Here is a 144,179-nt window from a genome sequence, read left to right as displayed (position 1 = left end):
ATCAATGGATTATTCCACTCATTGAAACAAATAAAAATGCTAAATTACTATAACAATTTAAAAATTCCATTGATAGTATTCTATTTAATATGGTAAAGTTCAACATTGCCAATATGGAAATTTACTTTAAAAAATATTAATAATGTGACATAATATGTGTAAGAATACAAGTTAACTCCAGTTTAAACCTAAGTGATAGTTGGTAAGCATATGTAAAAAATATGTTATCAGAAATCAACACTGCAGAAGTTTACTGCTTAGTATTCACATACCTATATCCAAATTTACACATGATGAGGATTTTAATTTATATAAGCAATATTAGAAACTGTTTTTCACTAGTGAAATGAAAAGCATCCTACGTATATGTGGTTAGTGGAGAATATTGCTCAGGCTCCCTCTTCTTGAATGAACGAGGTATAAAAATTCACAAGGTGAGCAATTCAATGTCTTTTGGGCAGAGCACAGTCTTGCCAGGACCTCACTGGACCTACATCCTCCTACTTCACAGAGTAACTTGTCTCCTGACCCACTTAAAGTCCAGCTAGGTTTTCTGCCAGGATATCACTGTGCTCACTACAGAATCCATCCTGCAAGGTGCTGGTTGGAGTGTCTGTGCAGAATTGGACTGTCACCAGGTGTCAGAACTGGGGACTGTAACGACCGGCTCTTTGTTTTGTACCTGTTTGCTATAGTATTTGATTGTTTGGCATAGATGTGCTTCTATGGTAATATAACAACTGGTAGGAAGGTTATGAGGGAGAAAACATTTAGCTTTCAGCCATCTTAACTGCCAGAGACGATTGATATTTACCTGCAAAGCCTAGAATTTGCTTCACAGCCGTATTCGCTTAGGTCAGTTGACAACACAAACATGTTACACAATTTCTTGAGCACACTGTATGATAGAAGGCAAATAATTTCATACATAAATAAGATTCCATTCTGAAAATTTACAACATGACCATCTCCTTTGGCAATCCTGGACAGATATGGAGTTATCTGCATTCAAATCACATTCAACCCCAGCTTTCCAGAAATTTAGAAAGCCACGTGGCAAAGACAAAGAGCTACAAAGAAATCCTACAGAGAATATTAGCTAACTGTCAGAGCCTTTTTCCAAAGGGTGTTCCTCAGAGCACAAATCTTATAACATAGTCTACTTAAACAGGTCTATAATCAAACAATTTTTCAGGAATGTTGAATAATTTGCCATTCTTAGACAATCACAATAGACATCAATATATCATAGGCCCTCAGAAAGTTGTATGTAAGAATCCTGTTTAACTTGCTTAATCCATTATTTTCACAATATATTTGACACAAATTTTAGAAATTCTGAATTAGAAGGAAACTCAACTTGAACTTATTTTTAAATTGAATTCTATGGTCAGTATTTGGAGAAGGATATTGATAAACTAAACTAGACTTTTAAGAAGAGTACCAGACCTGTGAGGGAAGTAAAAATACTGAAACACTACAATAGAAGGCATAATAGAATACATGTAAAAATAAGTTTTTTATGCATGAAATTGTCCTAGACAGGGAAAATAAAATTACGTGACATGTTTTGCAAATAGTATAACATATGTTGTCACTTTTGAGATGCATTTATTATTTCTCTTTTTAAACAGCACTAAAATCAGGATAAATCTTTTGCTTTTCTCAAACATTCTTGGCCAAATTGCAGTCATAATTTGGTCGACTTCACTTGACACCTCTGGTAAGATTAAGAAAGCCCAAGCATCAAAACTTACAGGATGGTGTAGGTGGATAAGGAGAAAATTTCAAAGACGTTAGGGGAACATTCATTTAATAAATATTGTATCATCAACATTCTCTATAACTCAGGAAATAACAATATATGGAATAACATGGAGTTTAATAATTTCAATCAAGAAAATGACTCAGGAGAGTTGGATTCTGAATTAGAGGAAGTTTCAAGAATACTTAAACCAATGTATTTGGCTAATATTTTAATTTTTATTGATGCACAGGAGTAATTTAAAAAATTATGAATAAGTTTGAAAGAGTTCTTTAAACATGCATAACATTTCCAAAGATAACAAAGCATTGATTCCTTTATTTAGTAGTTTAATTGACAGCTTTTTGTCCTTTCTCAACGGTACACAAAATAATGACATTAAGACCAAATCAGCTATTTTTAATCTTCTAACAGATGCTAGAACTTTAAACTACCCATCTTGGCATCAGATTTCTCAAAAGAATTAAATAATTATTTTACTATATAGTTTTCATTTTTCACCGGGAAGACATGTGTTCAGACTGGCTGTTCTCAGGAAGTCACAGAGAACTGATCAGATTGAAAGATGTCTAAACAATGGCTAAAACGATCAACCTTAACTATCGCAGTACAACTGATATTTTTTTTCAATATGTTGGTTGACATGATAGTAGTGATGGTAAAAACCATGCAGTTGACAGAAAGTGCATTAAAGAATTGTTGCCATATGAATCCACAATTATCCGATAACCTCTTGGATAAAAATCTGATGCAAGAGTTTCCTTTCTAGAATCTTTGATATTTTTGTCTGCGCTGAAGCATTACATGGAGGAAGCTGCTTCTGGATGTTTCATTTTGTTACCCCTCCTCATCACTGTTGGTAGTATTACACTTCAGTAGATTTGATATTCAACAGTAGAAATATTATGATCTCAAAAATATACACATTATTTTTTATTTATTATATACATTTTCCTCTTTTATAAATAAGCAACTGCAACCTCTTTCCTTTTCACAGGGAGTTATCAAAAATGAAAACTCTACTATACATTAAGGGAGTTTTACTTCAGTGCAACTCTTCTTCATCTCTAGGGAAGATAATGAATTAATGCAAGTGCTTTCATAATCCAATGTTTTGCCCTCCCTCCTTTTCTAATGAAAATGCAGAGAACATTATGAAGCTCAACCTTGCTCTAAAGAAAATAGGACTTCAGATAGTGTAACTTCACCAGATTGCTGGTAAATTATCAAGGAAGAAAGGCATTTATTTTGAAAATCATGAGGATTAAAATATTTATTGAAGATTAGAATTTTTTTTTCTATGGTGGTGCTACTATCTCTTCATGAACAAAGTCAGAATTAAGTCAGTTTTGGCAAGAAGAACATGACTAATTTGTAAAATATTAAATTACCATGATTTTTTCACTTTTTCTGATAGTCTTTTTCTATTAATGTCTTGTAACTTATCTTTGGTTTTTATGACTAAAAGTGGGACACAGTCATAATATAAATGCAGATGTCATTGTTTTCAAAAGTTTGCATTGCTCTTGAATTCTGTCTTCATTGCATCATTCATATGGATACACCTGCCCAACAAAAATTTGAGGTGAGATGCCTGGCACTTTGATGCCTTTCACTATGCAAATAACTTTGCCAGATTAATGAGCCTATAACATTGCCAGATTAATGAGCCAATAATTCCATTTTGAAACAATAAGTTATCCAAATTTTCTGCTGACATTGACTCTAACTATTCACACTGGCATATATACCACGTTTTAAAAGATGGGGTTGGCATCTGAGGTTTAACTGTTGAGAGACCTGAGAAATAGAGAGAGAGAGTGAGAAAAAAAGAGGGAGAGATTTCTGAAGTCGAATGATATAAAAGCTACATGGGTAGATAAATTGTTCCCTTCAACAGGAAAGCTTTAGGAGAAGTGCAAATAACGGATGAGTTTTAAAATACAACCGTTAAATGAAAAAGCAAAGTTGGATGTGTATGAAGTAAATTGCGGAGGATGGTGCACCATAGTTAGCATCGGGGGTGCTTGAGACAATTCCGTGTGAAACAATATGACATGACATTGGTGTGAGAGGGCAGAACTTGATTTATGAGCCAAAGTCCAGTTTTGGGGGTAGACTGAGGAAGATCAAAGGATGATCACAAAATGTGGTCTCAGACTACTCCCTCGAAGAATACTTTCCTCATCTGCAAAATGGGGAGACAGCATTATACTAGAAGCTGATTGTATTCATGCTTATCACATGGAAAGTGCTGGAAAAGTGAAGACTACCTTTGTAATAGTAAAAGCAATTAAGGTCCAAACAACACAAAGGGAGAAATCAATACTTTTTCTGGTCACCTAAAGGTATTTGGCCTGTTTACTTATGGGAAAAAGAGATCAGAAAATATGAAGGAGAGAATTAGTGAAAATATTAGAAGTAAATTGGATGTATTGTGGGGCCCAAGGAATTAAACATTTGTCTGTTAAATCATTTAACCAGAATTTAGGTAATGCCTGCCTGCTATGTGTCCAGCACTGTTCTAGATGCTAGGGAAATAGCAATAAACTACACAGTCAAAGAACTGGGACCAAATATGGGCTATACGGGTAAAAGCACAGAGTGGGATTATCAAGTGCCAGGCATTGAGGGGGAGGTGGGAGTGTTGAAACTTTAGACAAATTGTCCGGGAAAGGTTTCCCTAAGATAGTGACTTTTTAGGTAAAAAATAATGAAGGAAGTGAGAGAGCAAGCCATGCATATATCTGAGGGAAGCACATTCCAGAAAGGAAACAGCAGTTGCAAACGGCGGTGTAGGGAGCGTGCAACGTGTGTCAGGAACAGTGAAGAGGCCAGTGTGGCTGGAACAGGAGGACTCAGTGGGGTAGTCAAAGAATGGTAGGAGCCTCGTGATTGGGTTATTTCAGGGCCTAGGGGGCATTGTGGAGACTTTGGCTTTTACTCTGAGTGAGAGGAGAAGTCTTCCGGTTAAGAGGAGTGACATGTTCTGACTTACATTTTGACAAGGCTTCTCCAGCTGTTGCAATACGAATAGCTTGAAAAGGGAGGTGGGTGTGTAGGAAGATCAATGAGGGAGCTTGGAATCACGCAGGTGAAAAATGGTGATGACACGGACCCAAGAGATAGAATTGGGGCAAGTAAGAAGTGCTCTGACAATAAACAAAACTTTAAGTAGAGCCAGTCGGGTGTGTTAGTGGGTTGGATGCAGGGTATCAGAGAAAGGAAAGAGTCAAACGTAAATCCAAGAACTCTGGCAACTAAAAAGGTAGAGTAGACCTGGCATCAGGTTTGGAGGGATGCCAGGGTCACAGTCTTGGGCATAACAGGCTTGAAGTTCATTTTAGGCATCCAAGGGGAGATGTCACATAGTTGGGGATACAAGCCAGGAGATGCATAAGCTTCCTTAGGGAGCGATCTAGATGGAAAACAGAAAATACCCAAGGACTGAGCCCTCTGGATACCAACACTGAGAGACTGAGGTAAGTAGGTACCAACAGAGGCTACTGAGAAGGCATGGACAAAAATGAGAGAGGGAAAAGCAGACAAATGTGTGTTCTAGAAGCCAATAGAAGATGTTTCATATTAATTGTATGAATTAGAAAAGCAAAATAGCAGTAAAAAGAGGTGACCGAGATATGTAAGAGGTTTTTTAAAAAATTATAGGAGAAAAGTTTATTCCTGAGTAGAAAACAGTACAGGGAAGGATGATCCACTGGCTCAAGGCCCCATTGGGTGGAATCAGCAAGAAAGAGCAGGGAGCCTGTGATTTTCTCAAAATGTGCTGCACCGGAATCGCCTGAGATGTTCATTAAAACACGCTGATTCCTGAATTGGGATTTTTCATGGCAGAACCCGAATTTGTATTTTCAGAAAGCTCCACAGGTCATTCTTATACACATTACTAAGATTAAACAAATTAAAATGGGAAAAGAGACCCCCAGGAATGGTTAAAAGAATTACATGGAAGTGAGCAGATGTAGGTTGTGAACAGGGAGATGGGTTACCAGTTTCTGGGTCCCACATTCATGCTCTGTACTTTCATCCAAGAACCGGATTAGATTATAGCCACACAGAGAAGAAAACTATTGCTTTACTTTCAAACTTAATATCCTTTCCCACCAAATATATTAGAAAGCTCAAACTGACAGCATTTCTTTCTCCATTGAACTTCCTGCTCTGTGGGGGAGGAATTGAAAATTGAAATTCGGAAGGCCTCCCATGGGTTTGCCTCTCTGCCTCTGAGGCACACCGAGACAGCCAGGGGTAGAAACATTACTCCCTTGCTCATAATCCACTGATTCAGTGATCTTGCATGTCAAAAAGGATCCCCCTTCCTCTGCAAAAGCAGACTACACATACTACACACTACAAACCGCTCTGAGGGCTCTTCATGTTGGGCTTGTGAAAATCCATTTTGGTATTTCCTGGGCAATTTCAGTTGCTTACATGTCAGCAAGCTTTTGCCCTCATTTTTAGGGTGGTGGGAGATCCACGGCTACAGAGTTGGCCAGCAGGGACTGAGGGTCCATGAGGAGTACAGCTTTGCAGAAACAGCATTAAAAGCCATACAGTGGGTTTCTAGTTCAGCGAATTCTAATTATATTTGGAAAGACTGGAAGGGATGCAGGTGGGAGGATAGTGTACACGTTAGAAAGTAAGGAATATGGAAAGAGCTCTAATATTTTTCTTGTGCCTTTTCTGTTCCAGATACTGTCCCCTGTGTTTTACATTCCTTGAATCATTTTATCCCCTCAATCCTATTAGGTACAGTAGGAGAAGCTAAAGCTCTTTTACTCAGTTTATAAGTGACATAATTAGAATTACGTATAGGTCTGTCAGGTGGTGACTACTGTTTTTTCACTATGCCAGCTAAGCTCTCGGAATGCTGTGTTACTACTGGAATTGCTGAATTGTACTATAGATCTTGCATTACAATGATATGTTACCCCATTCAGATAATTGCATGTCAAGAAAATGTCTATGAGGTATATCATGGCAGAAATAACTATGGTGAACTATCAATCTAAAGAGTCTTAAGGTTCAATATAGCCTGTTACTGTAGAGGAATTTCAGTATGCAAAATCATAGGGAAATGAGAGGTACAGTGTTCTTAACAGATACATTCTCCAGCTTACCGCCTCTACGCATCTTACCTGACCTCTATCCCTCCCCCTTGGCTCTAGATCACCTGGTCTTTATTAAAGAATGGATGGGTTCTAGTTATGCTATTTCTGATACCTTCCCTGGCCGGACTTGTTCTCATGAAAACGGATCCTCTGGAAAGGAACTAGCCTGCTTACTCCATCTCAACTCTGGAAGATTCCCTTTCTTCCTCACACTTGGTTCTGTCCACAAATGATTACATTGCCAGGTGAAGGTCTTTCTGTCATCCTCATTTCTCATTCACTAGATGTCGATTTTTTTCCTACACACTAGAGGTTTCCCCAGCCACACCCTGGGGTGGCTTCTTCTGACACACCCCTTCGCGTAGAACCCTGGGAATGCTGGGGTTGGGCATGAGGAGGTGTTCTGGGAGACAGATGCTGAGAGGCAATAGATAGAGGCTTCTGTCTAATTCCTGCTCTGTACTCACTGTTGAGTCTTTGGCAGGTCACATATCTTTCCTGAGTCTCAGTTTTCTCACCTTTAAAACAGAGTGTTTTGACTAAGTGATATCTAGAATTCTTTCCCCATATAACATCCCATGAATCTGTGATGATTCTTGTCAAACATACATCCAGAAACTACCCATTTTCCTTACCTTTGTTCTGTCTACAGCCAAATAGGGTATACATACATGTCACTATGCGGATAGCCTACTGTAGACCATTTCATAAAAAGCAAGACATTTTTGGATTCAAACTTTATTTCTTTATAATCTTTGTCTATTTTTCAGACTATAACACCACCACCTTGCCATTGGACAAAAATTGGAAAATAGAGAGCACACAAAAATTTGTAATTTAATTATTTAACACAATGATAATCACTGCTTACATTTCAATGTTTTTGACTGCTTTCCTTAGTTTTTCCAAGAAAATTAGGGTCATTTTTTTTTTTTTGCATACTGTTTTTCTCCCGTCAGCACACTATCCTGAGTATTTCATATCTCATTAAGTAGTTTTTGAAAATATCATTTTACTTCTGCATAACATTCCATATCATTGTCATATCATACTAATGCAATAATCTCTTATGGTCGTGTATTAGTGTACTGTCAGTACTCCATTATTTTGAACAATAATGTATGAATTTCTGTGTTCATAATGTGTTCAATGACTTCATTAACATAAATTTCTAGAACTGGAACTACCTGGTCAAACATTGTGAATATATGTCCACATGAGCCGGACCTGCTTCCTTTACAGCTGCCTTTACAGTATTTCTTCACTCTAATCACATGAGCCTTAGTGTCCTTACATTATGCTAAACTTGTTTCCTCTCAGGCACCTTGATCATGCTGTTGGTTTTCTCTACCTGCATCATATCCGTGTCTCCACCTCTTTGCCAGGCTCACTCTCATTCTACTCTATTCTATTCTGTTCAAAGGTTATCTCTCAGAGTTTTCCATGAGCCTGACATCTAAAATACTTCTCCTTTATTATTCTGTATCCTCTTCCCCAAAAATGTTTTGTGTAATATTTGTTTGCCATCTGAAATCATGTTGTTTATTTATGTCCCTGCCTCTTGTTTCTATTTTTTGCTTTATTTTCATTAGATTAGAAGCTTTCTGAGGTAAGGGAATGTGCCTGCCTTTTCCATTCTGGTATTAATTCCCAGCTCTTAGAATCCTATCTAGCATATACTAATTGCTGAAAACATAATTTGTGCAATCAGTTACCCGAATCTGACATTTACCCATTTGTCTTAGTTCAGACGACTGCTATAATAGAGATACCATAGATAGGGTTATAAATAGCAGAAATTTATTTCTCATGGTTTGGGAGTGTTGGAAGTCCATGATCAGTGGTGGCTGATGAGTGTCCTTTTCTGGATCACGTGCAGCCGTCTACTCCCTGTGTCCGCACTAGGCAGAAGGAGTGAGAAAGCTCTCCAGGGTCTCTTTTATTAGGGCATTACTCCCATTTATGCAGGCTTTCTAATCACCTCTCAAAGACCCCACCTCCTAACACCATCACATTGAAGCTTAGAATCTCAGCATATGAAGTTTTAGGAGATAAAAATATATAGTCCTTAATACCTTCTTTCTATTTGGATCTTTCTCTTTTCTTTTTTTTTTCAGGGTGCTCAAAAGAAGGCACTTTATTCTGCATAAAGCTGTACTTTTTTTTGTTCCTTTTTTTTTGAGAGGGCATTTTTTAAATCATATTTATTGATTAAATGGTTGTTTACAACAATAAAATTCTGTATAGGGGAGTCAATGCTCAATGCACAATCATTAATCCACCCCAAGCCTAATTCTTGTCAGTCTCCAATCTTCTGAAGCATAACGAACAAGTTCTTACATGGTGAACAAATTCTTACATAGTGAATAAGTTCTTACATGGTGAACAGTACAAGGGCAGTCATCACAGAAACTTTCGGTTTTGATCACGCATTATGAACTATAAATAATCAGGTCAAATATGAATATTTGTTTGATTTTTATACTTGATTTATATGTGGATCACACATTTCTCCCTTTATTATTATTAATTTTTAATTTTTAATAAAATGCTGAAGTGGTAGGTAGATGCAAGATAAAGGTAGAAAACATAGTTTAGTGTTGTAAGAGAGCAATTGTAGATGATCAGGTATGTGCCTGTAGACTATGTGTTAATCCAAGTTAGTCAAAGGCATTAAAACATCCACAGATGCAGAAGATTTCTCTCCAAACAAGGGGGGGAGGGGGGGGAGGTTCTAAACCTCACCACTGTTGATCCCCAATTTCTCACCTGATGGCCCCCCTGCAACTATGCCTGTCTTAGGTTGTTCCTTCCTTGAGGAATCTTACCCGTCTCTGGATAACCAGTCATCTTCCGGGGCCATACAGTGAGATGTAAAGTTGGTAAGTGAGAGAGAAGCCATATTGTTTGAAAAGGTTAGCTTTTTACTTCTTTGCAGATTTATGCCCTGTGGCTTCTATGCCCAGCATTTGTCTTGAGTTATCTTTACCACTTGGAGGAATTATGATACTCGGTAAATTCAATATGAGGCACGAATTCTATTTAAGGGTTGTAATTAGGAAGGAAGAAGAAAAGCTATAGAGGTAGCAGATGGAAGAAAACATGGGAGGATTATTTCTTTGACATATCTTCTTGTAGAGTAACTTAAGCATGTATAGGTTTTAAACTACTAATTAAATTGCGCACACACATTAACATAATAGGAATACAGTTACATAACCAAAGCAGATCTATAATTACCAGCCATCTCCAGTGAAGCCAAGAAAACCAGTTAGGCACCCTAGGCATTTGTGAAAATTAGTCTATGATATGATGGATATTGTCCAACTGTACTTGAACAGTCTGAGAGAAATCAGGCAAATTAAAACAACTCATTCCTGGGAACTGTTCACATCCCATATGTTCTTTTAACAGTAGATAGTCTGTAGTTGTAAGATTTTGGAGCACTACAACTTGCACTTCTCCTAATTCTTGGTTGAGTTCCAACAGTATAGATCCAGTCAAATTTGTTGTTTTACTGAAAGCACAGGCCAGCTTAGATATCTCCTTCTTCATTCCAATGGCAAGTCCAGGGAACCGGTGGGATGGATGCAGCTACAACTGCAGCATTGCCTGGATCTTTGTTGAGGTTTTTTGATGATCATCTTCTGGTATGACTCTTCCAGAGAGTGCTGATGTTGGAAGTTCTTCTTCATATCGTACCTTAGTTCATTTTCTGGGTAGCCCAATTAGGCTGTGATCCTCTGTATAAAAACAAACAGACCCTTTGCCCACACTTTGATATGCCCTTTATACCACTGTGTAGAACTCAATGGAGGTCACCACACAGGAACTGTTTTTTTTTTTTTCAGAGAAAGGAATATTATCAGAAAAGTGTACCTACATAGCCGATCATCTGACACCCTTTAAGTGATCAAAATTAAGGATATTTAAAGCATGCATTAATCATTGATTTACAGTTAGTTTATTCTATCAAGGAGTAATCCCACTTTTCTTTCTTTTTTTTAATCTTTAATCTACATCTACACTTACATAAAGAATATTATGTTTACTAGGCTCTCCCCTATACCAGGTCCCCCCTATGAACCACTTTATAGTCACTGTCCATCAGCATAGCAAAATGTTGTAGAATCACTACTTGTCTTCTCTGTGTTGTACAGCCCTCCCCTTTCTCCCACCCCTCCTATGCATGCTAATCTTAATAACCCTCTTCTTCTCCCCTCCCTTATCCCTCCCTACCCACCCACCCTCCCCAGTCCCTTTCCCTTTGGTACCTGTTAGTCCATTCTTGGGTTCTGTGATTCTGCTGCTGTTCTGTTCCTTCAGTTTTTCCTTTGTTCTTATAATCCACAGATGACTGAAATCATTTGGTATTTCTCTTTCTCCACTTGGCTTATTTCACTGAGCATAATACCCTCCAGCTCCATCCATGTTGCTGCAAATGGTAGGATTTTCCCTCTTCTTATGGCTGAGTAGTATTCCATTGTGTATATGTACCACATCTTCTTTATCCATTCATCCACTGATGGACATTGAGGTTGCTTCCAATTCTTGGCTATTATAAATAGTACAGCAGTAAACGTAGGGGTGAATCTGTCTTTCTCAAACTTGATTCCTGCATACTTAGGGTAAAAATCCTAGGAGTGGAATTCCTGGGTCAAATGGTAGGTCTCTTTTGAGCATTTTGATGAACCTCCATGCTGCTTTCCACAATGGTTGAACTAATTTACATTCCCACCAGCAGTGTAGGAGGGTTCCCCTTTCTCCACAGCCTTGCCAACATTTGTTGTTGTTTGTCTTTTGGATGGCAGCCATCCTTACTGGTGTGAGGTGATACCTCATTGTAGTTTTAATTTGCATTTCTCTGATAATTGGCGATGTGGAGCATCTTTTCATGTGTCTGTTGGCCATCTGTATTTCTTTTTTGGAGAACTGTCTGTTCAGTTCCTCTGCCCATTTTTTAATTGGATTATTTGTTTTTTGTTTGTTGAGGCGTGTGAGCTCTTAATATATTTTGGACATCAAGCCTTTATCGGATCTGTGATTTACAAATATATTCTCCCATACTGTAGGGTTCCTTTTTGTTCTTTTGATGGTGTCTTTTGCAGTACAGAAGTTTTTCAGCTTAATATAGTCCCACTTGTTCATTTTTGCTGTTGTTTTCCTTGCCCAGGGAGATATGTTCAAGAAGAGGTCACTCACGTTTATGTCTAAAACGTTTTTGCCTATGTTTTTTTCTAAGAGTTTTATGGTTTCATGACTTACATTCAGGTCTTTGATCCATTTTGAATTTACTTTTGTATATAGGGTTAGACAATGGTCCAGTTTCATTCTCCTACATGTAGCTGTCCAGTTTTGCCAGCACCATCTGTTGAAGAGACTGTCATTTCGCCATTGTATGTCCATGGCTCCTTTATCAAATATTAATTGACCATATATGTTTGGGTTAATGTCTGGAGTCTCTAATCTGTTACACTGGTCTGTGGCTCTGTTTTGTGCCAGTACCAAATTGTCTTGATTACTATGGCTTTGTAGTAGAGCTTGAAGTTGGGGAGTGAGATCCCCCCTACTTTATTCTTTTTTTTCAGGATTGTGTTGAATATTCAGGATCTTTGGTGTTTCCATCTGAATTTTTAAATTATTTGCTCCAGTTCATTGAAGAATGTTGCTGGTAATTTGATAGGGATTGCATCAAATCTGTATATTGCTTTGGGCAGGATGGCCATTTTGACGATATTAATTCTTCCTAGCCATGAGCAAGGGATGAGTTTCCATTTGTTAGTGTCCCCTTTAATTTCTCTTAAGAGTGACTTGTAGTTTTCAGGGTATAGGTCTTTCACTTCTTTGGTTAGGTTTATTCCTAGGTATTTTATTCTTTTTGATGCAATTGTGAATGGAATTGTTTTCCTGATTTCTCTTTCTATTGGTTCATTGTTAATGTATAGGAAAGCTACAGATTTCTGTGTGTTAATTTTGTATCCTGCAACTTTGCTGTATTCCAATATCAGTTCTAGTAGTTTTGGAGTGGAGTCTTTAGGGTTTTTTATGTATAATATCATATCATCTGCAAATAGTGACAGTTTAACTTCTTCTTTACCAATCTGGATTCCTTGTATTTCTTTGTTTTGTCTGATTGCCATGGCTAGGACCTCCAGTACTATGTTAAATAACAGTGGGGAGAGTGGGCATCCCTGTCTAGTTCCAGATCTCAGAGGAAAAGCTTTCAGCTTCTTGCTGTTCAGTGTAATGGTGGCTGTGGGTTTATGATATATGGTCTTTATTATGTTGAGGTACTTGCCTTCTATTCCCATTTTGCTGAGAGTTTTAATCATGAATGGATGTTGAATTTTGTCAAATGCTTTTTCAGCATCTATGGAGATGATCATGTGGTTTTTGTCTTTCTTTTTGTTGATGTGGTGGATGATGTTGATGGATTTTCAAATGATGTACCATCCTTGCATCCCTGGGATGAATCCCACTTGGTCATGGTGTATGATCCTTTTGATACGCTGTTGAATTCTGTTTGCTAAAATTTTATTGAGTATTTTTGCATCTACATTCATCAGGGATATTGGTCTGTAATTTTCTTTTTTGCTGGGGTCTTTGCCTGGTTTTGGTATTAGGGTGATGTTGGCTTCATAGAATGAGTTTGGGAGTATTCCCTACTCTTCTATTTTTTGGAAAACTTTGAGGAGAATGGGTATTATGTCTTCTCTGTGTGTCTGATAAAATTCCGAGGTAAATCCGTCTGGCCCCGGGGTTTTGTTCTTGGGTAGTTTTTTGATTACCATTTCAATTTCTTTGCTCGTAATTGGTTTGTTTAGCTTTTGTGTTTCTTCCTTGGTCAGTCTTGTGAGGTTGTATTTTTCTAGGAAGTTGTCCATTTCTTCTAGGTTTTCCAGCTTGTTGGCATATAGGTTTTCATAGTAGTCTTTAATAATTCTTTATATTTCTGTGGAGTCTGTTGTGATTTTCCCATTCTCATTTCTGATTATGTTGATTTGTGTTGATTCTCTTTTTCTCTTAATAAGTTTGGCTAGAGGCTTATCTATTTTGTTTATTTTCTCAAAGAACCAGCTCTTTGTTTCGTTGATTTTTGCTATTGTTTTATTCTTCTCAATTTTGTTTATTTCTTCTCTGATCTGTATTATGTCCTTCCTTCTGCTGACTTTATGCCTCATTTGTTCTTCTTTTTCCAGTTTCGATAATCGTGATGTTGGACTATTCATTTGGGATTGTTCTTCCTTCTTCAAGTGTGCCTGGATTGCTATATAGTTTCCTCTTAAGACTGCTTTCACTGCATCCCACAGAAGTTGGGGCTTTGTGTTGTTGTTGTCATTTGTTTCTATATATTCCTTGATCTCTATTTTGATTTGTTCGTTGATCCATTGATTATTTAGAAGCATGTTGTTAAGCGTCCATGTGTTTGTGAGCCTTTTTGTTTTATTTGTAGAATTTATTTCTAGTTTTATACCTTTCTGGTCTGAAAAATTGGTTGGTAGAATTTCAATATTTTGGAATTTACTGAGGCTCTTTTTGTGGGCTAGTATGTGGTCTATTCTGGAGAATGTTCCATGTGCACTTGAGAAGAATGTATATCCTGTTGCTTTTGGATGTAAAGTTCTATAGATGTCTATTAGGTCCATCTGTTCTAGTGTGTTGTTCAGTGCCTCTGTGTCCTTACCTATTTTCTGCCTGGTGGATCTATCCTTTGGGTTAAGTGGTGTGTTGAAGTATCCTAAAATGAATGCATTGCAGTCTATTTCCCTCTTTAGTTCTGTTAGTATTTGTTTCACATATGCTGGTGCTCCTGTGTTGGGTGCATATATATTTAGAATGGTTATATCCTATTGTTGGACTGAGCCCTTTATCATTATGTAGTGTCCTCCTTTATCTCTTGTTACTTTCTTTGTTTTGAAGTCTGTTTTGTCTGATATTAGTACTGAAACCCCTGCTTTCTTCTCACTGTTGTTTGCCTGAAATATGTTGTTTTTCTATCCCTTGACTTTTTGTCTATGCATGTCTTTGGGTCTGAGGTGAGTTTCTTGTAAGCAGCATATAGATGGGTCTTGCTTTTTTATCCATTCTATTACTCTGTGTCTTTTGATTGGTGCATTAAGTCCATTTACATTTAGGGTATCTATTGAGAGATATGTACTTATTGCCATTGCAGGCTTTAGATTTTTGGTTATCAAAGGTTCAAGGTTAGCCTCTTTAGTATCTTACTGCCTAACTTAGCTCGCTTATTGAGCTGTTATATACACTGTCTGGAGATTCTTTTCTTCTCTCCCTTCTTATTCCTCCTCCTCCATTCTTCATATGTTGTGTGTTTTGTTCCATGCTCTTTGTAGGAGTGCTCCCATATAGAGCAGTCCCTGTAGGATGCCCTGTAGAGGTGGTTTTTGGAAGCAAATTCCCTCAGTTTTTGCTTGTCTGGGAATTGTTTAATCCTGCCATCATATTTAAATGATAGTCATGCTGGATACAGTATCCTTGGTTCAAGGCCCTTCTGTTTCATTGCATTAAATATATCATGCCATTCTCTTGTGGCCTGTAGGGTTTCTGTCGAGAAGTCTGATGTTAGCCTGATGGGTTTTCCTTTATAGGTGACCTTTTTCTCTCTAGCTGCCTTTAAAACTCTTTCCTTGTCCTTGATCCTTGCCATTTTAATTATTATGTGTCTTGGTGTTGTCCTCCTTGGATCCTTCCTGTTGGGGATACTGTGTATATCCGTGGTCTGTTCGATTAATTCCTCCGTATATCCGTGGTCTGTTCGATTAATTCCTCTCCCAGTTTGGGGAAGTTTTCAGCAATTATTTCTTTAAAGACACTTTCTATCCCTTTTCCTCTCTTTTCTTCTTCTGGTACCCCTATAACATGGATATTGTTCCATTTGGATTGGTCACATAGTTCTCTTAGTATTGTTTCATTCCTGGAGATCCTTTTATCTCTCTATATGTCAGCTTCTATACATTCCTGTTCTCTGGTTTCTATTCCTTCAATGGCCTCTTGCATCTTATCTGTATTACTTATAAATCCTTCCAGGTTTGTTTCACTTCTTTGATCTCCTTCCTGAAATCTGTGATCTTCCTCTGGACTTCATCCCATTGGTCTTGCATTTTTCTCTGCATCTTTGTCAGCATGTTCATGATTTTTATTTTGAATTCTTTTTCAGGAGGATTGGTTAGGTCTGTCTCCTTCTCAGGTGTTGACTCTGTGATCTTTGTCTGCCTGTAGTTTTGCCTTTTCATGGCGATAGAGATAGTTTGCAGAGCTGGGATGAGTGATGGCTTGAAGAGCTTTCCTTCTTGTTGGTTTGTGGCCTTCCTCTCTTGGGAGAATAGCGACCTCTAGTGGCTTGTGCTGGGCAGCTGTGCGCAGACAGGGCTTCTGCTTCCTGCCAGGCTGCTATGAAGTTTATCTCTGCTATAGCTGTGGGCATGGCCTGGCTCCAGCTGCTCCTCCAAAATGGTGGAGCCCCATTGGAGGGGGATCAGCTGGGAGGCTAATTATCTCTGTAACGGGCCTCCGTGCTCCCTTCTGCCCAGGGGGTTAGAGTGCCTAGAGATCCCCAGATTCCCTGCCTGTGGACTGAGTGTCCTGCCCTGCCCCCTTAAGACCTCCAAAAAGCACTCTCCAAACCAAAACAACAACAGCAACAACAACAACAACAAAAAAAAAATTAAATAAGTAATTAAAAAAAGAAAAATGTACAATTTTCTTTCTCCTCATGTGCCAGTCTCAGGCACTCACTGACTGGTCTTGTTGCCCTGTTTCCCTAGTATTGGGGTCCCTACTCCTTTAAGACTTCCAAAAAGCACTCACTACAACAAAACAACAGAAAAAAAAAAAGATGGCCACTCGCTTTTCTTTTGTCCTCCCGCTTCGGCCTCCGGTACCCGCTCACTGTTCTTGTTGCCCTGTTTCCCTAGTAACCAGGGCCCCGGGCATGCACTCTGTCTGCGCTCTGGTCCATATGGCTGGGGCTGGGTGTTCAGCAGTCCTGGGCTCCTTCTCCCTCCCTGCTGACCCCTCTCCTCCCACCGGGAGCTGGGGCAAGGGGCCCTTTGGTCCCGCCGGATCAGGGCTTGTATCTTACCCACTTCGTGAAGCACTGGGTTCTCGAAGGTGTGGATGTGGTCTGGATGTTGTCCTGTGTCCTCTGGTCTCTATTTTAAGAAGCGTTGTCTTTGTTATATTTTCATAGATATATGTGGTTTTGGGAGGAGATTTCTGCTGCTCTACTCATGCTGCCATCTTGGCTCTGCCTCCTTTCTCTTTTCTTTATAGAAAATATTGCACTAGAATAAGACCATTAATCTTATTAATCCTTTGTCTGATATATATATATCTTTTACCCATATTTTTCTTTGCTACTTGTTTACCCTTTTAGGGGGATGAGTGGAGAAATAATACATTTGTGCAGAAGTGTAAAATTTTTAGGAAGTCATGTCTGTTAAACTTTTCTTTTAGAATATTTTACCCAAAACATCTCTGCCAAAAAAATAGATACATACTCATGTATTATTTTTTCTCTTTGCTTTATTTATTGTATTGTTTAATTCTCAGATTCTGGAATTTATTTTAATATATGCCATTTATATTATATCCTGTCTTTAAACTGAACACAATGAAATCCAGAAAAAACCTAATGAAACCCAGTTTTAATAAACTACTTACCAACTTAGAGTTTCTTGCTGTGAACATGCTCCTGAGTAAATTAGAGGAAAACATTGCAGTTAGAAAATTTCTTTTTCTTAAGCTTTTGTGTGCCTACTACTGATTACAGACATATTTCCTTCTCATTGGTAACCCCTGGAACCATTCTGATATATATGCAAGGACAATAGTTGCCTATAAGCATAAGTTGAAAAGCACTGAAAACCTATTTTTTAAAATATGGCTGCTGTTCCTTGGAAATTGTTTGAATATCATTTTTCCTACTTAAATGTGATCAAGTACATGTTACTAGTTTTGCATATATTATCTCAATTATCACAGGAAAAATGAATTAAAATATTCATTCCATTTTACAGATATTACAGATAAAGAGACTGATAAATAACATTCTTAAGGTTGTACAGGTAATAAGTGGCAGAATGTGGTATATGTCAATATCAAAGTCAATAATAATGATTGTGTTTGAAATGTCTGTGAGACTACTGTGAACCAGTACTGAACTAAATGTGTCACACAGCTTCTTTTGTTTAATACTCATGAAACCTATTATACCTATTTGGCAGAGAAGGTGATTAGGATTTAGAGATTTGCTCAAGGTCACACAACTAATAGCACTGCTTCAGAATGCACTAATCCTTTGGGTAAAAGTGATTTTAGTTAAAGATCTGTATAAACTGGAGTAGGAAAACTCTTATAACATTAAGATCCCCAAATTTATAGTGGCTCAAATTCAATTAAGGTGCTATAAAACTCAAGCTATCCATTCCTAAAAAATCACCCATTCTACAAAATTGCACACTGAAAATAATAGGACTTCTGGGGAAAATGGGGTTTGGGATGACCCTTTGAAATCTATGGTGATTTATAACCAGCACATTTAAAAAACATATTCCAGTATGCAACATCCTGAGAAGGCAAAACTGGAGAAATATGAGCAATTGCCAGTGGTTAGGAAGGAGGAAGACACGAATGGTAGAATACAAGGATTTTTACAGCAGTGAAACTTCTGTACAATACTATAACAATGGGTACATGACATCATACATTTGTCAAAAACCACAGGGTGGACCCAAAGGTGAACCCTTGTGTTAACTCTGGACTTTGGATGATAGCAATGTGTCATTGTAGGTCCATCAATGCTAACAAAAGGACCAGCCTGATGGGGATGTTGACACTGGTGGAGTTTGTGTGTGAGTGTGGCAAGGGATACATAGAAACTGTCTTCATTTTCCACTGACTTTTGCTGTGAATCTAAAACTTCTAAAAAATGGAGTGTTTTTTTCTAAAAAAACATTTTAAATTCCTAAGTAGAGAAAATATTGGGAAGCTACCTTTGAAAAAGCGGGAGAATAAGGGTGGAAGAGTATAAGAAATAATTGAGCTTCAGAGTTACAGAGACAAAGATCAGAGAAGACCACCTGAAGTTTGTAATGCAGAGCAACTGACCGACTGAGGACAAACATGCAGTGAATGGGGAAGGGAGAATTCTGTCCCACCCTCTGACTTGCCCTGTTCAGCCATGTCATAGAACTGGGGCTCTGAGTTGTCACTTCCATGACACAACCACTAATTTGCTGGGGAAAAATCACATACAAAGTCACATCAGCTACACATGATTCTACATCATTTTTCTCTTTAACAATCTTACATGAGCTGATTCATTGTAGAAAATGTTGTGTAACAGATCTGAATCGTGTATTTCTTCCTCAACTAAGTGTTGTGCCAGTGAACACATTGGCAGGATGTCTTACTCCACCAAGGTTTTCAGGAACAGAGACTTATGCAAGCTGCTAGGATGCCATTGGGTGATCTCTATTTCAACAAGTCAGAAGGAAGAAGAGCTCTGAGAAGCCTTTGTGAATGTTTTCCTGGGTCATTCTTTGAAGAGGTGCTTATTACTTCCTCTCACGTTCCACTGTCTCGAGTTAGTGTTATGACCAAATGGAGCCCAGGAAGTGAGGTCAACTCTCTAAGCCATGTACCCAGGAAGATGAGGGGAGCATGGATTTTGGGGCCACTGGCAATAGTTTACCCACAAAATTATAATTAAAACTGATTTTATTGCAAACCCTACATCTGGGTGGCTAATAACAACCAGATGTCTAGGCTTGTATCCACATCAATATGGACTATCCCTGAAAGATCTCTGTAGTACCACTTGCCTTATAATGAGTTGATGATAAAGTTAAAGATTCAGGTTCATGGAAGGATCAATCATCAACATTTATACTGTATACTTAAGGCAAGAATGTAATGCCTAATGGAAAAAATATGTGTTTACCTTTAATGCCCTTTGTTCTTAGAACCTTATATTCTGCTACCTTAACTTTAGTATTATAACTTGAGAGGTGAGCTGGCATGATGGATAGAAAAAGCATGAAGTTAGGTCAAGAAAATGGGCTTCAAATTCTGACTCCATCATATTTCACTGTGTGATTTGGGACAAAGGACTAATTATCCTGAGCCTAAGTTTCCTCATCTATAAAAATAGGGATACAATACCTACCCTGTAGGACTATTATGCAAATTAAAGAAAGTCACCTTTATAAATTATAGACTTAACAAGATTCAGAAAAAATGAGGGTTTTAATTCTGGATATGCCATGAACAAATTAATCTCTCAAAGTTTCAGTTTCATCACCTGCAAAGCAGGAATAATGATATGATGTTATACCTGCTCTTGATACCTGTTCTTAGGATGAATGTATATCACCTAATAATGTGCCTGGAGCTTTCATTCATTTAATAAATATTCATCAATTCACTACAATGTAACTACTGTTCTGGGTATTAGGGGGATAGTGGGGATAGTGATGTAAAGGGCAATGCCCATGTCTTTCACAGAAAAAAAAGGTTTACCTTCTTTTTGGAATTGAGGGAAGGTGGGAGATATAAAATTAGCAAATAAACAAATAATTAAGAAACCTTACAATAGTGATTAGCAATAAAAGAAAAATTAACTTAATAATAAAGGGGAAGGACTTGAGGCATAGCAGGTCTACTTCCCATAGATTGGTCTCAGAAATCATCTTTAAGGAGGTGATATATGATCTGAAAAGTCAGATGTAAAGGAGTACAAGAAGTAGAATTCAGAAGAAAGGTTCTCCAGGCAGAGGAAAGAGTCAATGCAAAGATTTAAGGTTGGAAAGAGAAGGCCAACATGGCAGAAATGTATTTGCAAATGTAGAAGTAAAGAGATAAGGGAGGAAAATGTTCCTATAGTTCAGGTGAGAGATGGTGTTTTAGACCCAGAGAATGCCACCAGAGACAGGAAGGCATGGACAGACACAGGCACATGTTTTGGAGGTATTGCTATTGGATGGTATGTGAAAGCTGAAAGAAAGGGGTAAATCAAAGATGACTAGTAGACTTTTGACTTGAACAATATGAAATGATAGTAGATTCCATGTAGTAGGTACATTTTAAGTGATAGTTACCATCATATATCAAAGTTGTTTTTAATAAATGCAGACCTGATTAATGCAAAGATTTTTTTGTCTTTCTAAATAACTCCCCTCCCTCACCCTTTACCTGTTAGGTATCTGTAATTTCAGGAGGAAAGTATTTTCCCAGAAAAATACATTTGAAACAGAAATCAAAAGGAGAAAGAAGGTGGGAGAAAGCCATTGATTGCTTACAAGCAGTTGTCCCCTTCTGCTCGCCAGGGTCTCTCAGCACCCGGCTGTGAAAAGGGGCCCCACTAAATCAATCTGGTCCAGATATACCCTTACTCCCCTGACCCTTGTAATTACCTATTGATATGGAGATGAACTACTTCTCTCCACCCCTTAGAAACACCTACTGATATGGAGATGCACTAAGGCCAGGGTAGAGATTCTGGAAATATTGCAACTTTACCTACAGTATCTTGGAAGCTCCTAGAGTCAAATGTTTGATTTTTCTTCTCATGTTATATCCTGAGGGGGGTCTGGGAACACTGTGGAGTAGATATAGAAATATAGAAGGGATTTAAAAAATAAACACTAAAAGAAGGGTCTTCCAAAGACAATGGTGTCAGAGCCATGAAGTTGGCATGTGAATTCATCAATACTCCATCCTGGAAGTGAAAAATAAAAAAGATGAAAATGAAGTAGTCTTTGAATTTGCTCTCAATGTCTTAAAAATTAGTGCCTTTGCTATGCAGTCTAACAGCATCCAAAACCTAAAAGACAATGATATTCCTTTTTGATAATTGTAGGCCATTGAAGGAAAAAAAATTCTCTGAATACATAAGAAATAACAAGGGAAAAACAATTGCCAATTTTCATGATATTCTTTTCTGCAAAATTTCCATACTATTTTGCATTAAGAAAAGGAGAAAAGTTGGTCTAAATGAGGAACCATTGAAAGCAACATTCAGGTCCCACAAAACTTAACATCAAAAGCAGAGCATGCTGTTTTCTTCTAAACAACTTAATTATGCTGAGATTTCTCCCTCTCAAAAGAAATGTTTTAGTGGTCAGATAAGTACAGTTATGGTTGAATATGAAAGGTCCCAAAGGAAACAAAATGTACTTAATTATGCAAAGTAGAATTCTCTTATGGCCTGCAGTCTCCTCCCTGTAGTCTAGTAAGGATAAAACAATCATAAAACACACTAATATAATTCAATATAACCCTTCAGGGGTAATAAAAATTTCACTGTAGCAAAATATTAAGCTAACTTCTTTTAGCAAGTTTAAATGGGGATGAGCAAGCCCTTTGTAAGCAATCATGCAGAAATATCCACAGATATATTCAACCATAAAAATATCACCCCAGAAAATAAAAATGAAGCCCTTGTCTGGTCCAGATAATTGTAGCACTTAACATGCCAGAGAGTCAGACATTCAACTTAGATTAATATAAATTATTTATGCCTAATTCATGGTCTTCAAATTATATGCTTCATCTTTAAAACTGGAATTTCTTAGTAGGAAAAAAAATGTATTGGCATCAAAACTATACAACTCATAATGAGTTCTAATAGACTTCCATGCTCTCATCTTGCACCAATATTTGAGGTAATTCTGTGGCCTTCCAGAATTTAGTTGCTAGGCATGAAGCTTGACAACTGCTTTATTGCAGAGGAGTTGATTCTCCTATAACAAATTATAGAAACAAATACCTCTTTCTGAGCTAATGACACAATTAAGTGTCATACTTTTGGTAAGTTCAAAATCCATCAGAAAACTATAAACAACATAAGTCCATAAAAGATATACACTATGATCAAAGGTGTATTATATAATATATTGGCAACCACTTCTTTTGATGTTAATCTATTGTCTAAACTCCTTTAAAATCAGAGAGAGAGGGGAGGAGCCAAGAGGGTGGCATGAGTAGTTCAGTGGAAATCTCCTCCCAAAAACATATATATTTTGAAAATACGACAAATACAACTATTCCTAAAAGAGACACCAGTGGATACAATAAAACAGCCAGGCTACATGTACATTTGTGAGAACTCAGCATCACATGAAGGGGGTAAGATACAAGCCACAGCCTGGTGGGACCTGAGCATCCCTCCCACCCCAGCCCCCCAGTGGGAAGAAACAAGTTGGAGCAGGGAGGGAGTGAAAGCCCAGGACTGCTAAACAATCAGCTCTAGTAACCTGCACTGGGAGCACAGACACAGGGTGCATGGTGTGCTGGATATTAGAGAAATGGAAAAGCAAAACCTGCGAGCAGGTCCCCTGCAACCGGTGCCCCTGAGACAAAAGAAAAGCAAGTGCTTTTTGCAAGTTTTAAAGGAACAGGAATCTCACAGCTGGACAAAGTCATCCTGGCACACTCAGCCCAGCAGATGGGAATCCTGGGGAACTCTAGGCGACCTAACCCCCTGGGTGGCAGTGCAGCTCTGAAGCATCTAATGGTGATAAGCAGCCTGCCAGTCATTCTCCCAACTAGCACCGAACCCAACACACTGGCCTAGTAGTGGGAAAGTGGCCGTGTGCGTCGGTGGCATTGCCACCAGAAGGGCCTGGGAGCAGCCTGTGTGAGCTGGTGGCAGCAGCGGTACCAGAAGGGCCTGGGAGTGGCCCATGCGAGCCAGTGGCAGCAGTGCCAGAGCAGCCTGGGACGGGCCCATGTGAGCTGGTGGCGGCAGTGGTGGAGCAGCCTGCATGGGCCCATGGCAGCGGCAGTGGCAGCACCCAAGGGGCCCAGGACTGACTTGCGTGAGCCTGTGGCAGTGGCTGAGCTGCCCAGGAGCAGTCTGTGCAGTGGTGGCGGTGCCAGAGGGGCCCGGTAGCAGCCTGAAGGAGCTGGTGGCAGAGCAGCCCAGGAGCAGCTGCGCCCCCAGCAGCTGCCCAGAATCTCAGCCCAGTGCACAGCCTCCTGGGCCAGACCCAAAGGCTGCTGCCAACACACAGCTGTCCAGCGGAGGTGCTGCTTTTTCAGGAGAGCACACCCGGTGCACCTGCCACTCCCCGCAGGGCTCTGTGTTACTCTGACTTAGACACCCCTCACAGCAGCTTAGGGGATTAACCCAGAGGCTGCTCCAGAACTGCGGGTAACTGAGACAGGCAGCAGAGAAGGGCAAGGCTACCAGCAAGCAGGAAAGGACTTTGTTCTCCCAGCTGACACATGCGCTACCTGACTACAGCTACTTCTATCACCATGAAAAGGCAGAAGAATTTGGTCCAGTCCAAAATTACCCAGACAACCCATGAGAGAGGGCCTGGGGAGATAGATGTAACCAATCTCCCCAAAAAGAATTCAAAATAAAGGTCATAACCATACTGATGATCTGTAGAGAAATATGCAAGAGCTAAAGGAGCAAGTACAGAAGGAGAATACAGAAATAAAACAATCTCTGGAAGGACTTAAGAGAAGACTGGATGAGGTGCAAGAGGCCATTAATGGAATAGAAATCAGAGAACAGGAATGCAGAGAAGCTGACACAGAGAGAGATAAAAGGATCTCCAGGAATGAAAGAATATTAAGAAAACTGTATGACCAATATCTGTGTTGTAGGGGTACCAGAAGAAGAAGAAGAGAGAAAAAGGGATAGAAAGCGTATTTGAAGAAATAATTGCTGAAAACGTCCCCAAACTGGGGGAGGAAATAGACTCTCAGACCATGGAGGCCCACAGAACTCCCAGCACATGGGACGCAAGGAGGACACCACCAAGACATATAATAATTAAAATGGCAAAGATCAAGGAAAAGGACAGAGTATTAAAGGCAGCCAAAGAGAGAAAAAAGGTCACCTACAACAGGAAACCCATTAGACTATCATCAGACTTCTCAACAGAACCCTTACAGGCCAGAAGAGAATGGCATGATATATTTAATGCAATGAAACAGAAGGACCTTGAACCAAGGATACTGCATCCAGCATGATTATCATTTAAATTTGAAGGAGGGGTTAAATAATTTCCAGACAAGCAAAAGTTGAGGGAATTTGCCTCCCACAGACCACCTATACAGGGTATTTTAAGGGACTGCTCTAGATGGAAGTACTCCTAAGGCTAAATAGATGTCACCAGAGAAAATAATATCACAGCAAAGAAAGAAGACCAACCAAATACTAACTAAAGGCAAAAAAGTAAAATCAACTACTCACAAAAGGAGTCAAATGAAACACAAAAGAACACAGAATAAAACACTTAACATATAAAGATCTGAGGAGGAGAAATAAGAAGGGAGGGAAAGAATCATCAGACTGTGATTACAATAGCTTAATAAGCAAGTTAAGTTAGATAGTTAGATAGTAAAGAAGCTAACCTTGAATGTTTGGTAACCACAAATCAAAAGCCTGCAATGGCAATAAGTACACATCTCTCAATAATCACCCTAAATGTAAACACACTGAATGCAGCAATCAAAAGACACAAAGTAACAGAATGGATAAAACAGCAAGATCCATCTATATGCTGCTTACAAGAGACTCACCTCAAACCCAAAGACATACACAGACTAAAAGTAAAGGGATGGGAAAAGATATTTCATGCAAACAATAGGGAGAAAAAAGCAGGTGTAGCAGTACTGGTGTCAGACAAAATAGACTTCAAAACAAAGAAAGTAACAAGAGATAAAGAAGGATATTACATAATGATAAAGTGGTCAGCCCAACAAGAGGATATAACCATTATAAATATTAATGCATCCAATACAGGAACACCAATATACATGAAACAAATACTAACAGAATTAAAGGAGGAAATAAAATGAAATGCATTCATTCTAGAAGACTTCAACACACCATACACTCCAAAGAACAAATCTACAAGACAGAAAATAAGACACAGAGGCACTGAACAACACACTAGAACAGATGGACTTAACAGACGTCTGCAGAACCCTACACCCAAAAGCAGCAGCATACACATTCTTCTGAAGTGCACATGGAACATTCTCCAGAATAGATCACATACTAGGCCACAAAAAGAGCCTCAGTAAATTTAAAAAGGTTGAAATTCTACCAACCAACTTCTCAGGCCACAAAGGCATAAAACTAGAAATTAATTGTACAAAGAAAAGAAAAAGGCTCACAAACAAATGGAGGCTTAACAACATGCTTCTAAATAACCAATGGATCAATGACCAAATTAAAACAGAAATCAAGCAATATATGGAGACAAATGACACCAACAGCATAAAGCTCCAACTTCTGTGGAATGCAGCAAAGGCAGTTCTAAGAGGAAAGTACATACCAATCCAGGCCTATCTAAAGAAGGAAAAACATTCCCAAATGAATAGTTTAAAGTCACAATTATTGAAAATGGAAAAAGAAGAACAAATGAAGCCCAATGTCAGCAGAAGGAGGTACATAATAAACATCAGAGAAGAAATAAATAAAATTGAGAACAATAAAATAATAGAAAAAACATCAGTGAAACCAAGAGCTGGTTCTTTGAAAAACTAAACAAAATAGATAAGTCCCTAGCCAGACTTATTAAGAGAAAAAGAGAATCTACACACATCAACAGAATCAGAAATGAGAAAGGAAACATCACAATGGACCCCACAGAAATACAAAAAATTATTAGAGAATACTATAATTCTGGAAAACATAGAAGAAATGGACAACGTCCTAGAAAAAGACAACCTTCCCAGACTGACCAAGGAAGAAACAGAAAATCTAAACAGACCAAGTATCTGCAATGAAATTGAAGCAGTAATAAAAAACTACCCAAGAACGAAACTCCTGGGCCAAATGGATTCACCACTGAATTTTATCAGACATATAGAGAAGACATAATACCCATTCTCCTTGAAAATTTCCAAAAAATAGAAGAGGAGGGAATACTCACAAACTCATTCTATGAAGCCAGCATCACTCTAATATCAAAACCAGGCATAGACCCCATGAAAAAAAAAATTACAGACCAATATCCCTGATGAATGTAGATGCAAAAATACTCAACAAAATATTAGCAAACCGAATTCAAAAATACATCAAGAGGATCATACACCATGATCAAGTGGGATTCATCTCAGGGATGCAAGGATGGTACAACATTTGAAAATCCATCAACATCATCCATCACATCAACAAAAAGAAGGACAGAAACCACATGATCATCTCCATAGATGCTGAAAAAGCATTCGACAAAATTCAACATCCATTCATGATAAAAATCCTCAACAAGATGGGTATAGAGGGCAAGTACCTCAACATACAAAGGCCATATATGATAAACCCACAGCCAACATCATACTTAACAATGAGAAGGTGAAAGCTTTTCCTCTAAGATCAGGAAAAAGACAGGGATGCTCACTCTCCCCACTGTTATTCAATATAGTACTGGAGGTCCTAGCCACGGCAATCAGACAAAACAAAGAAATACAAGGCATCCAGTTTGGTAAAGAGGACGTCAAACTGTCACTATTTGCAGATGACATGATATTGTACATAAAAAACCAGAAAGACTCCATTCCAGAACTACAAGAACTAACATTTGAATTCAGCAAAGTTGCAGGAAACAAAATTAATACACAGAAATCTCTGGCTTTCCTATACATTAATGATGAATTAACAGTAAGAGAAATCAGGAAAACAATTCCATTCACAATTGCATCAAAAGGAATAAAATACCTAGGAATAAACCTAACCAAGGAAGTGGAAGACCTATACCCTGAAAACTACAAGACACTCTTAAGAGAAGTTAAAGAGGACACTAACAATGGAATGCATCCCATGCTCTTGGCTAGGAAGAATTAATATTGTCAAAATGGCCATCCTGCCTAAAGCAATCTACAGATTCAATGCAATGCCTATCAAAATACCAACAGCATTCTTCAACAAACTGTAACAAATAGTTTTAAAATTCATATGGAAACACAAAAGACCCTGAATAGCCAAAGAAATTCTGAGAAAGAAGGATAAAGCAGGGGGCATCTCGCTTCCCAACTTCAAGCTGTACTACAAAGCCATAGTAATCAAGACAATTTGGTACTGGCACAAGAACAGAACAACATTCCAGTGGAACAGAATAGAGAGTCCAGACATTAACCCAAACATATATAGTCAATTAATATATGATAAAGGAGCCATGGACATACAAAGGGGAAATGATAGCCTCTTCAACAGCTGGTGTTGGCAAAACTGGACAGCTAAATGTAAGAGAATGAAAGTGAATCATTGTATAACCCCATACAGAAAAGTAAATTCAAAATGGATCGAAGACCTGAATGTAAGTCATGAAACCATAAAACTCTTCGAGGAAAACATAGGCAAAAATCTCTTGGACATAAACGTGAGTGACTTCTTCATGAACGTATCTCCCCAGGCAAGGGAAACAAAAGGAAAAATGAACAAGCAGGACTATATCAAGCTGAAAAGTTTCCGTACAGGAAAGGACACCACCAAGAGAACAAAAAAGCATCTTACAGTATGGAATAATATATTCATAAATGAAAGATCTGATAAAGGGTTGACACCCAAAATATGTAAAGAGCTCATGCACCTCAACAACAAAAAGCAAATAATCCAATTAAAAAATGGGCAGAAAAGCTGAACAGACACTTCTCCAAAGAAGAAATTCAGATGGCCAACAGGCACACAAAAAGATGCTACATTGCTAGTCATAAGAGAAATACAAATTAAAACCACAATGAGATATTACCTCACACCAGTAAGGATAGCCACCATCCAAAAGACAAACAACAACAAATGTTGGCGAGGTTGTGGAGAAACAGGAACCCTCCTACATTGCTGGTGGGAATGTAAACTAGTTCAACCACTGTGGAAAGCAGTATGGAGGTTCCTCAAAAAAATCAAAATAGAAATACCATTTGACCCAGGAATTCCACTTCTAGGAATTTACCCTAAGAATGCAGCAGCCCAGTTTGAAAAAGACAGATGCACCCCTGTTTATCGCAGCACTATTTACAGTAGCCAAGAAATGGAAGCAACCTAAGTGTCCATCAGTAGATGAATGGATAAAGAAGATGTGGTACATATACACAATGCAGTATTATTCAACCACAAGAAGAAAACAAATCCTACCATTTGCAACAACATGGATGGAGCTAGAGGGTATTATGCTCAGTGAAATAAGCCAGGCAGAGAAAGACAAATACCAAATGATTTTATTCACATGTGGAGTAAAAGAGCAAAGAAAAAATGGAAGGAAAAATACAACAGCAGAAACACAGAACCCAAGAATGGACTAATAGTTACCAAAGGGAAAGGGACTGGGGAGGATGGGTGAAAAGGGAGGGATAAGGTGGGGGAGAAAGAAAGGGGGCATTATGATTAGCATGTATAATGTGGGGGGGGGCATGGGTAGGGCTGTGCAACACAGAGAAGACAAGTAGTGATTCTACAGCATCTTACTGTGCTGATGCACAATGACTGAAATGGGGTTTGTAGGGGGGGAGTTGGTGATGGGGGGAGACTAGTAAACACAATGTTCCTCATGTAACTGTAGATTAATTATACCAAAAAAAAAAATCACAGAGAGGTTAGGGAGAAAAGATCTGGGGGTGCAAAATCAACAGGTGCCTCATAAAAGCACCTTGGAAGACCTAAGAGTCTGAAATACCTCTTGCCACTAAGGTCCCAGTAAACAACTATTACAGTGGTATGTGATGTTTGGTTCATTTCTTAACACGTGAAAGTGTTCTCAGAAATTTCCTCATGCCATTCTGTACTGATAGAACCCAGAAAACTTCAGTATGGCCCGTGCAGGACAAAATGATTGATTTGTGACAGTTGTAAAGCTGAAGAGTGGAGCCGAAAACTGCAGAAGTGTGCCCTTTGTGAGAGGAGGCCAGCAGTTTATGCAACGATTCCCAGTGTAAATATAAATGCCTGCCTCATAGTAACTCCTGCAAACATTCTCTCACAAACACCTTTAGCAGAAAAACCATGAGGTTTTCTGATTTGAAATGCAAGACCTGCAGCCCCAGTTTCCTTGCTCATGTTAATATTATTCTCTCATCATCAATAATGCACTCTTTCAGACTGGGTGCTTCTTTCTTATTCTTAAGCTCAGCGTGAATATTAACAGTGCACAACATTTACCGTAGGGAACAGCATAGGAACTCGTGGCTTTCCATTCCAGTATGAACTGACTGTATGACTGCAGTTAACCTACCTCATCCCTGTTAGCATTTTTAGGGTGCTGTGTTTATCCATGAGTGAGCGTGGAGATGGACATGTTATTTTGGTAGCAAAAAGTTGCCAATTATTGTATCTTAATAGATGGTAAAGAGCCTCTCCTATTGTTTTATTTCCCAATATCTCCCTCTCCTCTTTGGAAATTGTGACAAACTTTTACTAAAAAAATTAAGAGATTTTACCTGTTTTATGTTTTGTTCACAGATGTAAAATCCTGAGGAAACTCCCTTCACCTGCCACACACAGATTCTCAAGGCTGAGGTCCTAGTCAGGGCAGCTTTTTCGTAGTAAGTGACAGAGTCTCAATCAGGCTTGCTCAAGAAGAAGGAAACATACTGTATGGTAGTTAGGCAGTCCCAAGGTCAGGAGTGAAGGGCCGCCAGGCCTGTAACCTGGAGCTGGGTCCTGGGAAAGGAGGGACAGGGGCTGCTTGTCTCTTGGAGCTGAAGACATCCCGCTTCCTACTTCTGCCTGGGGCCCAGCTCCCCTCTCATCTGTTTCCCAGCCGCCTCCTTCTGAGATTATGCTCTTGTGAAGTTTTTTCAAAGCCTAGAGGTCTTTTAATTGCCTCCATAGATTCAGTTCTATGAACTTTTTAGAGCTAGTGTTCATCCCTGACTAGATCCGCCCTCATTATCAAGTGGTTCAAATAGTTGACAGACTGTCTGGTGCACTTTATCTTTTGGAGCTGGATCGCTTACATCGCAGAGGTTAGGGCCTATGCTGACAGTACCCATTTGTTAGTCTCTGTATTAGTCTAGTCAGTGGCAGCGGAAATACTCAGGGCAGTAGGTGGCGGTAGTGAGGATGGTGGGAGGTGCGGGACAATGTTGCAAATACCTGGCCTGTTGTTTGCTCAGTTGGGATAGCGGGTTGGGATTATGTCAGAAAAGTAAAATGAGAAGCAGCAATGAGTGGCATTTCTAACTTAACATTTTTAAACGTTATGCCCTCAAAAATGCACCTTATAGCAACTATGCCATTTCTTTGTATTTCATAATAGAACAAAAATTTAAATTCATGTTCTAGTTGGCTTAATCATTGGTGGTATAAGGCTAATCTATACCCATAAATACATTTTTGGGGGGAATGATAAGCTATCATCTGCCTGAAGTTTTCATTGAGAATGATGCTGATCTGGCCACATAGCATTTTGCCAATACTTATAAACAATACAGTACATAGATACATAGATCAAGTGACATCAACCTGAAAAACAGTAAGATAAAAAACCGTCCTATGCTTTTTAGTTTGAAAAAAATGATGATATATTTTCTATGAGTTGGATACATATTCTTTGGGTAGATCATGTAAGGGCAGTCCATGCAGTATGAGATTAAATACTTATTTGGAACATGTATCAACACTGTTTTGAGAAAAGTGTCAGGGGACTGACCTAACTGAAATACTGGCATACTGCACTCAGAAACAGCTCGTGGAAGGCAGCCAATTACTGTGTATGTTTAGCACGTAGCTGAGGACTCCCACTTAGGATTGTGGAAAGAACCCCTGGGTTTGAGTTTTGTTTTTTACCTTGCAAGCAAGATGGCATTGAAAAAGTCAGTGAACCATTCTGGGCATTAGTTTCTGTGTTTATAAAATGTTGTGTCAAATAATTTGGTGTGTGTATAAGCACTTTGTAAACTATAAAGCCTTAAACAAACATTAAATACTTTACTCCCTTCCAGGTCGTTGCTGGTGGGATGGTGGTGAAAGAAATTCTTTCTGTCTAGTTTAATTCCAATGCTCCTCTCCTCTATAGCCATCATCTATAAATAGATAACCTGTTGTCATAAAATTTTAAAATTAGAAGTATCGGATACTGTAAGTATATCAATGATTTGCTCTGAATTCATTTATTGCAACACTTAATTTTGTATTGTTCAATACAAGGTACTTAAAATATGTATCTTGGGTGAGTATTCCAAAGCTGATGCAACTGTTTCCACAACATTTTGTGAGAAAAAGAATATCTAACAGGAAAAAAAAAAGAAGAAGATGTCTAGCACTCAAATGTGTGTTCTCAAAAGCAAAAGTCTTCCTTGCTAGGTCAGTGGGATCAGGTACCTGCTAAATACAGTATTTGGTTAGCACAGACTTAATCTTGTCTCTACAGAAACCTAGAGTATTAAAATACTCATTTCTAAAATTTACATATATACATGTTAAACATTGTTTATAAAATGGTTATGAGAACACTTTTCAGGTAGAATTCTTCTAGCTAATACTAGAGACCATAATATCCCCCTCCTAACTCTGTTTCTCTCCTTATATTTTCTTGAGTTGAACGAATCATCATTCGTTATTTTTAAGCATATGATTCAGAACATGGGACTAGACAAGTGATACTCCATTGTTCAGATTTTACTGATTTGTTCAAGATACCACTGTCATAAACAATAGAACATGCAGTGCCTGGTGTGAGAGATTGGTTAGTGCCTTAACTTAGTATGGGTAATTGTTGTGAGCTATGGCTGGGTAGTCATGGAAAGCCCCTGGATGGACAAAAGTGGAACTCCTAGGTTTTATAGTGAAGGCTTAGATAAAGAAAGTTTAACCCCAGTCCCAGCAGAACAAAAAGTGTAAGACTCATTACTTGAACATTCAGCATGTGGAAGGGTGGCTTGCTGAGTTGTAAAATTAAGATCTTACACATTTAAAAGAAATTGCATCTGGGGCTAACCTATCTTGGGGATACAGAGGGCCAAAAGCCCGTAATTGCACGTGTCTTTGCCTCAGTGGCCACCCACTCTGTGAGGACTGCTGCGACGACTGAGCCTGGGGTGCTGTTCTGGAACACAGAGGAAGACGACAGGGGCCACATTCTTCCATTCCCCTCAGGGTCTCCTTTCCGTGCTTAACTTATTAGCCTCCTTGGGAATAAAACTTGAACTGCGTCCAGATTGTCATTTTTACCCTCCTTGATCCCGGATCCTGACTCTGGTTTGGTCTAACAAGGTTACTTCAGGCTTATTCTTCTCATGGAGACATGAAAAGAATTCCTGGAAATATTTCCCTTTGATTCCATCCCTCTCCTGCTTTTAGCAGTTCTACATGTCAGAGGCAAGTCTATTTTTGTTTTTGCTCTGATATACATTTTCTGTTTCAGATGGATCACTGAAGAAATACATATTTTTTCCAAGAGCATATTTCTTTTAATGGCAGAAATAATTCATTTTGGTAAAACATGAACAGGGAACCTATGAGCTGAGAAAAAAATTCTAGCTGGATGCTTTGTTTCATTTGGGCTGGGGATTTCTAAAAATATGGGCCTACGGCTGACCTTTTCGTTTTAAATAGTGTCATTGTTACTTACTTATTCAAATATGTGGATGGTGGTGTGGGAGGTAGGGGGATATTTTTATTGGCATGAAAACGGGCAAAGTTCTGAGATATGTGTAGCCCTATATTAGTGCTTACTATTTCTATGTGACCTATGTCCCCTCTGCACCAAGAAAGAAGCAATCAAGTGAAAAAAACCCTCTCTATTGGCAATTTTAAAGACAGCCAATTTAATTCTAATCTTTATTCACAATCCAACATATAAAGTGCACTTGCTTGAAAAAAAAAACATAAGAGAAGATGTAAAAAGTACAGGAACCATGTTCTCAGTTTAAAACGCTTCAGTGACTTCCCTTTGCACTTATAATGAAATAGAAATTTCTCAACGTGGCCCAAGGCACTGCACCACCTGGACCCTGACTTTCTCTCCAACAATCTCCCCTCTCACTCTGGCCCTGGCTCTCAGCACTCTAGTCAGACTGGCTTCTTTTCTTTGCATGAGCATGTCAGGCTCTTGCACACCTGGGCTTCCTCACATGCTCTTCCCTGTGTGTGAACATTATTCCTCTGCTCTTTATTTAACTGGCTTCTGATTTTTTTACTTTTTAACATTATTAAACTGTGGAGAATTTGCCTGGCTAGCATCTGAATAGATTCCAAACCTTGTTCTCATTATTATCTTTTAAGTTTACTCTATTTTCATTATAGTACTGTCACTATTTGTATTTATTTTAGTATTTGCTTGTCTACTTTGTTGCATGTTTCTCTTCTCTGAGAGCTAGTACAACAGTAGTAAGAGTGCAGGTCAGATTCAAATCCAAGTTTTCCCACCAAGTAGTAATCTGATCTTGGGAATGTCATTTTATTCCTCTGGCCTTACTTTTTTCATCTGTAAAGTGAGGATAATAAAAAATCCTCCTACAAATAATTCACACCTATTTTTCTAGTTTTTATTAGAGCATTAAAATTAAGACATTGAATTATAAACCCATGCAGTATAAATTACAAGATAATACAAATACTTTTAAGTGTGATGCGCCAGTAAAATTTAAATTTTTATCATTAAGTAGGATTCAGATTTCAGGATAGGCAAACAGTTTGGTTGATTCTGTGATATGTGTAAAAGTTGGAATGAGCTTGGGAGGGGGAAGATAATCTATAATAAGTTTTTCACAGAAAAATACTTAAAATCAAAAAGATAATTAAGTTTTTAAATGCATAAGTTTCTGTTCTAACTTGTGGGGACCTTGTGTAGAAAATACTTAAATGACAAAGTTACTTTTTTCTTTTAAGTAAACAAGCAGCTTTACTAACAATAATATTTATTTATACATATATTGAAGTAACAATATGTTCAGATTAATAGTTTTATGTTAAACAGTTGGAGAATGAATGTAGAGTTCACTGTTCATTTGCATGCCGTAATTCCCACCCCACCTACCTTCCCCAGCTTAGTGAGAGATCAGATGAGCTCTTTTTAGTTGTATATTAAAAAATGTTAAATTATTTGGAAATTAATGTCTCACTATTTAAACTATATGAATTTCTTTTGATTAATTCATTTCCAAATACTAAAAGCATAAAAAACAACAATAGGATAGAGAGCCAAGATGGCGGCGTGAGTAGAGCAGTGGAAATCTCCTCCCAAAACCACATACATTTTTGAAAATACAACAAATACAACTCTCCCTAAAAGAGAGACCAGAAGACACAGGACAATAGCCAGACTACATCCACACCTGCGAGAACCTGGTGCCTCGTGAAGGGGGTAAGATACAAGCTCCGGCTCAGCGGAACCTGAGCACCCCACACCCCAGCTCCCGGCAGGAGGAGAGGAGTCAGAGCGGGGAGGGAGAGGGAGCCCAGGACTGCTAAACACCCAGTCCCAGCCATCCGCACCGGAGTGCAGACACAGTGGGTGCGTGGGGTGCTGGAAACTAGGGAAACAGGACAGCAAGACCTGTGAGCGGGTCCCCACAGCCGGCGCACCTGGGACACAGAAAAGCGAGTGCTTTTTGAAAGTCTTAAAAGGACAGAGACCCCACAGCTGGACGAAAGTGCCCCGGGACACCTAGCCCAGCAGCTGGGAATTATGGGGAACTCTGGGCACCCGAACCCCCGCAGCACAGCTTGGAGGCCCCTCACCATGATAAACAGCCTTCCGCCTGTTCCCCCTCTGACACGGCACTGCCATATTGGAGCAGCAGCCTGAGGCAGGCCACACCCACAGCAACCACGGAGCTAAATAAACTCCATAACGGCCAGGCAAGATCAGAAGCCCCATCTGCATGCAGCTGCCCAGCACAAGCTGCTAGAGGTCGCTGTTCTCCCAGGAGAGAAAGGCCATAAACTGGCAAGAAGGGACTTTCTCTTACCCAACACACATGCTAGCTCCCCACAAATATATCTATCACCATGAAAAGGCAGAAGAAATTGATACAGACCAAAATCACAGAGGCAAACCCTGAGAAGGAGATAGACCTAACCAGTCTTCCTGAAAAAGAATTATAATAAAGCTCATAACCATGCTGATGGAGCTGCAGAGAAATGTGCAAGAGCTAAGGGATCAAGTCCAGAGGGAGATTACAGACGTCCAGAGGGAGATTACAGAAATGAAACAATCTCTGGAAGGATTTATAAGCAGAATGGATAAGATGCAAGAGGCCATTGATGGAATAGAAACCAGAGAACAGGAATGCATAGAAGCTGACGCAGAGACAGATAAAAGGATCTCCAGGAATAAAACAATATTAAGAGAACTGTGTGACCAATCCAAAAGGAACAATATCTGCATTATAGGGGTATCAGAAGGAGAAGAGAGAGAGAAAGGGATAGAAAGTGTATTTGAAGAAATAATTGCTGAAAACTTCCCCAAACAGGGGGAAGAAATAATCGATCAGACCATGGAAATGTGCAGAACTCCCAACAGAAAGGACCCAAGAAGGACAACACCAAGACACATAATAATTAAAATGCCAAAGATCAAGGACAAGGACAGAGTATTAAAGGCAGCCAGAGAGAGAAAAAAGGTCACCTGCAAAGGAAAACCCATCAGGCTATCATCAGACTTTTCAACAGAAACCTTACAGGCCAGAAGAGAATGGCATGATATATTTAATGCAATGAAACAGAAGGGCCTTGAAGCAAGGATACTGTATCCAGCACGAATATCATTTAAATATGAAGGAGGGATTAAACAATTCCCAGACAAGCAAAAGTTGAGGGAATTTGCCTCCCACGAACCACCTCTACAGGGTATCTTAGAGGGACTGTTCTAGATGGAAGCACTCCTAGGACTAACTAAATAGATGTCACCAGAGAAAATAAAATCACAGCAAAGAAAGCAGACCAACCAAATACTAACTAAAGGCAAAAAATAAAATCAACTACCCACAAAAGCAGTTAAAGGAAGCACAAAAGAGCACAGAATAAAACAACCAACATATAAAGAACGGAGGAGGAGGAATAAGAAGGGAGAAAAATAAAAAATGACCAGACAGTGTTTAAAATAGCTCAATAAGCTAGTTAAGTTAGACAGTAAGATACTAAAGAAGCTAACCTTGAACCTTTGGCAACCACAAATCTAAAGCCTGCAATGGCAATAAGTACATATCTTTCAATAATCACCCTAAATGTAAATGGACTGAATGCGCCAATCAAAAGACACAGAGTAATAGAATGGATAAAAGAGCAAGACCCATCTCTATGCTGCTTACAAGAGACTCACTTCAAACCCAGAGACTATAGGAACAAAGAAAGACTGAAGGAAGAAAACAGCAGCAGAATCATAGAACCTAAGAATGGACTAACGGTTACCAGAGGAAAAGGGACTGGAGAGAAAGGGAGGGAAAGGAGGGATAAGAATAGGTAAAAAGAAAGGGAGCATTATGATTAGCATGTATAGTGTGTAGGGGGGCATGGGGAGGGCTGTGCAACACAGACAAGACAAGTAGTGATTCTACAGCATCTTACTAAGCTGATGGACAGTACTGTAATGGGGTATGTGGGGGGGTTTTGGTGAAGGGGGGACCCTAGTAAACATAATACTCTTTATGTAATTGCAGATTAATGACAACAAAATAAATAAATTAAAAATAAATAAATAGATAAATAATAACAATGCGATATACTCTGCAAAATGTGGAGATTAATGAATTAATATACACAAATCATTTAAAACATTAATTCACCTATAATAAGATCTCAACAAATTTTAGCTATTATAGTCAGTTTATTGGTTAAGCATCCAATACCTTGAGCAAGATCTGGCACACCTTAGGTAATCAATAAAGTTTTTTTAAATGAATGAATGAATGAGTGAATGGATATATAAGTCAAATCAAGAGAGCAATTGGAAGAACTCCAACTGAATGTTCAAAACTCCTGGGTGCTAGGTTAATTTCCACCACCTTGATCTACAACCTGGGGTAAATACCTTAACCTTCTTTCATATCAGTTTTCCAATTAATAATGATATGTTCAGATTAGATGACCTTTAAATTCCTTTCAATGTATTTTACTATTCTACACTGATCTAACAGACTATGAATTTAACATTTTGCTCTCCTTAAAAGTTAAGAATTCTCTACAAAGACTTAAAGTACCCACCCTCCCTCAATCTTACTTGGTTTCTAAATGATTTCTGATTATCTGGACTCTTCATTAGGCATATAAACAGAGCTCCACCTGATTAAATCCACTTGAACTCTAATCTTCTGGAAATTTCTAAGTATAAATATGTGGTAAGTTCACAACATACAACCAAGGAAAGGAACCAATATTTTTTAAATGACTGTTACATTCCAGTTCCTATCTGGAGTTCCTTGCATATATTTTATCAGTTAATGCAACATCTCTCTGACATAGGTTTTTTATGCCCATTTACAGATGATGAAACTGAGGCAGGGATTAAGCGATTTGCCAAGGCTAGAAGTGAATGAAACCCTTTGGAATCTGTGATTTGATTTGTTTTGTTATTTTATTTTTATTTTTTAATTGATATAATTGACATATGACACTATTAGTTTCAAGTGTACAACATATTGATTCTATATATGCATATACTGCAAAATGATCACCACAATAAGTCTAACATCCATCACCACACATAGTTATGAATTTCTTTTTCTTGTGACAAGAATTTGTAAAATCTATTCTCTTGGCAACTTACAAATATACAATACAGTACTACTAACTATAGTCACCATACTGTACATGATTTCATAACTGGAAGTTTGTACCTTTTGACTACCTTCACTCATTTTGTCTATGGAAGTTTGTACCTTTTGACTACCTTCACTCATTTTGTCTACACCCCACACCCTGCATCCAGCAACTACCAATCTGTTCCTGTATCTATGAGTTCCTTTTTTTTTATTCCACTTATTATGAAAGATCGTATGGTATTTGTTATTCTCTGTCTGACTTATTTTACTTTGCATAATGCTCTCAAAGTCCATCCATGTTGTCACAAATGGCAGGATTTCTTTCTTTTTTATAGTTATGGCTGGATGGTATTTCATTGTGTGTGTGTGTGTGTGTGTGTGTGTGTGTGTGTGTGTGTGTGTGTATGTGTGTGTGTGTATACGCACACTATATTTTCTTTGTCCATTTATCTACTGATGGGCACTTAGGTTGTTTCCATGTCTTGCTAATTGTAAATAATGCTTCAGTGAACATGAAGGTATAGATATCTCTTCAATATAGTGATTTTGTCTCCAGATATTCAGAAATGGAATCATTGGATCACCTGGTAGTTCTATTTTTCATTTTTGAGGAACCGCCATACTGTTTTCCATAGTGGCTGCACCAATGTACATTCCCACCAACACTGCACAAGGATTCCCTTTCTCCATATCCTTGCTAACATGTTATTTCTTCTCCTTTTGAGAACAGCCATTCTACAGGTGTGAGGTGGTTTGGATTTACGCTGCTCTGATGATTAGCGATGTCGAGCACCTTTTCACATACCTGTTGGCCATCTGTGTCTTCTTTGGCAAAGTGTCTTTTCAGACCCTCTGCCCATTTTTTAAATCGGATTGTTTGTTTTTTAGCTATTGAATTGTAGGAGTTCCCTATTTGTTCTGGATATTAATCCCTTATTAAATATCCTATTTGAAATTATTTTGTCCCATTCCACAGGTTGCCTTTTCATCTTGTTGATGGTTTATTTTGCTGCACAGCTTTGTAGTTTAGTGTAGTTCCACTTGCTCATTTTTGCTTTTGTTGCTTTTGCTTCTGGTGTCTGACCAAAGTCGGGGAGCTTGCTGCCTATTTTCTTCTAGTAGTTTTATGGTTTTCACTAACTCACCTAGATCCTCAGGAATTTCATTTATGTGTCTTTGATCTATTTTGTTCCATACATTTGTAATGCAAAAACATTTACATTCTCCTCCTTTCTGCCACCATCTTCTTTCTGAAAGTGTTATACTTGCTAGTAATTCTGAAACTCTGCCCATAATGCTCTCTTTCTGAAGTGTCCAACTCTTTCTTTTCCTGGCTCTTAGCTACTTAATTATATTTCATATTCACTTTAAATGTTCCCTCTCTATGAAATCTTTCCTGACCTCTTTAGATAGACTTAAGCATTCTGTCCTTTGAGACACTACTAAAATTTCTATCACAGCACTGGATTTATTGCCCAACCTGGGACACTTTAGAAAGTAAAAAGATGTTGGCAAAATTACATTATCCAATTGGTTTAAATAGGGACTGTCTTGAGAAAATTGGGATGTTGTGGTCCCTCTATTTATAACTCATACATATGTTTACAGGACTGTATTCTCCTAATATTCTCCTGATAGTGCCTTATTCATCTTTTCACCCACAAGTTCTAACATAGTCCCTGGCACCTGGTCTTTGGTCGGCTGAATGAATGAATGAATGAAGTCTGAATCTATAAAGAACATCACACACACACACACACACACGCACGCATGCACGCACACACACACAGGGGCCCAGGCACCCTGTGAATCAAACTGGTGAGGTTTTCTCTGTTTCTGCCTATGTGTTTTCTTGCCCCTCACCTCTGCTCTGGCACATTACTCATTCTGTTCATTCATCACTCTGCTTTTGTTATTTGCTCTTAAGCTAGGGATCAGGAGTTGAAAAAAATATAACCAGAGATAGCTCTCAAACATCAAATTAAAAAAATGTTCCTCTCCTGAGGGTTTTCCTGACAATGAAGGTTTTCTTGCTTTTTTCTACTTTGCCAAATAATTTAGAAGGTCAAAGATATTTTCCCCACAATTGCTGTACCTAAACATATTTTTTTAACTCCTAATCACCCTTTGAAGCAAAACAGTCTAAAACTATGCTGTTGATCTTGACTACTAAAGCACAGATAATCATGCCAAGTTCAGTGAATAATTATGAAATAAATTGTTGACCATTTTTTTCTCCCATTTTATGTGGCCACATCCTCAACCATCCATGAATTTATCATGCATTGAGTACTGAAGGTAGAACAGCGCTGTAGGTGCCAGGGATTCAGAGATGAATGAGACATTGACCCTGTCCACAGTGAGTTTATAAGGCCGAGGTGTATTAGAGGGTGGCTGATGTTTTGGGCATTCCTCCTGTACAATGAGATTGACTACTATTCACATGTATTACCATCTGGATTTATTGCTAACACGGAAATAGGAGCTCTATGCTGGCATCATAGCTATTACCCCCAACCATTCCAATTTGTATTCAAATAATTTAACTCTTATATTTTTAACTTAATTTCTAGATTTGAAACATTCCCAAGCAAAATCTGTTAAATCTATTTCTTTAATATCAAGACATTATTATAAGAAATTAAAGATCTTAAGAGACTAAGATGTGAATTATTTTTCTGGGTTTTTTTTGGGCACCATCCCTCCCAGATCTCTATACTTTGTGTCCTCGATTGCTCATTAAGTCTTCAACAGACCATTCCTTTTCCTGCTTCATCCAGGCCATCACTGTTGCCACTGCCCCAGATTTGAAGACTTTTCTCATTTCTGCTTACTCAATCCCCATCCATCTTTCAAGACCTGGGGCAAATGGTACCTCTACTGCAAAACTTCTATGACTGTAAGGGTTAAATTTAGAAATGTTTAGCATTTTATAATCTAATTTTTATTCTATTGCTTCACTGTTTAAAACCCATCAATGGTTGCTCCAGCTCTCTCAGAGTGAAGGCTTAAACTCTTTAGCATAATGGTTCCCAACTTTGGTTGCACGTAAGTGTCACTTGGGAAGCTATTAAAAGATGCCCATGTTTGGGCTTCAATCCAGACCAATTAGATCAAAATCTCTGGGAGGGGAACCTAACCATTAAAATGGTTTCACTTTTCCAGGGTGGTTCTAATACACAGTCCAGGTTATAACGGAGAGCTATGGTTCTTACCCCTAGTTATTCTGCATGGTGAAAAGTTTACATTTCAACTCTAATGTTATGCAACATGATCTACCTTAAATCTGAAAAGCATCAGTGACTGTTGTGAGACATGTAGACAGTAGAGGGGCAAGAATGGAAGATAAGTAAGTGGACCAGTTAGAAAGCTATTGATGTAGGAAGTTACCATTATAACAGTCAGTGATTCTGGAGGAAAAAAAGAAAAGTTTTCTACCAAATTCTTAGTTACCCATACAATTCAGTTAATGAGAACACATTTTCAGAGCATTATAGTAAATTTCAGTTTTATTGTGCATATATGTCACATTTGTTGTGCTACATATTCCTTTTTAATTATTGAAGGACCTCATGCACACTAAGCATCAAAAGCTTTATGTAATTAAGTCTGACTTGCAAACATCTCACATGTGTAATCTGAGATAGCCACTGCCTTATAAACTTTTATGGTGCATTTTAAGTCATGTAAAATTGAATATGATTTTGAATAATCACTTTCATTTAGAATTTCAGTAGTTAATATGCACACAAATTAAAGTTTATTAAGATGGTAAATGTCTAATGAGCAGAGGGGCGAAATAAAATGTTGCTGAATTAAGAAAGTAGCATTTTTATTACACATTTCATTATGTTTCATGCTGTTGTGTGATTCCTGCACATTGATGTTTGCAGCTGTTCCTCCCATTTCTTAAAAGGCTGCCAAACCTGTGTCATGTAGCTGTTTCTTGTCCTTCTTGCCAAATCTATATTAGGCTTCCTCTAACTGAAATATCTCCATAGGATATATGGATGCCCTGTCCATTTAGTCACCAAGCAAATGTTTACTGAGCACCTACTTTGTTTTCTATAATGTAGTAGGCCCTGCCATTGACACAATTAGCATAATCTCTTCCCTAATGGGAAATAGAATCTAGAGGATCTAGTCTGGTAAATTCATGCATTATTATTAAGGCTCTACAATATTCAAAGCACGTTTCTGAAAGTTTGGAAACCTGAAATTGATTCTAGCACAAAAAAAAGTCCTCTAATAACATATATAGGGGCATTAGAGGAAATGTGGATCGATGGCCCATAAAGTAAAAACTGTTATTTATCATAAGGCACAAATTTATCAAGTGCTACGGGAGTACAGGGGAGGGAGAGATTACATCAACTGGAGGCTTAGGGTGAACTGGGGAGGATTCCATGAAGTTGAAGATGTCGGATGTGGACCCTGAAGGATGAGAAGGATTACGCATCCAAAGAGAAGTGGGAGTACCTTCATTCTAAAACATGCACATGAACAAAATCAGGGAGACAGAAAAGCACAGAATTAAAGTGGAACTGTGCATAATTATGATAAAAATGTGTTACTCAAAATACAGGCTTATTTTCTAAAAGTCATGGTAGCTTTATTTGAGAAATAAATACAAGATAAGTTACAGCCTTCTTGGAAGACTGAGAACTTCAAGAAAAGGGAGCCTGATATCAATCACCACCCCCAAAATGAGACACATTCAGAATTAAGAGAAGCTAGTCCATTTGCTTCCAGATTATTCATTGACAAGTCTGGGTTTGCCTAATGTTATTTGTCGACCAATCCTAGTAATTCCCATGCAGTGACGGTTATTTTCTATTACAGATACTCGCCCTGTTTTTTTGTTTCTGAGTGCCTTTCAAATTTGCTTTCATCCCTTAAGGCAAGACAGTCTTCTGTTTGTTTTGCAATGTATAGTCAATCTCACCAATATGAGCAGACTGGAAGGTGGGCAGCTGTTGGCTGAATGGTGCTCTGTGCAGAGCCGTGGGCTGGAACACCTGGCACCCCCAAGTGATCAAAAGAGCCACCTTTGTGTAGTGTTTTCTACATGCAGGTACTCTCCAGAGAACCTGACATTGTGAATACAGCTTACCCTCACTTCAGCCAGGTAAATGTTCTTACCTGACTCATTTTACAAAGAATAATATTGGGGTTCAAGCAGTTCAAATGTCTATACCAAGATCATACTATTAGGCCATGGTTAAACTGGTGCTCAAATCCAGGTCCATAAAATCCAGTGCTCCTATCTACAACACTACGCTGTGTCTCACCAGTTAAGGCACTATTCAAAACTCCACTCATTTGCCTCAGTCCATCTTCAATTTCAGTGCCCAGCTTCCCTTATGGGCACATGACTTTTGTTAATTTCATTCTATCTGGATTCAGTAGTTCTTGAAAAGTCGACCTAAATAGGCCATCTTTAGGGCAAGGAAGCATTGGAAGAAGTCAAAACTCATCAAACAAAAGAGGCTATCAGTAAATCATCAAACAGAACGGCCTGGATGGTCAGAAAGGACAGTATTCTGGCAGAATTCCACAGCAGCAATTGTAGGGGGCTCTGGAGCAGAAGAATCTGAACAAGGTGATATCTGAGGTCTGAGAGGGGACGTCATGTGTGCCTGGAGACATGACAGCAATGGAATGCTGGGCAAACAACAGTTGGCAGAAGTCTGTCGATCCTTGTAGGATGAGGTTCTATAATTCTGGCACTCTGTTTCTCTGGGCATGAAACAATAGTTTCCAAATAGCAGAACTGGTTATTAAGAGAACACTAATAAGACATTAGAAGACAGCTCATAGATTATAGATTATATTTAGATTTTTCTAATGCCAGAAAAGGCATTCCATTATAAATTATCATGGTCATACTGAAAGAGAACTATACCTTGGAATGGAACAGAGTCCAGAAGGACAGAATCAGAGGGGACTGTGCTGTACGAGGCTGCAGCCAGTAGGCTGTGCATCTGAGTTCCCAGCCTTACTGAGTCACGGCATCTTCCTGGTCCAGCATACAAAGGAAGGGCATCTGGGAAACAATTCTGTGCCATTTCTTCCATTTCCACTTGCCTAGGTACCATGCAGAGTGATTGTTCCATGTGCTAAACCAATTTAAAACAGTCCACTCAGGGCTCCATCATTTCTAATTAATTTCTGAAGAAGCTTAAGGGCTTTAGAAAGAACATGGTTAAGGGAAGGTAATTTTTTTTTTAAAGTGAAATTTGTTGCTAGGAAAATATTTTAGAGTCTGAGGTCAGTCTGGCAGCAGGATAATCATCAAGACATCAGCATTTCCATGTCAGAGAAGAACTCAGAGTTAATGAGGGAAATATTGGCCTGTTTCTGCTCTGCAATTTTATTTAACTGATCTAATAACTGTTTATGAGTGCAGTGAGGTCAACTCTAAATTCATGTGAAATCCAAGGCTGAAGAAAAATAAAGACCTCATAAAAATGCTTTTTAAATTCCTAGAAAATAATGCTCTACACCCCAAAATTGTATTTAATAAAACATAAATGAATATACACCACCAGCATATTCATATGCAATACCTAAATAACAAAAGGGTTTTTATGTGAGTGAGAATATAAATGGGCCACCACAAAATACTGTTGCTTTTCAGTAGGGTATATGGGGAACACTGTAAACTGAAGTTCACATAAATGGAAAAACTTGTTAGGTAATGACTTGCATTACCCTTGAAGCATCCTGATGTTTTTCTATGATTGCAATTTTTGCAATATTATATTAATATAAAATAATTATTCCTCAATAACATCTTAATAATTTTTAGCATGACTTAACAGGTTATTAGTTCTATTCCTTTTTTCTTTGTCAGAACACAGGAGTGATTATCTCAAATGCATTCACTTCATTCTAGAAGTATAGAAGTTTAGAAACTTCAGTGATTTTAAAGATTGAGTAATACAATAGTGAACAAGACACAGATTTTAGTCTCAGGTTTGCAACATACTGAGAGATAAGGAAAGAAAACAGAAAAGTCAACACATGTGTTGGACATGTAGCAGAATGGAGGCATCTAACTGAGCAGAGAGGGTGAACATGGGTGCCAGGGATATTTTAGAATCAATGTGCTGAGAAATAGAATAGTTTGGATAGAAAAATGTGCTATCATTTGGGTAACTGTATTCTGAATAGGAGGAATCTATTTATTTATTAGTTAATAATGGCCTTATTTTTCTGACCAGCATCTCACCAGTTTGAAGGAGAAGGCAGCCTACTGCTTCGCATACCCTTAGAAGATTCCTAAATTCTGCCTTAAGGAGCTTCTAGACTATAGCAGTGGGGAGCTGCAGGCAGAAGGGAAACACGCAAACCTGCCGCTTCCCACTTCTGCTTGTCCTAGGTCGTTACTTAGTTTGAAATTCTGTAGTAATAATATGAGTCATGTCAGGGTCAAGGAAACTCTCAGGAGTTATAGCATAAACATTGGGGAATCACAGTTTTTACACTAAATTGGTCTATATTTTCTCTACATACATGGCTCATGGTACAATATTTATGCATCCATCTGAAGCCGTAGCAGGTGAGAATTATATATCACATTTGATTATTATTAGATGTGGTAATTAATTCACATGTCAGAGAAATATATTCTGTGCTTTACTTAGTAATTAATTCTTGGTTTTAGAGAAAGGGAAGCTGAAACAGAAAATGCATGAGTAACAGTAAATGGCATGAAAGCAGCATTATTGTTTGTTTCAGTCAAGTTACTTACAATAACAATGAGAAATACCTGATACGAATGACACATGAACGCTGCTTGGCTTTTGCACCTAATTATTTTCAGTGCTGCATAACTCATTAATAATGGGCAACAGGGATAAAACACTCAACTGACTCTGCCATTGTTTATGTTTGAATCATGAGCTCTAACAATCTTTGTCGTGTGACTAAAGAGAACATTTATTTCTAAATGGTGTTCCTTAAAAACTGATCAAAAGGCATATATGCAAAGTGGGTCCATCTCAAGTATAATACTGTCAAAACAAAGTTTTCCAGGAGGAATAAGAGTATGTAAGTGATTTGGCTGATAGAAATCCATAAGTTGTTAAAAAGTTATTATGATAAAAGTCAAAGAATTTAACAAAAAATGCAAAACTAGATGACAGTACTTCAAATAAATTAATTCACTTTAATTCAAATTATATATTAAATATGTATTATGCACTCAGCACTGAGCTCTTGTCAACATTTCTTTGTGTTCTTAATTTAAGTGGTTTGGTTTAAAAAGGTCCTACTTTTTCACAGCCTTATAAAAGCAGGAGAGACACTGAGAGGTTGAAATTTCTGTTGAATGTCAAAGAGAAACTCAAAATAATTGTGAGCAACTCTATTGAATAACAGAAAAATTACAATAATAATAACAACACAATGAATTGGAACTTTTCCTAGTGGTGTGGTTTTTATCGCTATGAAACTGCAGTGAACTGGGTAAAACCACCTGAATATTTCTGCACGGTGGAAAAACAAGAACTTCACACACTCGGAGTCTACTACCACTGAAGCAACAGTGCCCTAGCATAGACCCTTTTCTCTTCTTCACTGCATTATTCATTAATACTTCATTGCTACATTATTAATACAATCTCTTTAATTGGTTTAATCTCTTTTGGTTTATGCATTTCGTTGCATTAGTGGATGTTGAAAATCTAAGGCGACTCCATTCCTCAGACTAGTAGTCAGCTCAGGACAGTTAAAAACCAGACAGAAATGAAGTGTAGAACGAAAGCAAGACCAGCAAAGAAAATGGCTCACGTCAGTTGCTACAGGGCCTGAGTTTGCTTTTATTGGAGAGATTCCCGTTGGTGCTCGGTGAGCTGGACCTGTGGTAAAGGCAGTTGTTGAATTGATTATTGGGCCATTATTGCTACTTTTCCCTATGAAAATCTCCTGCTGAACTTAATGGTGACACTTGCTTTCTACAAAAGAAAGGGATATGGTACTTGAACCCTTTTCAGAAATGAAACTTAAGTAGTTTGACATTAACATGCAGTGTTTCCTCCCTGAGCTTCTAGTTTGACATGGATGCCTTAAGAATGGGCCAATGTTTTTAAAATAAAACACACATTTTCTCATCCTTCATTAATTATTTAATAAATATTTCTGGGCTTTCACTGGGCCAGCCATTGAGCAGGGCCCTGGGGTTGGGTGGTGGGCAAGGCTGACGAACGACTCTCACAGAATTAAAGTCAGCTACTGAATCTTGCTGAAATGTTCTCGTGCTGTGTTATTCACAGATACATAATTTACATCTATTTTTCTCCCTGTTCATGTTAAAATTCCTTTCTAAATAAATCTGGACTTTACATAGTCTATTTTAACTTTGGTTGCCTGTTAACCAAGTTGCTTCAAAAGAGTCTCTTTGGGAATATACACAAGCTACTCACAAAATGAAACGAATACTGCATGGTTGAATTTCCCAATCCTCAATGGAAAATTAAACTGAATGTGCCCTGAATTGTACGCCCGAGTTTCTTTCTCAGACTGATCTATAAACTCTGCTGAAAAGCAGAATAACTTACTTATGGATCAATATAGTTCAAAAAAGATGGATGTTAATGAAATGGTTGAATATAAAACACTCTAGAAACCTCAACAATGCTATAAATGTGAATAAAAATATCATATTTTTCTGCGGCAAAATGTATAAGCAAGAGGAATTGATACAGAAAACATTTTTAGGTGATCATTATAAGCTCTAGGTTTTGTCAGACAGCATTCAAGGTCAATCGCTTCTTAGGAATGTTCTTCCAGCATATTTTATTACTATTACAAAATAGAATATATACATGAAATCATCAAGAACAATCAGACTTTTGCCTTTTGTTGGATGCTATTATGGCATCTTGACATGGATAGGTTCAGAAAATAACTAATGCATCAAAGAGCCCTTCAAGTATAAATGGGCATATTCAGCCTGAGACCAATGAAAGAACAGTCATATCCAGATGGGGCACAGAAGAGCGCCATACCATGACCCTACTCAGATCTTTGACTCTGAATAACTTAAGCTCAGCTGCCCCCAAGATCTTGTTGTAGAGCTAAGACTAGGAGTCCTGGAGATCACTGAGAGAAATTTCTTAAATTAGGTTTTCAAAAGCAGACCCTGAGGAGATAGTTTAGGAACAAATAGTTTATTTGGGCAGTGATTTTGGAAGTATGAAGAGTGGAGTAGGCTAGTGAATCAGAAAAGGGCACAAGGTCAGTAAAGTGTATATTATTTTGTATGTTGTTCCTGTGAGCAACTGGGCTCAATCCCACTGCGCACTCATAGGAGACACTATAGAATATGCTTCATTGTTGCCCAACCAAAGGCTGAAAAAATTGAGACTTCTTTCCAGCTTCCCATCTGTCATTGATTTGATGGCTGCTTTCAGGGACATTAAGTTTCTGGCACTTTGGTCTTGCCCTGCATGCAGGCCAAGCATGCTCCCTCAGCCAGAAAAAGTAAAATAACCTCTAAGTAATGGAATAAGAAAACTTCATCATTTAGAGGTGAATTCTGAAGAGATGTGACCACTGTGCCACAGCATCTACTAGGGAGGTGGAAAGTTGAGAAATATTTGTCCAGTATGGTATGATGAAAAAAGGATGAATTACAGCTGTTATACCTGAGTTTGAATCTTGATTTGTCTGCATATTAGCTATGCAGTGTGCAAACCTTGGTTCAAGTTCTAAAATTTTTGTAGACTCTGTGTCTTCATTTGTAAACTAAGATAATGCCTGTATTAAAGGGCAGTTGTAAAGATAAAATGGAACTATACATATACAGAATAACACAGAGCTACGCACTTATTAGTGCTTAATGACTAGAAATCTGTTTAATTTATTCATTCAGTAAATATTCATTAAGTATGTACTATGTGCCGGGCCTGTGGTAGATATTAGACCCACAGATGAATAAAACAAATGTGAAACCCCATGAAACTGTGTTTTACTGGGAGAAATACTTAATGAATAAACACTTTAATATTTAACCTGCTATTTTTAAAACCTTTCCTTGTGTGCTCACTTAACAGGCAAAATGATCTTTGAGTCTGTCATGTTTCTCGTTTACTTGTAGGGAGCTTGTACCTTTGCTAGATCCTCCCCACACCTCTCCTGGGACTTGGTGCTGCCTCTGTGCTGTGTAACGCCACTCCAAATGTCCACCCTCTCTTCTGTCAAAACATATACAGTGTGCTTTAGTTGTAGGGAGGTACTCTCAGTTCATCATATTAGAAAAATCTGGACAAACTCATTCTAACTAAGGTGTCAATAGATGATGTGGTTTAATCATTAACTACACTACAGACTTTTCTGTCTTTAGAATTTCAGGTTAGCAGAAGGGGCTCTTTTGGCCAGGAAATCTGTTACAGTGATTGCCTACTCTGGCTAAAGGAATGGGGAAGAATATAAGTGCTTGCATTTGGATGGGCATTTTACTTCATTTACTGGTAAGATGGGTATGAGTATTGAGACCGCTGCTACAGGCATACCATGCTTTATTGTGCTCCACATTATTGTACTTTGCAGACACTACATTTCTTACTAATTGAAGGTTTGTGGCAACCTGGTGTTACCCAAGTTTCTAGGCAACATTCTCCCCAAATGTACTCACTTTGTGTCTCTGTGCCTCATTTTTGTAATTCTTACAATATTTCAAACTTTTTCATTATTTTTATATTTGTTATAGTGATCTGTGATCAGTGATCTTTGAAGTTAATTATTGTAATTGTTTTGGGGTGCCGTGAACCATGCCGATATAAGATGGCAAATTTCATTGATAAATGTTGTGTGTGTTCTGACTTCTCCACCAAACAGCCATTTTCCTGTCTTACTTCCTCTCGTCTGGCCTCCCTGTTCCCAGAGACACAGCAGTATTGAAATTAAGCCAATTAATAATCCTACAATGACTCTAAGTGTTCAACTGAAAGGAGGAGTCACACATCTCTCACTTTAAATAAAAAGCTGGGAATTATTAAGGTTGGTGAAGAAGGCATGTCAAAAACCAAGATAGTCCAAAACCTAGGCTTTCTGCATCAAACAATTAGTGAAGTTGTGAATACAAAGGGAATGATCTTGGATAAAATTCAAAGTGTTAACCCAGAGAATACATGAGTGGTGAGAAATTGAAACAGCCTTTTTACTGATATGGAGAAAGCTTTAGTGGTCTGGATAGAAAATCAAACCAGCCACAACATTTCCCTAAACCAAAGCCTAATCCACCACCAAACCCTAATTCTTATCAATTGTTTGAAAGCAAAGAGAGGTGAGGAAGCTACAGAAGATAAGTTGGAAGCTAGCAGAAGTTGTTTCATAAGGTTTAAGGAAAGAAGGTGTCTCTGTAACATAAGTGTAGGATGAAGCAGCAAATGCTGCTGGGGAAGCTGCAGCAAGTTATCCAGAAGGTCTACTAAGATAATTAAGGTAGGTGGCTACACTAAAGAACAGATTTTCAGTGTAGATGTAACAGCTTTCCACTGGAGGAAGACGCTATTTAGAACCTGCATAGCTAGAGAGAAGGAGGCAATGCTTGGCTTCAAAGCTTGCAAAGATAGCTGATTCTGTTGTTAGGAGCTAATGCAGCTGCTGACTTTAAGTTAATGCCAATGCTCTCTGACCATTCCAAAAATATTAGGACCCTTAAGAATTAGGCTAAATCTATTTGCATATGCTCTATAAATGGTACAGCACATCTGTTTTAAGTGTAATTTACAAAATATTTTAAGCCTGCTGTTGAGACTTACTACTGAGAAAATAAAGATTCCTTTCAAAACAGTATGCTCATCGACAGTGCAAACCTGTTCACCCAAGAGCTCTGATGGAGATGTACAAGGAGATGAATGTTATTTGCAGGCCTGCTAGCACAACATCCATTCTGCAGCTTATAGATCAAAGATTAATTTTGATTTTCAAGTCTTATTTAGGAAAAACATTTCAAAGGCTATAGCAGCTGTAGTGAGTCTTTTGATGCATCTGGGTAAAGTAAATTGAAAACCTTTGGAAAGTATCTACCATTCTAGATGCCATTAAGAACATTTGTGATTAGAGGTCAAAATATCAATATTAACAGGAGTTTGGAAGAAATTGATTCCATCCATCATGGATGACTTTGAGGGATTCAAGACTTGAGTGGAGAAGTAACTGCAGATGTCGTGAAAATAGTGAGAAAACTAGAATTAAAAGTGAAGGCCAAAGAGATGACTAAGTTGTGGCAATCTCTGACTCAGCTTTCATGGCTGAGGAGTTGCTTCTTACGGACAAAGAAAGAAAATTTTTTCTTCAGATGGAAACTACTCCTGGTGAAGGTGTTGTGAAGATTGTTGAAATGGCAAAGAGGATTTATGTTACATAATATTACATAAATTCAGTTGCTAGAGCAGCAACAGGGATTGAGAGGACTGACTTCAGTTTTGAAAGAAGTTCTGTGGGTAAACTGCTATCATGGGTACCGAGATCAGACAGTATCATGTGCTACCGAGAAATCATTCAGGAAAGGAAGAGTTCACTGATGTGGCAAACAGCCTTGTTGTCTGTAAGAAATTGCCACAGCCACCCCAGCCTTCAGCATCCATCACCCTCATAAAAGAGCTGCCATCAACATCAAGGCAAGACCCTCTACCCTAAAAGATTACAACTCACTGAAAGCTCAGATGATGGTTAGCTTTTTTTAGCAAGAAAGTATTTTTAAATTAAGGCATATACATTTTGTAGACATATTGTTGTTGTACACTTAATAGACTACAGTATAGTATAAACATAAGTTTTATATGCATTAGTGTGGATAAAATGAGAGTCTCTGTGGCCAGGATTCTCACCTACTACACCTACACCTGTGTAGTAGGTGAGACTAGCTCACTGTACACTAGCTCACTGTACACCTGTGAACAATACATAGTTGTTGACTCTATAAAAAGAGCTCCGCCCAGTGCTCTGGATGCAACACAGTGGCAGGGCTGCGGGACGACTGTGCAGAGAGGCCTGGAGGACGGCTATGAGGACAGAAGGGCCCAGAGGCAGAGACCGGCTTGCTGCATGCAGACTCGCTCTGAGTGAATGGGATTCTAGTGACTGACCTGCCACCTGGAAATAAAGTTGAGTATAACCCTTTCACCCCAAAGAGCATTCTGCTGTCAGTTTTCTTTGGTCACATTGAATCCAGAGTGAACTTCCCCGGGGCTGAAACCCATTGGCAAGATAATTAGGAAACCAAAAAGGTCATTTGACTCACTTTATTGTGATATTTGCTTTATTGTGGATTTTTGGAACCAAACCCACAATATCTCTGAGATATGCCTATATATGTAAAAAGAAGTTGTTGTTTAGAGAGGCCTTGACTTGCCCAAGGTCATTCAGCCATGAACTGTGAAAATCAGGATTCAAAATCACATCTAATTTATAAAGTATGTGCATTTTTCTAATGCATGGTACCACCTGCCTAACAGCACCTGACAAGAGCTTCTGCTTTAACTTAACTACTCAAGTAAGATGATTTATGGCATGTCTCCAAGAGAGGACCATGGGAAAAATGATTTCTCTGGAATGATGGCATTGAGTGCTTGCTTGCTTGCTTAGTGACTAGGGCCTGGGGGGTTATAGGGGGAGGGTGCATCATATCCTTGTAGTTAATGATTGCTGTCATTTAGTTATAATTTGGAGAAGTAAAACTTTGTAAGGAGATATGCAGTTAAAAAGAGAGATGACAATTCTGTTAAGCATGAGATATGTCATCCGGGTATGGATCTACAGACACTGTTCCCCTAACACGTAGAAAATGCAGGTCCCTGAAAACAAGTCAGATTTCTCAAAGCGCTCTGCTGAATGAGGACGGACTCACTTTGGAAATGGCTGGGCTAAAGGAAATTTTCAAAGAAATGCATATATATTATTTTCAAGTACATCTACATATCCTACGAAAAGGTGAATGGTAAAAGGAAGAATATGAGACATAGAGAAAGACAAAATTCAACCTAAAACATATTCTTACCTTATTAGTGCTGTGATTTGGAGCAAAGTTCTTTCACTCCTTTGATCCTTTGTTTTCTATAAAATTGAGTTTATACCGTCTACCTCACAGAGCTGTTGTAAAGACAAAACTTGATAACATGTTACTAAACTTGGTTAAAAATAACATCAGATAAACACTTAATAGTTTTTCTAACTCCTTATTTCCCTGCTAATTATTTTCTGGATTCTTCAACTGGTGTCTTTCAATCAATTATGCATTAGCTGCGACATGCTGTTGGCTTCAGTCTCCTTAAACTGCACAACTATCTCTGGCCTCAACTACTCTGATGAACGCTCTAGATCTGATAATATTCCTTGCATGATCAGAAGATGACAGTAACTTTAGAAATGAGAAGGAGGAACTCTCACATTCTCCTGTTTGGCTTGGTTGGGAGAGGTCCACCATCAGTGTGTCCTGGACCCCCAGTGTTACATAATTAATATGTACTGTCCATCACTTCCACTTCCACCCGTTTCTTCAAAATCATGCTAGCTAACTTCTTTCACATCACACAAAGGTGGCAGGCAGATCTAGAATTCAAAGTCCAGTGTGACTCACCAGAGCCAGAGCTCTTACACACTCAACTCCACTTTCTTGACAATTTGAATGCCTGTCAGGTGGGATATAGCATGCAACCCCACAAACAACCAATCGAGAACCCCGAACCTTATCCAGTAAGGTTTGCATGGGTACCTGGCTCATGACTTGTCACCAGTACCATAAGGTGGACACTCACCTCAATGGTTCTATTTATTCCCTACAAGTCCCAGTTTTTATTAGCCAAGCAGGGGTCCCAGTTCTCAGATCAAACCATTTCTTTTGCTGTGTTCCTGTTCTTTCCAGCAATATTTCCTCCTGTCACTATTGAGATTAGAATAGCAATTCTCCTCTCTACCTATTTTCACCAGCTTTATACCCATCCCCCTCCCTCTAAAGTTGTAATTTTTGCCTTTTTTGATTCCATAGTTCCCAAAATTAAGCATTAGATTCATGAAAGTGCACGACCCAGTCGACTCTGCCAAGTGTCTTCCTCTCCAGAAACCAAAATGAATCCAACATAAGATTCAGACACCAGGGTCCATTTCTACTTAAGGTAGAAATCCCTACATCTGGGGGAATCTTTACCAAATGGAGTTATACACATGTCAATTTCTGGACACAAACCAAGCAACAGTCAAAAGAACCACATACAAAATCAAGGCAGCTACATTTTAGCTACCTGGGGCAATTCTCTAGGCTCTGCTTCTCAATTTCAACTCTGGACATTGGTTGTTCTTACTTGGTTTCCTCTCTTGGAACTTTTTATTATATGCCCCAAAGACCTTCATATTAAAAACTTGTTTGGACTAAATGCATGCATTTTTGATTTGCATTTTCTCAAATACACTGCCTGTCTGATCAGCCTTCTAGATATTAATCACTATCCTCATCCATACTATGAGGATAATAACTAATGTTGTTATTGTTATATACAATTATGTACCATGAACTGTACTAATTGTTCAACCCGCAAACCTCACTACGCTTGCATCAACACTTCTTACTCCACAGCTCCTCTGGCTCTTCACTCTTTTTGCCTGATTTTCTTGCTTCATATCTCAACATAAGCTACAAGATTTGATGGCCAGGTGTTAGAGTGTCCCCTTTAGGGAAGATTATAATAACCGCCAGACAGAAAACATTGTCTTTAAGGCTATGCAAGGGGAGAGAGAAGACCAAGATCAATGGGACCCAGTCCCAGTCTTACAGGAACTTTCTATCTAAAGAGGATCTAAGAGAACAAAAGCTCCTGAGATACTTGATGGGCCAAAGGGGGAAGTGCTCCTTTCTCCTCCCAAGATGATAATGAAGGAAGACATTTCAAATGGCCCTTGAAGACTAAGTAGGTATGAACAAAACTTAACACAGAGAGTATGTAATACAGTAAAATTTGAATTCAGGTGATCTGACATCCTATGCCTAGTTTTAGACTGTTTTCTAATGTCTCTGCATAATATTTAATAGGCAGAGGGAAAGAGAACTTTCTTCCAGGGACAAATCAGTGAAGACACAGACACAGAACTCATAGCGTTCTCAATTTGATGGAAATAAATGTTACATGATTTGAGATAATAAGAGATGAAAGTAGGAAGATATTTGGAACTGGTGTTCGAGTGATTTAATAAAAATTTTGGGAATAAGTAAATCTTTTATTGAGTCAGCAAGATTTTATTGAGCATCTACTAAGTAAATGAATGGGAATAATTCAAGGGACAGTTTTGTAGGACCAAGTGATGAACAGATGTAAGATTGTATAGAGAGAGGACTTTACCTTAGAGCAGAGAGGCGAGTTCCTTTTCTCAGATGGAAGTGAAGGTGGTAAATATGGATAAAACTAAAGTACACTCTGAGCTAGAAAAGGAAAACTGAGGAGCTCTACACTTAGTCATCACTAAGTTTTTTAAATGAAGGGAACTAGATCATATGCTGAAACTGTCAAGGGAAGGGATAGGGATAGGGCCTGAGGTAACTTTATGATAATTGCTCTGGAGGCTGAAATACGGGCTCACCTAGGGTTAGGTGAATGAACTGCTGGACTTATTCTGGACCGGGTCTCACAACTAAAAGTGGGTTGAAGAGCTCTTGAAGAGTTTCATGAATACCACACTGACTGCAAAGATACTTGAAAGAAAATAAAATCTTAATGACCTGTGCACATGTGGAACAGCACCAGGTGGTAAAGCAAGTTCAGTATTTTTATCTTTCAAAAGAGCTGCAGGCAAAGAAAAGTAGCCTCAAAGCAAAAAAGAATGCAAGGTGTTATTATCCTGGAAAGTCAATGGTGTGTAATAAGAGAAGGCTTTGATTTTCCAGCTTTTGAATACAAGGTGTAGGTTTTACAGGTTTGAGTTATGGAGTTTTCCATCAAAGTAATATGGTTCTAAAAACTAGGAGGCTTTTCTACAAATGACCCCAGGGTTTTCACTTCTCAGCACTATTGACCGGCTGAAAACCACCAGCATCATCAACCTTTCAGAGCCATTTCCCTTGTATTAAATACTGCATCTCCTTCCCTTCCCAGTTTTCCTTCATCTCTCCTTCCTTCCTGTATTTTTGCTGCTAATGTAAAGATCATTCACACATTTTAGTTATGCTGTGATCACTCTTGTGCAGATTACAATTTCTTAATTGGCTAATGCCTGCAGGATTATTGTTAAGACATTTAGAAGTCTCACTTCTTCATAATGTGTAGCCTTTCCAGATTATATTCATAAACCACCAGAAATCATAAAGCAAACATTAAATTAAATGAAGAACAATGCATACATTAAAGTACAGAAATTTGTACAACTGTATCACAACCGATCCCATCATGACTCCAATCCTGGGACACTGCTGTTTCATACAAGGACAGTTTAAAATTAATTCTTGGCCTGTGTTTGGCCCACATTGGCAATCATCCAGAATTTCTCAAGGATTAATGTCATTAATTTTTCTAGCTTGGTGATGGATTACTAAATCATCTGGTTGACATGGAGGGAAAACTGTAAAAAGAAAATTTTCTATAAAATGAAATAGAGCTTGACTAATTAAAAAGTAATGACATTGAAGGACAATAGTTGAGGTTGTAGTGTCAAAGATTACAGGAATCATTATCTTATATGGTGTAAGTTTATAATGTTTATATTAACAGGAACCATAAACTGCTGCTCAGAAATTCTTTGACTTACAGACAACTGGACTTTCCTCACTTTTAGCATTGAATTGCTGAGCTGATTTTTATTCTATACTAAGTTGATTCAACATTCTCACTAAACATGTTTTTCTCTAGACCAATGCTCAATCCTATTAGACCTAATGTCTTCTTTTTATAATAATTCTCTACACTAGTGCTCTGTCCTATTAGACTTAATGTCCTCTCTTTACAATAATTACTTTTTTATGGCTGCTTTACAATTCTGAAATGTAATTAATAGGTAATAACCTACCTACAAGCAAAATTTTCAAAATTCAATAAAATGCTGCAACTATATTTAGGGATGTGAGTACTCTGTACTTCCTTAAAATATTCTGTTCTGCCTTATTATACCAAGAGTTCACCATTATTTTGGAAAATCATATCACCAATGCTAATACTGCTTGTAGTATTTGAAGAGGTAACACAATTGTAGCAATTTGCCTTTGAAGTCACTTACAGATGCAAGAATTTGACTACTTCAGTATGTTTTCAAATATAACCATGAAAGAAAATTTACATATTTAAGTGACTATTACTCCCTTTTATTTCTCCTTTGTGTATTATAGTTAGAGCATTTCGCATTTTTGAAATTTTGCATGTAGATGACTTACCTATTAATTTCATTTCAGAGTCGTAAAGCAGGCCAGGGCTCCAGTCATCTCAAAACTCATCTGGGACTGAAGGATCCACTCGTAGTTATGCACATATTTTAGTTTCTTGTGGGCTCTTGGACTGATGGCCTGTTTCTGCTATGTTGGCCTCTCCATAGCATTGCTCACAGCATGGCAGCTTGATATAAGAGCAGAGGGGGAGCTGGGGAGAGCGGGAGAGAGAGAAAGAAAAAAAGAGAGAGAGAAAAAACACCATGTAATATCAAGGGCAAGCACTGAAGATGGAAATAAAGGTTTTTATGATCCACTCCTGGAAGTGGCATACCTTCACTTCTGCCCCATTCTGTTCACTAGATATCAGTCAATAAATCCATCCAATACCTGAGAGGAGAGGATCACACAAAGGCTAGATCCAGAAGGGGGCGCTCACTGGGCTATCTTGGGCCTGCCTACTGTGTTTATCTGGAGTTCCAAGACCCTTCCAGAGGAGGAAAACAGAGGCATGGGGCCCAGGTCTGCTTCCTCCATCTTTATTGTTAGTACAACTCATGGTCCCAGTTCTGCTCATTCTTTCTTCTCACATTTCATTTCAGCTCACATCCGCAGTCTCTGTTTTGAATATATCCCTCCTCTGCCTTTCGCTTTCAATTCTCTCAGACTCTCTCTTAAGAGGTTCTCATCGCAGTTTTTTCTTTTTTTCCTTCTCTGGATTTGTAAAAGATCCCAGCCCTCAATAAGATCCCTGTCATAATTCATGTATGTCAATATTAAGGAAAATAAAAGAATAGCCTCATACTTCAAAGAAAAATTCACATAAAGAAAATATAGCTGCACCTCTAATTTCCATTTCAACTAAAGTCCTTGAAAATTCCCTAAGAAATCTTTCAGAATCTCTTTAAATCTTCATCAGCTTCCTCATCTTTATCCAACTAAACATATCTGTGGGTAAAATAGCAATATTTCCAGAATCTCTCGCCTGGCTTTAGTGCATCTCCATGTCAGTAGGTGTTTCCTATTGAGAGAAGTAGTCCCTCTCCATATCAATAGGTGATTACATGGGCCAGCAAGGGCATATCTGGACTGGAGAGGTTGGGTGGGGCCTCTTTTTCTACAGCTGGGTAGAGAGAGACATGGGACGACTGCTTGTAAGAAATAAATGGGTTTCTCCCACTTTATTTCTCCCTTTGACTGATTTTGTTTTCAAAGGTGTTTTGCCCCGGGATTTTCCCCCTGGAGTTACAATATTGTTCTCCACATACTCTCTTTTTAGAAATAGATATCAGATATCTTATGTGAACTTTGTTTGTTTAACTTAGTTATTGCCATTCCAATATTTCCTACTATATTTCAAGAAAAATGTATAATATTGGCTGAAAGAGCTTTGAACATCTTGAGTAAATTAATCAACATTTATGAAATAACATATTGTGCTAGAAAAACAAACTACTCTATCAGCCCCAAATCCTGAGTTTTAACTCCATGCTGTCTATTTCTGGTCCACTCACTGGTCACATAACCTTGGGCAAGTCACAGCGTTTGGTGATATAATAGAAAATAGTCTCTGTCCCTGTTTCCTGACACTGAGCTACTAAAACCCTTGTAATTTCATGTGTGATAAGGGATGCTAAGAAGGTCTTTTGTTCTAATGCTTGGTCTTTGACCTTGGTTCCTGACACAAAATCTTCTAAGACTCTTGGAATTTCCAGAGCTAAGAGTGTCTTTTTTGCACGATAATGAGATGACTGGTGTCTGGGAGCCCCTAGGTAGCTTTAGGGTGGGGGCTGGTCACCAGAAAGACCAAGCCAAGGTCACAGCTTGGAACTTTCAGGCCTGCCCCATCCTCTGGGGAGGGAAGAGGGGCCAGAGACTGAACTCATCATGGATCATGACTATGTGATGAAGGCTTCATAAACAATCCCAAAACTATGCAGTTTAGAAAGATTGTTGGTTGGTGAGCATATCCATGTGCCAGGATGGTGATGCACCCTAATTTCATGGGGACAGAAGCCCCTGAATTTGGGACCTTTCTGGACTTTGCCTTTTTTGAGTCTTCATCTAGTTGTTTACCTACATCCTTTATAATAAACCAGTAAACATAAATGTTTCCCTGAGTTCTGTGAGCCATTATAAAAAAAAATCAATGAATCTGAAGAGGGGTTGTGGGAACTCCCTATTTATAGTTGGTTGGTCGGAAGTACAGATTGAAAATGGCACCAATGAAAGGGTATCTCGCCACGACCCTCCTTACCCAGAACGACTCAGGAGACACCGCCCACGCAAGAGACTTTATTGTCTGAAGGAGAGAGTGGCTGGCCCAGATGGGGGTGGGGAGAGAGAGAGAGAGAGAGAGAGAGAGAGAGAGAGAGAGAGAGAGAGTGAGCAGCAGAGAGAGCAGTGGGACAGAGAGAGCAGAGAGAGAGAGACAGAGCAGGGAGAGCAGGGGGACAGAGAGACAGAGACAGAGAGAGAGAGTAACTTAAGCATGTACAGGTTTTAACTACTAATTAAATTGTGCACACACATTAACATAATAGGAATACAGTTACATAACCAAAGCAGATCTATAATTACCAGCCATCTCCAGTGAAGCCAAGAAAACCAGTTAGGCATCCTAGGCATTTGTGAAAATTTGTCTATGATATGATGGATATTGTCCAACTGTACTTGAACAGTCTGAGAGAAATCAGACAAATTAAAACAACCCATTCCTGGGAACTGTTCACATCCCATATGTTCTTTTAACAGTAGAGTCTGTAGTCATAAGATTTTGGAGCACTACAACCTGCACTTCTCCTAATTCTTGGTTGAGTTCCAACAGTATAGATCCAGTCAAATTTGTTGCTTTAATGAAAGCACAGGCCAGCTTAGATATCTCCTTCTTCATTCCAATGACTTAGCCTTTCTTTTTAATCTTCAGTCCTTTCTCTCCCTTTATCCATACATGAAATATTAATATTCAGATTCAATATCTCACATTCCCCTTCCTCTATGTAATCTAACACATTCCCATTGTTTAACTCCCATTTCTATGTTGATGAAACCAAAATTCCTAGATCTATCCAAAGCATCCCCCCAGACCAGTATATTTGATTGGTTATTATCACTCTTTACAGTGCTTCAGTCTGTCACCTATTTATGTGTACTGAGCACGTTTGCATCTCTGATCTTACCATCTTAGAAATGACACAAGAGGTGTTCTAAACAGAATTATCCCATATTAATGTGGAAAACTAAGAAATAGATTCGTCAATACTATTTGAAAAAAGTTTGAAAGGTACCATAGCTCTGGGCAGAGAGAATTCCCAGCTCCAGGCAAGTTCACTATGGATTCAGTGAGACTGAATAACAATGGAACATTGTGGGTAAAAAGATGATCATACCAAGCTTTATTCTCACGGCAGGTGGTCAAGTGCTAGGTTCCTGGCCACCTCCCCCTCTGCCACCAGCTCAGCCTCTGGTTTCCAGGTTCCCTTCTCTCCTGTTCTCTTGCTTTCTTCTCTAGGCATTACTCTCCTGCTTCCCTCTGCTCTTAGCACCAGGCAGAACTCTTCTTATATCAATACCAACATTAATGGCTTTTTGCCAGTGTTATACAAGTATGTGCCTGTGCAGAAGGCTAAGAATTACCTCACATATACAATCAATGCGATTAGGATCAGGTGAAAATCCTGGCCATGGAATTTCCATTTTCCGTACAAGCACTAAGCAGATGACTTGAAATTAACAGAGTGAAAACTACTATAGTGAATTGTTGAAAAAGGCCAGGAAGGGTTCTGAGGGTAAACCAAGTTCAGAGACAAAGAATATAAAGGAGGGGAGAGTGCCCAAAGGCAGCCTATATAGCAATTTCTTGAAGGCTATTCAGAGAGGTAACACTAGACCTTTTTCTCTTTTTTGACATCATCAGATTCAGCTCTTTCCCAACTATGCTTGAGTCAAATTGTGAACTTCATAGGAATTTACAATTATACAGAAGCTGAACCTGGGTCTTGGCCCTGAGAGAAAGAGCAAAGAATCCTCATGGCTAGAAGATGAGGTAGTTGCACTGAAGTGGCTGCCAAAACCAAATTCCATCCCTCTGCACAATAACTGGAGGGACAATATAGTAAACAGGTACCTTATATTTGAAACAATAGAGAATCCTAAGATTCACAACTTACATATGGGAATGCAATATCATCAAATAGGGCAAACACATTCAACAACAGAAAAATTAGCAACTGCAAAAATAGTTAATAGCACAAAGAGAGGAAAATTATAAGAATAATTGCTATCCTCAGATGTATAAATGAAGACAGATAAACACTGTGTCACTTAGATTTCATTGGCATCAGGTCACTGAAACAAACTGGTTAATTTTAAAAAGAAATTTATCAGCAATATATGAAGAAGCTCATAGAATGAACATGAGACTAGAGACCCAGGGTTAGAAATGGGACAAGAACCAGAACAAGGGCAAGGGCAGGGACCAGGCTGTAGCAATCATTCTTCTGCAGAGAAGGGACATTCAAGTGAACATACTCTGCACCTCACCCACTCCACCCCCTCGCTCTGGGAAACCACTAATCACTTCTCAGTGTCTGTGAGCCTACTGCTGTTTGTTCATTCTGACAAACTACTACATTCTTAAATGATCTGGTGTATGTGGGGAAGCTGGGGTTCCTATGGCCAGGATCCTCACTGAACTTAAACCACCTGTTGATGTAACTGGCCTGTTGTTAGGCTACCACTTCCACACCTTTAGACAATAAGCTATTATTGTGCTGTATAGAGAGCTCGGCCCAGTGCTCTGGGAAGAAGGAAGAGACACTAGTGCTCGACCTACCTGCCGGGAGAACAAGCCGGGTAATAAACCCTTTCACCCCAAAGAACGTTTTGCCATCAATTTTCCTTGGTCACATTGAATTCATAGTGAACTTGCCTGGGGCTGAAACCCATTGGCAAGAAAATTGGCATAGTCAGCAGGGTTCATTATTGATCAAGGAAAAAGACAGGCTGCCCTTATGGGAGGGGTGCTTCAGTGGGCTGCCCCTGTGAATGGGGAGACAGTGGATTGTCCCCCAATGGGTATGTGGTCTGAGGTGGCTTGCCTCCTAGAGGGCTGGGCCCCAACCCAGGACTGGAGGCAAGTGGAAATAACACCTGAGGCAGTAGGGGTGGCCCTTGGTATAGTAAGTAGGTCTTTTGAGAGTCCCCCCGAGTGCCCATGAGGCAGCGGGGACTGTGGGTTGGCTTTTTCTCACAGTATTAAAAAAGTCTACAGAAGAGAAGTACATGCTCCTGAAAGAGACCCAAGAAATGGTGGCATGAGAATGCGAGCTGCAAACTGCTGTGGATTCTCTGAAGAAGAAAATGGCATTGATGCGAGAGGAGGCAGCACGAGAATGCCGGCAGCAAGGTGTCATAGGAGAGGTTAAAGATTCCTTACAGAATGAGATGGCAGTGCTACCAGGTGCTCTGAAGGAGAAAAAGGCCATCAAGGAAAATGACAAACTGCTGAGGGAAGCACAGGTAGAGGTGGCATGAGAACACCAGCTATGAAGCATTGAGGTAAAAGTAAGAGAGCTGCTGAAGATGGAGCTGGCATTGCTGCGAGACACTGTAGAAAAGGTAAAGGTTGTAGCAGAGGAGGCACTCTGGGGAGGGGAGAGAAAGGTGCCACCAGCCCTGGAAATGGAGGAGCTGGGGAAGGATGAAGGGGTGGTGCCAGAGGCACTGACCCCTCTTGTATTGAAAGCAAGCTCAGTGATTGTAAAGAAAATAAAGACCTAGCAGCTGAAAGTTCCCCAATGAGAGGAGCAGCCCTCTCCCCAGGTCATGGAGCACTCTATGGTCTGCCCCTGTACTCAGGCTGAGCTGGTGGATTTTGGCAGAAGCTCTTGGAGTCAATATCAGCTTGGGACTTAGCAGTGGATGGAATTGTTCTGTCAGGATCACAGGTGGGAAAGCTGGCTTCCCTGATAATGCTTCCACCTTGAGGTCCATCAGACCTCAGGGAGTCACTCCCTCCTCGATTGGCTTATGGATGCACTTTGTGCTGCGTGACCCAATCAGGGTGATCTACCATCTTCTCCCGTTAGATGGCAGATGTATGCTGAGCTTCAACAGGTGTTATGAAACTGGGCATAAGAAATGCCATCTATAGTCCAGAGAATTATGGCCCAGGTGAAGAGATTTTCACTACTGGGATGAGAAATAGTGTGCTTCAAACAGCTCCCAAATCCCTCTTTGGTCTCTAGTGGCCATTCTTTCCCCTCACTTAGGGCATCCCATGAGTGAGGTGACATACAGTAGCTGACTTAGGAGAGGCTGAAGCAATGAGAACCTGGAAAGAAATAAGTTCTGATACTCATAGGAAGAATTTAAAGGGCCCCTTGAAGGTTATGAGGACCCAGATATGGGTTGATTTAATATGGGCAGAAGCAGATTAGATGGGAAGTCAAATAGGATCTTACTAGAGCTGAGCAGCTGAAGATGATGCCAGGGTTCTTGTTCATGAAGCTGAAGAATGAGCTTCACAAACACTCAAGGTAGGAGAGCAAGGTACAGGCTTTTATTTAGAGATAAAGTGAAAGGACAGAGCTCCCAGCTCACTCCAGGAGGGAACAAGAGAGTCCCGGGCGGTGCGTAGCCTAGGAGTTTTATAGGCAGTTGAGGATTTTTCAAAAACATGTAAAAAAGCTTAGGGATGTGGACTTATTAAGTGGTCCTAAGATATTTAGAATTAACCTGATACAAGTAAATTCCTGCTCTGATGATTTCTCCCTGAGGCACCAGCATCCTGGTCTGGGGGCAGATGAAACAAGGCCACCTGCTCAGCCCCAAAGGTGGGCTGAGGCGTTGTTTGCTAAAGAGTAAGTTAAGTGCAATCTTATCTTTAAGGTGGAATCCTTCTTGCCTTTTACTGTGTTATGGCTGGGCTTGCATGCTAAATTAATTTAACCAGTTTGCAAAATCACTTCATCAGATCTGAAGGAGGAAAGACAGCACATAGGCCTGGGCCTTTTAGCATGTTAGAGTGAAACATGTGCTACTCTTTATCAAAGATATTAACTGATCTGCTGAAGGATGACTCTAGAGCTGAATGTTCAACACAGAGTTTTAGTAGAGGGTTTCCTTGCATGTAGTTACATTGCTCTGACTGAAAATATCCTGCCTTGCTTTTTCTGGAGGCCCTCACCCTATTCTGACTACACCCACAGTTCCTGTCTCAAAACCAGAGCAGCAGTTCCAGCCATTAAGATCGAAGAGGCAGAGGTCAGAGACAGATCCACGAGTCCAGCCTTTGTGTTTGCAAGACTTCCTGCTGGAGATCAAGCCAACCTCAGTAGAGCCCACACAGGAAGGTGACTGGGGAAAACAGTTTGACTGAGGGGAAGATCAAGGTATGTTCCAGGTTCCTGGGGTACTAGAGGCCACATGTTGAAATAGCTATCCATTGGTCCCCAGTGAACATACAACAGGTCCTGGCTCTGGTGGGCACAGGGGCTGAATGTTCACTGATTCATGGTAACCCTGAGTAGTTCCCTGGGACCCCAACTATCATAGAATGATACGGGAGTCAGGCTATCAGAGTCAAACAAGCCCAAATCCCTTTGGCAATAGGGCATCTATTCCAAAAAGAGTATACTGTGTACATATCTCTTTTCCCTGAGTATATTTTGGGGATTGATATCCTGCAGGGTCTATGGTTGCAGACCACTGCTGGTGAGTTCAGACTGAGAGTACGTGTAGTGAAGGCAGTTCTGAGGAGACATGCTAGGCACCCACCCATAGCTTTGTCTGTGCCTCAGCGGGTGGCTAATACCAAAGAATACAAACTGTCTGGAGGGCATAAAGAGATTGGAGAAACTCTCCAGGAGCTGGAAAAGGTGGGTATTATAAAGCCCACCCATAGTCCTTTTAATTCCCCAGTGTGGCCAGTGAAAAAGCCAGATGGTTCCTGGCGTATGACTGTGGATTACAGAGAACTGAATGAAGTCATACCCCCTATGCCTGCTGCTGTCCCCTCTATTGCAGGCCTGATGGACACCCTCAGCCATGAACTAGGAACATACCAATATGTGGTAGATCTGGCTAATGCCTTCTTTTCCACTGACATCGAGCAGGAAAGTCAGGAACAGTTTGCCTTCACATGGGAAGGACGGCAATGGACTTTCACTGTCCTTCCACAGGAATACCTCCATAGCCCCACCATCTGTCACAGACTTGTAGCCCAGGACTTGGCTACATGGGAGAAACTGCTAAAGGTGCATCTGTACCATCATATTGAAGATGTCATGCTCATGTCTGATTCTCTTTCAGATCTAGTAGGTGCAGCTCCTAGACTGCTGCAACATCTACAGGAGAAAAGATGGGCTGTGAACAGTACCAAGATTCAGGGACCTGGTTTGTCTGTCAAATTCTTGGGAGTTGTCTGGTCAGGGAAGACCAAAGTTTTATACCAGAAGCAGTTATAATAAAGTCCAGGCCTTTCCTACACCTACAACTGTAGTGTTGCTACAGGAGTTTTTGGGTCTTTTAGACTATTGGAGAGTGTTGATCCTGCACTTGGCACAAATTCTGAAACCCTTATGCCAGTTGGTATAAAAGGGCATCAGGTGGGACTGGGATGAGACATGTGCATCTGTCTTTACTACAGCAAAACAGGCAGTCAAGGCCATGCAGACCTTCAGTGTAATAGACCCATCAAGGCCCTGTGAACTGGATGTTCATGTGACTGAAGATGGTTATGGCTGGGGTCTCTGACAGCGGTTTGAATGAACTCGCCAACCTATTGGATTCTGTTCACAGTAGTATATCCTGAACAGCCAGAAGGTAGGAGCATCTTACCAGGGAGTTTTATTTTATCATTATGGCCAGTGCATGCACCTCCAGTAGCACTGTATATAGACCCTTCAGTAACCCCCATGGGGAAAGGAGTAAGTTTGTTATACTAGACCTGAAAGGGACCCCCTTCCTGCTACAGTCCTATCACAGGACCACTCTCTTGCATGCATCCTACCTGATGGACAAGATTTGACTATGTTGGTGTCATTAAAACATGTATCTTATTGCCACTAAGTTCTTTGTGGATTGGGAACTTCCTCTCGCTTGAAGATTACTATAATTTTTTTTTATTAGGAATCTCCTCTGGCTTGAGGCTTATTATAATTTTGTTACTTGTAACAAAATCTTGTTGTATCTTAATTTTTGTTACTATCTCTAAGTTGTTGTTATCCTCTGTTACTGTTGTGAAATCTGGTTACAGTTCTCCAGCTTTCTCACGCAGGGACCATTGTGGAAGATTGAAAGCATGTAGATTGTAAGGCAAGAATCCTGGAGGGGTGGAGTGTGGGGAAGTTGGGGTTCCTATGGCCAGGATCCTCACTGGACTTAAACCACCTGATGATGTAACTGGCCTGTTGCTAGGCTACCACCTCCACACCTTTAGGCAATAAGCTATTATTGCGCTGTATAGGGAGCTCGGCCCAGTGCTCTGGGTAGACACATCCACGAGTGCTCAACTGACCGTGGGGAAGAACAAGCCAGGTAATTAACCCTTTCACCCCGAAGAATGTTTTGCTGTCAATTTCTTTGGTCACATTGAATCCATAGCGAACTTCATTCGCATTTAAGTGTACTTAAAGAAAATGCTCTGCTTTTGTTGGATATTGTGTTCTATATGGCACAGTATTGCTGTAAATTTATTAATGGTGTGGTTCATTTTCTCCTACATTAAAATTTATGAATCAGAGGAGTAATTAAGAGTAGGGGACCGGCATAGTTTTGAATCTTTGATTTCATTTCTCTGTGTATTCTCCTGTGCCACATTTTCTCCTTTATGAGTTGTTTTCATATGTGATACATTTCTTGTACAATCTGACTTTTTACTCTTTCATTTTGAAATAGATTTTGTACTTTAAGAAGTAAGGTCCATGAGAAAATTAGCCTACTAGTATGATCTAAACCAGAAATGTTTGGCTAAGTTCAGTAGCAGGAGTGATCAACTCATCAGTTATATGATGTTATAATTTCATACCTAAAATTTGTTTTTTGTTTTAGCAAAGTTTGTCTTGAAAATGACCTTCCTTAAATGAACACTTTTTAAAACTTTGTAGAAATATTTATTTGAATTCTATAAATCTTGTATTTCACTCTCAAGACTAATTATTTTGTTTGACATGTGTTTGTGTTAAAACATGTATTTGGGTCTGAGAAAAAAAATAAGTTCATTTTATTTTAAATGTTAACTTAGTCTAGTAATACCAATCTAAATCTCATATTTGTTGTTAAGACAAAGGATGTTACTAGCTGAGATGCGGTTTTTCCCAGGATCTGTCTTGGAGGCGAGGAACAATGAAGCAACAGACAAAGAGTCTGGAGCAACCAGCAAAGCTTTTAATGAGGAATGAAAAGAAAATACATCCTGCTAATCAGGTGGGGCTCCAAGAGAGGATGTGTCAGGGCTGCAGTGTCTAGGGTTTGTAAGCATGGAGAGATTTACATGATGGGCCGGGGAGCTGTTGCTGGTGGGGGCTGTTGCCAGGGTGGAGCTGGGTTCAAAAAAAAAAACTTCCTTGTTTTTCAGACTCAATTTTTCAGATGTCCAGGTTGTGGATTTTTGTTTCCTGCAAAGCCTTCAGCCTAGGTCCCTCCTGACTACAACTTACAGGGGCCTGGAAACTTGCAGGAGCCTTGAACTCTCTCTGCATGTCCCACTCACACCTGCCTCAAGGAGAGTAAAGAGTAATCCCTAATAAAGAAGAATACTATCTTTCTTTCCATCTTCTACCAGAAAATAAAAATAAGTCATTCTCATTTTCCCCCCCGAAATATAGAAAGTGTCATAATTCCAGAAATTATAGTTAATTATAGTTGACTCCAGTATTTTAATATTAAATGAGTTTCCATAATGAAAGTCTCAATAGAACATCAAATACTTTAGAAAGTTAACAGTGATATGAAAAGAATGGATTATTTTAATAGGGCAATTAAAGCATACAAGGTTTTTTGAAAAAAGTAAATACCTTTTAAGGTACAGTTGTAAAGCATGCTATCTCAGGAATTCCTTTCTCCTGTCTTCATCTGGATAACTACTAATAATTGTCACTCAAGATTGTCCTCAGTATCAAACTATCAAGAAAGAACTTATCAAGTCTGCCTTAGAAACCTGAATTGAACACCCTGATTCATGGCCCCATATTTAACTTGGCATACATCTACCATAAAATTTATCTTGTACTGTCATTATTTATATAATTGTTTTTACCACTACATTGTAGAGAGAAGGGATTATATATCTTTTTTTGGATTTTTTTTTAAAGTATAGTTGATACACAGTCTTATATTGGTTTCAAGTAAACAAGTGGTTCAACAGTTACATACTCTATTGTCTTCACCCCGAGTAGTGCAGCTACTGTCAATCTAGGAAGATGTTACAGAACCATAGGCTATGTTCTGCATACTATACTACTATCCCTGTGACCAATTTATGTTATGTTTGAGATTTGTGTGCTTCTTTATTCTCCTCACCCACCCCAACCACCTACTTAGAAGGAATTATATCTTTAATTCCATATCCCAGTACCAATCTCAGTAAGTATTTTTAAAATAATTGAATGGAAAGTATAAACATCTTGAATTTTTTATTTGCTTCCGTTACTAAGAACAGGGAAGCATTAGATAATCTTGAATTTTCAAAGTTATTACTCTATCAGATTTACACTTTTGAAAAATCTTGTTAGTAAAAGTAGAGCTGAAGAATGCTAAAAGATCATGGAAGAACATGGATTTAACGACCTGGGTATTTAACTTATTAATTAATATTGGCTTCTATGAATGGAAATAATAAAATTTACCTCTCAGGATTTTTGTGTGGATGAAATAAAGTGTTGAATATAGAAAGTATATGTAAATTATTGTGAAATAAGATATTACTGAATTTAATAATAGTTATATAAATCTAGAAGAATTTAGTTATTCCTTAAGGCAATTTGTACAAGAAGTACAAATGTATTATATTTATTATTTAATATAGAGCTTTCCCTTTTGGCCTGAATTCTGTATTTGACAATTCTCTTTCCATTTCTGAAATTTAATTATTAGATTATTACAGGGCATTATTAGAGTTCCGGATAGTGAAGCAGCATCATACAGGAAATTGGCAATAATTGTTAGAGAAATGAAGGCTAATTACTATACTCCTCACATTTAGCAGAATGTTGAAAGCTCTGACAAAACAAATTAGGAGATTTTCTCATCACCACGGCAACAATTTTCAAGTTTGTTTTGCTTTTCTGAAAATATAACCAGTCAAGCACAGTTAATTTAACTTGAGCAGAGTGAAAAATTGATTTTTTTTTTAGTGATGCAATTAGGCTTAAAGAAATCAAGTTAAATAATGATAAGCACAGTTTAATTTGTTTACAAACCTTTAGGAACTTTATTTTGAATTATAACAAACAAGGAGTAGACTATAAAATAAGGAAAATGATTCGGTTGATGGGATGTCTTATTTTTGTTTGTATCATTCATTTGAAACAAAGATGGTTGGTATACATTAGTAACATCCTTTGTTTATAGTGTGAGCTCAAAAAGTGCTTGATGACTATTTCCCATCTATTAGTGACTCACTTAAGGGAATTCATTCATCTTACTTAAAATAAGTATGCAATTTCTTAAAGAAATCTATATACTCCAAACAAAAATTAGGAATATCTAACAGTATCTTTGAAATAAATAATATTCAAATTCTATTAATAACATAATCAGTAACATAATCAGTAACTATAAACAAATAGCAAAAATTGAACATGAATGATATTTGAGCTAAAAAACTACTTTCATGGAAAATTTGTATGTGTGTCATGGCACTTCAGTCTTAAATTATTTGAGAAAAAGTAAAATATTGACCATATTTCTGATAACACAGTTATTTATCTCATCTATGTTCACCAAGATTCTCTTCATTCAGTCTTTGGTTCAAATGTCTTCTCCCTAGAGGCCTTTCCTGATTATACCTTCCCAAATGCCCCTCCCCCCACACTCCAGGTACTCTCTCATTAACTTGTTAAATGTCTTCATCCACTTACCATAATCTGTTAGTATATAGTTTCATTAGGGCAGGGGCCAGAAATTAATAAAAGTTATAGAATGCATGAGTGAATTTATGAATATGATGACTTATAATTATAGTATTTGAGTATGTGCATCTTCCCATCCTCTGAATAAGCAAATCAAATATTAGTGGTATTTATTGAGTGCCTTCTATGGGCTTGAGACAGTTACAGAGGTATGTGGAATATGAAATATTTTTACCTTTTATGTCCTGGTTATGAAATATACTAGTGAGACACAGGAAATTATAGCAAAAAATAGAAAATAGCCTAAAACTTCAGTGTTTAAGAAGAAGTTCATGGAGAGAAATCAGTGAGCTCTAGTTCAATCACTGAAGGCTTCATGGAGAGTTTCAGGCATCCTCAAGACCATAAACCATGAGTGTATTTTGTCTTCTTTTATATGAGCACTCAGAAATTTGAAGAGAATTAGGACTCTAGTTCTATTTTAAGGTACACATTCTTAGTTTATTAGGCCAAATTCCTTCAGATAAGTAAATAAAATTGGAAAGATAGCTTAGAATACATAATTCTCTGCTATGGTGTACTATGCTGAAGTCATTTGAACTCTCCATGATCATATTCCATTGCCTTATTTATCCTGGACTCATGAAGGCCCAGCAGCAAACAAATGATACATTTTGATGGCACTAGTACTGCAGGTCCAGGCTTAATGATGGAAACTATGGTTACTGCACAGTCCCTACAGTCTCAAGGGAGTACACAGTACCACACATCTTTCAACTGGTCCTAGATTTCATTTTCTTAGTACTAGTTAGTCAATATTAAGCCTTTGATAACTCACTTTATCAATAGATCACAGAGCAATTCATACATTACTTACTGGCTTTAAATCATGGAAAATACCTAGAAATACATTCAATGGTGGCTTTTAACCAGTCACATATACTTTTACCAATAATGAAAGGAGTTCACGTTTCAATGAATAACAGCAAAATATCCTATCAGAATTATTAAATGCCAGATACAGACTCTCAGAACAAATATTTTTATTCAAAATTATTTAAAATTTATAAATTTTATATATTCATATTAAATTGGAGTAGCCTCCAATTCAATCAGATTAGTTACTCTTTGAGTTCAATTGATTATTCACTGGGAATTATAATGTTCTGAAAAAGGTACAGAAGCAAATTAGACAATCTGGTTGATGATCAAATAAGATACTTCATTTACTGAAAAATCTATTCCTTCATATAGTTCTATGGATTTTGTATTTGACGTGCTTCAGTATTTATAACATGCTTTTGTTATGCATTGGTGGCAGCAATGTTGTTTTTCTCATTCGAGAGCCTTAAACACTAATGGATTCATTTGAAATGGATGGCTGGCATGCAAAATTAGGCTATCATAATGAAAAATGTAAATTCAAGCTTTTTCACATTTCAGTATAGTGAACTTTCTTCTGGAATATAGCATAATCAAAATATTATGAATTTCAGGGTCAGACCAGACATCAAATCCTGACTCTGTCACTTACTTCCTGTATGACTATCATTAAGAAACTTCACTTCTCTGGGATTCAGTTTCATTGTTTATACAACAAAATAAAGGTAAAAAGAATAATACCTGTCATTAAGGTGCTATGAAGGCTGTAAGACCTTGGCATAAATGAAGCCCTAGGAATGTTTCCTAGCACTTTTTACCTTCAGACTCAACTCTACGATTGCCTCATGAACCCAACATGATATAATACAAAGAATTTTAGACAGGGAGAGGTGACATTTTGTCTATGCTGTTACAGTTTGGTCTAAACAAATACATTCTGGATTTCAGTTGCCTAATTTGTCAGTAACAACCCATGCCTTTCAGCCTCATTCTTCATTTTCCAGCTTCATCCATAGAGGGTGCTGGGAGGACACTGGAAGTGAAAGGGGAGCTTCCTCCTGTTTCCAGGGTGTGCTTACTGCCAGCAGGCTCCTTGAGGGCAGAGCATGGGGAACCTTCAAGATATCCTTGACCGAGAGGGTAGATTTCCAGGAAAATCCACCAGTGCAGTACCTCTGAGTGTCCCCACTATCCACTGGACTACCCAGCACCCTTTCCAGTGATGTCCGGATTCTAGCCCTAGAGGGGGCTCTAGGGCTCTTCCATGCTGGTTCCCTCCTTGGGGGCTCTGCCTTAGCACTAGAGCTAGCACTGCTCTCTATCATTTGTTCTTGTGTTGCTTAGTGTTCTGAGTTTTATGTTTTGCCCCTGAGGAGTCTGCTTATATCATTAAATTTCTTTGTATTAAATATCACATGTTCAAATTCTACCTTCTGGATAATACACTGAGCAAATGATTAGGTTTCATTAGATCATCAATACTTTTTTATTTTTTAATAATTTTTAGTTATGATATTCAATGACATTTAATGGGATATACTGCTATTTGTTTTTGCAGAAGGGTGCCTCATGGACATAACCTTAGGAATACCTGGTCTAAGCATAGGTTATTTTGTTGTGCTGATGGGAGTAACATGAAGCTAAAGACCCAAGAGAAAAGGGATAGGAATAAGATAAAAAACAGAGCTCCAAGGGCTGAAACAAAGATGATTCTTTTTCAGAATTAGTCCAAATGGTTTACACTGATAGTCCCAAACAACAGTAGTTGAAATTATCACCTGGGAAATATTTGAATAACAAAGGTGTTTAAATCTTAACCCAGTCTGATCAAATCAACATGTCTGGGATTGGGAATTGGCCTATGTATTTTGAAAACTCTTTAGGTAAATCTCATGTATTACTCCCTCCACATTGCCATATATAAATTAATTTATAAGAAACTGTTCATTGAGTACCTGTTATGTACAAGAGGCAGTGTTAGCACTGTAGGGTGAACCAGACTTTCACAAGGCTTCTGTACTCCAGGAGCTTGTTGTCTACTGAAAGAGAAAGAAAGTACACGTTTAACTAATACAAAATCTTCCAACTATATTCCAGACATCATGCTAAACAATTTACTTATATGTCTCCTTTAATCTTGAAAATCCAGTGAGGTAAGTAAAATCATTACAACATTTTATAGAGAAGGAAACTGAAGCTCACAAATAAATATTTCTCATTAGAGATACACATAAAGCATTATTAGTGTGGTAGGAAGCCAAGGAGACAGTTTCTGTTGAGGCTCCAGGAATGTAGAAGAATCACAAGGTGCTTGCATGTTATGAAAAAATATAACAATGTATTCCCACCCACCTGGACTCAGTGGTAGGGAACAGCTTGTTGATCATAGTTTAATCATAGCCATGGAAGCCCATTAGTTTATAAATACAGTATCTGGGTAACCTTTACAGGGATAGATTAAAATATAACTGACATCCTGAATATATGTATAGTGACCTAACAGCTCTCACTGCAATGATTCCTGGGTGTACACTCCCCCCTAACCTTGTAGTGACTGCATCCAGCTTGGCCCTGCTGCACTTGGAGCTTGGCCTTTGGATAGGAATCCGCTGAGCCAGTGCAGCACTAATAAATGCTGCTTCTCGCCTAATGTCTCCGTGTCCTGACTCTTTGTTCATGGTTCCCGCAGTTCCTGCAGCATTAGAATACAAATGAAGACCAGAGAAAGTCCTTAATAGGAAGGGGCGCTGAAGCTGGAGCACTGATTTTCCGAGTTTTCAAATAGTTTCTTCTAAGAAATGGGAAACTTATTTGAAACCAGGCTTCTTGTTATTTGTCTTTTCTTTTTTTTAAATTCTGAAATATTTTGTTTTATTTAATTATTTACTCTTCTTGATCTTTTGCACCTTAAATATAGTCATAGATCAAAGATTTAAAACCCAAATGATGACTGGGACAGCGCAGATAACTTAAATGGCTGTAGGAGACTGGGTATAAACCCAAGAGTGAGTGAGAGATGGGGATGGGATGGGAGTATGTGTGGAATGTGTAGTCTTGGTTGAATTGTTAGGCAGAAAAATAGATATGAGCAGGGTGGAAAGAGAACAAGGTCAGTAAAGCCCCAAGAAAGGACTCAGCTAAGCAGTTAAAACTAGAAAGCCAAAAAAGACTCAGAATTAGATTAATCAGGTAAAGGTCAAAAGGTCAAGAGCAACTTGGCCTTGAATGTTTGAATATTCCCCAGATTAGGAAAAGTATCTGAGCCAGCCCATGTCTTCATTGTGCCAATTAGATCATTGTAAGATTTACTCTAGCCTGCTAAAAGGCCCACCTATAAACAGCATAATAAAGAGAGGGAAATCCCACCTTAAAGCCAAAATTACATTTTGAGAAAAAACCCAGGAAGTTTAAGAAGAAAGATTCTTAACATACTCTTTAACAAACAACAAATAACTCTGCCCACCTTGGAGGAAGGGCAGACAGTCTTGATTGATAGACTAATTTTGCAGAATTACCTAGAGGGCTGACTGATAAGAAACTTAATGTCTTATCAAAGATACTTGAGACCCTTAACAAATCCACACCCCTAGCCCTTTGTCAGATTCCTGAAAAACCCTTGAAAGGCGAAGTCCCCAACCTCTCAGGGTGCTCCTCTCTTTGAGGGCATCTGCACTTTCTCCTAAGTAACTTTAAGTAAAACTTTTACTCTGCCTCACTACTGTGTCTCTGCCCTTCAATTCTTTGTTGTAGCAGGGACAAGAACCAAGGAAAATACACAACGCCTCTCACCCAAAATACTGATTCTAAAATACAAATGTATTTAAGTATACTGTCGGGTGTAACTCTGGGGGAAAATCCTGGGGCAAAATACCTCTAAAACCAAAGTCAGTCAAAGGGAAAAATAAAGTTAAGAAACCCATTTATTTCTTACAAACAGTCATCCTGTCTCTCTCTTGACCAGGCTGCAGCAGAGAAAGAGAGCTCCACCCAACCTCTCTGGTCCAAATAAACCCTTGCACGCCCTTGTAATTACCTATTCAAATGTAGATGGGCTAAATCTCTCTACCCCTTTGGAAACACCTATTGATATGCAGATGTACCAAAGCCATGTGAGAGATTCTGGAAATACTACAGTTTTACCCACAGGGGCTATACAGAAACTGTCCACTGACAGGTCCCAAGTTCCCAGGCCTATTTGACTGCAAAGGGTTGTTTATAGAACTTCATTTCAGGTAACCATTTACCAAGATCAAAATCAACTTTTTGTTTTCATTTTAAATTTCAGCTATTTGTGGGTTTCTGCCATGTGACATGCTTATGTGATAGTCTGCAGTGGGGAAAGGGAATGAGATGTGGCTTTGGGGTGTGGAGGAATCAGAATTACAAGAAGATTTATAAGAACTAAGTTTGGTCTGGATGTTCCCCTTTATTGAGGATTTTCTCTTCTCATTTATAAAACCACTCAATGGTGGGGAAGATATTCATATGTAGTTCTATCTGATTCTAAGGCCATATTCTACTCACTAAGCGAGCATGAGGTTATTTATTGAAAGTTCTTTGTAGATTGAGAAAAGAACAAACACAGATTACAATTTATAAAAAATATCAATAAGTCTAAGACAGAGAAATATGAGAGGCACACACAGGTCCAAGAAGGCAGAGGTTTTTAGGTTGGAAAAAACCAAGAGAAGCTTCAAGAAGCTGATGGCCTCAGAAATGGGTGTTGAAGGATGAATCAGCTTTAATAGGTGTAGTTTGGTTGGAATTAAAGGCAGAATGAACATAAAAATGGACTGAAGAATGAATGTCTAGATGAATCTCAGGGAACAGGAAATAGTACAATTTATTTCAAACTTATGGTATGTATCAGGAAAAGAAGATAAAACTGATGCTGGGGTTCTTGTTTGTGGAGTTGAAGAATGAACTTCGTCAACACTCAAGGTAGGAAAGCAAGCAAGAGGCTTTTATTTTTAGAGATAAAGTGAGAGGACAGAGCTCCTGGATCATGCCAGTAGGGGACAAGAAAGTCTGTAGTTGTGTGTTGTCTAGGGGATTTATAAGCGGTTGAGGATTTTTAGGAATGTGATAAAGGGCTATGGTGTGGACTTGTTAAGTGGTCTGAGAATATTCATCCTTGATGAGACATTGAGTTTCTTTTCTCATCAGTCCTCCAGGTACTTCGGCAAAATTAACATAAGAAATTTACTGCTGATTCTTTCCCAGAATAATAGCTTCTTGATCTGGGAGCATATCATTCAAGACTGCCTGCTCTGTCCTCAAGGTGGGCTGAGTTATTGTCTGTTTGCTAAAGAGTGTGTTAAGAACCATATTTCTTAATTTCTTGGGCTCTAAAAGGCAATCTTATCTTTAAGATGGAATCCTTCTTGCTTTTACTATGTTGTTTATGGCTGGACTCGCTTGCTAACTTAATTGCCCAGGTTGCAAATTACTTGATTATGTCTGAAGGAGGAAAAACAGCATGTAGGTCTGGGCCTTTTAGCATGCTATAGTGAATCTTGTAATGGCATGATTAACACAATAAAAACATGTACTATGCTGAGATACTTTTCTTTATCTGGGGAATATTCAAACATTCCAGGTCAAGTTACTCCTGGCTTTTTGAGCTTTAATTGATCTCACTGAAGAATGACTCCAGAGAATTAATGTGACTCTGACTTTTCTTAATGTTTAACACAGAGTTTTGGTAGGATTTCTTTGCATATTGTTACATTGCTCTGACTGTAGTTATCTTGCCTTGCTTTTTCTGGAGTCCCTCACCCTACTCTGTTTAAGTCCATGGTCCCTGTCTCAAAACCATACAGATGAACTGGAATCAAAATGCAGGCTGAGAAGTTTATGAACAGGAATGTAACATAGCTGGATCTACTCTTTAAGAAGGGCAATCAAATAATGGTGTCATTATATTGCAGCATTAAGAGTGCCTTAGGTGTGAGGTAAGTGAGGCCTGTGTCGGTATGCATGTGCGTGTGTCAGTGGGCCTGGAAAGACCCTCCAACAGATGCATTGGAAACAAAATCCAGGAGACTTAAAGCAAAATCCAGAGTCAGTGATACCTGCAAAATTCTGAGTTTAGTAATTAAGAACTCATTGAATTTAAGTAACAGAAAAGTTAAAAGAACATTTATTTGAGGGATGGAGGAGAAGATTCAGAGAAGCAAGTTGATGAGCTTTGTTACTGACTCTCTGAATTTGAAATACCACATAGAGATTCTCATAGGGGGCTAGAAATATACATGTGGATCCTAGATGGGGTAAGTAGAGTCATAGAAAGATGTGTGGGAGAGAGTCTTTAGTACAGAGGAACTGACTAAAATTATCACTACCTTTGGAATTACTGAAGTAAAACTGTAAAAAGAGATGGGTAATAAACTTTGGGAGTATACACATGTGGGTAAAATTGTAATATTTCCAGACTATCTCCCCTGGCCTTAGTGCATTTGCATATCCTCAGAGGTAGAGAGAAGCATGTCCATATCAATGGGTAATTATCTGGGCAAAGAGGGCTTATCTGTACCTGAGAGGTTAGGGGGAGATTTTGCTTGCTTCTGCCAGAGCAGGAAAGAGAGAAGGCCCGGAACTGCAGTTTGTAAGCAATAAACGGGTTTTAAACTTTATTTCTCCCTTTGACTGATTTCAGTTTTAGAGCTATTTTGCCCCGGGATTTCCTCTCCCCAGACTTACAACATGTTTAGGGATTTAGAGGAAGAATGGTAGCTACGGAGAACATGGAACCCTGCAGACTTGGAATGGGAGCAGGGGAACAGTGTGGTGTGATGAGACTGAAGTAGGAGAGAGATTAACATGAAGGCTTGGAGACCAGCTGTTACATTTGGTGACATTTGAAAACGCAGTTTTAACCATAGTAGAGGTGGAAACCAGATTGCAAAGGATTAAGTTTTATTGGTTTGTAGGGAATCAAAGGCTGGAAGAAGAGCCTGATCTTTCAAGAATTCTGAGACTGAAATGTAGAGAAGTAGGGCAGAAGCCTGAATCATTTGTCACATCCAGTGAAGATGCTTTTAACATAGGAATAATGTGGGTAAACTTACAACATTTCCAGAATCTCTTGCAGGGCGTTAATGCATCTCCATTTAATAGGTGTTTCCGAAGGGTGGAGAGAAGTAGTCCATCTCCATATCAGTGGGTAATTACAAGGGCCAGCGAGGGCACATCTGGACCTGAGAGGCTGGGTGTGTCGTGAGAGACATGGGTGGAGAGCAGAAGGGGATGACTGCTTGTAAGCAATGAACGGGTTTCTCCCACTTTACTTCTCCCATTGACTGATTTTGGTTTCAAAGCTATTTTGCACGGGGATTTTTCCCCCCAGAGTTACAAGTTACAAGTGATCTAGGTGTATTCAGGGACAGAGAGGCACTTTGTGGTAAATATTCTGCAGAAAAGGACCAAAGCAAGCACTTAGGTGAAGGATAGAGGAGGACATTCAGAACATAGCTTTCTGTGGATGAGGAAGTAACCTCCATCTCCTAGCCTTTTCTGAATTAGTTGATATTGACCTTGGTGAATTTACTTTAAAATTTAAAATTTAAATTTAAAATTGTTGACTTGCAGAATTTATTTTCTCCTCTCATGCTCTTTTTTTTTTTTGGTATCATTAATCTACAATTACATGAAGAACATTATGTTTACTAGGCTCCTCCCTTCACCAAGTCCCCCCCACAAACCCCATTACAGTCACTGTACATCAGTGTAGTAAGATGCTGTAGAATCACTACTTGTCTTCTCTGTGTTGCACAGCCCTCCCCGTGACCCCCTCCACATTACACATGCTATTTCGTAAGGCCCCCTTTCTTTTTCCCTGCCCTTATCCATCCATTCCCACCCATCCTCCCCAGTCCCTTTCCCTTTGGTAACTGTTAGTCCATTCTTGGGTTCTGTGATTCTGCTGCTGTTTTGTTCCTTCAGTTTTTCTTTGTTCTTATACTCCACATATGAGTGAAATCATTTGGTACTTGTCTCTCTCCACCCGGCTTATTTCACTGAGCATAATACCCTCTAGCTCCATCCATGTTGTTGCAAATGGTAGGATTTGTTTTCTTCTTATGGCTGAATAATATTCTGTTGTGTATATGTAACACATCTTCTTTATCCATTCATCTACTGATGGACATTTAGGTTGCTTCCATTTCTTGGCTATTGTAAATAGTGCTGTGATAAACATAGGGGTGCATCTGTCTTTTTCAAACTGGGCTGCTGCGTTCTTAGGATAAATTCTGAGAAGTGGAATTCCTGGGTCAAATGGTATTTCTATTTTGAGCATTTTGAGGAATCTCCATACTGCTTTCCACAATGGTTGAACTAATTTACATTCCCACCAGCAGTGTAGGAGGGTTTCCTTTTCTCCACAATATTGCCAACATTTGTTGTTGTTTGTCTTTTGGATGTTGGCAATCCTTACTGGTGTGAGGTGATATCACCTCTCATGCTCTTTTAACTTTTTTTTATAGAGAGAGAGAGATTCTAAGACGATAAAATATCTAGTAAACCCTAAAGGTCCAGTGGTACCCTCTAAACAGGCAGAGCCTATGTCGCTCCCTAGCTGGCACTTGGGACACTTACAAGCTGGTGCCTGATTCTCAGAAACTTCACAGCAGAGAATATAGTTTAGGAAACAGAGGTCAAGTAATGACAATGCTACTCTACTTGGAGGGTTCTTGGCAGAAATCCCCTTTTCTTAAAGCCTTGATGGCAAACCCATTGCTAAATATAAACTGTAAGTGCTTAAAAATGTACCTTCAGTGGATGCAGAAAGATGAATCAGTATTTTACTTAGCATACTTTTCCCCTCCTCAACCAAGTTCATATATTTAAAAAAAAAGAAACAACAAAAATCCTAATCATTCTGAACATGAACTTAGTGCCTTACTGGCTGTTTGGTGTGGCTATGAATTATGATGGCAGCACACCTTTATACTGATCTGAAAAACATCCTTGACAATAGTGGGAGACCTGAAATTACAGTCAAGCCTTTGACATTTCCTTCAGATCACTAGAGTGACACTAATGCTTGGTAATCAATGGCTAAACTATTGTGTTCTTAGAAACCTTCAGCTTTCCTGGAGGTTGCTCTCTTATCTAGTAAAGTCTATGGGTTAACTAGAGGTATGGATTAATTAGAGGGAGTTCTCTGTTTTTTTTATGGGCTTACCTTAGACCAGAGGAGCTGGTGTGTGTGTGTGTGTGTGTGTGTGTGTGTGTGTGTGTGTGTGTGTGTGTGTGACATTCACTCTATTAAAGTCATATAGTTTCTTTTAGTACACATTTGCCATTCTTCTAAGTGGGCCTCCCTCACAAAGGCAATAGAAAAACAGGAAGGTGGTGAGCAATGTTCTACAGAGAATCCCAGTGTTTATTTCATTGCTGCATTTTTAGGAAATCACTCATCAGACAGGCATGCTGTCACTCACCAATGTCAACTTGAATTTTCCCTTTCACTTGGGAGCCTTTGGGTGATGCTTCCCAGATAAGGAGATGGGATGGAAACCAAGAAGGAAGGCTCCTCACCAGATCTCAAGTGCTTGGGAGTAGGAGGGGTTGCAGGACAGCGTGTGGACATGAGGCAGCTCCTCTGTTGCATGTGTGTTACTGTCCTTATGGACGTGCCTCTTCTGTCTAGTTCAGGAGAGTTAGTTTTCCTGCCCCATCCTACCCTGGATGCCATAATTTTTCCACCCTTTATCTGTTTATTTTGATATTGTCAACTGCATCTTCTTTATGGGAACCTTACATATTGAGTCTTCTTTATCTTATATTTAAATCTCATGAGTTTTTCTTTTGGACTTTCATCAGAGGCTTTATTTTACAATTCCTTTTTAAGTCTACAGTTGAACTTTCAAAAGCTGCCACAACTCTGGCAGAATTTAAAACTAAAATTTGAAGGAACAAAAACTGTCTTAGTATTGAGTTCAGACCCATGTTATGGAGATCTAACCAAGATAATTAATAAAATAAGAGTTATTGTGTCTCCCATAACAAGAAGTCTAGAGGCACATGATCTAGGGTGATGTATTGGTGCTACATTTTTTCATACATTTTTCAGGCTTCTTCTCTCTTTTCTACTTTTTTTAGTGCACAGATTTATTTTCACGATCATCTGGTGGCAGCAAAATGGTGCAGCTACTTCTAATCTTATGTCTGTCATTCATTCGGGAGGAAAAGTAAAGAAATCACCAGGAGGAAGGAATGGTCTTATGCCAGGAAAACGGTTTTCTAAGAAACCCTTGCTACCTATTCACTGGCTAGATTGTGTCACGTGGCTGCCTCTCCATGTAAATGAGGCCAGAAATGCTAGATTCCAGGGGACCATTTTGCTATTACAAACAACCTCAAAGTCCTCTCCATAAACAAGGGATGAGTGGTAGTAAACAATAAAGCCAAAATCTTTTATAAGAACATCTCTCCCCCAAAACATTCTGTTCAAGGTTACTTAATAGATGAAATTCATAAGAATATAGAGAGAAATAATCAAATGAAGACAAGTAAGAGGTTTCAATTATATTACGTTATATTACATTGGGCAAGAAACTAGATTAGACCTATTAGAAATATATGAAAACATAGTGATATTTATTTATTAACCTAATTTGTGGCATATCACTTTTCTGTGACATATTTTGGTCTCTAGCCTGAGGGACTTCCCAGCTAAAACTACATTCTTTTGCCCTTGTACAGAATTTCCTCTAAATTCTTACTCATTTCCTTGAGTTCTGGACACAGGAGTTTTCAATAGTGGCATTCAAAATTAGAAAGCCCTTTTACCTGATTTAATTGGGATCAGTAATTGGTCCATGATTTAAAAGTGTTCATCAAAATAAAGAACATAAACATTATACATGATTTCTTAAAAACTATTTTTTAAGTTTTTTTTAACTGAGGCAAAGTATACATAACATAAAATTTACCATTTTAACCATTGTTAAATGTATAATGCAGTAGCATTAGATATACTTACAATGTTGTGCAACCATTACCACCATCCATTTCCAGAACTTTTTCATTATCCTAAGTGGAAAATCTGTACTCAATAAATAATAACTCCTTATGCCCCCTCAGTTAGTACATTTCCAAAGCTCATCCATGTTGAAGCACATATCAGAACTGTATTATTTTTTAAAGCTGAATACTGTTCCATTGTATATATATATACATATATATACCGCATTTTGTATATTCATGCATCTGTTGATGGACATTTGCATTGTTTCTACCTTTAGCCACTGTGAATAATGCTGCTATGCATGTGCAAATGTCTCTTTGAGTCTGTTTTCAATTATTTTAGGCATATACCTAGAAGTGAAATTACTGGATCATATGATAATTTTATGTTTAAGTTTTCAAGGAACTCACAAGTTGTTTGTCAGAGTCTGTACTCTTTTGCATTCTCACCAGCAATGCACAAGAGTTCCTTTTTTTCTACATCTTTTCCAAGACTTGTTTTCCACTTTTTGTTTCTACTAGTCATCCTAAGTAAGGTATATGAAATAGCTCATGGTTATGTTGATTTGCATTTGATTAATTACTGGTGATATTCAGCATCTTTTTTAGGTGCTTGTTACCTATTTGCATATATTCTTTGGAGAAATGGCCATTCGATTCCTTTGACTTTTATTTAAAAAATTGGGTTGTTAGTTAATTATTTTGTTGTTGAGTTATAGGAGCTCTTGGTATATTTTGCATATTAATCCCTTATCAGTTATATGGTTTATAAATATTTTCTCCCATCCCATAGCTTGCCTTTCACTTTGTTGATTGTCTGTTGATGCAGTTTTTAATTTTGATGCCCAATTTATTATTCTCTTTTTTGCTTACATTTTAAAGATGAATTTTAACCTCAAATACACAAATATACATGACTTAGTCAAACTTAGGAGAAAGGAAGACTTTTCATTGTGTTTGAATTTCTTGGAATTGTATTTAACTTCCGGTTAAAATCCATACTCAATCCGTAGTTTTCAGTTTCATAATTTTTAAAGTCAAAGGAAAACTTTGTGAAGCAATCTGGAGGCAGATTTCTGTACTTCAAGCTTTTATTTTTATTGTTTGATTTTCTTGTTTACAGATAATTTCACACCCTTTTTTTAGCAAGACTTTTTTTTAAGTTTATCTAACTCATTCAACTTAGTTTTCATGTGATTAAAATCTCTTTGTGCACACATTTCAATAGTTTACAATTGTGCTTCCAAAGATCGAAAGATAAATGACCTTTTATTCCTTTCAATTCATCTCAGACTGATGCTTTAGTTAAATATAATAAAAATGAATTATTCAAAATATGAAACGTGTTTTTGTACAAAATAAAAACCCTAATTTTTTATTGCTACGTTAAACAAACATAGAATTACAGTTCAGTACATATAAATGTTCCTTAGGGAAAAAGGAAAAGGATTACCAAGTCTGTAAAAGGTGTCCATTGAAAGTGTATGTATAGAAATTTAATATGTAGAAGATAATTTGGTAAAATTATGTTCATAATCATTTGTCATCCTGCAATTATAACTAAACAAAATCTGCAAAGGAAATAATGTATATTAAGTGCCTAGGTATATCATTGGAATGAGCAACCTATATACCAATATTTAAAGTTTCAGTGTGATAATGTACTTGATGGTTGTTTTAATATAGTTTGGGTTGAGATTGATGCTATACACAGAAGATAATGTTTATCCACGAAAGTTTTTATATTTTGTTTTAAAACACAATGGGGATAGGAAAAATGATTTTAAAGCAATTCTGGTAAAATTAATTTTTAACTTTTATCCACAATGATGTTAAGTGTTGCTGCATTTTCAAAAATTTATCTTCAATCTTTCATCAGTAGTTCCAGCAAAGTTTCCTGTGGAGTAACAGTTAAATCATATTTTTGTGAAAGAAATCGCTTCTGGATCCATGAATTTCTTATGCATGAATCTTTTTGAGACAGAAAAGAAAATTCAAAGTATTCTTTCAAATTCTTACGATGTTTGTTGATAACTTTTCGTGGATGTGTAATATTGAAATAATCACCTTCTCCATTCATAAATGTTGCTAAATTGTGGGACACAGCATAACATCCTAGAAATTCCATTCTTCCAATCTTTTAACTTTTGTTTTTGCCTTTCAAACTGCCCTCATCTTCCACTGAAAAATGTGTTATATTCCTTCTTTAGATGGACATGTTACCATTATTAAAAAGACCAAAAATATCAGATAGGTGACCATTTCTTTAACTGAAGTTAGAATCAAACTGATTTCTAAAAATTTTATAAAGCGCTTAGAATTTATTTGGTAGTTCCATGTTATCACCTAATAAAAAGTGTATTTTTAAATTTAACACATTAACCTTTATATTATTCACAATTTTTATCATGCCAGTAATCACACTGTTTGATTTAGCTCACATTTTTTTCTTTGCAAGACTTTCTTGATGAAGGAAGCAGTACAGTGATTTACTGTTTGACAGAAACTCCTTAATCTTTGTAACTGCTTTAAAATGAGTTCCTGTCACTACTTTTAAACAATCACACCAAATTTTTTCACAAAATGTAAATGCCAAACCATATCTGTTGACCTTGTTTATACATTTAGTTGTTGTGGTAACATCAAATTGCTATAGGAGATTCTGGCACTCAATTTCTGTACTTATCTCACTTCCAGGCAGTAAAAGGCAACTAGTGGTTCATCACCACTCTGCAGGCCACAGTCTGGGTAACACTGATTTATATAATAAGCTACCTCATATAGTAACAAGTAAAGCTGGACTAAGCTGATACAGAGATATATAGCTATCAACTCATCAATGTAGGAGGAAACTTAGATTCCATGTCTTGATGGAAAGAAAGGCAAAGAATTTGGAGCCACATTTCATTAACCACAGCACACACTCCAGTGTCAATTATTTATACTCCTTCTATGTACAAAATAGATTTAACTTCCCAAGGTTTTCATCCCATTGTAAACTCAGGGTCAAAGTGTGAGATCTCATCATCTGAATAAATCTAGCTGTGGTGAGGCTTCTATTCATATGAACTAAAGGGAAGTCATCTGTATTCCCTAAACTCAAGAAAGATGTGTGGCAGAAACAGAAAACTATAATAAGTATTCCCACTCAAGAAGTGAAGAATGAAAGGCACAGAACAGTCCTTCCTCCATAGCAATGATAAAATCTGAAGCATGTTATCAGTTTCTCTCAATCTGGGTGCAGGAAAAGTTCCTTTCCTGGGACCTTTTCCTGCTTCCAGGAGTAGTTCCCCCATCATTATTTTCCTCATCTCCTCACCCCACCATCTTTATTCTTGGTTTTGACCCCTGAGTTATTATTCCTTTTCCAAAGGAAATCACTCATGTTTGCATTTGAGAAGCTGTCTCATTTTGCTTCCTATTTATAGAAAGTTGGAGGTTGTTTTAGATTTTTTTATTATGCCACCTATTGTGGCATAATAAAGTATTCCAAATGTTTGTGGTTTAAGACAACAAATAACATATTATCTCAGAGTTTCAGTGGGTTGGGGGTTTGCAAGTAGCTCAGTTAGGTAGTTTTGGTTCAGGATCGCTCATGGGGTTGCAGTTGGGATGCCTGTGGGGGCAGTAATCATGTGAACGCTGGGGCTGGGGCATTTGCCTCCAAGATGGCTCACTGACCTGACTCTCGCCAGGAAGCCTCAGTTCATCACTCAGTTCTTTTTGGAGGAGGTTTCATTGTTTTCAACATAGGCCACTTCATAGGCTACTTGAATGTACTCATGAAATGAATGCCAACTTCCCCCAGAGGGAGCAATCCAAAAGAAAAAGAAGGGAAGTCTCACTGCTTTTGATGGCCTAGTCTCTGAAGTCAGACTGTCACATTTGCTTTATCCTGTTTGTTACAAACGGAAGGAAAATCAGTCCCCTTCCTAATAATGAGTGAATTTAAAATAAAACTGGATTTATCTTGAAGGCTGGAGTGTCAACTCTCTGTTAAAATCCATACTCAGTCTGTAATTTTCAGTTTCATAATGTTTAAAGTCAGAGGAAAACTTTGTGAAGCAATCTGGAGGCAGAATTCTCTATTTGTGGACATATGTTGAAACCACCAAAGAAGTCCTGCAGACTTTTCATTTGAACTGTCTCTAGTTTATTTAAAGAAGGCAGTTACAAATGCTTTGAAAACTTTGTGGGATTCTTGTGAATCTCACTAACAGAAACTGATACAGTAATTTTGAAAAAAATGAAAATGTATTCTAGCAACTTGATTTCAATTACTCTCCCTTATCAAAAGATCTTGACAGGTCAAAAGTGTAGGTAGATCAGCTATATACATAATATTATTATTATTTTCTCTCAGATAAAAAACAAGTAAAGGACCTACTGTAGTGATATATTTAAAGTTGAGACTTTTAATAATTAAATAGAAACTTCTTTATAGAATGAACCATATCTCTTCTACTTTTTTTGAACTGATTTTAAGGAAAAAGTCATCTGTCATCAAAATTCTTAGGGACTGTGGAGAAAGTGAAGGTTCCTGTGGCCAGGATTCTCACCTGACCCTGGTTGGCTATCTCACTACACACGTGTGGGCAATACGTTGCTATTGACTCTATATAAAGAGCTCCATCCAGTGCTCTGGATGACATGGTGGCACAGCTGCAGCGCTGCAGGAGAGCAGAGACTGGAGTGGTGGCAGCACCAAGGACAGAAACTGAGACGGCTGTGGGGCAGAGGGGCCCAGAGGCAGAGACGGGCTTGCTGCATGCAGACTTGCTGTGAGTGGATGGAATTCTAGTGATTGACCTGCCACCATGGGAATAATGCTGGGTATAAACCCTTTCACCCCAAGAATATTCTATTGTCACTCTTTGGTCTCATTAAATCCATAGTGAACTTGTCCAAGGCTGAAACCCATTAGCAAAACAGGGGCCTAACTATCTTTTCTTAGAAAGATACTCAGAAACTACAAGTCATAAAAAAATCAAACTCTGAGGTCTTGTAGTGAGAAAAAATATCTGATGGACACTGTATAAGGAACAAATGAGAATTTTGGACTTGGTTTGGGAGAACTGCTGGTGACACAGGATAGGAGAAAAAGAAGAGCATGTCAGCAAGAGAAAGTGAGCTGAGCAATGTGGGAGAATTGCCAAGAGATGCTAATGAGAAAATTTGTCTAATATGTAAGTTATTAGCCTCCCTGTGAGATAAAGCTCCTTAATGTTGCCAAATTTTCAAAAAGCCTAGTACATGCAAGTATCTTGTAAGAGATTCCATTCCATATCCAGGTCAGTGAGAAAAGAAGGGAGTTCATGGGGCATGGAGTCTAATGATGGTGAAAATACTGTAGAAGGATGTCCTTGAAACCAAAGAGCCATGAGAACGCAAGTCACTGGGACTGTACAGAAAGAAGCATGAAGGGCAGCAGGCCTGAGCTGTTCACTGGGTCATGACTTCACCTCCATGGACACCAGCCTGTTATCTTGAATATCAGAAACACTTTATAAAGTTGTTGAATAAATTGATAGATTAAAGACAATGATCTCCATGTGGCTTAAAGCACTAAGTAAAATCACTCTGCAACTGTCAAAAGTATTAATATTAATTTTTCATTGATTGCTCTTTATATAATGTTGTGTTGAATTATTAATTTAAACTGTATGACATATTTCTTTTCTCACTCTACAGAGCTTTGGTTTGTTTGAACAATTTATTCTCTCATCATATAATGCAGAAGTGATTTAGTGAAAAATTGATTACCTACCTTTGGTGAGGTGGCAGCCTTCCCTCTCTTCATTTCTAAGACATTAAACCATGCTTTTCTCTCAGTGAAATGACTGTAAGAAAATGTCGTGTTTAACGTCAATACATTGTATTAGGAATTATGGTCAGAAGCTAAGTTGTCAGTGTTTACTTCAGGAGATCACAACTTTAAAATTAATTGTAACATTTTGTATCCAATCTAATGCTAGCCTTTCAATATGTAACTATGGGCATGGAGGGTGCAGATAGTTATCTTTATACTTTCTTTGAGCCAGGATGAAGGAGCTAATTTCTCAGAGTATGCTTTGGAGATAAGAGATAGAACTCCAATTTTAGCTTTGTATCTCTAGGGTTCCTCTTAGTAGTTGTATATTGCTTTAAAAACTCTTCTCTTGCCTTGCAGAAAAGAGTAGGCTTACATATATTTTGCATCTTTTACCCCATTCCCCAATAATTTGTGAATTTAAAACTATCTTCAAAGGTAACACAACACTCAATTAAATTAGATCACCTGGTTCTTATTGACATAAATACCTGGATATATACTGAAAAAAAGGTACACATTGGAGAGTTATATTGGTAGATTTGCTGACTGTTCAGTAATATTACATACAATTTTACTCACTTAATCTGAATTAAAGGAAGAACCTGATTGCCTTGCCTGAGGGTTTCAGGTCCAGGGCAATTTCACTATGGATTCAGTAAGACCCAGAAACAAAAATTTAACAGTCTTCAGGTAAAAGGGTTTATACCCAGCTTTATTATCCTGGTGACAGGTTGAGTACTAGAACTACATCTGCTCACAGCAGTCTGCAGGTCCACAATCCACCTCCATTTCTGCCTATGACCAGAGGGCTGGACAAAATCTTTATATAGTGACTCAGTCAATAATGGCTCATTGCCTAGGGTGTGGAAGCAGTAGCCTAAAAAGTAGGCCAATTACATCATCAAGTAGTTTAGAGTCAGATGAGGATCCTGGCCACAGGAACTTCCACTTTCCCCACGCTGGTAGTCAATTGCTTTGTAAAATTAGCATAGATTTTAGGGAATGTGGATAAAATGAGATTTCCTGTGGCCAGAATTCCTACCTGGCCCTGGTTGACTAGCTCACTGCACACTTGTGGGCAATACATTGCTGTTGACTCTATATAAAAAGCTCTGCCCAATGCTCTGCATGTGACACAGTTGCATGGCTGCAAGGCTTCAGGAGAGCAGAGCAGAAGCTGGAGTGGTGGCAGTACTGAGGACAGAGGCTCAGAGGTTGGCTGTGTGGGATGTCTGTGCAGAGAGGCCCAGAGGATAGCTGTGTGGGACGACTGTGCAGAGAGGCCCAGAAGATGGCTGTGTGGGCAGAGGGGCCCAGAGGACAGCTGTGCAGACAGAGGGGCCCAGAGGATGGCTGTGCAGGACAACTGTGCAGAGAGGCCCAGAGAACAGCTATGTGGACAAAGGGGCCCAGAGGCAGAGACCGGCTTGCTGCATGCAGACTTGCTCTGAGTGAATGGGATTTTAGTGACTGACCTGCCACCTGGAAATAAAGTTGGATATAACTCTTTCACCCCAGCAATGTTTTGCTGTCAATTTCTTTGGTCACATTGATTCCATAGTGAACTTGCCCAGGGCTGAAACCTATTGGCAAGACACGGAATATCTGGCACTGGGAATATGTGCACTTCAGTTGAACATGTTACAATACAGAAATAAATGCTTATTACTTATACAGAAATGGTAAGTCTCACTCAATTAGTGGGAAAGCTGATAAAAAGTGAAAGATTCCTAGTGGGAAATTGCTGCCAGAGAATTGGCCTCAAGACAGCTCCAGGTGTTTCTTCATTCATTACTTGAAGAGATTGGAATGGATTGCTTGTACCCTTAAGTAGTTTGGAATAAGACCCATAGAAAACTTTTATTTTTTCATTTTGAAAAATATGCACATTTTCAATAATAAATTACAGTACTTTTCTATAATATATTGAAATGTGAGAATTGAATGGCTGCTTTTGATATTTGTGGAGCTATTTTTTTGAAAGAATATGAAGTTGAATAATTAAGTCTATATCTCCATGAGACCCTATTTGATTACATCAGAGTTTTAAATTGTGAAGCAATGAAAAAAATAATTTGCATTTATTTCAGAACAGTCTGACCTAATGTTGTTGAATTAGGTAGCAAATATGATAGCTAAGGATATTAATTACTTGCTTTGTTTCTAGAATAAGATTATTTCTTTACCACTGTAAAACACTGGGAAGTACATGATAATGTCTATTTGGATTAGAGTAAAAGATTACATAGCACTGGAATAGGGAATATATAAACAATTTAGAGAAGGATCTAGAATAAAGTAAAAACAGTAAGCAAAATATATGGCTAAAAAAAGAAGAGATGATTTAATATATTGTTACTGATGAAAGTCCTATTTTATTTGTGACTGTATACTAGTTGTGTGCCTAATTTAAAAAAAATCACTATTTGATAATATATCAAGACTCTTTTTTGGTATCCAAATGGACCTTTGTGTTCTTTCCAGTTTGGGCTGTTATAAAGTTTCAACAAACAGCCAAGTGCAAGTCTTCATATACCCACAAATTCTCATACCTTTTAGGTAACTACTTAAGAATGGTATGGCTAGGTTACATGGCCAGTGTATGCTTACCTTTATAATAAGCTGTCAAAGATTTTTCCAAAGTGGTTGTGCAATGTTAGATTCCCAGCAGCAATGTATAAGCAATTCATTGCTCTGCATCATCATTATCCTTTGTATTTTCAGCTTTTATATTAACCATTAAGCACATAGTGGTGCCGTCAAGAGTTTGGATAATGACTTTTTCAGAATGTCTGATATCTGATGCAACTTGAGAGATCTGGGAATGAGAGGGAACATACTTTTGAGAGATATGAAGGGTACCATGGGGGTCGAGGACCTCCCCCATAGTAAACTGAGGCTGTGACTCTGGCAGCTCATCGAGAGTCCCAGGGATCTGAGATTGATAAGGAGAATGAGCCGTTGGGATATTTCATGAAACGGTTGGAGGAGTAATACTGTGGGTACTGGAAGTTACCCATGTAGTGAATGGTGCAAGACCAGTAAGGACATCTCCCGTAGGTGTCTGGTCATCGTCTGCAATAGGCTTGTTTTTGGTCATAGAGGAAGCAGAGGTAGGGAGAATAAGGGTAGCTGCTAGTGAACACTTCGGTGGAGGGAGGAAAGTGGAGGTATAAAGGCTCAGAGCAGCTTTTCAGAGGGCAGTCTGGTGTGGCAATGAGGGCAGTAACTTTTGTTTGATGCTGTGTGTAAGTCTGTCTGACTTTGAATCACCATACAAAGGAGGCTGGGGTGGCGGGGAAGACAATAGGAATGCGGAAAAAAAGCGAGAGAGCAGTAAAGGAGGAAAAAGTCATGATTCGGGTATGGATGGCAAAGGGGGTGAACGGGATTTTGGAGGAAAGAGGACAGTAAGGTCAAGAGTCTGGAGGGAGGGAGAGTCTATAAACTTTTGTAGGTTAAGAGATCTTTTAGGTGATGTGGGGACAGAATGGTAAGGGGCGCCCTGAATGTCATTTTATGAGTTTCTTTCTGCAAGAGCTGTCTAGTGGCTAATGCTCGTAGGCAGGGGGCCCATTTCCAAACTGTGGGGTCTAATTGCTTGGAGAGATAAGCTACTGGGGCAAAGGATGGGCCATAATATTGGCCTAGGACTCCTAGAGCTTGACTGGACCTCTCATGAATGTATAATGAGAAGGGCTTTGACAAATCAGAAAGATGGAGAGCTGGGGCTTCCACAAGGGCTTGACGGAGTTTAATGAAGGAGTGTCGGGGTGAGGAGGATAATGGTTCTTTAAGGGGGCCCTTGCTGAGGTCGTACAGGGGTTTTGCCAACAGGGAGAAGTTAGGGATCCACGCTCTAAAATACCCAGCCAGGCCTAGAAAGGAATAGATTTCTGTCTTGGTTTTGGGAACGGGCAGGTCAGAGAGGAGCCATTTTCTGTCTAAGGTAATGGACTTTCTTTGTTGAGACAGAAGGAATCTAAGGTAAGTGACAGAAGGGGAAGAGATTTGAGCTTTGATGGGGGATACCCAGTAACCTCTAGAAGCTAGAAGGTTAAGTAGGGAGGCAGTGTCAAGTTGAGACTGTTCCCACAAGGGACTGCAGAGTAGAAGATCTTCTACATATTGTAATAAAGTGGACTCAGAGTGATCATGATGAAACTGTTTGAGGTCCTGAGCTAGGACTTGTCCAAAAATATGGGGACTATCTCAGAAGCCTTGTGGCAAAACTGTCCAAGTAAGTTGTTCAGAATGTCTTGTGCATGGGTCCGTCCAGGTGAAGGTGAAAAAATCTTGGGAGGAGGGGTCCAGAGGGATAGAAAAAAATGCGTCCTTGAGATCTAGGACTGAGAAGTGGGATGCTGAGGCAGGGATCTGTGATAAAAGGGTGTATGGATTTGGAACTAAGGGATGGATAGGGACAACGGCTATGTTGATAAGGCGAAGATCTTGGACAAGGCGGAAAGATCTGTTGGTTTTTTTAACAGCTAATATGGGGGTATTAAATGGGGAGTGAGTGGGTCTGAGGTAGTTTTTGTTTAAGAGATCTTGAATGACGGGTTGGAGGCCTATGAAGGCTGAAGTGGTTAGGGGGTATTGGGCCTGACAGATATACTGAGAGGGGTCACGTAATTTGATAGAGGCAGGGGGACATAGGGCCATGGAGGGGCTTGTAATGTCCCAAAGTTTGGGATTTACAGGGTGTATGAGGGCGGAACCGGAGCTTTCATTGGGTAGAAGGTGGTTGTCAGCTATGAGGGCCATCAGAAAGGGAGTACTGGGGGCTGTGGGAGTGCATATAGTTATGGAAACGTGGAGGAGGGAAAGGATGTCTCGTCCTAGTAAAGGGATGGGACACTGGGGCATAACTAGGAAGGAGTGGGAGAAAGGTATGGGATTATCTAGGATTGTGCATAAAAGGGGGGGGTTTAATGGGATAATCTGTTTACCTCCTACCCCGACTATAGGAGTAATGGCTGGCATGGTAGAGCCCCAGTATTCTCGCAAGACTGAGAAGGTGGATCCTGTATCTAGGAGGAAGAAGATGGGGCGACAGTCTACTGTTAAGGTAACCCTGGGCTCCTGTTTGGTGATGGAAATGGTCGGGCGAGAAGCCTCGTGGCTCCATCAATCTTCTTCTGCCAGCCCCACTACAGCGGGCTTAGGATGGGGGTTGTTCGTCCAGCCTCCCCTTCGGGTGGTTGGGCAATCAGACCCCCAGTGGCCCTTTTTGTGGCATCTGGGGCATGGGGTGGTAGGAGATCTGGGGGAGGGGCACGCCCTTGACCAATGTCCCTCTTTTCCTCACTTGAAACAAGCTCCTGGGGGGGGCTTGTTTGTAGAGGGGCATCCAGGTTGTGGTTTTATCAGCTGGACCAACATTTGGAAATTGGCCTGATCAGCCTTTTGTTTACAGCGTTCTTTCTCCTCCTCTGGGTTATGGATGACTTTAAAGGCAACTGTTAGGATCTCAGTCTGTGGGGTAGCGGGGCCCTGTTCTAACTTTTTGAGTTTAGCTTTAATGTTGGGGTAGCTTTGAGCTAGGAAGTATGTCATAAGGACATGTCTTCCATCAGGCGTTTCTGGGTCAAGGCTGGTATACTGTAACATGGCTTGAGTGAGTCTGTCTAAGCTACATCCTGGAGGTGGGGGCGATAATTTTGGGAGGCCCTCAGGACCGAGTCTGAGGGGGACTGAAGGGTTCTGGCTCAGTCTGTGGGGGAGTGACGCAGTCTAGCCGCACCTAGTCGAGCAGGTCCTGAAGTGCGGAAGGGGGGCAAAGAAAATGAAGAAAGATAAAATCGGACCCACGTGTTGCCAGCCAGCAGCCCAGCTGCTTGCCTCTGCTGCTCTAGTTGGGCTTGAAATCATGACTCTGAGGTTGAGAGTCCCATGCTCTACTAACTGAGCTACAGCAGGGCTCCAGTTAATTGCTTATGGAATGCGTAAACAGAATGTTCTTTTTCTCCATTCCTGCCACATCAGCAAGTGGGGGAAGGGCATAGCTAGAAGCAGGGGTGGTGTTTCTACACATCTTCAAGGTCTCCCTATTTTCAGAGTGGGGAGTCTTGGCTCGTCTTCGAGGACAAGATATGTTTTTGTGGACAGATAACTTCCAAGGACTGCACCGGTTGTTCTCTAGCTTGTGCTTTCCCATGCTGCGTTCAGACATGGGGGAAGGTGCTTCCCCATTCTCCCTACAAACATGTGAGAAGACAAAGATGGTCCCTAACAGGGGAGAAACAGGTGATGAGGGCAAAGACAGAGGAGGCCCCTGGGACTTAGTTAAAGGGGGACTGAAAGGCTCATGCTTAATCTGCGGGGGACGAAGGTGGAGGAGGTGAGATGGGGGAGGAGATAGTGGGGGGAGGAAGGGAGAAGGGCTGTTGTAGGAGAAGAAGAGGAAAGGAGTGAACGGGAGGCTTCTGCGGGGGCAGCGGCTTGCAGGCTAGGAGAACTTGGGAGGGGGCGGGGGGAGGAGGAGGCGGAAAGCTTCGATATAGGGAATCTCCTTCCATTTTTTCAAGCGCTGGCAGTAGTTAAAGAGATTGCAAGTGATGTTAGGATCAAGAGTTCCCCCTGTGGGCCATTGGTTGTTATTGTCTAGGGGGTATGTTGGCCAATCTTGGGAGCAATATTTATGGAGAAGTTTTGGTTTTATATCAGGTGTCAGGGAGAGGGTAGCCAGATGCTTAAGCAGGCATTCAAGAGGTGAACTTTCAGGGAGGGATGAGGAGGCTCCCATGGCTAAAGGACAGAGAAGGAGACAAACAGGGGAAGACGAACGGAGATCCTCGGACTGGAAGCAGACCGCAAGGAGACAAAGGGCATCCCCGATGATCCTTGGTGGTCTGCAGAAACTCGTATATGAGTTGGAATTTCTTAGGAAGTGTGGGTCGTCACCCAGACTTCCCTAAGAAGGCAGTTTGCCGGAGTCACGAGGTACCTAGCGCTAGGAATTTTCGGCGGATGGAGCAGAAGGAGGAGGGGGGAAAAGGGAGCGTTCTCATCTGCAAAGGAGTCACCTCGTTTAAGGCTGTTGGAGGAGGGTCCTGAGGGCCTGCCACAGCTGTGAAGGCCTGAGGTGGGGATTTATGACTGTCGGAGGAGGGGCCTGAGGGTCCGCCGCAGCCGTGAAGGCCTGAGGCGGGGAGAGTTCCCTCCTCATCCCTGAGCGTCAGGGCCTTGCCGGACGATCATGGTCAATGGCACTGCGATAGCTCGGGGAAAAGTGGCCCACTCCAGGGGGAAAACTTACCTAAAGGCCAGAGAGGAGTGGTGAGTGTGATGAGCCAGTGCTGGAAAAAGAGGATGAGGGCATGCTGCTGCTGGTGTCCAGGGGAAGACGGGGCCCAGTTGGGGTGTCCTGTCTCCTGGGTTTTGGCACCAATGAAAGGAGAGGAGCGACACACAGCAGCAATTCACTGGAGAATTCCGCTTTATTAGGGAAAGGTGCTGGGTTATATAGGAAGGGGCATGGGGTGATTGTGGTGTTACTTCTACGGGGCTGGTTGCTGTTGGCTAGGTGCTGGGATTGGGAGAGGGGCGAGAGGTGATTGGGCTTCAGGTGGCGCCGGCGGGAACTGAAGACCCTGAGAAGAAGCCGGAAGTTTGCCATCTTACTGGTGGGGGCCCTTCAAAGGTTGTGGTTCATTTTTTTCTCTATGAATATTCAGTCAGTATAGAACCATTTGTTGAAAAAACTATTAATTCCCTATTGAATTATGTTAGCACCTTTATTGAAAATCAGTTAATGTTTGATTATACTTTGGTTTTCCTTTCTATTGTATTGCATTCATCTATCTGCCTACTATACATGTTGATAAGTAAACCTTGATATCTATTAGTTTATCTTCTCTAATTTTGTTCTCCTTAGTCAAAACTGTTTGTCTGTTTGTGGAGAAAGTGAAGGTTCCTATGGCCAGAATCCTCACCAGGCCCTGGTCAGCTTGCTCACTACACACCTGTGAACAATATGTTGCTATGGACTCTCTATAAAGAGCTCCGCCCCATGCTCTGAGCTGCTGCAGGGCTGCAGGAGAGCAGAGGCTGGAGTGGTGTCAGTGCCTGAGATGGCTGTGGTGGACAGAGAGGCCCAGAGGCAGAGACTAGTTTGCTGCATGCAGACTTGCTCTGAGCGGTCAGGATTCTACTGGTTGACCTGCCACCATGAGAATAAGGTTGCGTATAAACCCTTTCACCCCAAAAACATTCCATTATAATTTTTCGGTCTCATTGAATCCATAGTGAACTTGTCCAGGGCTGAAACACATTGGCAAGACACTATTCTAGGTTCTTTGTATGTTTATATAAATTGCAGGATCAGCTTAACAATTTTTATAAAAAGATATATAGTGTTTTGATGGAGATGGAGTTCAATCTCAATATGTAGAGATGTTAACAATATTTAGTCTTCCAACCCATGAATGTGATATAACTCTTGATTTGCTTGTCTTCAATCATTTATCTCAGTCATGTTTTGTAGTTTTAATGTGCATATCTTGCACCTCTTTTGTCGTATTTATTTCTTCATTGATTTTTGTATATTGATCTTGTATTCTGTGGTCTTACTAAATGTACTTGTTTAGTAGCTCTTTATTATTTCCTTTCTTGGTAATTTCATTAGAATTTCTATATAGAAGACTTATCTTCTGCAAATAAGGACATTTTTATTTTCTCCTTTCTAACCTGCATGACCTTTATTTCTTTTTCCTGACCATTGCAAGGTCTAGGACTTCCACTTATAAATTGAATGCAAGTGGTGAGAATTGACAGGCAGTTTTACTTTTTCCCACTCGTAGGGAAAAAATTATTCAGGCTTTCATTGCTCTGATGATAGCTGAAAGATTTTTATCAATGTTCTTTATCACACTGAGGAAGTTCTTTTCCATTTTAATTTGCTGTGAATTTTTATCATAAAAGGTTTTGATTTTTGTCAAATGCTCACCTATTGAGATGACCATATGTGCCTTATCCTTTATTCACCTAATATGCTCGAGTACATGGATTTTTGAATGTTAAAATGAACTTGCATCACCACAATAAACACCATTTGTTCATAGTCCATTATCCTTTTCACACATTGTTGGATTTGATTTCTAACATTTTTAAAGGATCTTGCTCTTTCGTTCATGGTGGGTATTGATCTATAGGTTTTTCTTCTTGTAGTATTTTTATTTTGTTTTGGTATATTATATATATATATATATATATATATATATATATATTTTTTTTTCATAATGTCTTTGTTTTCTTGGAAGATATTTAATATGTATAATTATTTATAGTGTCCTAAAGTGAAGGTGAGGTTTCTGAATCAGAACCAAACTACTATGACTTACAGCAGGTGATTAGGCCTGTGTGCACAGCAAAGGAATTTTTGTACTACAAGAGAGGAACTCTAAAATTATAAGTCTGGAATAATATAGACTAGACTGTCTAGTTGCTACCTGCTACTTAGAGAACTCGAGAAACCTAATTTCCATAATGTAAAGAAGTCTTCTCTAGAAAATGAAAAGGAAGACCCCTCATTTAAAACTCTTTGTATGTAAAGGATGTATTCTCCTCTGATACTCTACTACTTTTAAGTTTAATATCCTTAAAATGTGAAGAGCTAATGTTTCTGGAGGACGACAGGAGGTATTATGCCTTATAACTTGTTTCCATTGTTCGGGAGGCTGGGACCCTCTACTTAAAAGGCAGGAGAGAGAGTCTTCCACATTTTTCCTCCATTTTCTGAAAGATCAGTGTTATTTCTTCCTTATATATTAGGCATATGTCACCGCTGAGGTTGTCAAGGCCTGATGTTTTCTTTGTGGGAAGTTTTAAATTAGTTATTTCAATTTCAGGTTTTTAGATACATGATTTCTTCTTGTTTTTCCTATTGAGATATAGCATGGTGTAAAAGTTCACCTGTTTAAAGTATACAATTCAAAGGGTTTTTTGAATCACATTTACATAATGTATGACCATCAACATGATCTAACTTTAGAATACTTTCTTCATGCCACAGAGGAACTTGGTGGCCCTTGGCAGCCACTCCCTATTCTTCCCTTCTACCCCCAGTCCTAGGAAAATACTAATCTGCTTCCTCTATGTTTAGATTTGCCTATTTTGGACATTTCATATAATTTTGATAGCATATGCTCACTTGTGACTGCTTTCACTTAGAATAGTGTTTTTGAAGTTCATCTATGTTGTAGCATATATCAGGATGCAAAATTCCATTCTAGCATATTCCACATTTTGTTTCCTCATTCATCTCTTGAACATTGGGTTGCCTCAACCCTTTAGCTTTTACAAATAATGATGCTATGACATTCGTGTGAAATTTTTATGTGAACACAGTTACATTTCTCTTGGGTAGATACCAGGTATTAAAAAATTGCTGGGTCATTTGTTAATTTCACATTTCACATTTTGAAGAACTGCTTGACTGTTTTCTAAAGTGGTTGCACCATTACACATTTATATGAACCAACAATTATATGAAGGCTCCAATTATTCCACATCTTCACCAGTTCTTGTTATTGATGGTCTTTTTATTATAGCTACCCTAGTGGGTATGTACTGGTAACTCACTGCAGCTTTGGTTTACCTCTTTATAAGGACTAATGATGTTGATAGACTTTTCATGTGTTCATTAGCCATTCAAATATCTCCTTTGTGGAAATGTCTATTCAAATCATCTGCCCATTTTTAGTGTTGCTGAAAAAAATTATTGAGTGAGTTTTAAGAATACTTCATATACATTTGTATAGAAGTCCTTTATTGGATATATAATTTGAAATTCTTTTCTTTTGGTTTGTGGGTTTGGCTTGGCACATTTCTTGATGGTGTCCACTAGGGTGCAAAATTTTAAAATTGTGATGAAGTCTGATGGAGCAATCTTTTTTGATTTTGCTTTTGGTGTTGTAACTAAGAAATCATTGCCTGGCCCAGGGTCACAAAGATTTGCTCTTTCATTTTTTTTTCTAAGAATTTCACAGTTTTAGCTTTTACCTTTAGGCCTGCCAAACACTTTGAGTTAATTTTTTGTGTATGTTTGAATTAGGAGTTTAAATTCATTTTGCATGTGGACATGTAGTTGTCCTAGTATCATTTGTTAATATTTATTTCTTATTGAGTAGTCTTTGGAATATTTTATTATTCAAGAAATTTATCCTTTTCATTTCAGTTGTCAACTTTGTTGGTATGAAGTATTGAAAACATTCTCTCATTGTCTTATTGTCTGTTTTATCTGTATTGATGAGCCTTCTTTTATTCCTGACCCATAATTTATGCTTCATTTCTTTTTCCTTGATTTGTCTAACTAGACTTATATAACTTTTATTGATTAAAAACACAATTTCTGGCTTGATTTTTCTTTGTTATTGTTTCTCTCATTTTCTATTTAATAATTTTCTGCTCTTTTTCATTTCCTCACTTCCATTTACTGTGGCTTACTTTTCTTTTTATAGATTCTTAAGATATATACTTAGACCACTGTTTTGGGGCAATTTAATTATACTCACACAAACATTTTAGGTATGAATTTCCCTCTAATCACTGCTCTAGCTGTGTACCACAAATGTTGACATATTATGTTCTCATTTTCGTTCAATTCAAAATGTTCCCTAGTATATTCTTCTTTAACCTGTAATTATGTCCACATTCATATTTATTTTATAATTATTTGAGTTTTTCCTGATATTTTTTCTGTATTGATTTTGAACTCAATTTTATTGCATCCAGAGAATTTTACATGATTTCAATCTTTTTAAATTTATTTAAATTTGGCTGTGCTTAGCATATAGTCTATTTGGCCAAATATTCACATATACTTGAAAATAGTATTCATTCACATGTATTTGAAAATAGTATTCATTCTTCTATTAATGTGTGGAGAAGTCTGTAAATGTCAATTTTGGTAGAATGGTTGATATTTTTATATAAGCTATTACTTTCCTTTCTACTTGTGGGTTCCACATTATTTTTTTCTCCCTCACTTTATGCTCATCTTCCCTTCCCAACTGCCAGACCTATGAATTTCAGACTTCAACTTTAGGCACAAAGACTTACAGAGACTGTTTTAACAGTTCCTACAATTATGTAAAATAAATTATGTCTGCCTTTCTAATGCAACCCAGGCTTACACACCTGGTTTTATTTCTTGTTGTCTTACATCCTGATTTCCACTCATTTATTTTTGCTGTACCAAATGTGTTTATAAAATTATTTGTAAAAATAACTTGACTTGTAGGATGGATCTATCCATCTCTCTATCATCTGTTTCTGAATGGTGCTTGAAGCCATCAACACTACAGGATTATCCTAATTCAATTATGGAAGAAAAATAATTCAAACTTAGCTTCATTTCTTTGCACAATATCTCCACTTTCATTTTAACCTTACTCTGTAAGTGCAACCCGTCTGGGTCCTAACTGACACCATTCACCGATTTCCCATACACTTGTTAAGCCCTGGAATGCAATTCTTGTTTACAACTCTTCAAGCCTGTCTGTGCCTCAGACTCTCAGCCAGTATCTCTGGAAAAACCAATCCCTATGGCTGACTTCTATCTCTGAACCTCTTATCATCCCCAAATACTGGCTAAGTAATCATACACTATCTTATTGGGTCTTTGATATCTTCCTATGGATGATTAAAATTTTTTTCCCAGTTATTCTAGTTGCTCTCAATCAGAAGTTAAATCCAAATTACCTAGTCCATTTTTACTGGAAGCAGAAGTCTCATCTACTTGAATTCATATTATTTTTTTGTGTTATACTTACCTACATGCACCTTAGCAATCATATCTTTTTTTTTTAACAGGTAGATATAAATAAATTAGAACACAGAGTGCTTGTGTTTTTTTTTTCTTGGCTGCACTGCTAACTAGCTATGTGACATTGCTTAAGCCATTTAAATCTCTGCCTTATTTTCTTCATGTGATTGTTTTGAGCATTCAACAAATTAATACAAACCCAGAGATAATTGCCTAACACATTTAAATATATGATAAACATTAGGTATTATTATTTGGTGCAAGTTTATGTTAAATCCAACCTAACTTAAAGTAAAATCAATAGATGGGTCCACAGTAGTAAACAAGGTAGTTCATTTTAGCTTCAATTTTTTTGAGGCAGCCTAGAGAAGAGTAACTTTTCAGGTTTCACTAATTTATTTGTTAACTTTAACTAAGGACCACCAAGAATTTCCAAATACTAATGGTATATGTTCTGAATTCTTTTAATTTCCCTTGGGAGCTGAATGCATCACAAATAAGTTTTTCATTTGTTCCAACTAAATCTGGTTCCATGGCTTGTAATAATGCCTTGGCTCTAGAACTCTGTGTATCTTCCAGCACCACTTCCTGCACAGTAAATGCTTAAGGTTAAAGACATACCTTTATGATGGACCTTTCCTTATATTCCTGCTTCCTGCCTTAGTATTTTACCAGGAGGAAAGTAAAAGCAACCCATGTAGTCTTTCCATTTTCTTTTCTTCTATGTGGACACTGAATATTTCTGATTTGAGCTAAGAGTTATCTGCAATGAGGAAATGACCAGCTTCTTTTTTTTTCCTCCAATAATCACAAATGTGAGAATCAGAGGTGGCTGTGTTGGAAAATATATCAGGACATATCTCAAAATGTAGCATGGTGGATCATTAAGCAAAGACAGAGATAAATGTCAATTTTTCTTTCATTTTTAAAAATAGATACTATGAAGACCGGTGCAAAGGAAATATAGTCATATTGCTTACAAGTTCTAGTTTACAAATATAATTAAGAGACTGAGTTTTATATAATAGTTTTGTTTTGAATAAACTCCCAAGTCCACAAAAAATTTTCACTCAGAGAGATTATCTGAATACTTCTAAATATCTTTCAAACAATGGACATTTACCAAAATAAGAAAGGCACATCCCAGTACAGATCTTATATGAATTTCCAAATTATGTGCACAGAATTAGGCTTTATTTCAGATTCTGTACAAATATATCTCAAGAAATGCTAGCTGAATGATCATAGATGGAAAATATTTTTTCAGTCATTTTGAAGAGTAAAGGCATATCTAAAATTAAAAAGAAATGAGTGATCTGGCATTTTCATCGTAGTGTACCCTCTGCCAAACAATTTTCCCTTTGCTGACCTGGCTTTGCTTGATCACGCAAAGGTAGCCACAATGCTGAAAAAATGCCACCACTCAGAACAATAGTTCCCATTCCAGTCCTTTCACCTTTAAGTCTTTTCAAATGCAGAGAAATCATTTAATATTTTTTAAATTGGCATTCACGAGATAACAATAGTTAAGAAACTCTCTTTGCCTCTAAAATCTTTTTGTTGCAAAAGGTCCTAATATTGGAAGTGGTTATTTAAGGGCTACTTGTATGTGACAACCTACTGAGCCAATCAGTGTCCTCCCAGTTGCATGTGACAGACACACACCTCAGGGAAAAACGGCAGTGTTTTGATTTGATTTTCACTCATGTAGCAAAGATATAGGAAAAGTATGGCTGCAGCTGCACCTGTGAGGTGATTGGGAAGAGGATGTGGAAAACACCCAAGATATCCTTGTGTTTCTTATCCTGCATTCTTTCTTGAGACATTCATTTTCCCCTCTGTAAACTAGCATCTCGGTATGGCATCTTGGAGCTCTGGACTCACATCTCCTGGTGTTGCCTTTCAGCAGACACTGAGAGCTGTTTTCCTAGGTCTCAAGATCAAAAAACCTAAGGGTAATAACTGCTTTACCCAGCCTTCTTTAGGGGCCTAGCCTTAGCCGCTCCACCCAAGATGGGAAGTGATTCCGCTGTCATCATTCAACAAGAGGTGTCCACTGTGACTAAGGGGTTTTTGGTTCTTCACTTATTTAAATTATTTATATTAAATATGCATGCATTTCTTTAACTTCCTCTTGTATAGTTTCACATAGTCTCAGTTTAAAAAGTAGTGTTTAAGAGATCTGTATGTTTTTGGCCACTTGGATTTTTTTCAGTAAAAATGTAATTATCTACTCTTATTAGGACATCTAGAATTTGGATAGCTGCTAATGATAAAGCAGCAAGAGGATGTCTGAGAACTCGAATCTCGTGTCTTTAAAGCCAAGGTGGGAAACAGTCTGACTCATGGAGCATTTGTGCTCTGCTATGAAGTCTACTCTCAGAGGAGCCGTCTAGATTTTGCTTGATGTTCTGAGTAGTATTCCTAAACTTTCCAGATCACAAATAACCACTAAAAAGCTTATTAAATATATAGGCTCACTAGCCCTGCCTCAGATCAACTGAAAAAAGAATCTGTATTCTTATAATCAGGCAAATTTGGCGAACATGGAAGAAATGCAGGGTGTTGAACTTGAACTGGTGGCTGCTTTGCCATTTTCTCCCTTAATGGGGGAATCTTGCTTATTGGCATGCGTAGAACACAAAGGGATTGACATGGACTAAAGGCAATGATTTGCTTTCTGTTTGTTTAGCTACTTATTTATTCCCTCATTGAAGCTTTTTTTTGAGAGTAAACATTATTTTTGGTTTTTAAACTTATTCAGCAGTAGCCTTAATAAAAAAATAAATATATATTCTCTTCATCTGTTCATAGAAATGTTCTCTAGGAGCATCAAAATAATTTTAATGAATATCAGAAGAAAAGATGCACATTTCTTTACATGGAATACTTCCTTTGGTGTTTATCAAAATCCTGTGAGATTATTTGGATCAAAAATCTGTTGCTGTTAGCAGATGAGAAAAATTAAAATTCAGAAGAATTCAGAATTAATTCAGTTAACAGTGCACACAGAGCCAGGGACCATCACAGCATTTCTTTACCCAATCCCCACCTCCAACCTTTCAGAGCTCTACTGCTTCCCTCTGATGGCACAATGGCAGCCGATGCTCTGGCAGATTCCAATTCCGTTTATCTAATCTTAAAATAGAAGTGATCCTATATTATAAGGTTGTTGATAAGAGGAATCATAAGATCAGATTTGATAGGCCTTTAGAAATTTTGAAGTTATATGCAAATTGGTATGTTGATTCCCTTCGGAGACATGGAAACTCTCCCTTTCCTCATAATGTCTCCATTTCTATTGATTGATTGATTGATTAAAAGACCATGAATTGTCTTGAAATTATAAGATGTTTATCAAGATACAGTGACATTTATGAAAAAATGTATATATATTTCAAAGTACCAGGAGACCAAGAGATCTAGGATCCAAGTATGGCTCTTTCAGGAACTTCTTACATGATTTAAACCACTAATTATACCTTTGGGGTTTTAAACTTTTATTTAAGGAAGTAAAGAATATAGATTATGTTAGTAGCTCATATATATTTTGATACCAGATATGAATTTTAATTAATTTTACATGTATATAATCCACTTTTTCAAATATTTTGTTCAGCAGGAAAACTGCATCTAGGAAATAGTATTTAATTTGTCTTTCATCTTCTTATTAGATATGAGATGAATAATGAATAGTACATCTGAGTGTGTATTATATGGACTTCAGTTAGAACTTATTAGAATGAAATAATTAGCGTTAGTGGTGGCAATTTAATTCCAGCTTTAAACTAAGAAACCTGGCCTGCTATATAATCTGTACAAAGAGTACAAATGTAGCAGATGCCGGACAGATCATTATCCTGATCTTCACTGTCTTATAGGCATCATCTCTGTTTGGTTTTGCTGGACATGAGGATCTCTTCCAGGATCAGTCTCTGAGTCCTTTCATCTTAATGGAAGTCAGCAAACTGTACCTTGGGATAAAAACCAGAAACAGAGAATGGGGTCAGAAGGCAAGTGGCAGTTTATGTTAATTGTAAGAAATTAGGGAATGAATTATAGAATTTGACAAATGTTCTTCATCTTTAGTGTGAAATGACAAGCAACTCCATATTCATGAGGTGTTTTCAACATGAATGTTCCCATCTTGGTGAAAGAAATTCCCCAACAAATGGTATATATAGGCCAGGATGGCGGCCTGAGTAGAGCAGTGGAAATCTCCTCCCAAAAACACATAGAGCTATGAAAATATAACAAAGAAAAATCTTCCTAAAATAGAGACCACAGGACACAGGACAACATCCAGACCACATCCACACCTGCAAGAACCCAGCGCCTTGCGAAGGGGGTAAGATACAAGCCCCGGCCCGGCGGGACCCGAGCACCTCTCCCCCTGGCTCCCGGTGGGTGGAAAGAAACCGCAGCGGTTTTTTTTTTGGCAAGTGCCTTTTTGAAGCCTTAAAGAGACAGAGCCCCCGTTGATAGGGAGGCAGGGTGGCAGGACCGGTGAGCGGGTGCCTGGGACTGGCGCCTGAGGACAAAGATTATCCTGCGTCTTTCCCTGCGAGACCGGTGGGCGGGTGCCTGAGACCGGCACCTGAAGACGGAGGAAATTGCGCGTTTTTCCCCTTCTTTTTTCTCTTTTTGGTGAGTGCTTTTTGGAAACCTTAAAGGGACAGGGACCCCGGTGCTAGGGAGGCAGGGCAGTGGGACTGGTGGGCGGGTGCCTAGGACCGGCGCCTGAGGACAAAGAATATCGTGTGTTTTTCCCTGCGGGACCGGTGGGTGGGTGCTTTTTGGAAGCCTTGAAGGGACAGGGACCCTGGTGCTAGGGAGACAGGGCAGCAGGACCAGTGAGCGGGTGCCTGGGACCAGCACCTGAGGACAAAAAAAAAAGATCGCGTGTTTTTTCCTTTTTTTTTTTTCTTTTTTTAATCTGTTCCTTCTCTCATTGTTGCTGTTGTTGTTTTGGTTTGGAGAGTGCTTTTTGGAAGTCTTAAAGGGCAGGACAGGTCACTTAGACCAGAGGCAGGGAATTTGGGAATCTCTGGGTACTCTAACCCCCTGGGCAGCAGAAAGCACAGAGGCCCCTTACGGAGATAAATAGCCTCCCGGCCCCTCCTCCTCCAATGGGGCTCAACCATTTTGGAGGAGCAGCCCCAGCCAGGCCATGCACACAGCAACAGCGGAGATAAACCCCATAGCAACTGGGCAGGAAGCAGAAGCCCTGTCTGCACACAGCTGCCCAGCACAAGCCACTAGAGGTCGCTATTCTCCCAGGAGAGGAAGGAAACAAACCAACAAGAAGGAAAGCTCTCCCAGCTGTCACTTGTACCAGCTCTGCAAACTATCTCTATCACCATGAAAAGGCAAAACTACAGGCAGACAAAGATCACAGAGACAACACCTGAGAAGGAGACAGACCTAACCAGTCCTCCTGAAAAAGAATTCAAAATAAAAATCATGAACATGCTGACAGAGATGCAGAGAAAAATGCAAGAGCAATGGGATGAGATGCACAGAAAAATGCAAGAGCACTGGGATGAAGTCCAGAAGGAGATCACAGATGTCAGGAAGGAGATCACAGAAGTGAAACAATCCCTGGAAGGATTTATAAGCGGAATGGATAAGATGCAAGAGGCCATTGAAGGAATAGAAGCCACAGAACAGGAACGTATAGAAGCTGACATAGAGAGAGATAAAAGGATCTCCAGGAATAAAACAACACTAGGAGAACTATGTGACCAAACCAAAAGGAATAATATTCGTATTATAGGGATACCAGAAGAAGAAGAAAGAGGAAAAGGGATAGAAAGTCGCTTTGAAGAAATAATTGCTGAAAACTTCCCCAAACTGGGGGAGGAAATAATCGAACAGACCATGGAATTACACAGAACTCACAATAGAAAGGATCCAAGGAGGACAACACCAAGACACATAGTAATTAAAATGGCAAGGATCAAGGAAAAGGAAAGAGTTTTAAAGGCAGCTAGAGAGAAAAAGGTCACCTATAAAGGAAAACCCATCAGGCTAACATCAGACTTCTCGACAGAAACCCTACAGGCCAAAAGAGAATGACATGATATACTTAATGCAATGAAACAGAGGGGCCTTGAACCAAGGATACTGTATCCAGCACAACTATCATTTAAATATGATGGCGGGATTAAACAATTCACAGACAAGCAAAAGCTGAGGGAATTTGCTTCCCACAAACCACCTCTACAGGGCATCCAACAGGGATTGCTCTAGATGGGAGCACCCCTAAAAAGAGCACAGAACAAAACACCCAACATTTGAAGAAGGGAGGAGGAGGAATAAGAAGGGAGAGAAGAAAAGAATCTCTAGACAGTGTATATCACAGCTCAATAAGCGAGCTAAGTTAGGCAGTAAGATACTAAAGAAGCTAACCTTGAACCTTTGGTAACCACGAATCTAAAGCCTGCAATGGGAATAAGTACATATCTCTCAATAGTCACCCTAAATGTAAATGGACTTAATGCACCTATCAAAAGACATAGAGTAATAGAATGGATAAAAAAGCAAGACTCATCTATATGCTGCTTACAAGAAACTCACCTTAAACCCAAAGATAAGCATAGCCTAAAAGTCAAGGGATGGAAAAACATATTTCAGGCAAACAACAGTGAGTAGAAAGCAGGGGTTGCAGTACTAATATCAGACAAAATAGACTTCAAAACACAGAAAGTAACAAGAGATAAAGAAGGATACTACATAATGATAAACGGCTCAGTCCAACAAGAGGGTATAACCATTCTAAATATATATGCACCCAACACAGGAACACCAGCATATGTGAAGCAAATACTAACACAACTTAAGAGGGAAATAGACTGCAATGCATTCATTGTAGGAGACGTCAACACACCACTCACCCCAAAGGATAGATCCACCGGGCAGAAAATAAGTAAGGACACACAGGCACTGAACAACACACTAGAACAGATGGACCTAATAGACATCTATTGAACTCTACATCCAAAAGCAACAGGATATACATTCTTCTCAAGTGCACATGGAACATTCTCCAGAATAGACCACATACTAGCTCACAAAAAGAGCCTCAGTAAATTCCAAAATATTGAAATTCTACCAACCAATTTTTCAGACCACAAAGGTATAAAAGTAGAAATAAATTCTACAAAGAAAATAAAAAGGCTCACAAACACATGGAGGCTTAACAACATGCTACTAAATAATCAATGGATCAATGAACAAATCAAAATAGAGATCAAGGAATATATAGAAACAAATGACAACAACAACACTAAGCCCCAACTTCTGTGGGACGCAGCGAAAGCAGTCTTAAGAGGAAAGTATATAGCAATCCAGGCACACCTGAAGAAGGAAGAACAATCCCAAATGAATAGTCTAACATCACAATTATCAAAACTGGAAAAAGAAGAACAAATGAGGCCTAAAGTCAGCAGAAGGAGGGATATAATAAGGATCAGAGAAGAAATAAACAAAATTGAGAAGAATAAAACAATAGCAAAACTCAACGAAACCAAGATCTGGTTCTTCGAGAAAATAAACAAAATAGATAAGCCTCTAGACCAACTTATTAAGAGAAAAAGAGAATCAACACAAATCAACATAATCAGAAATGAGAATGGAAAAATCACGACAGACTCCACAGAAATACAAAGAAATATTAAAGACTACTATGAAAACCTATATGCCAACAAGCTGGAAAATCTAGAAGAAATGGACAACTTCCTAGAAAAATACAACCTCTCAAGACTGACCAAGGAAGAAACACAAAAGTTAAACAAACCAATTACGAGCAAAGAAATTGAAACAGTAATCAAAAAACTACCCAAGAACAAAACCCTGGGGCCAGACGGATTTACCTTGGAATTTTATTAGACACACAGAGAAGACATAATACCCATTCTCCTTAAAGTGTTCCACAAAATAGAAGAAGAGGGAATACTCCCAAACTCATTCTATGAGGCCAACATCACCCTAATACCAAAACCAGGCAAAGACCCCACCAAAAAAGAAAATTACAGACCAATATCCCTGATGAATGTAGATGCAAAAATACTCAATAAAATATTAGCAAACAGAATTCAACAGTATATCAAAAGGATCATACACCATGACCAAGTGGGGTTCATCCCAGGGATGCAAGGATGGTACAACATTCGAAAATCCATCAACATCATCCACCACATCAACAAAAAGAAAGACAAAAACCACATGATCATCTCCATAGATGCTGAAAAAGTATTTGACAAAATTCAACATCCATTCATGATAAAAACCCTCAGCAAAATGGGAATAGAGGGCAAGTACCTCAACATAATAAAGGCCATATATGATAAACCCACAGCCAGCATTATACTGAACAGCGAGAAGCTGAAAGCATTTCCTCTGAGATCGGGAACCAGACAGGGATGCCCACTCTCCCCACTGTTATTTAACATCGTACTGGAGGTCCTAGCCATGGCAATCAGACAGAACAAAGAAATACAAGGAATCCAGATTGGTAAAGAAGAAGTTAAACTGTCACTATTTGCAGATGATATGATACTGTACATAAAAAACCCTAAAGACTCCACTCCAAAACTACTAGAACTGATATCGTAATACAGCAAAGTTGCAGGATACAAAATTAACACACAGAAATCTGTAGCTTTCCTATACACTAACAACGAATCAATAGAAAGAGAAATCAGGAAAACAATTCCATTCACCATTGCATCAAAAAGAATAAAATACCTAGGAATAAACCTAACCAAAGAAGTGAAAGACTTATACTCTGAAAACTACAAGTCACTCTTAAGAGAAATTAAAGGGGACACTAATAAATGGAAACTCATCCCATGCTCATGGCTAGGAAGAATTAATATCGTCAAAATGGCCATCCTGCCCAAAGCAATATACAGATTTGATGCAATCCCTCTCAAATTACCAGCAACATTCTTCAATGAATTGGAACAAATAATTCAAAAATTCATATGGAAACACCAAAGACCCCGAATAGCCAAAGCAATCCTGAAAAAGAAGAATAAAGAAGGGGGTATCTCACTCCCCAACTTCAAGCTCTACTGCAAAGCCATAGTAATCAAGACAATTTGGTACTGCCACAAGAACAGAGCCACAGACCAGTGGAACAGATTAGAGACTCCAGAAATTAACCCAAACATATATGGTGAATTAATATTTGATAAAGGAGCCATGGACATACAATGGCAAAATGACAGTCTCTTCAACAGATGGTGCTGGCAAAACTGGACAGCTACATGTAAGAGAATGAAACTGGACCATTGTCTAACCCCATATACAAAGGTAAACTCAAAATGCATCAAAGACCTGAATGTAAGTCATGAAACCATTAAAGTCTTGGACAAAAACATAGGCAAAAACCTCTTAGACATAAACATGAGTGTCCTCTTCTTGAACATATCTCCCCGGGCAAGGAAAACAACAGCAAAAATGAGCAAGTGGGACTACATTAAGCTGAAAAGCTTCTGTACAGCAAAAGACACCATCAATAGAACAAAAAGGAAACCTACAGTATGGGAGAATATATTTGAAAATGACACATCCGATAAAGGCTTGACGTCCAGAATATATAAAGAGCTCACACACCTCAACAAACAAAAAACAAATAACCCAATTAAAAAATGGGCAGAGGAACTGAACAGACAGTTCTCTAAAAAAGAAATACAGATGGCCAACAGAAACGTGAAAAGATGCTCCACATCGCTAATTATCAGAGAAATGCAAATTAAAACTACAATGAGGTATCACCTCACACCAGTAAGGATAGCTGCCATCCAAAAGACAAACAACAACAAATGTTGGCGAGGCTGTGGAGAAAGGGGAACCCTCCTACACTGCTGGTGGGAATGTAAATTAGTTCAACCATTGTGGAAAGCAGTATGGAGGTTCATCAAAATGCTCAAAACAGACCTACCATTTGACCCAGGAATTCCACTCCTAGGAATTTACCCTAAGAACGCAGCAATCAAGTTTGAGAAAGAAAGATGCACCCCTATGTTTATCGCAGCACTATTTACAATAGCCAAGAATTGGAAGCAACCTAAATGTCCATCGGTAGATGAATGGATAAAGAAGATGTGGTACATATACACAATGGAATACTACTCAGCCATAAGAAGTGGAAAAATGCAACCATTTGCAGCAACATGGATGGAGCTGGAGAGTATTATGCTCAGTGAAATAAGCCAAGTGGAGAAAGAGAAATACCAAATGATTTCACTCATCTGAGGAGTATAGGAACAAAGGAAAAACTGAAGGAACAAAACAGCAGTGGAATTACAGAACCCAAAAATGGACTAACAGGTACCAAAGGGAAAGGAACTGGGGAGGATGGGTGGGCAGGGAGGGATAAGGTGGGGGAAGAAGAAGGGGGGTATTAAGATTAGCATGCATGGTGGGGAGGGAGGAAGGGGAGGGTGGGCTGCACAACACAGAGAGGACAAGTAGTGACTCTACAACATTTTGCTAAGCTGATGGACAGTAACCTTAATGTGGTTGTTAGGGGGGACCTGATATAGGGGAGAGCATAGTAAACATAGTATTCTTCATGTAAGTGTAGATTAAAAATTAAAAAAAAAAAAAAGAAAGCAAGAAAGAAAGAAAGAAAGAAAGAAAGAAAGAAAGAAACAAAGAAAGAAAGAAAGAAAGAAAGAAAGAAAGAAAGAAAGAAAGAAAGAAAGAAAAGGGGGATTACTCCTTGATAGGATAAAACTATTGGTAAATCAAAGATCAACTCATGCTTTAAATATCCTTAATGTTGATCACTTAAAGGGTGTCAGATGATCAGCTATGGAGGTACTCTTTTCTGATAATATTCCTTTCTCTTAATTAAAAAAAAAAAAGCAGTTACTGTGTGCTGACCTCCAATGAGTTCTGCACAGTGGTATAGAGGGCATGTCAAAGTGTGGGCAAAGGGTCTGTTTGTTTCTATGCAGAAGATCAAGGCCTAGCTTGGATACCCAGAAAATGAACTAAGATATGATATGAGGAGGAGCTTCCGGCATCAGCACTCTCTGGAGGACTTGTGCCGGGGGATGATCATCAAAAAGCGTCCACAGGGATCCGGACGATGCTGCGGTTGTGGCTGCATCCAGCCCACCATCTCCTGGACTTGCTATAGGAATGAGGAGGAAGATGTCTAGGCTGGCATGTGCATACAGTGAGACAACGAATTTGACCGGATCTGTACTGTTGGAACTCAACCAGGAGTTGGGAGGGGTGCAAGTTGTAGCACTCCAAAATCTCATGACTATAGACTATCTATGGTTAAAAGAACATATGGGATGTGAACAGATCCCAGAAATGGGCTGCTTTAATTTGTCTGATTGTTCAAGTACAGTTGGACAATATCCATCATATCATAGATAAATTTTCGCAAATGCCTAAGGTGCCTAAATGGTTTTCTTGGCTTCACTGGAGATGGATGGTAATTATAGATTTGCTTTGTTTATGTCACCGTATTCCTATTATGTTAATATGTGTGTGCAAATTAGTTAGTAGTTTAAAACCTATACATACTTAAGGTACGCTACAAGAAGATATGTCAAAGAAATAATCAATCCTCCATGTTTCCTTCCATATGCTACCTCTATAGCTTTTCTTCTTCCTTCCTAATTACAACCCTTAAATAGAATTCGTGCCTCATATCGAATTTACCGAGTATCATAATTCCTCCAGGTGGTAAAGATACCTCGGGACAAGTGCTGGGCATAGAAGCCACAGGGCATAAATCTGCAAAGAAGTAAAAAGCTAAACATTTCAAACAATATGGCTTCTCTCTCACTTACCAACTTTACATTTCCCTGTATGGCCCCGGAAGATGGCTGGTTAGCCAGAGACGGGTAAGATTCCTCAAGGGAGGAACAACCTAAGACAGGCACAGTCGCATGGGGGCCATCAGGTGAGAATTTGGGGATCAACAGAGGTGAGGCTCAGAACCTCACCCCCCTGCTTTGAGAGAAATCTTCAGCATTCGTGGATGTCTTGCTGCCCTTGTCTAGTCTGGATTGATACTTAGTCCATAGGCACACACCTGATCATCTGATCATCTACATTTGCCCTCTTACAGCACTAAACTATGTTTTCTACCTTTATCTTGCATCTACCTACCACTTCAGCATTTTATTAAAAATAAAAGTAATAATAATAATAGAGGGAGAAATGTGGGATCAACATATAAACCAAGGACAAAAATCAAATGAATATTCATATTTGACCTGATTGTTTATGGGTCATAATGCGTGATCAAAACCGAAAGTTTCTGTGATGGATGCCCTTGTACTCTTCATCATGTAAGAATTTATTCACAATGTAAGAATTTGTTCACCATGTAAGAACTTGTTCGTTATGCTTCAGAAGATTGGAGACTGATGAGAATTAGGCTTGAGATGGATTAATGATTGTACATTGAGCATTGACCCCCCTATACTGAATTTTATTGTTGTTAACAACCATTTGATCAATAAATATGAGAGATGCCCTCTCAAAAAAAAAAAAAAAAAACTCAAAAAAAAACCTCAAAAAAAACCCCCCAAAAAATGGTATATATACATTTAGCATACACTCTTCTCATAGTCTATAGGATTTAAAATCTTTTTCAAAATATCTAAGAAGAAATTTATTAATTTTTTTAAAAAGCTGTAATTAAAGAAATCAGAGGGACAAAACCAAAAACAGAATTTGTACAATAGTTTCAGAAGAGGTAAAGAAGCTCCAATCCCCACTGTCAGGGTTCTCATTCTCCTTTATTAATTCATTAAATACCTATTGAAACATGGTCTTCTTTAGCAATTAACCTCTCATTTTGATAAATGTTAGAAGCTACTTCTCTCCAACAGTTCACAATAATTGTTAATTTATACATCTGTTTTCCTTGCTTCAGAGTAAACATCACAAAGTACACTTAAAACATTAGGACAGTTCTTAATAGTTTGAAGATGATCAAAGAAGTTGAACAGAAGCATGGATAGATGAGTGGATATCAAAGATCTGTGAAACCTCTCTGGGGTTATTTAATCTACATGATTTTATATTGATTTTCAGGTTCACATTGATAATAACTTAATTGTGTTTAATATTTCTCATTTGGAGAATCATGCATGAATTCTCCTCAATATTATATTTTGTTTACACAATATGCTTTTACCTTTAACAGTCACTATCATCTATTCACCATTTTCTCCTGAGGTAGCATATAATTTCTCCAGTCAGAACTCAAATGTTTTTTTCATGCATTCTTTCCTGGCATCTAATTTTGGATGAGATAGAACAGAGTGGGAAGAGGAGGATCTGGCTTTTCAAATGTTTTGTGAAAAATGTATAGGCAACATAGAGGGATAAAACAATGTGATGCAAAAATGTACGGTACAGTGTTGGAAATGCTTGCCTTTTAGTTTCTGGCAGCATTTGCCTTAAAGAGTTCAAAATTATATGCATTGATAGAATTAAAATCATGGATAGAATATTTTTTAAGAACTTTAAAAAAATGCTTAGGTGAACTGAATAGTTACAGAAATCCTCAGAGCCCAAGAAACACAAAGTGAAATCGTTAGCCCAGACAGGTGAGCTGACATCCAGGGAGAGAGCTGCCTGGAGTCATGCACCAATACCTGGAGACCTGGAGCTTTGCTTTAATAGCTTAATAGGGTGACAAGAGGCTCCTTGGGGCCACTCAGTGGTGATCTCTTTTTTGTTCAGAGAATGCATGAATGTGGGCTTCCAAAAATCTATGCATGCAACCTTATTAGAAATGTAAACTTAGAGAAAGGAAGACACACACAGCAAAGGGGACAGTAAGAGAATAGGCAAATCTGGGTCTTGGCACGCAGTGATGCAATAAAAACTGTCCCCAGAAAATGTTTAATCACAAGCTGATCCTTATGCAAACTGGAGACCTGAAACAATCAGAGGAAAAAAGAAAAAAAAAAAACTAAAGTGAGATCTACTTGAGATACTAGAATTATTGGCACCGACTATATAATCATATGTTTAATACTGTAAATAAAAGAGGAAATTGAGAGTGTACGTAAAACAAGAGGCATCATAATTAACCTGGAAAAATGTTAAAACAAAACCAAATACAACTTAGAAAAATAAAAGGTATAATAAAGCAATAAAAATCAGGGCAGTGAAAGTGTTCTAAAATTGATTGTGGTGATGGCACACAACTTATTAATCTAGGTGAAAACATTGAACTGTATACTTTCAATGGATGGATTATAAGGTATATGAATTAGATCTCAATAAAACCATTGTGTTTCCTTTTGTAGTTTCATAGAACTTATTCCTCTGTTGCCTAATGTGCCAATCCATTTCCCAGAAGAAAAACTTTGAACATGTGTGTGTGTGCGTTTGAGAGAACAGACAACTAATAAATTTGAGAGGAATTAGATTAATTTGGATTGCATTTTCACCACTACTATTTATGTGAGTTTGAAATTAGAAAAAAATGTACTGAATGGAATATACTTTGTCTTTCTGGAAGACCAGTATTTAGAAAATTGGATGCATTTCTGGAAATTCAAAATTATTCTGGAAGCAAGCTTTCTCATCACGACTTAAAGTATATATGATGGTGAGCAAGTATATCTGCCAGAATGAGAAACGGATTCATTGGATTCAGAATGTGGAACAGTTCATATCTTGATTATATATTTGGACTAATTTGCTGAGTAAATAATTCTGGGTCACAGAGAAAAAAATGAGGTATAATCTACATTCAGGAAATACACAAGTGTTACGTTTGTAGTTTGGTGAATTTTTGACAATTGCATAAATCTGTCATCCACGCATTAAGATATAGGTGATTTCCATTACCGCAGCAAGATCGCCTGTGCCGCCTCCCAGTCAATCCCACCCTCAACCCAGAGACATCCACTGTTATGAAATTTTACCCCAGAGATAAGTTTTTAGTGTCCTGTTTCTGTCTTTGTATAAGGCTTTCATATAAATAGAATAATACAGAACGTGTTTCTTTGTGTAAGGCTTTTTTCAGTCAGCATATATTTTTGAGATTCATCCATGTTGTTGAGTAGTTCATTACTCTTTACTGCTGAGCAGGATTCTGTTCCATGGAAACACCACAGTGTGTTAACCCAATCTCCTGTTGGTGAACATTTGAGCTACTTTTCAGGTTTTTACTATTTTAAATAGGGTTGCTTTGAAGTGGTACACTTCAGGTTTTTATTGTATATGTTTACATATTTTCACATCTCTTGAATAAATTGTATCTATGTTTATAAAAAACTAACTGCTGGACTCATTCCCCAATTTGTTGTACCAGTTTACACTCCCATCTGCAATGTGTTCAGTTTCACATGCTGCACAAACTTGCCATCACTTGGTGTTATTCTTCTTTTTAATTATACCATTCCAGTTAGATAGATGATAGTATCACATTTTGGCTTTAATTTACATTTCTGTGATGACTAATGATGAACACACTTTCATGAACTTTTTAGTCATTGATATATAAACCTTGGTGAAATGCCCATTTTTATTAGGTTTATTTAGTTATCCAATTGTAGAAATTGTTTATATATTCTTAATTGAAGTTCCTGGTAAGCAATAATCATTGCATATTTCACCCAGTCTACAGTTTTTTTTACATTCATATTTTTTTTTTGAGAGGGCATCTCTCATATTTATTGATCAAATGGTTGTTAACAACAATAAAATTCAGTATAGGGGGGTCAACGCTCAATGTACAATCATTAATCCATCTCAAGCCTAATTCTCATCAGTCTCCAATCTTCTGAAGCATAACAAACAAGTTCTTACATGGTGAACGAATTCTTACATAGTGAATAAATTCTTACATGGTGAACAGTACAAGGGCATTCATCACAGAAACTTTCGGTTTTGATCATGCATTATGACCTATAAACAATCAGGTCAAATATGAATATTCATTTGATTTTTGTACTTGATTTATATGTTGATCCCACATTTCTCCTATTATTATTATTATTTTTATTTTTAATAAAATGCTGAAGTGGTAGGTAGATGCAAGATAAAGGTAGAAAACATAGTTTAGTGCTGTAAGAAGGCAAATGTAGATGATCAGATGATCAGGTGTGTGCCTATGGACTAAGTATTAATCCAGGCTAGACAAGGGCAGCAAGACATCCACGGATGCAGAAGATTTCTCTCAAAGCAGGGGGGGTGAGGTTCTGAGCCTCACCTCTGTTGATCCCCAAATTCTCACCTGATGGCCCCCCTGCGACTGTGCCTGTCTTAGGTTGTTCCTCCCTTGAGGAATCTTACCCGTCTCTGGCTAACCAGTCATCTTCCGGGGCCATACAGGGAAATGTAAAGTTGGTAAGTGAGAGAGAAGCCATATTGTTTGCAAAGGTTAGCATTTTACTTCTTTGCAGATTTATGCCCTGTGGCTTCTATGCCCAGCACTTGTCCCGAGGTATCTTTACCACCTGGAGGAATTATGATACTCGGTAAATTCGATATGAGGCACGAATTCTATTTAAGGGTTGTAATTAGGAAGGAAGAAGAAAAGCTATAGAGGTAGCATATGAAGGAAACATGGAGGATTGATTATTTCTTTGACATATCTTCTTGTAGCGTACCTTAAGTATGTATAGGTTTTAAACTACTAACTAATTTGCACACACATATTAACATAATAGGAATACGGTGACATAAACAAAGCAAATCTATAATTACCATCCATCTCCAGTGAAGCCAAGAAAACCATTTAGGCACCCTAGGCATTTGCGAAAATTTATCTATGATATGATGGATATTGTCCAACTGTACTTGAACAATCAGACAAATTAAAGCAGCCCATTTCTGGGATCTGTTCACATCCCATATGTTCTTTTAACCACAGATAGTCTATAGTCATGAGATTTTGGAGTGCTACAACTTGCACCCCTCCCAACTCCTGGTTGAGTTCCAACAATACAGATCCGGTCAAATTCGTTGTCTCACTGTATGCACATGTCAGCCTAGACATCTCCCTCCTCATTCCTATGGCAAGTCCAGGAGACGGTGGGCTGGATGCAGCCACAACCGCAGCATCGTCCGGATCCCTGTGGAGGCTTTTTGATGATCATCCCCCGGCACAAGTCCTCCAGAGAGTGCTGATGCCGGAAGCTCCTCCTCATATCGTATCTTAGTTCATTTTCTGGGTATCCAAGCTGGGCCTTGATCTTCTGCATAGAAACAAACAGACCCTTTGCCCACACTTTGACATGCCCTCTATACCACTGTGCAGAACTCATTGGAGGTCAGCAGACAGTAACTGCTTTTTTTTTTTTAATTAAGAGAAAGGAATATTATCAGAAAAGAGTACCTCCATAGCTGATCATCTGACACCCTTTAAGTGATCAACATTAAGGATATTTAAAGCATTCATTGATCTTTGATTTACCAATAGTTTTATCCTGTTAAGGAGTAATCCCCCTTTTCTTTCTTTCTTTCTTTTTTTCTTTTTTTTTTTTTTAATTTTTAATCTACACTTACATGAAGAATACTATGTTTACTATGCTCTCCCCTATATCAGGTCCCCCCTAACAGCCACATTACGGTTACTGTCCATCAGTTTAGCAAAATGTTGTAGAGTCACTACTTGTCCTCTCTGTGTTGTGCAGCCCACCCTCCCCTTCCTCCCTCCCCACCATGCATGCTAATCTTAATACCCCCCTTGTTCTTCCCCCCCTTATCCCTCCCTGCCCACCCATCCTCCCCAGTTCCTTTCCCTTTGGTACCTGTTAGTCCATTTTTGGGTTCTGTAATTCTGCTGCTGTTTTGTTCCTTCAGTTTTTCCTTTGTTCCTATACTCCTCAGATGAGTGAAATCATTTGGTATTTCTCTTTCTCCACTTGGCTTATTTCACTGAGCATAATACTCTCCAGCTCCATCCATGTTGCTGCAAATGGTTGCATTTTTCCACTTCTTATGGCTGAGTAGTATTCCATTGTGTATATGTACCACATCTTCTTTATCCATTCATCTACCGATGGACATTTAGGTTGCTTCCAATTCTTGGCTATTGTAAATAGTGCTGCGATAAACATAGGGGTGCATCTTTCTTTCTCAAACTTGATTGCTGCGTTCTTAGGGTAAATTCCTAGGAGTGGAATTCCTGGGTCAAATGGTAGGTCTGTTTTGAGCATTTTGATGAACCTCCATACTGCTTTCCACAATGTTTGAACTAATTTACATTCCCACCAGCAGTGTAGGAGGGTTCCCCTTTCTCCACAGCCACGCCAACATTTGTTGTTGTTTGTCTTTTGGATGGCAGCTATCCTTACTGGTGTGAGGTGATACCTCATTGTAGTTTTAATTTGCATTTCTCTGATAGTTAGCGATGTGGAGCATCTTTTCATGTGTCTCTTGGCCATCTGTATTTCTTTTTTGGAGAACTGTCTGTTCAGTTTCTCTGCCCATTTTTTAATTGGGTTATTTGTTTTTTGTTTGTTGAGGTGTGTGAGCTCTTTATATATTCTGGACGTCAAGCCTTTATCGGATGTGTCATTTTCAAATATATTCTCCCATACTGTAGGGTTCTTTTTTGTTCTATTGATGGTGTCTTTCGCTGTACAGAAGCTTTTCAGCTTAATGTAGTCCCACTTGGTCATTTTTGCTGTTGTTTTCCTTGCCCGGGGAGATATGTTCAAGAGGAGATCACTCATGTTTATGTCTAAGAGGTTTTTGCCTATGTTTTTGTCCAAGAGTTTAATGGTTTCATGACTTATATTCAGGTCTTTGATCCATTTTGAGTTTACCTTTGTATATGGGGTTAGACAATGGTCCAGTTTCATTCTCCTACATGTAGCTGTCCAGTTTTGCCAGCACCATCTGTTGAAGAGACTGTCATTTTGCCATTGTATGTCCATGGCTCCTTTATCAAATATTAATTGACCATATATGTTTGGGTTAATTTCTGGGGTCTCTAATCTGTTCCACTGGCCTGTGGCTCTGTTCTTGTGCCAGTACCAAATTGTCTTGATTACTATGGCTTTGTAGTAGAGCTTGAAGTTGGGGAGTGAGATCCCCCCTACTTTATTCTTCTTTTTCAGGATTGCTTTGGCTATTCGGGGTCTTTGGTGTTTCCATATGAATTTTTGAATTATTTGTTCCAATTCATTGAAGAATGTTGCTGGTAATTTGAGAGGGATTGCATCAAATCTGTATATTGCTTTGGGCAGGATGGCCATTTTGACGATATTAATTCTTCCTAGCCATGAGCATGGGATGAGTTTCCATTTATTAGTGTCCCCTTTAATTTCTCTTAAGAGTGACATTTAGTTTTCAGAGTATAAGTCTTTCACTTCTTTGGTTAGGTTTATTCCTAGGTATTTTATTCTTTTTGATGCAATGGTGAATGGAATTGTTTTCCTGATTTCTCTTTCTATTGATTCGTTGTTAGTGTATAGGAAAGCTACAGATTTCTGTGTGTTAATTTTGTGTCCTGCAACTTTGCTGTATTCCGATATCAGTTCTAGTAGTTTTGGAGTGGAGTCTTTAGGGTTTTTTATGTACAGTATCATATCATCTGCAAATAGTGACAGTTTAACTTCTTCTTTACCAATCTGGATTCCTTGTATTTCTTTGTTTTGTCTGATTGCCGTGTCTAGGACCTCCAGTACGATGTTAAATAACAGTGGGGAGAGTGGGCATCCCTGTCTGGTTCCCGATCTCAGAGGAAATGCTTTCAGCTTCTCGCTGTTCAGTATAATGCTGGCTGTGGGTTTATCATATATGGCCTTTATTATGTTGAGGTACTTGCCCTCTATTCCCATTTTGCTGAGAGTTTTTATCATGAATGGATGTTGAATTTTGTCAAATGCTTTTTCAGCATCTATGGAGATGATCATGTGGTTTTTGTCTTTGTTTTTGTTGATGTGGTGGATGATGTTGATAGATTTTCGAATGTTGTACCATCCTTGCATCCCTGGGATGAATCTGACTTGGTCATGGTGTATGATCCTTTTGATATACTGTTGAATTCTGTTTGCTAATATTTTATAGAGTATTTTTGCATCTACATTCATCAGGGATATTGGTCCGTAATTTTCTTTTTTGGTGGGGTCTTTGCCTGGTTTTGGTATTAGGGTGATGTTGGCCTCATAGAATGAGTTTGGGAGTATTCCCTCTTCTTCTATTTTGTGGAACACTTTAAGGAGAATGGGTATTATGTCTTCTCTGTGTGTCTGATAAAATTCCGAGGTAAATCCGTCCGGCCCCGGGGTTTTGTTCTTGGGTAGTTTTTTTATTACTGTTTCAATTTCTTTGCTCGTAATTGGTTTGTTTAACTTTTGTGTTTCTTCCTTGGTCAGTCTTGGGAGGTTGTATTTTTCTAGGAAGTTGTCCATTTCTTCTAGATTTTCCAGCTTGTTGGCATATAGGTTTTCATAGTAGTCTTTAATAATTCTTTGTATTTCTGTGGAGTCTGTCATGATTTTTCCATTCTCATTTCTGATTATGTTGATTTGTGTTGACTCTCTTTTTCTCTTAATAAGTTGGGCTAGAGGCTTATCTATTTTGTTTATTTTCTCAAAGAACCTGCTCTTGGTTTCGTTGATTTTTGCTATTGTTTTATTCATCTCAATTTTGTTTATTTCTTCTCTGATCTTTATTATGTCCCCCCTTCTGCTGACTTTAGGCCTCATTTGTTCTTCTTTTTCCAGTTTTAATAATTGTGATGTTAGACTATTCATTTGGGATTGTTCTTCCTTCTTCAAGTGTGCCTGGATTGCTATATACTTTCCTCTTAAGACTGCTTTCGCTGCATCCCACAGAAGTTGGGGCTTAGTGTTGTTGTTGTCATTTGTTTCTATATATTCCTTGATCTCTATTTTGATTTGTTCATTGATCCATTGATTATTTAGGAGCATGTTGTTAAGCCTCCATGTGTTTGTGAGCCTTTTTATTTTCTTTGTAGAATTTATTTCTACTTTCATACCTTTGTGGTCTGAAAAATTGGTTGGTAGAATTTCAATATTTTGGAATTTACTGACTCTCTTTTTGTGAGCTAGTATGTGGTCTATTCTGGAGAATGTTCCATGTGCACTTGAGAAGAATGTATATCCTGTTGCTTTTGGATATAGATTTCTATAGATGTCTATTAGGTCCATCTGTTCTAGTGTGTTGTTCAGTGCCTGTGTGTCTTTACTTATTTTCTGTCTGGTGGATCTATCCTTTGGGGTGAGTGGTGTGTTGACATCTCCTGCAATGAATGCATTGCAGTCTATTTCCCTCTTTAGTTCTGTTAGTATTTGCTTCACATATGCTGGTGCTCCTGTATTGGGTGCATATATATTTAGAATGGTTATATCCTCTTGTTGGACTGAGCCCTTTATCATTATGTAATATCCTTCTTTATCTCTTGTTACTTTCTTTGTTTTGAAGTCTATTTTGTCTGATATTAGTACTGCAACCCCTGCTTTCTTCTCACTGTTGTTTGCCTGAAATATGTTTTTCCATCCCGTGACTTTTAGGCTATGCTTATCTTTGGGTTTAAGGTGAGTTTCTTGTAAGCAGCATATTGATGCGTCTTGCTTTTTTATCCATTCTATTACTCTATGTCTTTTGATTGGTGCATTAAGTCCATTTACATTTAGGGTGACTATTGAGAGATATGTACTTATTGCCATTGCAGGCTTTAGATTTGTGGTTACCAAAGGTTCAAGGTTAGCTTCTTTAGTATCTTACTGCCTAACTTAGCTCGCTTATTGAGCTGTGATATACACTGTCTGTAGATTCTTTTCTTCTCTCCCTTCTTATTCCTCCTCCTCCATTCTTCATATGTTGTGTGTTTTGTTCTGTGCTCTTTTTAGGGGTGCTCCCATCTAGAGCAGTCCCTGTAGGATGCCCTGTAGAGGTGGTTTGTGGGAAGCAAATTCCCTCAGCTTTTGCTTGTCTGGGAATTGTTTAATCCCGCCATCATATTTAAATGATAGTCGTGCTGGATACAGTATCCTTGGTTCAAGGCCCCTCTGTTTCATTGCATTAAGTATATCATGCCATTCTCTTCTGGCCTGTAGGGTTTCTGTCGAGAAGTCTGATGTTAGCCTGATGGGTTTTCCTTTATAGGTGACCTTTTTCTCCCTAGCTGCCTTTAAAACTCTTTCCTTGTCCTTGATCCTTGACATTTTAATTACTATGTGTCTTGGTGTTGTCCTCCTTGGATCCTTTCTGTTGTGAGTTCTGTGTAATTCCATGGTCTGTTCGATTATTTCCTCCCCCAGTTTGGGGAAGTTTTCAGCAATTATTTTTTCAAAGAGACTTTCTATCCCTTTTCCTCTTTCTTCCTCTTCTGGTATCCCTATAATACGAATATTATTCCTTTTGTATTGGTCACATATTTCTCTTAGTGTTGTTTCATTCCTGGAGATCCTTTTATCTCTCTCTATGTTAGCTTCTATACGTTCCTGTTCTCTGGCTTCTATTCCTTCAGTGGCCTCTTGCATCTTATCCATTCCGCTTATAAATCCTTCCAGGGATTGTTTCATTTCTGTGATCTCCTTCCTGACATCTGTGATCTCCTTCTGGACTTCATCCCACTGCTCTTGCATTTTTCTCTGCATCTCATCCCACTGCTCTTGCATTTTTCTCTGCATCTCATCCCATTGCTCTTGCATTTTTCTCTGCATCTCTGTCAGCATGTTCATGATTTTTATTTTGAATTCTTTTTCAGGAGGACTAGTTAGGTCTGTCTCCCTCTCAGGTGTTGTCTCTGTTATCTTTGTCTGCCTGTAGTTTTGCCTTTTCATGGTGATAGAGATAGTTTGCAGAGCTGGTACAAGTGACCGCTGGAAGACCTTCCCTTCTTGTTGGTTTGTGGCCTTTTCCTGGGAGAATAGCGACCTCTAGTTTCTTGTGCTGGGCAGCTGTGTGCAGACAGGGCTTTTGCTTACTGCCCAGTTGCTTTGGGGTTTGTCTCCGCTGTTGCTGTGTGCGTGGCCTGGCTGGGGCTGTTCCTCCAAAATGGTGGAGCCCTGTTGGACGGGGAGCGGCCAGGTGGCTATTTATCTCCGTAAGGGGCCTCTGTGCTCCCTGCTGCCCATGGGGTTAGAGTGCCCAGAGATACCCAGATTCCCTGCCTCTGGTCTAAGTGACCTGTCCTGCCCCTTTAAGACTTCCAAAAAGCACTCTCCAAACCAAGACAACAACAGCAACAATGAGAGAGGGAACAGAAAGGAAAAAAAAAAAGGAATAACCACGCGATTTTTTTTATTTTTTTTTGTCCTCAGGTGACGGTCCCAGGCACCCGCTCACTGGTCCTGCTGCCCTGTCTCCCTAGCACCAGGGTCCCTGTCCTTTCAAGGCTTCCAAAAAGCACCCACCCACCAGTCCCGCAGGGAAGGAATGATCGATATTCTTTGTCCTCAGGCACTTGTCCCAGGTACCCGCTCACCAGTCCCGCCGCCCTGCCTCCCTAGCACCGGGGTCCCTGTCCCTTTTAGGCTTCCAAAAAGCACTCGCAAAAAAGAGGAAAAAAAATGGGGAAAAACGCGCGATTTCTTCTGTCCTCAAGTGCCGGTCTCAGGCACCCGCCCCCCGGTCCCTCAGGGAAAAACGTGGGATATTCTTTGTCCTCAGGCACCGGTCCCAGGCACCCGCTCAGCAGTCCCGCCACCCTGCCTCCCTAGCACTGGAGTCCCTGTCCCTTTAAGGCTTCCAAAAAGCGCTCGCCAAAAAGAGAAAAAAAAAAAGGGGAAAAACGCGCGATTTCCTCCGTCTTCAGGTGCCGGTCTCAGGCACCCGCCCGCCGGTCCCGCAGGGAGAAACGCGGGATATTCTTTGTCCTCAGGCGCTGGTCCCAGGCACCTGATCACTGGTCCCGCCACCCTGCCTCCCTAGCAACGGGGGCCCGTCCCTTTAAGGCTTCCAAAAAGCACTTGCCAAAAAAAAAACCGCACTGGTTTCTTTCCACCCGCCAGGAGCCGGGGGGAGGGGCGCTCGGGTCCCGCCAGCCGGGGATTGTATCTTACCCCCTTCGCAAGGCGCTGGGTTCTTGCAGGTGTGGATGTGGTCTGGATGTTGTCCTGTGTCCTGTGGTCTGTATTTTAGGAAGATTTTTTTTGGTATATTTTCATAGCTCTATGTGTTTTTGGGAGGAGATTTCCACTGCTCTACTCACGCCGCCATCCTGGCTCCGCTCCCTACATTCATATTTTTAACAATGTGAGCAATATATTTTAGTTTTTATAACATTAGTTTTTTTGGTTAGTGCTTTGTTTGCCCTATTTATGAACTTTTTGTTACCTTAATGTCAGCCCATGCTAGTCGCCAAAAACAAAAAGCCATTGTACTAGCTTTCTACATTAAAAAAAAGATTTACAATGTTAAGTTTTACATTTAGGTCTTTGACCTATCTCAAATTAATTTTTAAGGTTCATTTTTTTCTTATGTGTTCCAGCACAATTTATTTAAAAGAATTCCTTTACCATTTGACTATTTTGACACCTTGTTGAAAATGATAGACTGAATGAGTGTTGGTATTTTTATTAAACCTTTTATTCTGTTAAATTGATCCTATCTTTATGTCTGTGACAACATTACATTATCTCAATGTAGTAGGACAGTAAATCTTGAAAGGAGAGGGTATATGAATCCCTCTTTTTCTTTCTTTTTAAGATTGTTTCAGCTGCTCTAGGTCCTTTGTTTTTTCATATCGAAAATGGCTTCATCTATACCATTAGAAAGAATTAACAAAAAAATAATATTGAGTGTTATGATCCATTAGCATGGTATATTTCTCTGTTAATATTTTGGAATTTTTCTATTTTTTGATCATTTAGCTAGAGTTTTATCAATCTAGATTTCATTGGTTTTCTAATTGTTTATCCATTTTTGATTAATTTCAGCTCTTATTTCTTTTCTGTCCTTCATTCTGCTTACTTTAGTTTTTTGATTTGCTCTTCTTTTTCTAGTATCTTAAGGTAGAATTTTAGATCATTGATATCAAACCATTACTCTTTTTCTAATAAACATTTCATTTTTATTTTCCAGGACAGTCATAAAAATGCACCACACACCGGGCAACTTAAACAACAGAAATGTTTTGTCTCATATTTATTTCTGGGGTCTAGAAGCCTGGCATCAGGGTGTTAGCAGAACTGGTTCTTTCTGAGCTAGGAGGTAGAGTCTGTTCCAGGTCTCTCTCTTAGTTTCTGGTGACTTGCCTGGAATCTTTGGCATTTATCTTGTACACACATCTCAATCTCTGCCTTCATCTTCATGTGGCATTCTTCCTGTGTGCATGCTTGTGTCCAAAATTCCACTTTTTATAAGGAAACCAGTTATATTTGATTAAAGGTCCACCCTCTTTTGGTATGATCTTACCTTAACTAATTCTATCTGTGGAGATCCTATTTCTAAATAAGGTCCATTCTGACTACTGCAGTTTAGAATTTCAACATACGTATTTGGCATAAGCACAATTCAACCCACTGCAAGCATAGTGCTACAAACACCCTTCTAACTACTACTACATTGCACCTGGAAGATTTTGATATGTTGTATACTCATTATTATTCAGTTTGATATATTTTCTGATTTCCATTGTTATTTCTTCACTAACCTATGAATTTAAAAATGCTTGATGTTTAACTTTGAAATACTTAGAGTTTTCTTAGATACGTTATGTTATCGATTTCTATTGCTATCAGAAAACATACCATATGTGATCTATTTCAACAGCTTTATTGAGATCTGATTAACATATTAAGCAGTATACATATTGAAAGTGTACAAGTCAATAAATTTTGAATGTGTGTACACATCTGTAAATCCTTACTAAAATCAATATAATGAACATATCTAACAATCCCCAAAGTGGTCTCCCTTTGTGATCCCTTCCTGTCCTCCAAACAGCAGGTAAATAGCAATTTATTTTCTGTAACTACAGATCACTTTGGATTTTCTAGATTTTTATGTACACTTTATCATACAGAATGAACTACTTTTTTTGTTTGGCTTCTCTCACTCACCATAATTATTTTGTGATTTATCCATAGTAAAGCATGAATCATAGTTGATTATTTTTTAATTGACTAGCATATCCATTCACCAATGGATATACATTCAGGTCATTTCTAGATTTTGGTAATTACAAATAATGCTAATATGAAAATCTGTCTACAGATCTTATATGGGCATATACTTTATTTTGGATAAACATCTTGAAGTGAAATGGGTAGAACCTATGGTCCATGACTATAATATGCTGTTGTATGTTTAAGTTTACAAGAAATTGCCAAAGTGTTTTCCAAAGTGGTTGTACAATTGATATTCCAACCAGTGGTGTATAACAACTGCAGTTGCTCTGCCTTCTTGACAGCATTTGGTATGATCATATTTTTTGAATTTTAGGCTATCAGAATGATAGTTGTACAATGGTATTTCATATTTTGGCTTTAATTTGCATTTCCTAATGACTAATCATGGTGGGAATGTTTTCTTTTTCTTATTTGCAATGTATATATACTCTTTGGTGAGGTGGTTTTTATGTCTTTGCCCATTTTTACTGAATTGTTTGTTTTTTAATTTTTGAGTTGTTAGAGTTTTATGTGTTTTGGATACAGATCTTTTATCAAATATGTGATTTACAAATATTTTCTTTCAGTCTATCATTTGTTTATTCATTTCCTTAGTAATGTCTTTGAAGAGCAGAAGTTCCTGATTTTTAGTGAATCATAATTTATCAATTGTTTTTCTCTTACAGATCATGATTTTGCTGTTATTGCTAAAAAAAATATTTACTTAATCCTAGGTCACAAAGATTTATTCTATATTTCATTCTAGAATTTTAATAATTTTACACAATAAAAAATTTAAACTTTAACTTTTATATTTAGATACATGATCCATTTTGTATTACTTTTTCTATAAGTATGAGATATGAATTAAAGTTCATTTTTAACATAAAGATACATCTAATTTTTCTACTTATTTTAAATATATTTATCTTGCTATATTGTAATATATCTTTTTTAAATTGCCTTACTCTGTTGGATTTTGTTGTCTTTTTAACAACATGTTGGCTTTGGTTCTGACAAGTAATTTATTTGCAGATAAGCTTGATCCTTTTTAGGCTATTTTCAACCTTTGGTAGAATGAATTTACAGTAGCATTTGCTGTAAGTCTATATTAGCCCTTCTTCCCCGAGGGCTTTTTGTGATCTTTACTTGGATTGTTCCAAGAAGTCTCCTTTGTCCATTTGGAACTCAGTTGCCCCCTTAACCTGTGTAAACTTCCCCATCTTCTGTCTTAGAGCTCATTTTACGTGCTTCCCTTGGTAGTTGTTTCTTTCCATCTTCAATGAGTCCTGTTCTCAGCATGTATATTTTAGAGTTTGGCTAAAAATTTAAGGAGACATCCTATGAAGTTTCTGAAACATATCTTCTGCCCAATTCTCTTCTCTCTGGTACCCTGCCCCACAAATTCCACTCCCTTCAGGAACCTACAAGTGTATTTTCTGTCTGTTGAGCTCGGTGAGACCACTATGTTATGTATGGATGTCCTTCCTTGCACTGGAGTCTGGAAAGTGGCCCAGGCAAAAAAGCAGGAGCAATTGTGGGACTGAATTTTTTTCCTTCCAGGTTTGCCACTCTGTGCTCCATGCCGTAAAACATCTGAAAGTGTTTACTCCACATACTTAGTCTGTTTTTGTGGCTGTGTATAGTTGGGAGACAGTTAACTTCATCACGGCTAACAACGGAAGTCCAAAAGCAAGTTTTAAAATAGACACATTTTTCAGTTTTGTCTTGAACCGCTTTTCTTGAGTCATCTTGCATTTCCAATCCCTTCTTACAGGATCTTTTCAACCCTAAGGTAGTACTTTTACGGATTTTACATTTTCCCTCCATTTCTCTTTAATTAAGGTGCACTCCTCTGCTATGTTGCCAATAGCTACCTTGAATAAATATTTGGTTTGCTTGAGCAATTTGTCAGGCTCATGCGGATGACACCTCCTTCTGGGTTGGACCCAGATAATAACAGGTGAGCGCTGTAATGTGAGATAGAATTGTCTAGTTAGATATTGTCTTTGAAAGGTATTTGCCTTTGCAGCCCTTCCTTTCTGATAAGGCCTTGTTACAGTAAGAGATAATAAGCAGCCCAACTTGGGAATAATCCTAAGAACTAACTAATAATTAAACCCATTTATCGGGTTTGCAGGGAGGGGAAGGAAAAAGGGGAGATGTGGGCTGGAGTTAGTCATAGGATGGTCTTGGCAGGGATTGGTAGGAAATTGTAAACCACAAAGTTGCTGGAACAGTAAATAGTTTTATCTTTAAAATTTATGGGTCTGCAGGGAGTTAATGTTGTATCAGTCTGTGATATTATCTTGGACCATATAGGTTCAATTGAACTGATATAAAAAAGAGTTTGCACCTAGTCTGCAATATCCATCATGATACAGTCTGGCACAGTTTATGTTTTAAGAGTTGGGGTACACTTCTCAATTCCCCATAGTCCAGATGCTAGCAGGGCCTATTACATTTCATCCACATGCAAGAATTACCAACTATATTCTAGGTATTGCATAATGGAATTTAGTTCCAAAGCTTAGAAAGGAATGAAGTTAGCCAAACTCAGAATCATAAGAAAATGTCTTAATGATTAATAATATTAATTTTCTGAAAGCAATTCAGAATGTATTCCTAGTACCAGACGTTTATTGAATGGATGATGAATGCAATTTTAAAAAGGTTATGAGACAAGAGACAGGAATTGATAATGTGCATAATCTTTTATCCTTGTAGACATAATTAAGTGAAACATAATATCGACACCTGAAATCTACAATATAAGAAGCTATATAAAATTAAGATACCTTTGATAGTTTTTCGTGTAGGAGTTTTGAATCATTGGAAGTGACTTATCTCTTGATTACAGATCTGACTGTAGTAGTGAGGAGCATAGGGATAGGGAATTATATATCCACTGATCATGAGCCTGGTAGTTCTATTATCAGTTGTGAGACCTTTGGGAAGTAATGATTTCTCTAGTCTCAGTGCCTTCATTTGAAAAATGGGGAAGTTATTAAGGATGGAGGATAATTAAATGATTAACTGCATGTGGTGAGCTTCCTCTTTCCTTTTCATCTTTGCAGTCAGTATATAAGTACAATAAGGTAACATTATACTTGCTAATAGTGATTATTTAATTCTCTGTTTGTATGCAGATCCCCATGCAAAAAGCTGAATATTTTAGGAAAAATAGAAAAGAGAGAAAGGCAGAAAGAGAAGGCAGAGATGGAAAAAGAGTACCATATAGACACGTGAAGTTGCGCCATAACTGTAGCCACATCTCATGCCCCAAAACTTGAGCTGTGTGAAAATAAAAGCTGTTTGGCAGACAAAGTAGATTAAATTGTTTCTTTTGTGTATGTGGGTACTCATTCATTTAGTTTATTCAACCATCATTTGCCAATAATATAGCAAGTGCCAGACACTGAAAAATGCCAATAATACAGGAAGGAATTGGAATGGAATTGTGTTTGCCCTCATAAACTCTGCAGTCTAGCAGGACAGATGCATATGATGTATGAATATGTGCCTTGCAAAGGAGTGGAGCTGTGTCTATGGGGACATATCAGACTTAAAAGTTGGGAGGGGACATCTTGGAAATGTATGGCGCAGGTATATTTAAACAGAGACTTAAGCATTAATAGAGATTTTCAGGCCACAGAGTGGACTGAAAAGCGTGGGGATAGCATTGTAGGAATATTAATCATCCCTGCAAAGACCCTGAGAAAGGAAAACACATGGTTTGCACAGGGACTGAAATAGAGCTGGCATGAATGGAACTCCTAGGCTGCAAAGAAGACGGTGGACCAGGATACCTAAGGTGACGCTGAAGGAAGTCCAAGACCAAACAGCACAGGATATTATCTGCTGTGTTAAATATTTTGGATTTTAATATCAGTATGAAGTCATTGAAAGCTTTAATTAGGGTAATACAACTGATTTGTGTTGCACGAAACTGTTTCTCTGCAATAAGATGAGTATGTTTAAAGAGGAAAGAGTGTTTCTGCAAAAAAAGCTAGAAAACTGGTTAATCCATGCAAGGCAGATATGACAATGATGTGCATTAGGGTGGTGTCAGTGGAGATGAATAGAACTGGATAAGTTAAAGAGGTAATTAAAATTTAACATCAATAGGATTTTGCCCAGCAGGCTAATCCTGCTTTAAAAGCCTCCTGTACTCCTTTCCATAATTTATATTCTTTAAATTTAAACTCAAGCACTATTTGCATTTTGATGACTTCTCTCCCATAGTCACAGTTAGTGGATTATTATTACAGCACCTGGCAAATACATCCTTTAAGGCAGTGGATTCCAGCCCTGGATATACATTAAAGTCATCTGGGGAACTTCTAAACACCTCTAATACCTGTATTCCAACCCAAATGGACTCCTCAGGAGTTGGGACAGAGCAGAACATTGCTTAAAAGCTCTCTAGGTAGTTCTAACCTGTATTCAGGGATGGGAACCAGCATTAAAGGCATTTGCCACACTGGCAGTCCTTTCTGTTAGGCTATAAACTCATGGCAGACCAGGGCAAGTCCCATGGGTTTAGCACATCCAAGAGCTTTCTGTAGCAATGATACATCTTAATTTACTGCTGTGTATTTAAATAAATTAAAAATATGCAAATTGAATCACTTTTAGCCAGTTAAGGTTTCTCTGACCATAAGATGACTGGGAATAATTCTGGGGAGATTTATGAAGAGTCTGCACTAGAAATGCCTTTTGAAGGTGGAAGCAGACATTAAACAGTATAAAAAGTGTGTAACTATTACCAAACTGTAAACACTGTTGCCCTTGGCAGTATGCCCTGATTTGAGTTCTGCCCAAGGACTTTTTTTCTGAACTATAGAGAAAGAGAAACTTAAAAAAATTTATATGTTTCAGTAAATGTACACTGCTCTAAAGAACACAAACTAATTGCCTACTTTGACCCCAATGTGCAATCTGTTTGCAGGCCGAGAGGTTATTTCTAGTCTTGAAGTAGGAAAGATACAAACTAATTTCCTTTACCATCCCCACTTCATCTAGTTTTGAGGGACAAGCACAGGCTGATTTCTCTAAAAGGTTTATCACAGTTCTGTCTTTGGAATGATACTGCATTTTGTCTATTACCACAATTCATTGGAATAGCTTGTAATATAACACCTGTTCCCTTTTTAAAGACACCATTTGAACCCATCATATCATAAAATGACTGCCCAATTAAACATGAAGCCAAGTCTGCTTACAAGAAGGCCTGGACAAGAAGGACCCTTTCCATGCTGACTGTAAGACTCTGGCCCCATAGGGAAATGTCTGAACTCCTGCACAGATTGGTGTCAAGTTGAACTACTTGGGACTGTTGTATATTCCCTCACCTATTATCACAATGTGTGGTTTTAGAAAACGATGGGTATATCAAGGAGGGAATAAAAGCAAAGAATCAGAGATCTCAGCATGCTGGTCTTCTTGTCTGGGAAGGCAGAACTTGGAGGGCAGAGTTGTGATGAGGGCACAGCTGGATTCCACCTGGTGGAAGTTGAAGCTTGTGGCCAGTGAGTCAGGGAGAGCTCAGCGATGCAGTCAAAGTGAAGCTATAGAGGGGTGGGAGAAAATTATAGAGCTAAGACCAAATGCAAGCCGGTGAATCTGAAACAGAAGACAGGAAAAGTGGCCAAGAGTGACGTTCAAAGGCAGAGAGAGCCTTGGGGCTTTGCCTGAAGCTCCTTTTACAGGGAGAGCCTGGAACTGCAGCCCAGAAGATTAGTATTTTCTATGCTTATTTTATAAATTTCGTGGATGTTCCAGATATCTTATCTGATCTTTCTTAAACCTGTTAATATTTGTGGGTAAAATTGCAACATTTTCAGAATCTCTCACCTGGCCTTAGTGCTTCTCCACATCAGTAGGTGTTTCCACGGGGTAGGGAGAAGTAGTGCATGTCTATATCAATAGGTAATTACAAGGGGGCGTGCCAGCTTTTCTGGACCAGAGAGATTGGGTGGGGTCTGTTTTTCTGCAGTTGGATCGTGAGAGACATGGGTGTGCAGAAGTGGACGATTGCTTGTAAGCAATAAACGGGTTTCTCCCACTTTATTTCTCTCTTTGACTGATTTCGGTTCAAAGGAATTTTGCCCTGGGCTGGGAAAATACCTTCCCCCCAGAATTACAATATTGCATTCTTGGAAGCTTAGATTAGAATGTCTGGTCTAACTGCAGGATTTAATGGTGTGACATTTGTGTACCAATCTCATTCTTGGTTTCTGTATTAATTTTCTATGACTGTGTAATAAATTACCACAAATTTAGTGGCTTAAAACCGCCCATATATAGTATCTCACCATGTCTGTGGGTCAGAAGCATGGGCATGGCTTAACTGGGTACTCTGTTTAGGGGTCCACAGGCTGCAATAGAAACCACAGTGAGTTAACCAACTGGGCTGCATTCTCTTTTGGCGGCAGTCCAGGGGAGGAATGCACTTTAAGCTAATTCAGTTTGTTGGCAGAGTTCAGCACCTTGAGGCTGTGGGGCTGAGTTCCTCAGCTTCTGTGGGCCACCCCAGTTGCTTTGCCTTGTGGTCCTTTAGGCAGGCAGTTTACAGCAATTTTTTTTCTTTTTAATTTCAAGCCAATAGGAGAATCTCTGATGCTTCCAATCTTTCTGATCTCTCTTAACTGCTCACCTGATTACATCAGCTTGCCCAAAGTAACCTCCCCAAGTTAAAGTCAACTGATTAGAAACTTTGATTACACCCAAAGTCCCTTCATTAGAAGGACATTGATGTTTCTTTCTCACATATGGGAGAAGGCGTCTCAGGGACCAAGAATCTTCGGGCCGTCTTAGAATCCTTTCTATCAAAAATCCATCTTAGATTCTTACCCTTAATTTGCCTTTACTCATTTTCTTATTTATCTTAAATATATTTATCTTGCTATGTTGTATATATATTTTTTTAGGCTGCTTTAATTCTATTTTTTGGTCAGGACAGATTGTAAATGAATATATTCTAGCAATTTATTCTTTGTAGACTCATATGCTAGATTTTAAGTTTAGGAAGACTCAAATCTGTGCAGTTCCAGAAATGTGAAAAATTAAAATATCCAAACTTGTTATCAAGGAGCTTAAAAATTCATAGGAGGAAAATAAATTTGTGCACAGTTACATGAACATATATTGTGGTACAATAATAGAGGTACATGCAACATATTAATAAGAATTCATTTCATAGTGAAAGAATCAGGAAAGTCTTCATATAAGAGGTGGTATTTAAATTGGTCACGTAAGAAGTGGCATTTAAATTGGCCCGAAGTAGTGGGTAGAATGTAGATACCTGGAGAAGACAGAAGGGAGAAGGACTGACCTAGAACAACGGGCAGGTGCAAGTAGGTGCACACTGGAGACGAAGCGTGAAGGAGGTAAGGCAACTTTTGATTTGCGTCTCCGGTGGCATGAGTAGACATGGAATGAAGGTAGATCCAGGTTAGGATCTGCCTGAAATGTAATCTAAGAATTATTATTATTTCTTAGATTAATTATTGTTATTATTGTTATTTCTTGTTATTATTGTTATTATTGTTAATTCTTTGAATAAGAAATTGAGTCTTTGAAAATGTCTGGAGAGAGACAGGACCACTGTAGGCAGCAGGTAGTTTGGGTGGGAAGCAGGAGAGTCTAGAGGCATGAAGGCTGACTAGCAGGCGTCACTAGTAATCCATAACCAGGTGTTCTGGTTACTATTCTTGCAAAATAAATCCCTCCCAACCCTACTGCTTCAAACAACAGTCGGGTCATCATTTCTTGTAGTTTATGTGGATGGGGAACGTGAGGCAGCTTTGGCTGGGTGCTTCTGACTTGGGGTCTCATCACGTTGCATTTAGAAGGCAGCAGGGGCTGCAGTGCTGGGAGCCGGATCGGCTGGGCCTCTTTTCTTCTTTCTCTCAGTTTGTCTCACTCTTTTATTTCCTCTCAATCACCCTCTTTCCCTGTAGCCTTAGGAATTCAACATACAGTCTGTTCATGCAGGTTAATTTGTGCTTGTTATAGCCCAGTGGCTTCAGGGCAGTCTACTGCTTACCTGGTGGCTCGGGGCTCCTACATGAGGGATTTACTGACTAGAATCTGTATCACCTTTTCTAACCTTGGCTGATGTCACCTAGTGTCACTTTTGCTGCATTCTATTGATTATAAGTGAATCCCAAACCTTTACCTATTCAAGGAAAGGGGAATTATACTCCATCTTTAGGGGCATGACAAGGTTATAAAAAAAATGGGGAATTGCAGGTATGGACACTTTGTACAATACAATGCTGGGAGAAGGAAGAGTCAGATTTCACAGTGAAATGCAAGATATATATATCAAAGAATGAATTTATATTTAACTGACCATTCAAACTAGGAAAGTCATGATAAAGGTCACTTTTTAAGGAATTTGGTATTTTATAAACATAATGGTTATGGTAGTTTGTTGAAATGCACAACTTTAGTGTAATGAGGGAAGCACACGTTTGTATGTCCTGGACCAAAAACAGTATTTATGGAATAAAAGGATAAATCAGTAATAAATTCTGTTAAAGATTATCACTTTGGAATATTCAGATTGAAACATCTAGAAGATAATTAAAACAAAAAAAAGAGTCTAAATTTTCAGAGAGATCCTGGGATTAGAGTCATAGCTTTAGTAACATTCACAGAGTGTCACAGAAAAGTCATGAGAAGACCAGTGCTGGCTGGGCTTTCCTTGATACGCGAATGTTTGAATCAGGTTATATGCGTGCATGCAATGCAATCTGTAGGCATTTTGCCTGTCATGTGGATGCTGTGTCTGCCCCATTCAGCTTACTTGCCTTTCCATCCAGTGTCACAATGAGTTTATAAGGGGCTGTGTTCGTATCAAGTGAGAGGTTGCACCCAAGCTCAAGCCTAGTTCCTCTATTGATTCAACCACCCTTAGAGGCCAGGGAAGTGTCCATTGTATTGCTGCTACTATAAAAGGTACGTTCTAGTAAAGAGCAAGCTTTATCTTGAATCCTGGCCCTGTTAGATATTGTCTGTGTGACCTTGGCCTAGTTATTTAATCTTTATGAGGCTGTGTTCTCATGTGTAAAATTGGGAAAATAATACCTGGCAGAAATTATATGAGACTGTGAATATAAAATGTAGGATTGTACTTGGTACACAGAAGTTAATCAATAAATAAAACCCCAATTTTCTGACTCAGTCTGATTATTAGGATGACTAGAGGAGAAAAAAAGCATTGCATGTTTGATATGAACATTTTGCGTCATTGTAAAATGCAGATCTGGTTAACTGTGAATTAATTCATAAACTGTGAAACTATAGTGATACAAAGAGATTTCCCAGATTTTACATTAAATATCAGATTTAATACCTGTGTGTAGCTACTGTCCAAGTGAAATATTGAATGACTTTAGAAAATAGAGGTGAGTATTTTGCTTCACAGGAATTAATGCATATGGGGGCAAAGTACCTGGTATGTCTGTTTATTTAATTATTTTGAATTCTTAAAAATATTGTAGTGTTTTTTTAAGGGCATTTTTGAATTTTAGCTTGTCTTTTCTTATGATCAATAGTTCCTCATGATAAATGGTATATGCACAGAATATTAGATTATGCTCACTTGTGATGTGATGCTGAGAGGGACTTAGGAAGTTCTTTGCATTTGTTTGACAATGAACTGTTTACTCTGTCTTGCTATGTCTTATGTCCCTTGATTAATATGCAGTGCTTTCACTGGTACAAATTAGTTTCCCAGGTACTTTTCATAAAACATCTGTTCTTAGAAGGTAGATATTCACAGAAAAAGTTAACATGTTCTGCCATTAATCTCAGAGTAACATTTTGAACACTTTAGGTCTTGGTTTACTTAGAAAAAGTTCTTCAAGCAGTGGATGTTTAAAAAGGTATACTTTCTCTTGTTATAAGATCTCCATTTAATAGAAAAACAAAGTATAAGCGGTAACATTCTCTTCCACTAAATAGAGTTATAAAGTAAATTAAGGGGTGACGTATTGGCTTCTCATTATATCTAAATAATGCCTCAGACTGAATTTCCCAGGGGCATGATTCCCCTAGTTTTCTGGACCTTCTCCCCTTTTCTCTGCTCAGCTACTTGAAACTGGATCCATTTCATGTCCCGTGGATCACTCGGTCAAGCTTGTTTCTGGCCAGATCTAGAGGCAGCCTGTACCTTTCCAACTTCTGTCTGATCAAATATGGAACTGAATATTTAGCATGAAAAAAACATTAAAAACTACACACTTAAAAAAATGATACATACCACAAACATCACAACCTACTCCAATGAAACACTTATTGTACTGATTAACTACCTGACAACAATTTTATGGTATTTTTGTACATTATTTCACTTTATATTCATTGAATGACTGTTGATAATAATATTGTTAGATCATTTTCTATTGATAATAGATAATTCAGTCTTTCCCTTAGCAGGGTCAATTGAAATATGCTTTTTGTTACTAGTAGCTTAGAAACATTTCTTTCCACTTCACAGTTAAAAAGTAATTAAAATTTTTAAAAATTTAAATTAAATTTAAAAAATGAGTAAAATTTAAATTCAAATTATTTTTTTAAAAAAACAGTAGATTTTTAGGATTATTGTCAAATTTTGAAACCTATATTCAGATATGGTCTCTGGCCCTTTTTGTCTGAGTGTTAAATGAACGGGCCTGAAGGTAGGAGAGGTTATGTTGATAACTGGCTATCAATAGCCACTTCACTGAAGTGACTGAAAAACCACATAATTATCTCACTAAATCCTAATTGAATGTGTCCTTAAATTAACTCCCTTTTAGCAGGGTTCCCAAGTGTCTTGCCAATGGGTTTCAGCTCCGAGCAAGTTTATTATGGATTCAATGTGACCAAAGAAAATGACGGCAAACGTTCTTTGGGGTGAAAGGGTTTATTAACTGACTTGTGTATCCCTGCAGTCGGTCGAGCACTAGCGTCTCTGCCTCCGCCCAGAGCACTGGGCCGAGCTCTCTATATAGAGCAATAATAGCTTACTGCCTAAAGGTGTAGAAGCGGTAGCCTAGCAACAGGCCAGTTACATCATCAGGTGGTTTAAGTTCAGTGAGGATCCTGGTCATAGGAACCCCAACCTCCCCACACTCTACCCCTCCAGGATTCTTGCCTTATAATCTACACGCTTACAGTCTTCCGCAGTGGTCCCTGTGCGAGAAAGCTGGAGCACTGTAACCAGATTCCACAACAGCAACAGAGGATAAAAACAACTTAGAGATAATAACAAAAATTAATATACAACAAGATTTTGATGCAGGTAACAAAAATTATAATAATCCTCAGAGGAGTTTCCTAATAACAAAAATTATAATAATCCTCAAGCCAAAGGAAGTTCCCTATCCACAAAGACCTTAGGGGTGATAAGACACATTTTAATGACACCAACACAGGGAATTCTTGTCCATCAGGTAGGATGCATGCAAGAGAGTGGTCTGCGATAGGACTGTAGCAGGAAGAGTGTCCCTTCCAGCTCTAGTATACCATACTTTTACTCCTTTCCCCCTGGGGGCTATTGAAGGGTCTATATATAGTGCTGTTGGAGGTGCATGCACTGGCCATAATGATAAAACAAAACTCCCCTGTAAGATGCTCTTAACTTCTGGCCATTGAGGATGTACTACTGTCACCTTTGGCAGCCACTCTGCTGTTATTCCAGGAATACACAGGAGGCCAGCTTCCAGGCCTTGTCCCTAAGGTGCCAGGAGAGCCAGCCATTGTTGGTCCCTGTGTCGAAGGGTCCAAGGCCACGTCCACTCAATGGAGTCTCTGGGGCTCAGTGCAGTTGGTGCTGGCAGCAAGATGTTTTTCTGGTGGCCGAACTTCGACTTTAGTGATTCTTCCTTGGTTTGTACTTGTAGTTGTATAGAGGAGACAGCCGTATGTGCTAACATGTCTATGGGGCTTAGGGCTCCCTTTCGGGGTCTCTTGTTCAAATGCTATAGCACAGTGCAATAGTGGACTGACCATCCCCACAGACTATTGGTATCTAACTTTAGTCTGGATTTTAACAAGCCATTGTGCCTCTCTATCATGCCTGCTGTGGTAGGGTTGTATGGCACATGAAACTTCCATTTGATTCTGAGCTGTTGCACCCATTCTTGCAGTGTATGTCCAATAAAATGGGTGCCCTAATCACTCTCAATTACCTGTGGTTGGCCATAGGCATCAAAAAGATGCTCCAGGCCTCTTTTGGTCATCTGTTGGTCTGCACAATGGGTAGGAAATGCAACCAGAAGTCCAGTAGCTGTATCCACACAAATCATGGCATACCGATATCCTTCTAACACAGGTAGAGGCCCAATATAGTCTGTCTGCCACCTAACGAGGGGTATAAGTCCCTTAGCTATTGTCCCATGTTAGTGTGGAACTCGGTGTAAGTCCCTTTTGGAGCACATGACACACTCCTGCTGGGCTCTACTAACTTCTTCAAAGGTCAATGGCAAGCCCCACTGACGGGCTATAGCCCACATTGTCTTTTGCCCTGCATGCAACAAATGCTGATGTAGCCATTGGGCTACATCAGAGGCAGGCTTTCCTTCTAACCAATGTATCTGGGCCAATTTATCTGCTTCAACATTTCCTGGGGATGCCAGTGGCAAATGACCTGTCACATGGTATACTGTAATTATTTTAGTCTGACCACAGGCCCATAAGTCTTGCTACAATTCTTGCCCCCAAAGGGGTCAGTGACCAACCAGCCAGTTGGCATGGTACCAGGTTAGTAGCCATAGGGTCAAGCCCCAATAGACAGCCCAGCTGTTAGTGCAGACAACTATAGGGGAGGGCTCCTGGGTGATCATGAGCCACATGGCCCCCAACTCTGCCATTGGCTGCTCTTCCCCTCACCATCTTCCATCCATACTGTCTCAGTCTTAAGATGGAAAGCTATAGCCCTCCATTTTGGGGGCAGCCCATGGCTGGTGCCATCTATGTACCATGCATCTTCAGGTATAGGGGGCTCTTCCCTCCTGATAGGGACTCTCTGCTACTAGTAGTTCAAAAGCAATTTCTTCCTGCTTATCACTAGTATATGTCACCAGCCACAATAAGCATTGGAGTTGTTTACTCAAGGTGATACTAGAGAGAGCACTATGCTGCTGTAGGTAAGGTGGGTAAGAAATCACGACACTTGGCCAGTGTGAGCATTTGTGCTACACCACTGCTTGGCTTTTGGGTCCAGACTCGTACCCATTCCAAGATGGGATAGGTGGTTATTACCTTTAACAGGGCTATTCTAGTGATGGGTTCTGTAGTCAGCAAGGCATGATACATGACAGCCAGTTGTTTTTCTATCAAAATGTATCGTACCTCTGCCCCTTTCCAGAGTTCTGACCAGAATCCAATAGTTTGGTGAGTTCATTCAAGCTGCTGCCAGAGACCCTAGCCATAACCATCTACAGTCACATTAACATCCAGCTCACAGGGCATTGATGGCTCTATCACACTCAAGGCCTGCTCAGCCTTAACTGCCCATTTTGCTGTAGTAAAGGCAGATGCACATGTCTCATCCCAGTCCCAGCTGATGCCTTTTCATATCAACTGGTATAAGGGCTTCAGAATTAGTGCCAAGTGTGAGATAAACACTCTCCAGTAGCCTAGAAGACCCAAAAACTCGTGTAATAATGCTACAGTTGTGGGGGTAGGAAAGGCCTGGACTTTACCTATGACTGCTTCTGGTATAACTTTTGTCTTACCCGACCAGATGACCCCCAAGAATAAGACAGACAGACCAGGTCCCTTATCCTTGGTGCTGTTCACAGTCCATCCTTTCTCCTGTAAATGTTGCAGCAGTCTAGGTGCTACACTTTCTAGATTTGAAAAAGAATCAGACGTGAGCATGACATCATCGATATAATGGTACAGCTGCACCATTGGTGGTTTATCCCATGCTGCCAAGTCCTGGGCTACAAGTCCATGACAGATGGTGGGGCTGTGGATGTATCCCTGTGGAAGGATGGTGAAAGTCCATTGCCATCCTTCCCATGTGAAGGAAAACTGTTCTTGACTCCCCTGCTTAATGTCAATGGAAAAGAAGGCATTAACCAGATCTACCACATAGTGGTGTGTTCCTAGTTCATGTCTGAGTGTATCCATCAGGTCTGCAATAGAGGGGACAGCAGCAGGCATAGGGAGTATGACTTCATTCAGTTCTCTAATCCACAGTCATATGCCAGGAACCATCTGGCTTTTTTACTGGCCACACTGGGGAACTGAAAGGACTATTGGTGGGCTTTATAATACCCACCTTTTCCAGCTCCTGGAGAGTTTCTCCAATCTCTTTATGCCCTCCAGGCAGCTTTCATTCTTTGGTATTAGCCACCCGCTTAGGCACAGGCAAAGCTATGGGCGGGTGCCTAGCATGTCTCCTCAGAACTGCCTTCACCACATGTACTCTCTGTCTGAACTCACTTGCAGTAGTCTGCAATCATAAACCCTGCAAGATATCAATCCCCAAAATATATACACAGTATACTCTTTTTGGGAATATATGCCCTATTCCCAAAGGGATTTGGGCTTATTTGACTCTGATAGCCTTACTCCCATATCCATCTATGATAGTGCGGGTCCCGGGGAACCACTCAGGGTTACCATGAATCAGTGAGCATTCAGCCTCTGTGTCCACCCCAGCCAGGATACATTGTATGCTCACTGGGGACCAATGGATAACTATTTCAACATGTGGCCTCCGGTCCCCTTCTGGTCCCTCAGGGCAGATACCTTGACCTTCCCCTCAGTCAAACCATGTTCCCCAATTATCTTCCTGTGTGGGCTCAAGTGAGGTTGGCTTGCTCTCCAGCAGGAAGTCTTGCAAACACACAGGCCAGACTCGTGGCTCTGTCTCTAACCTCTGCCTCTTTGTTCTTAATGGCTGGAACTGCTGCTCTGGTTTCAGTTGTTGCCATAGCTCCAGTAAGATCCTGTTTGACTTCCCATCTAATTTCCTTCCTTCCATCTGCTCCTACCCATATTAAATCAACCCACATCTGTGTCCTTGTAACCTTCATGGGACCCTTTAAATTCTTCTTGTGAGTAGCAGATCTTAATTCATTCTGTGTACTCACTGATTCAGCCTCTCCTATGTGTCACTTTGCTTATAGTTGCCCTAAATGAGGGGAAAGAATGGCCACTAGAGACCCAAACAGGGATGTGAGAGCCGTTTGAAGCACAATATCACAATATTTCTCATCCCAGTGGTGAAAATCTCTTCAGCTGGCCATAATTCTCTGGACTATAGGTGGCATTTCTTATGTCTAGCTCTTGTAACACCTGTTGGAGCTCAGCATACATCTGTCATCTAACAGGGGAGGATGGCAGATCACCCTGACTGGGCCACACAGCACAAAGTGCAGCCATAAGCCAATCAAGGAGGGCATGATTTCCTGGGGTTTGATGTGCATTTTGTAATTGCTGCCTCAAGGTGGGTTGCAGTGTCAAGGAAGACAGCTTTCCCATCTCTGATCCCGACAGAACAATTCCATCCACCCCTATATTCCACAGACTCAGGAGCCAAGCTGATATTGAATCCAAGATCTTCTGCCTAAACCATGAGGTCAAACCCACCAGCTCAGCCTGAGTATATGGGCAGAGCATAGAGTGCTCCATGACGTGGAAGGGGACTGCTCCTCTCCTTGGGGAACTTTCAGCTGCTGGGTCTTTATTTTCTTTACAACCACTGGACATTCTTGCAATACAGGAGTGGTCAGTGCCCCTGGCACCACCCCTTCATCCTTCCCCTGCTCCTGTACTTCTGGGGCTGATGGCACCTTTCTCTCCCCTCCCCCAGGTGCTTCCTCTGCTACAACCTTGACATTTTCTACCGTGCCTCTCAGCAATGCCAGCTCAGTCTTCAGCAGCTCTCTTACCTTCACCTCAATGCTCCACAGGTGGCGTTCTTGTGCCACCTCCACCTGTGCTTCCCTCAGGAGTTCATCGTTTTCCTCATGGCCTCTTCCTCCTTCAGAGCACGTGGCAGCACTGCTGTCTCATTCTGTAAGGAATTTTTTACCTCTTCAATGGCACCTCGCTCCCGCCATGCTTGTGTTGCCTCCTCTCGCATCAATGCCATTTCCTTCTTCAGTGAATCCACAGCAGTTTGCAGCTCATGTACTTGTGCCACCATTTCTTGGATCTCTTCCAGGAGTGTGTCTTTCTCTTCTATAGACTTTTTAAATACTGTGAGAAGCAGTCAATTCACAGTCCCTGCTGCCTCATGGGCACTCTGCCTCTCAAAAGACCTACTTACTATACCAAGGGCTATCTGTACTGTCTCAGGTGTCACCTCCACTTGACTCTCGTCCTGGAGTGGGTCTCAGTCCTCTAGGAGGCAAGCCACCTCAGGCCACATACACACTGGGGGACAATCCAGCATCTCTCCATTCACAGGGGCAGCCTGCTGAAGCTCCCTTCTCAGGGCAGCCTGTCTTTTCCTTGGTCAACAATGAATTCTACTGACTATGCCAATTGTCTTGCCAATGGGTTTCAGCCCTGGGCGAGTTCACTATGGATTCAATGTAACCAAAGAAAATGAGAGGAAAATGTTCTTTGGAGTTAAAGGGTTTATTACCTGACTTGTTCTCCCAGTGGTAGGTCAACCTCTAGTATCTCTGCCTCTGACTAGAGCACTGGGCCAAGCTCTCTATATAGTGCAATAACAGCTTATTTCCTA

The sequence above is a fragment of the Manis javanica genome, chromosome 6 (genome assembly GCF_040802235.1).
Source record: "Manis javanica isolate MJ-LG chromosome 6, MJ_LKY, whole genome shotgun sequence".
NCBI classification, from domain to species: domain Eukaryota; kingdom Metazoa; phylum Chordata; class Mammalia; order Pholidota; family Manidae; genus Manis; species Manis javanica.
Note: the sequence above shows the minus strand (reverse complement) of the source record.